The sequence below is a fragment of the Mustela putorius genome, unplaced genomic scaffold, assembly GCF_011764305.1.
Source record: "Mustela putorius furo isolate JIRA1106 unplaced genomic scaffold, ASM1176430v1.1 tig00000196_pilon_pilon_pilon, whole genome shotgun sequence".
NCBI lineage: Eukaryota > Metazoa > Chordata > Mammalia > Carnivora > Mustelidae > Mustela > Mustela putorius.
The window spans coordinates 12,258,013-12,392,661 of NW_025421310.1; the positions used below are offsets into that span (position 1 = coordinate 12,258,013).

General features: G+C 53.1%; 6 protein-coding genes across 23 annotated transcripts; 1 reads left to right on the top strand and 5 right to left on the bottom strand.

Annotated features, from left to right (window-relative positions):
• The first annotated feature begins 660 nt into the window (after positions 1-660).
• MEIS3 (Meis homeobox 3) lies at positions 661-11,964 on the top strand. 2 transcript variants are annotated; one of them, XM_004767478.2, is made up of 13 exons: positions 661-809; positions 2,553-2,734; positions 2,925-3,084; positions 3,180-3,230; positions 4,248-4,298; positions 4,475-4,624; positions 6,933-7,044; positions 7,231-7,379; positions 8,203-8,279; positions 8,500-8,558; positions 8,666-8,749; positions 9,550-9,612; positions 11,499-11,964. In XM_004767478.2, exons 1-12 carry the CDS (start codon positions 798-800, stop codon positions 9,597-9,599), a joined length of 1,137 nt encoding a protein of 378 aa, XP_004767535.1. In that variant the 5' UTR covers positions 661-797; the 3' UTR covers positions 9,600-9,612; positions 11,499-11,964. The 2 variants fall into 2 exon arrangements, with proteins under 2 accessions (XP_004767535.1, XP_004767536.1); XM_004767479.2 differs by having other exon boundaries at positions 4,526-4,624.
• Positions 11,965-19,686: 7,722 nt separating this feature from the next.
• DHX34 (DExH-box helicase 34) lies at positions 19,687-46,576 on the bottom strand. 7 transcript variants are annotated; one of them, XM_013064090.2, is made up of 19 exons: positions 46,483-46,506; positions 43,419-43,517; positions 41,464-42,385; positions 37,847-38,158; positions 35,841-36,095; positions 33,333-33,435; positions 32,035-32,252; positions 29,991-30,165; positions 27,950-28,143; positions 27,203-27,304; positions 25,971-26,195; positions 25,661-25,834; positions 25,277-25,394; positions 24,028-24,134; positions 22,541-22,828; positions 21,700-21,876; positions 21,368-21,506; positions 20,551-20,680; positions 19,687-20,070 (listed from the first exon to the last, which is right to left on the bottom strand). In XM_013064090.2, exons 3-19 carry the CDS (start codon positions 42,163-42,165, stop codon positions 20,037-20,039), a joined length of 3,453 nt encoding a protein of 1,150 aa, XP_012919544.1. In that variant the 5' UTR covers positions 42,166-42,385; positions 43,419-43,517; positions 46,483-46,506; the 3' UTR covers positions 19,687-20,036. The 7 variants fall into 7 exon arrangements, with proteins under 7 accessions (XP_012919544.1, XP_044933041.1, XP_012919545.1 ...); XM_045077106.1 differs by lacking the exon at positions 46,483-46,506 and adding an exon at positions 43,882-44,982; XM_013064091.2 differs by lacking the exon at positions 43,419-43,517 and having other exon boundaries at positions 25,277-25,379; positions 46,483-46,576.
• A 4,291-nt stretch (positions 46,577-50,867) lies between these two features.
• On the bottom strand, positions 50,868-79,051 carry C5AR2 (complement C5a receptor 2). 4 transcript variants are annotated; one of them, XM_045077107.1, is made up of 2 exons: positions 78,957-79,051; positions 50,868-53,114 (listed from the first exon to the last, which is right to left on the bottom strand). In XM_045077107.1, exons 1-2 carry the CDS (start codon positions 78,957-78,959, stop codon positions 52,086-52,088), a joined length of 1,032 nt encoding a protein of 343 aa, XP_044933042.1. In that variant the 5' UTR covers positions 78,960-79,051; the 3' UTR covers positions 50,868-52,085. The 4 variants fall into 4 exon arrangements, with proteins under 4 accessions (XP_044933042.1, XP_004767555.1, XP_004767556.1 ...); XM_004767498.3 differs by lacking the exon at positions 78,957-79,051 and adding an exon at positions 58,739-60,281; XM_004767499.3 differs by lacking the exon at positions 78,957-79,051 and adding an exon at positions 56,110-57,013.
• On the bottom strand, positions 66,899-79,095 carry C5AR1 (complement C5a receptor 1). Its single transcript, XM_004767496.3, has 2 exons — positions 78,957-79,095; positions 66,899-69,308 (listed from the first exon to the last, which is right to left on the bottom strand). Exons 1-2 carry the CDS (start codon positions 78,957-78,959, stop codon positions 68,253-68,255), a joined length of 1,059 nt encoding a protein of 352 aa, XP_004767553.1. The 5' UTR covers positions 78,960-79,095; the 3' UTR covers positions 66,899-68,252.
• Positions 79,096-102,859: 23,764 nt separating this feature from the next.
• Positions 102,860-103,638, bottom strand: INAFM1 (InaF motif containing 1). The gene has a single exon (XM_045077115.1). It carries the CDS (start codon positions 103,624-103,626, stop codon positions 103,198-103,200), a length of 429 nt encoding a protein of 142 aa, XP_044933050.1. The 5' UTR covers positions 103,627-103,638; the 3' UTR covers positions 102,860-103,197.
• Positions 103,639-104,559: 921 nt separating this feature from the next.
• Positions 104,560-117,364, bottom strand: CCDC9 (coiled-coil domain containing 9). 8 transcript variants are annotated; one of them, XM_045077111.1, is made up of 14 exons: positions 117,217-117,364; positions 115,539-115,612; positions 115,290-115,394; positions 113,583-113,684; positions 113,139-113,387; positions 111,669-111,752; positions 111,403-111,576; positions 110,149-110,330; positions 107,942-107,988; positions 107,706-107,838; positions 106,823-107,253; positions 106,255-106,330; positions 105,264-105,313; positions 104,560-104,698 (listed from the first exon to the last, which is right to left on the bottom strand). In XM_045077111.1, the coding sequence occupies exons 2-14, from the start codon at positions 115,539-115,541 to the stop codon at positions 104,658-104,660; spliced, it is 1,677 nt and encodes a 558-aa protein (XP_044933046.1). In that variant the 5' UTR covers positions 115,542-115,612; positions 117,217-117,364; the 3' UTR covers positions 104,560-104,657. The 8 variants fall into 8 exon arrangements, with proteins under 8 accessions (XP_044933046.1, XP_044933047.1, XP_044933045.1 ...); XM_045077112.1 differs by having other exon boundaries at positions 106,238-106,330; XM_045077110.1 differs by lacking the exon at positions 104,560-104,698 and having other exon boundaries at positions 104,746-105,313; positions 106,238-106,330.
• Positions 117,365-134,649: the final 17,285 nt, after the last annotated feature.

Below are 134,649 nucleotides of genomic sequence, written 5' to 3' on the forward strand. Positions count from 1 at the left end.
GCAGGGCGGACAGAGACCTGTGGCGGCCGCGGGGCGGGAGGCCGAGGAGGCCCCGGCCGGGTGCGGGGAGAGGGCGGCGCGGACTGGGGCGGCCCGGGTGCGGACCCGGGAAGACCCCGACACAAAGGCCGCCCCGAGGGCGGCGGCGCGGGAGGAAGAGGGGGAGAGGGGGTGGGTGGGGGAGGGGCCGCCCGCCCCGCCCGCGGCCCAGCCACCGGCGGACAGCGGGTTAAGCATCTCGATGTGGAACTTCCGGATGTGACCACAGAGAGAGGGAGAGACCGGGAGAGACCGGGAGAGACCGGGAGGCGGGGAGACACCGAGCCACCCAGCCGCTGGCAGCCCTCCGGCCGGCTGCCGCCAGGATCCCCCCGCCGCCCCCGCCCCCCTCCCTTTGCCCGCCCGCGCCCTCTCCCAGTCTCTCCACCACCACCACCCCGGTCTCCCCAGTCTCCGGGTCCGTCGGCCGCGGGCCGCCCCGATCCTCCCGGACCCCGGGGGCGGGGGGGGGGTGAAAGGACTGGGGGCCTGCCCCCCGCTCACCCCTGCCCCCGCCGTCATGAGCCCCTCGCCCTGACCCCCGCGGGGGGGAGGGCGCCGGGGGTCCATGCGCGTAGCCTCCGCGCTGCCCGGCGCGGGCCACTGACGGCGGCGGGGGTGGGGGGGCCGGGCTCCCGGTCTCCTGCCCCACCCCCTGGCGTCCGCACCGCGGCCCGTCGGGGGCCGCTGCCCCGGGCTGCGCCCGCCCTGCCGGCCAGGCCCTGGAGGGACCCGGGAGCTGCCACCGGCATCAGCCCATGGCCCGGAGGGTAGGTCTGAGGGTGGGCACCCCGCGTCCCAGCCCGGCCGCGCACCCTGTCCCTCCGTCGTCCCCCGCTCCGGCTCTCTGGCCCCCGTCAGCCAGTCCCGCCCTCTCCACGTCTTTCTCTGCCTCCCCTCTCTACCCCTGGTCTCTCCTGTCTCTGCTCCGGGTCTCCTCCTCTCTCTATCCCCGGATCTTCTCTATCTCTGCTCCGGGTGTCCCCCTCTCTCCACCCCTGGATCTCCTCCTCTGACTATTCCCCACTATTCCCCGTCTCCTCTGTCTCTGCCCCGGGTCTCCCCCCTCTTTCCACCCCTGAGTCTCCTGCTCCATCTCAGGTTCTTTCTCCTACCCCCTCCTTCCTCTTCTGTCCTCCCCAGTCCTCCTCCCCGGTCTACTTTTGTTCCAAGTCCTCCCGAGGATTAGGGGTGGGGACAGTACTGGGTAAGGGGTTCTCACCAGGCTGGGCCAAGGAATTCTCTCTTCTGTGGTCCTGGGGATGGGGCAGTCGGAGGGGATCGGGCAAGGAGGTGAGTACGCACCTTTGGGGGTGGAGGGGGTGGGAACATGGCAGGCTGTGAGGGACCCATTGCACATCTTAGGAACAGTTGGATTCAACTTCAGGGCTCAGAAGTTAGGAGAGGAGGAAGAGAAAGAGATGGCGAGGGGGACATACACACACAGAGCCCTCGGCACACACCCGCTAGGGGCAGGGGCCAGGGCTACCCAGGGGAGGAATGTCTGCATCCTTCTGTTTGAGTCTCTTTGATTCTTTGAGCCTGTTTCCTCAAGTCCAAGGAGAGGGTTTGGCCCTGTGGATTAAGGCCCCTCTGGCCTCCCCAGGGTGCGTGCTTTTGTGATGATAGTGGTTCACTTTGGGGCGGATCGCACAAGTGGGTTGTGCCGTTGTACGGGCTTACACTTCGGTTCAACAAGTGTTTATGAAATGTGTGCCAGGTGCTGTGCTGTATGCCTCATTCATTCATTCACGCATGCGCTAAATACCAAGTTCGGCCATTCACGCATGCGCTAAATGCCTCATTCATTCATTCACCCACTCATTCCTTCGTTGCTGTGTCTAGAGTTTAGTTCTTGGGGGGCGAAGGGGGCGGACTCACATGGTGAGTGGGGTGTGACAGGTTGTTAAGGCAGAGTCAGATGTGCCTATTTGACAACTGTGGGATGAAATTGACGGGGGGGGCAGTGTAGACATACATTTATGCATAAATGACGTGCTGTGCTGCTTTTATGGGAAGTCTCCCGTGAGTATCTCTCTCCTGTATTTTCTCTCCTCCATCCCGCTCTTTCCCCTCCTCTGTCTGTCGATTGTATCTCTGTATCTCGTTCCTAGTCTCTCTCTGAATCTCTCCATGGCTAATCTCTCCATGGCTCTCTCCCCTCCTTGCTCTGGGAGGAGCTGGGAGTTACCATCAGCTGATCCCTGACCCCCACCCTGACCCTCAGACCTGAGACCTGGGTCAGTGTCTCTCCTCTGGACCCTCGTGCCCACACATCAAGAATCCCTGATGGAACATTTTTCATAGGCCAGGGGTATAAGAGAAGACCGTGGCGCCGGGCTCTCAGACCCACCCAGACAGTTCCACGGGACATCCACGGTCGAAAGGTGGCAGAACTCAGACCCAGGGAGTGAAAGGGCTGGTTCGGGGAGGCAAGGAGCGACATCTGGGTGCCAGGGTAGGGAGGTTTCCTGATGCCTCCCTGTTGTTCTCCCCTTCTCGCCTCCCCCCAGTACGATGAGCTGCCCCACTACCCAGGCCTTGTGGACAGCACTGCAGCCCTGGCTGGCTTCCCAGAGGCAGTGCCCTCGGCACCGAGAGCCCCCGGGCCCTATGGCCCCCATCGGCCTCCCCAACCCCAGCCCCTGGGCTTGGACAGTGATGGCCTGAGGAGGGAGAAGGATGAGATCTACGGGTGAGTGGGGACAGGACTGAAGGCTCTGTGGGGTCTTGGGATGCGGGGCCCTTTCTTTGAGCCTCAGACTCTCGTGCTCTGTCTTGGTCTTTCCATCTCTTCCCCGGGTCTTCTGTCCCCTCCCAGGTGCTTCCATCTTCTGCTCGTCCCCTGCTCTCCCCTCATGAACTTTCTGTCCTGCCTCCCCCAGACACCCACTCTTCCCGCTGCTGGCCCTGGTCTTTGAGAAATGTGAATTGGCCACGTGCTCCCCCCGGGATGGGGCCAGTACTGGGCTGGGCACACCTCCAGGTGGTGACGTATGCTCCTCTGATTCCTTCAACGAGGACATTGCTGCCTTTGCCAAGCAGGTGGGCATCCCCATCTACTGTGTGCCAGAAGAACCAGGGAGAAGGGGTGGGCAGGAGACAGGATGCACCCTCCCTGGTCTCTCTCTTCCTCCCAGGTGCGCTCTGAGAGGCCCCTCTTCTCCTCCAACCCGGAGCTGGACAATCTGGTGAGATCTCTGCCCTCCTCCCAATGCTCCTTCCTCCGCAGGGGTCTGCTATCCCAACCTCCATAGCCCTGGGGTTGGTTATGGGAGCAGACAGGAGGTCATCAGACCCACTTTCTCAAACAATGGTAATTATTGCCATTTTACAATGAGTACAGCCTAGAGTTTGAGAACTGGGACTGATGGCCTGAGTTCAAATCGGAGCTCTGCCACTCACTAGTTCTGTGAACCAGGACAAGGAGCTGAATCCCCTGTGTCTTGGTTTCCTCATCTGTAGCTAGTAGCTTTTCCTATCTCATAGGGCTGTTGTGAGAATATAATGAGCTAACAAGAGTTGAACACTTAGAACGGTGCCTGGCACAGAACAGAGACCAAATAGGCATTAGCTCGTCTATCAGCCAGGACAACAGAGCCCATGCCGAGATGAGTGTAGGGACTCGGCTGCCAAGGGCAAAGGAGAGAAGAGAGGGAGAGAGGAGGAGAAATATCCTGGCTTCTCCCTTTTTTTTTTTTTGCTTTCCAGCTCCAGCCAGGGCTTCCTGTTGCATGACCCCTTTGGCAAAGGGGTCTGGGAAATGTAGTTTACAGTCAGAGGGTGGGAAATGGAGCAAGGGGCAAGCAGACAAAAGATGGGGTATTTTTATTACAGCAGACATTCATTCACTTCTCTTGCGATGGATCCTTTCCCGTCTCTTCCACCTCTTGCTTCTCTTTCTCTGTCTCTGACTCTCTGGCATTTCATCTTTCCTTAATTCGGGGTCTCTGTCTCTGTTCCCTGTCGCTCTCTGACCCTGTGGTTCTGTCCCTCTCTGCCTGTCCTCTGGCTTTGTCATTCTATCTCACTCTTTCTGTTCTTCTCTCTCTCCTTTTCTCCCCTTTCTCCTTCCTCCTCCTCCTTCTTTTCCTCCTCCTCCTCCTCTGGTCCTTCTCCCTCTTTCTCTCTCTCTCTTCCCCTCCTCCTCCCCTCCTTCCGTCCCTCCTTCTCTCCCCTGCTCTGTCTCTTCCTGTCTCAATTTTCAGATGATACAGGCCATCCAGGTGCTCCGTTTCCACCTGCTGGAGCTGGAGAAGGTGAGTGCTTCTCACTTCCCCTCACACCCTCACCCCCCCCATCCCTCCCCTTCTCACCCCTTCCACCCCTCCTCAGGCCCTCTGCCCACTGGAGTTGGAGCAGAATGCTGCCCCATCCCTGTACACCCCAGCCCTGGCTCCCGGGTGGCCCCCCCAGTACCCCGGTGCCCCCTCAGGTCCACGACCTGTGCGACAACTTCTGTCACCGCTACATCACCTGCCTCAAGGGAAAGATGCCCATCGACCTGGTCATCGAGGATCGGGATGGCGGCTGCAGGGAGGACCTCGAGGACTACCCGGCCTCCTGCCCCAGCCTCCCGGATCAGGTGGGCTGGGCATGGGCCACCAGGCATCACCCCGCAACCATAGCTGTGAGCGGACACAGCCAGGCTACAGCGTGAGGGTGCCCCCACCCCCCAGCCTCAGCCAGCTATGCCTGACCACCGGGCATGCGCCAATGACGCAAGAGCGGCTGCGCAGACCAGGACACACCCAGATGGCAGCACATGCGCACACATGCATACACGTAGACTTAGCTGTACCCACACAGCCTCAGACACAGCCACGCAAACTCGGTCCCCGCCATTCTCGCTCGTGGCTAGATGAGCACATATGCCACCTACTCAAACATACGCGTCCCAGCCGCAGAGCAGCGTCATACGCTGCACACCCCGAGTGAGACCCGCACTTCTAGAGCAACAGCCACCACGACAGACGGAGCCAAACGGTCCCAGATCCTGCCACCTAGATTCGGACACCGCAGCACTTAGACCCAGCGCGGCGCGAGTGCAGGGCCTGCGCACACGCAGACACGTGCCACCTTCACCACACGACAGCCAGACCGCAGCAGGTACCCACGCTCCGTGCCGTGCTGGGTACCGATGGACAGTGACGTAAAAGCAGCGCAAAGCCCGACCCGGACCACCCCCACAAGGGGGTCACACCTGCCCCCAGATACAGGCACATGGCCGTGCCCCGGCACAGACTCGGGCAGGCTGCCCACAGCAGTCACAGACCGGCCTCGAGGACCGTCTGCCATACAGCCCACGGTCTGCACATGCGCAGCGAGAACCCCGCTCTGAGGCCTGGCGGTGTTCCGCGTTTTCGCGGCGTCGCCAATACACACCCGTGGCAGTCATCCGGCCCGGTGTAGTCACGAAGCCACACGTGCAGTAACCACACACACCGTCTCACAGAGAAGACAACCCATCTCTTGAACAACAGACGCAAACTTAGGACACCGTGGGCTCGTGATCTCAGGAAGGTACACGAGGTCATCTCAGAGAAGGACGCAGGCGTGAGTGCACTGACCCGGGCCACACCGCAGTCTCAAGGCAGCTTCAGGCACACCGCTGTGGACACGCACCCACGGCGTCCCATCAGACCCAGCGCTAGAAGAGCCCCAAGAACCTCTGCAGCCAAGATCAAAAGCCTTCGGACTGATGATCCCACCGTTTGCACACCCGTCCACCATGCACTCAAATACACAGTTCCATACAGACATGCCACACCCGGGGTAACCTTCTCTGAGCTGTGGCATCTCCAGCCTGGCCCCCCCAGGATACAGATGAGATACCCATGGTGGGCCATGGCAGGCTGCGGTGGGACAGGGTGGGGGGGGGGTGTAGGAGTTGGGGGGCTGCTTACAAAGCAACAGGCAGGGTCCAGGGCAATCAGGACAGGTGGGGTGCCCTGGGATTCAACAAGAGCTGTAACCCACCCAGTCCACCTCCCAGCAATGGAGCTGAACCTTAAACTGAATGACAAAGAGGGTTTGACACAGTGTGTGCAGGTAGGTCAGGCGCCTAGGACACAGAGCTGGGGCGGAGGGCTGATCTAATGCATTGTCCAGTTCTTCAAAGTGTATCAGAGTCTAGATAAAGCACAGCCTGAACCCTCCACCCACCCTGCAATTCGGAGACACCTCCCCACCCCATCTCTGAAAAACAGAAGTTGTTTTTTATCCCCCCTAAGTTTAGTGCAAACTCATTTGGCAGCTTAGTCTGACCTGAACTAATGAGAGGCTATTTATAGACTTTATTTATTCCACTTAGTTAAATATTCATCCATTTTGCTGCAGAAATGTTAATGAGTCTGATGAGGAGGTTAAGCCCCAGACCCTGCTGGGGGTGTCATGAAATACACAGTGTGTGGGCAGATTTAGTGTCTACAAAGGGGAACCGTTCTATGGGCACCCGGCTGGCTCAGGCAGTAGAGCTGCGACTCTGGATCTTGGGGTCTTGAGTTGGAGGTTACTTTTAAAAATAAATTAAAAAAAAATTAAAATGTGGAAAGTTCTAAATTCTGAAACACTGCTGGCCCTCTAGGATTTCAGCTAAGCTGCTGTGGATCTCTGTAAGCTCACGTTTATGGGGCGACTGCTGTGTGTCTACGTGAATGATCTCACCGAGTCCTTTCCAGGCTCTGTGAGGTGGGGACAGTTGTTTTCTTCTGTTTTCCAGTTAAGGAAACAGAGGCACAGAGAAGTGAAGCAACTTGCCCAAGGCCACACAGCCAGGAAAGAAGCAGAGACAGGATTTACATTCAGGTGTCCCAGCTCCAGAGCCCATGGTCTCAGTCACTGTGCTATAGGGCACCCAAGCGTTGCACTGACTTTTAGCTCTTGTTTTCCAGAATAATATGTGGATTAGAGACCATGAGGACAGCGGGTCTGTACATTTGGGGACCCCGGGTCCATCCAGTGGGGGCCTAGCCTCCCAGAGTGGGGACAACTCCAGTGACCAAGGTAAGAAGCCTGGGAGGTGGAGGGGAAATGTGGGAGTCAGTCTGAGGATTGAAGTTAGACAGCAAGTAGGACTTCCAGAAGTGCAAGGATAATAGGGGTGTGGAGTGGTCTCTTGGGTAAGGGTTCTGGGTCCCTCTGATCTCCCTGCTTGCTGCCCACAAACACAGCTTGCCTTTCCTCCCTCAGGAGATGGACTAGACACAAGTGTGGCCTCTCCCAGTTCCGGGGGAGAGGACGAGGAGCTGGACCAGGAGCGGCGGCGGAATAAGAAGAGGGGGATCTTCCCCAAGGTGGCTACTAACATCATGAGAGCATGGCTGTTCCAGCACCTCTCGGTGAGAGCCCTGGGGCCCGGGTGCAGGGTGGGCATAGAGAGAGAAGGAGAAGGATGGCCACACGGAGACTGAGGCCCGGAGAGAGACCCAGAGATGGGAGACTGAGACTCGGGGGAGATACAGAGGGTGAATTTCAAGGGATGGGGCCTGACTCGAGCAAGCATCCGTGAGTGCTAGCTGCCTTCCAGGTGCCATTAGGGCTCAGTCCTTCCCCTAACCCACCAGCCATTCACATCCCCCCCACCAATCACCAAACAGAGCCTATGAGGTTGGGGCTGGGAGGTTCCATTCTGTAAGCGAGGAGCCAAGAGGTCTCCTAGCCAGACGTGGGTTCAGATACGGGCAGTGGGCAGTTTGGGCTTCTCGAGTGCAACATGCTGCCTTGTGGAGGGAGCTGGGAAAATACAGGAAGAGTGAAAAAAAAAAAGTCAGGGAGAGATGGAGTCCCAGAGGGACTGAGACCGGGACAGCGAGAGACATGCACTGAGACATGCACTGGGACCCTGATAGAGACTCAGACAGGGCCCGTGCTGGGCTTTGCCTCCCTTCTGGTGCTGGAGCCCCCACCCTGAGCTTTGGTCTCCCTAATGAGAGCTGGCCAATTAGCCCCTAATTGCTAGAAGAGGTGGGGGCGCCCACAAGCATAATTGCCCGAAGCTTGGCTCCGCTTCCCTCCACTGGCCCCTGGGGAAGCCTGGAGCCGCTTAAACAAGCTGAGTCTCTGGGCCCTGCCCCAGCCTGGGCTCACCATCCCCACGGGGCCGGGCCCTGGAGGTCAGATGGCAGCTGGGCAGGCAGGGTGACTCTCTGCTGGTGGTCACAGCACCCATACCCCTCGGAGGAGCAGAAGAAGCAGCTGGCGCAGGACACCGGGCTCACGATCCTGCAAGTCAACAACTGGTGAGTGACCCAGGAGGCTCCTGTGAGTCCCTGGGCCAGCCTGGGTGGGAGGCCGGGCGCTGTCCACGGTGCTGAAGGAGGCCCCGAAGCCCCCGGGAGCTTCTCCTCTCCCCTCCTCTGTCCCGTCCTCTTTCCAGCTCCATCTCCGTGTGTGTGTTCATTTCGGCCTCTCTCCTACTCCCTCTTTACACCCTCCTCGGTTTCCACAACCCCCTCCCAGGTTCATCAACGCCCGGAGACGCATCGTGCAACCAATGATCGATCAATCCAACCGCACAGGTACAGGGAGAAAACGGGGAGAGAGGGCCTAATGTTCCCCGGGGAGTATCAAAGCTGGGGCCCGCATATCCTGGGGCTCAGCCTGCACCCCTCAACCTCCTTCCCAGGGCAGAGTGCAGCCTTCAGCCCAGAGGGCCAGCCCATGGGGGGCTACACGGAAGCTCAGCCACACATGACTGTCAGGCCTCCAGGTAAGTCCCCGCCCCTTAACTAACCCTGCCCCCACCACACCAGGCCCCTCCTCTCAACGAAGATGCCCCACCTTCTGGGATCCAGTTCAAGAATTATGCAGTAATTCATTTGCATAACAGTGGAGCTGGGGGGACCGTCACAGATTTCCTGGAGCCCACTTCACTCCGCCCATCCACTGGAAGGTTCTACTTAAAGGACTAGTACCTTTTTAAAAAAGATTTTATTGGGGTGCCTGGGTGGCTCAGTGGGTTAAAGCCTCTGCATCTGGCTCAGGTCATGGTCCGAGGGTCTTGGGATCGAGCCCCGCATCAGGCTCTCTGCTTCCCTTCTCTCTCTGCCTGCCTCTCTGCCTACTTGTGATCTCTGTCAAATAAATAGATAAAATCTTTAAAAAAAAAAAAAGATTTTATTTATTTTATTTGAGAGAGGCGAGAGCGCACACACGCATGCATGTGTACACACACACACACACACACACACACACACAAACGCTCGCACGCAGGGTGGGGGTGGGGTAGGGGTGGAGCACCAGAGGAAGAGGGACAGATGGACCCTGCGAGGAGCACAGAGCCCACCGTGGGGCTCGATCTCACAACCCTGAGATCAGGACCTGAGCTGAAACCAAGAATCAGAGGCTCAGTGGACTGAGCCACCCAGGCGTCCCAGGTCTAGTACTTTCTTAAATGATGACTCAGTCTGTCTTGGTAGTGGGATCCCCTGGGGAGGGAGACGGTGGGAGGGATTTGGGGCATATGGGAAAGTCAGGGAAGACGAACAACCCTCCTCTTTTCTCTTCCAGGGTCGATGGGAATGAGTTTGAACTTAGAAGGAGAGTGGCATTATCTATAGATTCAGGACAAATGTGAGTGTCCTATGTCTCGGGGTTCTGGGTTGGGGGTTATGTAGATCTCAAAGCTCTGTAAGGCCTCCAGATTCCAATACTGCGCCCACCTGGAGGGGGTCCTCGTGGGTCTGCAGGGCTCAGTGGGAAGATGGTTTATCCAGCCACCCGCTCATTCATTTGTCTGTACGTGTGTCCATCCATCAGTCATCCACTTACCCACTCTCCATGCAAACACACATCCACTCAATCCGTAGTCATCTGCCCGCCCACCCACCTGGTCAGCCGTCCACCTCCGCACCAATCCAGCCGCCCACCCGTGAGCCACCCATGCCTCCGTCCACCACCGGTCCTCCAACCAGCAAATACATCAACCCAGTCTTCCACCCCCATCCACACTGATCCGCCCCCTCCAAAGCTTCACCCGCCCACCTGCCCACCCAGTCAACCGCACACCCATCTGTTCACACACCTCCGGCGGACATGAAGCCCTTTTCCGGATCCTGACCAGTCTCAAACAGGGTCCTGCTCTTGAGAAAATTTGAGCTTTGGAGGAAGTGAACATCAGAAAGGAATGATGGTCCAGAGCAAGAGGTGGAACAATACAGAGCTTGCTTGGAGGAGGGAGACGTCCCCTGGCCCTGAGATAGCAGGAAAGACTTCAGAGAGGAAGTAACTTCTAGGTAGGGCATTGAAGGATGAATAGGAGTCCACTGGGGAGAAGAGGGAGGGGCAAGAGAGTAGGGTACATTCTTTCACTCTCCCAGGTCTTAAGACTTCAGAGCATCTTCCTACTTAGTCTTCATAGAAAACCCCCAAGAGGGAGAAATTATTATTTTTGTGTTACAGATGAGAAAAATTGATGCTCAGAAAGAAAACTTCACTTGTATAGGTTCACTGAGCTCAGAAAAGTAGAGGGAATAGTGTGTGCAAAGGCCCAGGGTTCAGGAACTGCCTGCAATTTCTACAACACGAATCAGACCTTGACTGATTCCGAGTTAAAACTCTTCTGTGGCTCCCTAGTGCCCTGTGGTGAAGTCCAGAATCTTCAGTTCAGCACCTCTACACTCCCTTATTCAATGCACATTCCCTGAGTACTTGTGTGCCTGGCCCTGGGCTGGGTAGTGCTGGGGACACAGCAGTGACCACAACAGCCCAGCCCTGCCCTCACAGGGCTTCTTGTCCAGTGGGGGAGAGTGTTTTCAGACAATGATGCCCAAAGTGGACAGGGCTGGGATGAGGGAACCCAGGAACTGGAGGAGCCCAGAGGGAGTATCAGACCCAGGCTGGGAGGCTTCAGGGAAGACTTCCTGGAAGAGGGGACTTGGGAGCTGAGACCAGGAGAACCGAAGGTGTGACGCAGGAAAGGAGGGAATAGCATATGCAAAGGCCCAGTGCACTTAGTAAACTCAAGGCTATGAGACAGCCCTATGCCCCCATCACCACTGCCTCCAGACGGATGAGGGGGAAGGAGTACTGGCCTGGGCTGGCACCAACAGGCAGGCTGGCAAGTAGTGAACTTGGGGCCAACAAAAAGGCTGGGAGATGGGAGTGGAGACCTAAGAGAGCTTAGGCATGGAGCCTGGGAAGGAGAGGTGGATATTTGTCCAGGGCCTGGCAGGTCGGTAGGGATCTCAGCTCTGCCCCAACCAACCAAGGATGGGTGTGGCCTGGTCTGAGTGTCGCGGGACCTCAAAAGAGGTGGAGGGGTTTCCCAGTCTCTCTCCTTGTCTTCTTTTCTCTTTCTTGGTTTTAAGAGTCTTATCTGTTTTTCCATCTCTGTTGCCTCTATTTCTAGTCCTCGTCCTTCCCGCCCTGCCTCCCTCTGCACTCCTCTCACTGTGGGGCTGATGTGGGACCAAACCCCTCCCCACTTCCTGACTTGGCCTCTCATCCCCTCTCCACAGACCCCCGCCTCCGGACTGTGACCACTAAGCTCACACCTGGTTCCGGTCCCCGCCTGGCCCCCTGACTTCAGGACCCCACCTCCTAAGGTCCCCAATGCAATGCCTACCTCCCTGGGGCCCCACCGGGACATGGGGGCCTGAGCACCCACTTGAGGGTCTCTCAAGGACAAAGACAAGGCCCCTAGGCCCTGCGCCCCACTTCTGCCATCACCTCTGCCTGGAGCCCAAACTGAGATCCCAGTCCCGGGTCTTAAGAAGATGGTGGCTGGGGGGGGTCCCCTGCCTCCAGGCTCGAGAAGGGACTGGCAGTGGGCTGCGGAGGTCAGGGAAGGAGGGTCAGCCGGATCCGACATTTGGAAGAGGTCCCCTCGTCCTGCCAGCCCACTCCCCGCCCCTTCTCTCCCCTACCTCCCTTCACGGACGTCTTCTACTTTTTTTTTAATGATAAAATCTTTAAAAACAAAAAGCCGCCAATCTGAGTTCTTGTGTGTCTTTCGAGATTCAAATTCTCATCGATTTGAAGCTCATGAACCACCAATTATAATAATTGATACTCTTTTCTTTAAAAGATTTTGTCAGAGTGAGAAAACAAGCAGGGGGAAGGTTAGAGGGAGAGGCAGACTCCCCGCTGAGCAGGGAGCCCGATGTGAGGCTCGATCCAGGACCCCGAGATCATGACCTGAGTCGAAGGCAGACACTTAACTGACTGAGCCTCCCAGGTGTCCTAATAATTGATACTCTTTATCCCCACTGTCCCCAGGCACTCTGTATCAATTAGCTATTGCTGTGTAACAGACCATCCCAAAGCTTTGTGGTTCACAAGGCCAACTCTTTTTTAGCTCGTTATGCTATGGGTTGGCATAACTAGGCTCTGCTGGGCAGTTCATGTGACTTCAACAGGGCTCTGCTGTGTATCTGTGGCCAGAGATGGGTCAGCAAGAGGGCTTTGCTGGCCGGCAGCAGGGGCCACAGGAGGTTGTCCTGTTCATTCACACAGAGGCTCAGCTGGCCCTCAAGAAGGAACAGAAGGGCCCAAGGCCTCCGGAGGTCCCAGCTCAGGTCTGACTCCTGGTTCTCTGAGCTGCATCCTCTTGGTCACAGATCTCAAGGCCAGCCAGATTCAAGGGAGGAGGCAGAGACTCCACCCCTTACAGGGCGGGGACGGGAGCCTGCAAATTCACAGCGCAAGAGATGGGGACTCGGGGAGGATGAAGAAAAATGGCCCCTTTTGCATCAGTCTTCCACACAGTGGCTCCAAGATGACTTTTTTCGTTTGTCCCATGGGACACAAATGCAGTTACCCCGGGGTGTCCTTGAAAACTCTGTGTGGCCAACAGACCACCAGGCTGCACAGCAGGGAGGTCATGAACCAGACTCTAGCCCCAACCTACCTGGGTTCAAATCCTCATTTGCTCTGTAATACTCACTCTCAGGACTGAACAGACCTGAGCTTGGAAGGGTGAGACCCCCAGAGCCCACCTCCAAACACCACTCACTCACATACTCATCTTTTTTTTTTTTTCAAAATTTTATTAAATAGAGAGAGCATGCCTGTGAGGGAGAGGCTGGGGCGGGGCAGAGGGAGAGGGACAAGCAGACTCCAGCAGCGAAACTTCGTGGGGCTCCTGACCTGAGCTAAATCAGGAGTCCGGGGCTATACCTACAGGGCCACCCAGGAGCCCCTCATATATGCACCTCCTAACACGGCGGCCTCTGGAACCTCCTAATGCAAACACGGAAACTGAGGCCCTGTGAGGCCTGTGATCCACAGACGCCCTCAACCTCCGCAACAAGGTGCACGTGGTTCAAATCTCACGGGTCAGTTGCCAACTCCAAGAGCTGCCAATCCTGCTGTTTTGTTCCCGAGCTGCCATGGAGCTCAGTGCAAACTGTAAGTTGCTTGGGTTTGGACCCTTGTCTGTGGCAAATAGCTCAGTCCCCCTTCTGCGCCTCCGACCTAGGCGCTCCCTTTGCCCTGGATCACCTTCCCCTGCTCGGAGTCCCCTCTGCAAAGATTCAGGGGCAGCTAAACCGAGGCACCCGGCTTCAGACTACCTGCTGCTCCTTCCTCATCCCCTCCTTGGAATTCTCTCCGTCATTATTTCATTATTGGCTTGAACCTCAGCCCTGGCAGCCTTGGGCGTGTCACAAGTGCCCAGGGGACAAGAGGCAGCTGAGCCTCATTCACTTGGCCCGGGTATCTATGAGGTCCGCAGTCTGCGCTCTGGGCAGGTCTGTGAGCGAGGCGAAGACCCCTGTCCTCAGGAGCTGGCTTCCTAGTGTGGGGGGGCCCCCACCAAGGGCCGAGCAAATGAGCACTTGGTTTAGACTTTGAGGTGACAGGAGATCGTAAGTAGAGCAGAGTCGGGGTGGAAGTTAGCTGCGGCACCCTGGGGGCCAGGCTCTGAGGGGCTCCACACCGACACACCTGGTTCACCCTTAGGACTAAGGAAGTGCAATCGCTGTCCCCATTTCCGGCATGAGGAGACTGAGGCCCAGAGTGGTGACCTTGCGCCGGCCCAGGGTCACACAGCTGGAGAGCGTGGGTCTCCATTCAGACCTGCGCCCTGAAGCCTGTGGGCTAACCACTCCGCCCGCGCGGCCTCTTATTTAAAAAAAAAAAAGAAAAGAAAAGAATTCTAAGAGTCTGTGATTTTGAAAGGACCTAGCATGACTTATTCTCTGTGTTAGATATGATTTTGGTGACTCGGAATCGTGTTTATCTTCCGCCAGCTCCGCGGGACTGAAGTGGGTTGGACGGGGGCTAGAAAGCAGGAAGCACGTCCGGGCCCCACTTTGAGGGCAGGTGGGGGAGGGTAGGGAGGGGGCGGGGCCGGGCCGAGGTCGGGCCGTGGGGGAAGCCGGCGCTGCCTGTAGGGGTGGGGGCGGAGGAATGGGGGGACCCAGGACCCGGGCGAGGGGGGAGGGGCAGCTCTCCTCCCCCTTCCCCAACTGCTCGGCGACTGGAAATGCCTCTCGCTGAATCCTCTCTAATTAAACCAATTGGATGTGCCACCGGGGAGGAGGGAAATTGGGCAGGAGGTTAATTGTAACTAAAAATACCTCCCTCGTTTCCTAAGGTGAGGAAGCCGCAGCCGCCCGGGTTCGGATCCGGGAGGTAGGGAACCCGCCGGGTCTCCGGGGCGCCCGCAGGGGGCGGTGGGGGTTTGTGAGTGGCGGGGCCCGGCGGGCTCGGGCCTGTGCGGCTGGGGGTCGGCGTCGGCGGCTGAGCCTGTCCCTGCGCGGCACGCGTGTGTCCCCCACCAATGCCCGGGTCCCAGGCTGCGTCTGTCATGCCGTGCCTCGGTCCAGCTCGTGCGTTTGCGATTACGAGACTCGGGGCGTCACTACCTGAGTCTGGCGGGGGTGGGGGGATTGTGTGGGTAAGCTGGTCTCCTTCATAACTGGGGGCCTCCTTGAATGAGTCCGGCGGTGTCTCTACGTGTGGCTTTGTAGGGTCCTGGGAGCTCTGTTTGCAGGACAGCGAGACAGCGCGGCTCCGGGTCATTCCAGCTTCGGTGCCGGTGACTGTGGGGCAGGCAATGAGCCTGGGCTCCCTCCAGAGGGCGCTGAGGAGCCGTGGAAGGCGGTTTTGTCTGCAACCTCTTCATTGAGATGTAATTGACTAACCTTAAAACTGTCCCATTTAAAGCGTGCGGTTGGATGGCTCTTGTCTAGTGACAGAGCTGCGCAGCCGTCACCATAATCAACTGCACGACATTTTCGTTACCCCTAAGAAAGAAACCTTCTACCCTTCAACAGCTGCGCCCCCGCCACCCCAACTCCCAAACCGGGGCAGCTACTAATCCACTTTCTGGCTCTGTGGATTTGCCTGTTCTGGGCATTTCATAGAAATGAAATCTATAGGGTCTTTTCTTTTTTTAAAGATTAATTTATTTTAGAGAGGAGGCGGGGAGGGGCAGCGGGAGAGAGAGTCTCAAGCTGACTCCAACTGAGTGCCATCCCCATGTAGATCTGATCCCAAAACTCTGAGATCAGAGCCTGAACAAAAATATCACCCCCCCCCACCTCCCCACCCCCACAAACACACACTGTATGGTCTTTTGTGTCTGGCTTCTTTCACTCAGCATAGAGCTTTCAAGGTTCCTTCACGTTGTTGTGTCTTGGTGCTTCGTTCCTTTTTACAGCAGGAAGTTATTCCATTGTCTTGGAAGGATTTTGAGCAGAAAAAGGACAGAGTCGGGTTTGTGATTTGCGTGAAGCTGCCGTGCAGAGGGTAGATTACGGACGGGGGTGGGGAGGCAGTGATATGAGTTGGGTTGTGTCCCCCAAAAAGATACACTCAAGTCCTAATTCCAGGACCTATGAATGTGACCTTACCTTATTTGGAGATGGGATCTTGACAGACGACCCAGGTAAAATGAGGTCATAGGGTGGAAGAAATTGAAAAACCAGATATTGACTTGGGGGGAAATATTCACTATGTGCATGACATGTATATTCTATAAAGGACTATATATATATATTATAAATACATAAACTCTGTATTTTTTTTTAAATTTTATTAGTAAACTCTACACCCAAGCTGGGACTCAAACTCCCAACCCTAAGATCAAGACCCACCCACTCTACCTACTGAGCCATTAGGCTCCCTGTAAACTATATACATAATAAAAAGAACTCCTTCAAATCAGTAAGATAATTCCTTCATAAGAGTCAAAATATTGGATATAAATGACAAAAAGTAGGGGCGCCCAGGTAGCTCAGTGGGTTAAAGCCACTGTCTTTGGCTCCGGCATGATCCCAGGATTCTGGGATCAAGCCCCACATCCCCACATTGGGCTCTCTGCTCAGCGGGGAGCCTGCTTCCTCCTCTCTCTGTGCCTGCCTCTCTGCCTACTCCTGATCTCTATCTGTCAAATAAATAAATAAAATCTTAAAAAAAAAATAAATGACCAAAAGTAGATAAACAAATGGCCAATAAGCCCATGAAAAGATACTTGACACCATGAGCCATTGTGGAAAATGCAAGTACAATGCAATAAATACACAATAAATGTCATCTGCGTAGGGGGCGCCTGGGTGGCTCAGTGGGTTAAGCCTCTGCCTTCAGCCCAGGTCATGGTCCCAGGGTCCTGGGATGGAGCCCTGCACCGGGCTCCCTGCAGGGAGCCCACTTCCTCCTCTCTCTCTGTCAAATAAATAAAATAAAATAAAAAGTCATCTGCGTAGCTAATGGGAGGTCTCACGCATGGCTAGTAGGAGCACACACTGGTACAACGACTTTGGAAGACAACTGCAAAAAATCTACCATCATTGAACCCGTGTGTGTCCCATGACCCTGCGACGCCACTCCTGGGCTCGAACTCTGCAGAAGGGCACAGATGGGCTCACGCAAAGCCACACGGACTGTGTGTTCGCAGTGGCATGAACCCGGCCAGCCGCCCATCAACAAAAGAACAGATTAAACAAAGTGCGATGAATTCCCACGACAGAATGAGTAAACCACACAGCTCCATGCACCAGGATGTTAGCCAAAGAAGCCAGACACGAGCGAGAACATTCTTAGGAGGTTCTAGAAGGGGCAAGGCTAAGCGACAGTGTGCGGACTCAGGGTGCTGGTGGCCCGGGGGGGCCCGGGCTGGCCGTGGTTTGTCTGGATGCTGGTGGCCTGGGCGTGTTTCGTGTTCTGTGGAAATTCAAAGCCATTCCCTTACCATCTGTGCCCTTTTCTGTGTGTTACGCTTCAAGAGAAAGTTTTGTTTTATTTATTTATTTATTTTTAAGATTTTATTTATTTAATTGACTGAGAGACCACAAGCAGGCAGAGAGGCAGGCAGAGAGAGAGAGGGGAGGAAGCAGGCTTCCTGCTGAGCAGAGAGCCCGATGTGGGGCTCGATCCCAGGACCCTGAGATCATGACCTGAGCCAAAGGCAGAGGCTTTAATCCACTGAGCCACCCAGGCGCCCCTAAGAGAAAGTTTTAAAAGGTGTTGAGTGATACGTACACACTGCATCTTGAAAGCTGCTGTGAAATCCAAGTACGAAGTTCCCTCGGGGCGGCTGGAGGTGCCCCTCTCCCCAAGCCCTTGCCCCAGGGGAACCTTATCAATTTTTTTAATTTGGGCCAGTCTGATGGGTGGAAAGTGAGGTGTTCGGGAACCTTATTTCCTGCTGTTGTGAGAATGGCCAGGCTACAGCCCCACCTGGAGTTTCTGTGCACATTTTGGAGCGGATATAAGTGCCCTAGGTGACCAGCCAGGATATGAGAACTTCTCAATTTGGACAAATGCCCTGGAGGCTGTATCTGGGTGTTGAGTTTTCTCCCTTCCTTGGGTAGGGTCCTTCAGACTCACCCCCTAGAGTGGTTTTAGAGGGTCGGAGCCCAAGGGCTGCTTGGATCTTTTTGGCAGATGCTGGATAGCTTCCATTTTAGCACCTCCCTGCCAGTGCGCATGCGCACACACAAATAAAAACTGTTTCTGCCAGTGAGACATTCCTTTATGTTTTAACATGAAAAAGAGGAAAAGCATTCATTTATGTTTTAACATGAAAAAAAGGACTTGTCAGGAACAGTCCTGACAAGACGTAATGTTCTAAGGAGACGTGGCTGAGCAGTGTGTGGGAGCAGCTCTGAATTATTTTCTCCCATAAACCGGTTATTTCCCTATTCTTTTTATTTTTTCTTTTTATTTTTTTAAAGCTTTTATTTATTTATTTGACAGAGATCACAAGTAGGCAGAGAAGCAGGCAGAGAGAGAGGAAGGGAAGCAGGCTCCCCACTGAGCAGAGATTCCCCACGTGGAGCTCGATCCCAGGACCCTGAGATCATGACCTGAGCCGAAGGCCGATGCTTAACCCACTGAGCCACCCAGGCATCCCCTTATTTCTCTATTTTTAATGCCTTGGATCAGGGAAGGCATTTTCAGGGATCATAAGGGGAGAGAGATTTGACCACCATAAAAAACTTCAAAATGTTGAGTAAAGCCACCAAAAACAAAGCCAAAAGAAAGCAGCAAAGTGAGATGCGGTGGTGAAACGGAATGGGGAGGACGCTCTTACCTTTTGACCCACTAATTGCTCTCTCGGGAAGGCCCTAAGGAAGCAGCCGGAAGCTGGGGGAGAGGCACCGTGTGCAGGGGTGGGGGGTGCAGAGCGTGGTGCAGAATGGAAGGAAGCGGCTGTGGCTCCGGGCGGCCCCACCAAGGCCCAAGGGGACTGACGCACGGGTGATAAGCGGCTTCTGTGTCTGTGCAGATGCTTTGTGCAAAGAAGCTGACAGAATCCAAAGCCCCTGGTGCCCAGGGTCTCTCAGGTGGGGAGGGATTCTGGGGGATTCTTTTCCCTTCTATTTCCCGTCTTCCTGAATTATCCATAATGGGGAGAGCCTTTTTAAAAGGAATTCAGAAGCAGACCGAGAGCCCCTGATGCAAACAAAGGTGTCCACTATTGCGCTGTTTGGGAATTAACAAACAGTCCAGACACGCAAGGGAAGGACACAGGTATTTACGAGTGGGGTGTCTACACTCGGGCCATTGCTCCGCCATTCGTGAAGAGTCCGCTTTCAGAGTAAAGTGCAACAAGCTGGGGAAACACTTAGGATCTGTCTCCCAGAACCGTTCAAGGGGCCAAGGGCACCGCAGGACGTTGACCAGTTTGTAGCTGTCTGGAAACACGTGCGTGAAGGAGACTGGAGGCTCTGCCCCCGCAGGTGGATTGCAGGGGGTTCTTCCTCCTTCTGTCGTGGTCCTGCACCTCCTCGGCTTCCTCCTGTGTTGCCCATGGCGGGGGCGCCGGGTGGGCCCGCCTGACCCCCCGCCTCTGGCAGCAGAGCCAGACTCTGGCTGTGGAGCAGGTGCCAGCAGGCAGACCCCATCCACACAAGGAGGCAGAAGACACCCAGGGTCACGGCTGGGGCCTGGCGTGTTTGCACCCAGCGCTCCCGGCGGCAGTGGCCTCAGGGTCCTGTCGTCCTGGGGGTCACTCCTGAGGGCCTGACCGGAGCCCACAGCTCCAGCCTCCCAGGCTGCCGTCGGCGCCCCCATCCCTCTTTTAACCCCCTTCCTGTTTAATACCCCTGCAGTGGCTTCATTTAGGCTCTGATCCCGGCCCCAACAAAACCATGAGTCGCTCTCCTACTCAGGGAAACAAAATTCGAGAGCTTTCCTGGATTTCCAGATGCAAATGAAGACTCTGAGGCAGACAGAGGGTGGGGCTGTGCTCATTGGTCAGAGAGAGAAAGGGCAGAGCACAGCAGAGAGGCTGAGGGTCTCCCCAGGGCCATGGGGTGTTGCAATTGTCTGATGCGCTCAGGTTTTAATATTAGAATCCCGCGGGCTGGTCTTCAAAGGTTAAGCCAACACTGTTCCTAGAACAAGGCCCCCCAGGCCATGACGCACTTGCTGTCCTTTCTGTAGACCCCCGACTGGGGTCGGCGGGAGCCTTTCCCGCTGCTCCGGTCCCGCGGGGGCCACGCTCACGCCACAGCTCTCCCTCCCTCCTCTGCAGCGCGCATTGGTCGCCTGCATCTTTCGCTTTTCTCTTTCACCTGAGCCGTGGAATTTGCCAGCATCAAGGTTCACGGCGTCTCCCTCCGGTTCTTAGGCATGCGGCTGTGTGGGGAAGGAGGGGCGAGTGAGACCTGCTGCAGACCCACAGCGGGAAGGGCCCTGGGCACCGCGGCAGACGTGGGCCCATCCCAACCCCCTGCTCCATTCTCGAAGCGGATCGTGCGGACGGACGACACGCAGGTCTCCCCCATCTGAGGAAAAGCAGGGCCTGTGAGGACAGACTTGCGTGTGGGGGGGATCAGGGTCCTCTGCCTGGGAGCTGAAGGCCCCGCTGTCCCCATGGGCCCCGGGGCGCCTTGGATCAGCAGATGGGACGCGAGCCTGGGCGGGGGAGGACCAATGAGGGGCAGCAGGAGGCTCGAAGGGCAGAGGCCACCTAGGAGACTTTATTCGCATGTTCACACTCCTCTCCGTGCCAGGCCAGCCCAACCAGAGCACTGAGCCCAGGCTGCGGTTCGGGCAGGAGTCCCCGAGCCTCGTGGGGGTGACAGGGTGGCAGGTAGGGCTCCTGGCCCCACTCACACGTGCTGCCTCCTGTGGCGCAGCACCTCTGTGGGCGTGAACAGAAAGTCCTTCTGGCAGGCCTCGCAGTGGTAGGGCCTCTGCAGGGCAGACGTCTTCTGGACGGGTTCGGGGGCGGCTTCCTCTGCCCCTACAAGACAAGTAGGCTGTCGGGGGTGGGAGTCACCCCTGCATGTTCCCACCCCACCCTCCAAGTCCCAGGCACCCGGAGGACTCAGGCCACCTCCCAGTCTCTGGGGCCTCTGGTTCCACCTCCTCAGGGAAGCCTTCCTTGATTAACACACACACACACACACACACACACACACACACACACAGGCAAGTCTCTACTCTGTGTGTCTCGTTGTGTCTGTCTCTGTCACCCCCTGGGACACAAAGACAGGAAGAGCACATCCTGGCACGGGGACCATGGGGTCCCACTGCCACCTCCCAGACCAGCCCCGGCTGCTGTGGTGGGGTCTGCCTGCTGTGGCAACCCCTGGGTGACAAAGGGACAGGGTGGCTGAGCCAAAGACAGCAGCCGGACAGAGAAAAGAACGAGAGACACAGCAACAGACAGAAACCGAGGCAGACAGAGTCAGCCTCACATGGAGCCCAGAGAGACAGACACAAAAGAATGAGAAAGAGGCGATGTTCCGGGCCCGCCCGTCCCTGGTTCCCGGTCTCTGTGACAAAACCCGATGTGGCACCAACTAGAGCCCGAGGGCTGAGGGTCCTCAGTCCCCAGACGGGGAGCGGATGAAGGCCCAGCCTCGCAGTAAAGCCGCACAGGAGGTGCGGGTGGACACAGCTGCCCCGGCCTCCCCCACATCCCTACCTGGCGGGCCGTCCTGCGGGGCCTCGGGGCACGTGTTTTCGTGGGCGATGCGCTCCAAGGGCGTCAGGGGCAGGTGCAGGCCGCAGTGGGGGCAGGTCCAAAAGGTGCGGAGACAGTCACTGTACAGGTCCGTGTCACTCTGGGGCAGGAAGTCTGCGTCAGGATGTAGCCCCCTGCCTGCGACCTGTGCTAGCACCCCTCGGAGCTGGCAGGCCCCATGCCAAAACCACCTCCTGCCCTAAGCTGGGATGTGGCTAGTCACGGGGAGGCCGGGACTCCCTCTGTTTAGGGTCAGGGGTGGGGTGATGGGCCGAGGTGGGGTCCATGCTTACCTCAAGGCAGTTGTAGGTGAGAAAGTCAGCGACTGCGTAGCCCCCTTTGGTGGGGTGGGGGGAGAGGGTAGAGCTGCCAAAGAGACCCGGGAGACTGGGGACAGCGGTGATGGTCTGGGGTCCCACATATAGGTTCTGGACTTCCAGCCCTGTGAGCCGCCGGAGGCTGTAGGGAACCTGGGGAAGGAGAGACAGACTCAAGGAAACATTGTTAGGGCACCTGGATCCAGCTATGCCTGAAATTGGACCCAGGACAGGGCCAACTGCTCAAATCAGTCACAGCACAGTCTCAGCCACTGGCTATAAGAGGCTGGTCTAGCATCCATGCCGGTGCCCCTTTTCTGCTCCCTGTCACCTGTGGGACAACAACCCAACCCACCATCACCCAGCACGCTGGTCCATCCCCCCTGCCCTGGTTCCCCGGGCCTGCAGCTCTGGGAAGCCACCCTGGTGCACACCCTTCTCTCTACTCCATCTGCATGCAGACCGGGGAGCAATTCCCAGCTGCCCACTTACAAGGTGGGGAACGGACCTCACACCTGCCCCGCCCAGTTCTTCCCTGCGCCCTCTGTGAACAGACTGCTTCTTACAGCTTCCCTCTCTGGCCTGCACACCCTTCACCCCTCGTGAGAGCACCTCACACAGCATGTGCAGTGGTGCTCAATAAATGCACACAGAACTGCGCGGGTTGGGGGAAGGGGCCCCGCAAGGGCTAATGGCCTGGCCTCTGCCGCTGGGTGCCTGGGGTCAAATGCAAACCCCAAAGCATGACCAGGGAAGGAGGGGGAAGACAGGCCTTCCGGCCTCTGAATGTGGGCACAGCCATGCAGGCAGCACGGACCTCAGATGCCACGAACCGCAGCAGGTCCCGGCTCAGGTCTGCCACCTCCCTGCGGTCCCCCGGAGCCGCCGCGTCCTCCCCTTCGTCCACCTCTGGCCGCTGCCTCTGGGCCTGATGGGCCAGCTGCCGGTCCAGGATGCTTTCCCATTGGGTCCGGAGCCGCACAGAAGCTGCCAGAAGCCGGAGCGCGCTCTCACTGTCCGCAAGCTGGAGCTCCAGCCAGCCGTCAGCCACCACGCGCGAGCAGTCGCCGTTGGTGTCTAGGGACCGGCTGAAGAGCAGGAGGGACTGGAAGGGAGGGGACGAGAGGCAGACGGTGGGGTGGGGTGGGGTGCGGGGCAGGACACCAGCTTCGAGAGACCCTGTCCACCCCTCATTCCCCCCACTTGTCCATTCACCCGCACCCCCCACCACACCCCCCCGCGTGCCAGGCCCCTTCCCGCCTTGGCTGCAAGCGAGCGTCCCTGCCCCCCCAAGCACGGACACTGTACTTGGACAAACAGACCAACCAAAGTCAAAGCGTAAACTGCACTACATTCTAGGAAGTCCGGGTCCTCATCCAGTCTCGCCAGTGGCGGTGACCTCGCAGATGCCTCTGTCAAAGCCGCCTCAGACAGGGTCCCTCCCATGTGAACAGTCACTATTTATGCTTTCCCCCTAGCCTCGCTCCTCTGTAGCGCGGGAAGGGAGGGCGGGCCTCGGCGCGCAGGGTGGTGTGCAGAACTCAGGAGGCGGGGCAGCTAACGCTGGCAGGACTCTCCCTTCTCGGCTACAGACATACACACCAACCTATCCACAGCCCACACGTGGCCCCGGCCCCCACCCTCTCCTGCCAGGACGACTACAGTCGCCTCCTCGCTGGGGTCCTGATACTGCCCTGCATCAGACCCTGTTCCAACCCTACTCAAACCCTCCCAGGAGATGGGGAGACGCCCCAGCCTCTCGGACCTCCTCTCTCTGACCCTAGCTCCAGCCACTTTCCCCTTCACTACCTCTGGTCCAGCTGTTCCCTGCGTACAGTGGGCATGCATGTGCCTCAGGGCCTTTGCACTTGCTGTTCCAAGACACTCTTCTCCCTAAGTATCCTGGTGGCTCCTTCCTTCGTTCCACTGCACCTTCTCAGCGAGGCCCACACTGATCGCCTTCCTATTACAGCCTGTTCCCTACCCTCACCCCACCCTAACCCCTTTACCCTATTCTTTTCATTTTCCCCAAGTCCTCCTAACCCGCTAGCATGTCTGTCATTACTGCCATCCTCCCCAGCTGCATGTGACCCCTGCGCCAGCAGGGACCAGGGCTGGTCTTACTGCCTGCTGGGCTGTTGGTGCCTAGGCCAATCCCCGGCACCCAGCAGGCGCTCAGCCAAGCGCTTACTGGATGAATACTCGAAGGCAGAGACAGCAGCAAGTGGGGGAAAGCGGCTCTTCCGCCCAGCCTGGCCTCCTGCCCCAGGGACATGGTCAGGCTGCGTGGCAGCTGGGACACACCTGCAGAGCAGGGACGCGGACACAGTTCACCAGGTAGGGCTTGTTGGTCTCCAGCAGCGAGACGAAGATGAGGAGCTGGTGCTTGCTGCTCACCTTGTCCTTGTCATCTGCAATGGTCCGGATGGCGGCTCAGGGCCCCCCCGCCACCCGATCTCCTGCCCACAGCAGCCCCCGCTGGTCTGTCCCCCCAGGGCCATTTCCATGCGGTAGGAAATACTGCTGATTTCACCAGGCATCACAGCAGCAAAAACACCAGACCTTGTTTTACGCTTCTCAGTGACAGGCCTGGGACCAGATCCCAGCAAAAAGGAGCAAAACGTAAGGTGACAGAAACCACAAACAAGGTGGCAGGAAGCTGGGCGAGGCTACCGAGGGCTCGTCCCATTCTTCCCCAGGAAGGGGTCTGGGACTTTTCAAAATGAAAAAATAAAGGAGGAAAACAATGTAACAAGAAGAGAGCAGACTGTCTAGAAATTTACAGCTGTTAAAAGATTTGAGGGGAAGGTTTCAAATTCTACCCTCACTGTTTTTAAAATTATAAACCTCAGGGGCACCTGGGTGGCTCAGTGGGTTAAAGCCTCTGCCTTCGGCTCAGGTCATGATCCCAGGGTCCTGGGGTCAAGCCCCGCATCGGGCTCTCTGCTCAGCAGGAAGCCTGCTTCCCTTCCTCCCTCTGCCTGCCTCTCTGCCTACTTGTAATCTCTGTCAAAATCTTTAAAAAAATAAAATAAAATTACAAACCTTACCTTTTGGAGTTAATGTTCACATTTTACCGTGGTTACTTTGTTTATAAACAAGGACAGAGAGCAGCTGTCCCAGAACTCACACAGGGGGCACCCTGACCAGGCCCCTGCCTGGCCCAGCGCTTGGATGCTGCGTTCCAGGCCCCAGCAGCCAGGAGGGGCGCCCTGGGGCAGGACCAAGCTCGGCACTCATAGAGCCCCTGGGACAGGTCCTCTCTACTTGCTAAAAGCTCTGGCCTGGGGTGTGGCCACAGCGCCTCACTAGTCACCATGGGGAGGATGGGGCTCAGCGTGGGAGTGAGTCCCCAAGAGGTCTGGCTCTTGGGACCCCAACACCCCAACACCAGCCGGGTCCCGGGTCCCAGCTGACAGGTCCCATATCAGCAAAGTATGGGCGGGAGCCAGGAGGCAAGCCCCGACGGTGAGGGGCCCCCTGACGTTATTGTCCCCCCACCTCTCACTCCCCTCCCAAGGGGGTTTTCTCTCCCTGCCTAGACTCCCAGTACCTCGGCCGGCTTCGCCACCCCTGGCCGCCTGCTCCTGCGTGTGCAGTACCTCCGGGCTGTTGGCAAAGATGCAGGTGGGGTGCAGCACGGTCCCCTGCTTGGACTGCGTGTGGAAGATCTGCAGAGTTAGATGCCAAGTGACAGAGGCCCTCAGACCTACTCCTCCGCTGCCCACAATCCTTTTCCTCCACTCTCTCGGCCAGATTCCCCAGCCACGTCTCCGCTCAGGAGTCCCCTCCTCCAGGAAGCCTTCCCTGACACCCCCACCCCTGCCCCGGTGCACTGGAGCCCCATGAGGGCAGGGCCAGGACTGTTCCTGTGTCCTTAGCACTGAGCACGGCCAAGAAGGTATGCCGAGGGGCAAAGCGCCCAGAGGAGGCCCACCTGGTCCGAGTCCTTGCGGCTGCTGTTGAACGGGTCCGGGACGGCGAGCTGAGGGTAGAGGCCCCGGCCCAGCACCAGCTTGAGCAGTGCCATCTGGTCCCGTGTCAGGTCTTGGGCCGAGCTGGTGGCTGCCTGTAGCTGATCCAGGCTGTGCCGCAGCTGAAACTTCACATCCTGCGAGGGGAAGGTGGGGGTAAGGCAGGTTCCTGGGGGGCCAGCCCGGTACCCGAGGGGCTGACACTAGGACCGCAGGGAGCCACAGAGTACGGGGGTCAGGTCCTGTCTGTGCCCCCTGACCCCCGGCACCCACCTGGATGTCCACGCCATCACCAGCCCCCCGGTCCTCGTCGCTGGAGCCGCCGTCCACGCCCTCCTGCAGCCGCAGCACCTTGCGCCGCCGCCCCCCGCCCTCCTCATGCTGGCGTTTCAGACGGTACAGCTCCCGGCGCTCCCGGCGCTCCTGCAGCCGGCGCGAGCTGTCGCCTGGTGTCGCGGCCTGTGCCCGGGCCAGCAGCCCGTGGTCCTCCAACAGCTCCTGGGGATAGGCGGAGCCCGGGTGAGGGACACAGGGCAGGCTGAGTCTGGGGCTCCGGTCCTGGGCCTGCCACTCGCCGGCCCCTCCATTTCAGAGGACTTGGGATATCGTGTGCGACACAGAGAGAGGAGCCCCGGCCTTTCACCACCCTCTCGGACTCTGCAAGCCAACCAAAGCCAAAGCAAGGCCCTGGAAAGCCGGAGATGCCGAGAACAGTCCGAGCATCTGCGGTCCCCGACGGGGGTGGGGATGGGGGGCATCTCCTAAAATTGCACAATAGGCCATGGTCGGGTGACCGCCCCCTCTGGGCCCCAGTGTGGCCATGCACAACCACGGGCAGCCATGCCACTGGGGACTTACCCTGTTCTAAAGGCACTTTCGTCTATTAACTTTTTTTTTTAGATTTTATTTATTTATTTGACAGAGAGATCACAAGCAGGCAGAGAGGCAGGCAGAGAGGAGGGGAGGCAGGCTCCCCGCTGAGCAGAGAGCCCGATGTGGGGCCCAATCCCAGGACCCTGAGATCATGACCCGAGTGGAAGGCAAAGGCTTAACCCACTGAGCCACCCAAGTGCCTCTCGTCTATTAACTCATTTAATCCTCACAGGATGGCACAGAGGCCAAGGCCCAGGGCCGTGCAGGAACTTGCCCAGGGCCGCACTGCTAGCAAATGACAGAGCTGGGACTTGCCACTGGGACATCCGCTCAGATCTGGTGTGCCAGCTGCTGCCCCCTGCTGCCTCCCAGAGCTCAGCACCCTGCTCCAGATGGCAAGGTTCTTTGTGAGGATATAGCATGAGACCATTGACCCTGTCCACTTCTCCAGAAAGCCCTCCTGGATTTCCACCCATGACTCACCCAGGCCACCCCACATCTGAGTGTCTAATGGCTGTGGAGGTGGGTATAGGGTGGGACACCGACTGCTCCATCAGAGAAAGAAAGGGGTGGGTGCCCCCGCACTAGCTCTCCCACCCCCACCTGGCCCCCTCACCGGTCCTGAGCCTCACCTTGAACTGGCGCCGCAGGTTGGCCATCTCGTACAGCCGGTGCTCCTCTACACCCCGGCGGCGGCACCACTTGCGTGAGTTTCTGCTCCGCTCAGATTTCACCTGGGTGGGGGACCGGACGCCAGGGGGTCAGGGCCTGGTCGGTTAGAGAAGGGTGTAGGGGCTGACCCAGCACCCAGACACCCCCAGCCGCCCCCAGAATGGGCCCAAACAGCAGTCCCTGGAAAAGGAGGCAGGAACACACGTGTTCTCCTTCTTCTCCCAAGTTTCAGTGTCACTGCTTCCTCCTACAGGAAGCCTTCCAGACTACACTGGGTCAGACATCCCCTCTGGGCACACCCAGCCCCTTGGACTGCCATCACAGCCCATTCTGGGAGGTCACAGCCCAGGGACAGGTCTGCCTCCCTGCACAGGACTGTGTGACCCTGGAGGGCAGGGCCGAGGGCCTTCAGTCAGTCACCACCAGGTCCCTGGGACTGCCTGGCCAGAGCATGTGCTGGATACTAAGTGCCATCCTAGGAGCGTTGGCCCTTCCTCTGGGCGGCAGTGGTCTTACTCAGTGCTTTGGAAACACTCCCCTCCCCTCGACACTGGGCCCCAGCACCTGCTGGTCCCATGGCCACGGAAGCAGATGTTGGAGACAGGGACCTTCTAGTCCGCAGAGGGCTCAGGGTCCTCGCTGGGGTAGCGGGCCTCCTCTGGTCCCACTCGCAATGTCACAGACAGGAGCCCTACCGCTGGCCTCACCTGCACCCAGGCGTTGAAGACGTTGAAGAGCGTGAAGGGGTCCCCGTGGTCACTCTCCAGGGGCCGCCGTGCCGCCGCACACTCTGGGTGGCTCTGGGCACTGCGGGTGAAGGGTGACTGAACGCTGAGGGCAGCCGCGATGGTGAGCACGGGCTCCGCCAGGTGGAACATGCAGCCCAGGATCAGCATCTTCCCTGGCGGGTCAGGGAGATGCTGAGCTGAGCCTCTTGGTGACTGGGACCGCCGCCCTCCCCGCCCTCCCACTCCCAGCCGGCCCCCCACCCCTTCCACCTTATCCACAAAGGGCCCTGGGAGCCACAATGACAGAATCGAGCCCACACTCTGCCTCCCAGGCATGCAAGCTTGGGCAAAGCCTCAGTTTCCCATCTGTAGGTTGGGGGGTGACCACAGTCTTGGCCCCTGAGGCACCAGGTGGGCACGGTCGGAGGGCTGGTCCCAGCATTGCCCCTGCCTGCCTGGCTCCCTGCTCTACACCCGGCGCCCCCTCCTGGCTTGGCTCTCCTTCCCCGCACGCCCCCCTTCCTCTATAAGGAAACTCCACTGGAGCCCTGACGGCTTGGCCTGCCTGACACACCACAGACTCCTGTGCCTCTGGACAGGTCCTCTCCTGCACTTTGCGTACAAGGTGGAGGCGGCGGACGCAGGGGCCGATGGAGGTGGGGAGGGGAGGAGCAGAAGGGAAGACAGGGAGACATCAAAGCAGCAGGTCCCTGGTCTGGACCCCCAGGCCCTCGCCTGTCTGTCCTGTGGTCAGCAGCCTGCGTAACACGTTTCTGACTCATCCTTACCAGTCCCTTTGGCCGCCTCTCTGGAAAGTTCCTGTTACACATCTAACCTTATAAAATAAAACATGGCAAGAAAATGAGGCTGTCCCAGGGCTCTCTAGCTCTGTCCTTTGGGCAAGTCCCTCCCTCTTCCTGCGCCTCTGTTTCACCGTCAGTGAAATGAGCCAACAGCCGCATCTGGCTGCCGGGAGAACGAACCGGGCTTCACCGGGGAAGCATCCGGCGCCCCACCTGGCACAGGGGAGGCAGGACTGAGCCATCTGGGCCTGGAACCTCCTGGCACTGAGTCAGCTGTGCCGCCTGCCCTGTGAGGCTTAGGGACCGACAGTGTCCGCCCGGCTGCGAGTGCCTCCCAGCTCTGCCCAGCACGTGACCCTGGGCAAGTGACAGCCTTTCTCAGAGGCTGCAGTGAGTCACTCCCCTGTCACACCAGGTCCAGCCCAGGGCCTGTTGCCCACCTGCTCTGGACCCTGGGGTGCAGGTCCTTGTCTCTGGCCAAGCTTCAACTTTCTCACCTATACAGAAGGGGTGACCAAATGCCCTTCCGTCACCAGATGAGAGTGAAATGATACAAGGCACACAAAGCCTTTCACTGACACACAGCGAAGGCCCACAGAACGTTCTTTTTCACTTCGGATCAGATTCCCCTGGCTCTAGCCCTGTGTCCTTCTAAAGCAAACAGAACCATCTTCATAACCATGAGAGGCCCTTGGGGTCGGTGGTTCCCAGTCTCCTGTCCCCCCTGAAGCTCCGGCTGGTGCCCTGAGGGGACGTGAATGATGGGAACACGGCCGGATGGTTCTGTGGAGCATCACGCCTGGCCAACAGTGCCACAGCGAGTCCTGCTCGCCCGGGAATATTGGCAGACCACAGAGCGTCCAGCTCGTCACGAGTCACGAGAATCAGAGCAGGACACATGTCGGTCAGTGAGCTTCTCAGAAGGGCCTGGGATGACTCAAGCATGAGCAGGAGGAAGAAGCGGGCTGTGTTGACATCCTTACGACACCAAGGAGGGGCCAGCAGGGCGGAGCTGGGAACAGGGTGTGCGGAGGAGACAGGGGCCTGTTGGTTTACTCCCACACCCCAGTGCCCAGAACCGTCTGGCACAGGGAACTTATGAGTGATCAGACAGGGCCCAGAGAAAGTACAGGCCGGCCTACGAGTCACGCAGGGCATGAATGGTCCCCACGGCCACTCCCAGCGCCCTGGGTGATCGCCCTGGAGGACGTCCTCACCAATCACGACATCCACAGGCAGCTGAGCCAGCAGGGATCCAATGGGGGTAAGGGACTCGGAGCTGTCCAGGGCCCCCTGGTCCCGGAGGTAGAGGATGGCCGTTTCGAGGCTGGCTGGTGGCGGAGGCTCAATGAAAGGGAAGGTTCGCGGGTCCCCCATGCTCATGCTTTTCATCTGGAATGACAATTGAGCCCCCCAGGAATGGGGGACACGGGAGCTACTGTGCAGCACTGGCCGGGGGCTCACAGATCACAAACTCATGCTACCTTAAATCTCCCAATGTCAAGGCCACTGTACAGAGGCAGGGGAGAAGGGCTACTGGCTGTCTGTCCAGCACCTCTTCTCCCAGACCAAGGACAGCAGCAGAAGTCCTTAGTCATTCCTAAGCCAGACCACCCCACACAATGGATGCACATCCTTGTGAAATCCTCTCTTTGGCTCGGTAGTTTGAGGCGGGCCGGCCTCCCTCCCTGCCGCCCGGAAGGATGCCCTGTGCTCATGAAAAAACCTTTACGTTAGAAGCTCTGGGTGTGGGACAAAGGCCAGATTTTTTTTATTTCAGCTCTCGAGGTGATTCCAGTGAGTGGCTGCGGCCGGAGGTCCCCTCTCTGAGCTACTCAGCCAAGGCCACGGCCCCAGGCAGTTCCAAGTCAACCAGGAGACACCAGTGACCTAGTGCTGCTGACGAGCCGGGGTGGGAGATCGGCCAGGGGCCTTCAGGGAAAGGTTCCCGGGGCCTTAAAAATGAGGCCTTGAGGGGTGGCAGTTTCGTCTGCCTCTGGATGGTAGCGAGGGAGGTGGTGACGCCATGGCTGCTGAGCCAGGTGGCACGTACGGGCCAGCATTGAAGCCTGACAGCCTCAGACAGAAACCTGCTGGGACACCTGCGGCAACTTAAATCACCTCTCTGTGCAACTGGTTCCTTATCCAGAAATTGGAATAAGACTACCTGCCCCCTAGTATTTGTGGGGATCCAAACAGTTCTAGACACACAACACCAAGAAGGGCGCTTGGCCCACAGGGAATGTGAGATAAGCGCACCGCCACTGCCTCCACTGCTACGCTTGGCAGAGCTGATGACGGATGGAAGACAGAAAAGGCTAGAACAAGGGGCACCTGGGTGGCTCAGTAGGTTGAGCTCTGCCTTCGGCTCAGGTCATGATCCCAGGGTCCTGGGAGTCCCGCATCGAGCTCCTTGCTCGGCAGGGAGCCTGCTTCCTCCTCTCTCTCTCTCTGCCTACTTGTGATCTCTGCTGTCAAATTTTTTTTAAAAAGGCTAGAACAAGCCTGAGCCCTAGAGGACATCACCGACCCACTTCAATAACCAAGCCTTCCGCTACCCTGTCTGCAGACCGTGCCTCACCTAAAACGGCCCATCGTCCAGATCGGGCAGGCCGCACGGGTCAGGAATGCACAAAGAGGATCCCAAGTGGCATTTTTGAAAAAACAAAATCTGACAGAAACCCTCGGGGTGTACCACCTGCAGGCAGGGGGCTGGTTTGTGCCCCGAGCCACTCCGCCCACCCCAGAGGAGGCTGCTGCTGTGGAAAGCCCCTCCCCACCCCCCTTGGCCATCCTCTGCCCAGGCAGAGCCCAGGGCCACACTCTCCATGGGGAGGGGTGAGCCCTGGAGTGAGCGCTAATGGGGCAGGGTGAGTGTGGGGGCCCTGGCCCTCACGCCCTCCACGCTCCTCCGCAGGCTGCACCAGGAAGGGGCCTGGGTCCCCCCATGAAAGAAACTGCCCAGCACCCTGAGGACTAAGGTCTGTGTGTCGGCCACTCCGTGAGGGGGCCCACGCGGCCCTGCAGCCCAACCGCAGCAAAGCTGCCTGGGAGCCAGGACCAGACTGTCCCGAGAAGTCCCAGTTTCAAGAGCCGCTTTGGGGTGGACTGGCTGTCACCGCTGAAAGCATTCCAATGGGGGCCCAAGCCTGGGGACCCGGGGACAACCCTGCCCTTGCCAGGAGAGCGGACGTTTGGAAGCGCAGCGCTCCCCTGCCCCGCCCACCCGCATGGCACGGAGGGTCCCGCGGGAGGCCTCACCTGCAGCACCAGCGCGTCCAGCGCTACCCTCCGAATCTCCGGGACGGGGTAGGGGGCGAAGGCGTCATAGTCAGACTCAGCATAGAGCCGGAAGCAGACGCCGGGACCTGTGCGGCCGGCCCGGCCCTTGCGCTGCTCGGCACTGGCCTGACTGATCCAGAACTCCTGCAGCCGGTGTAGCTTGGCCTGCGGGTCGTAGCCCATCTCCTTCACCTTCCCTGCGCGGGGACAGGACAGCCGGTGCAGTAGCCGCAGGGCCCCCACCTCGGGCTCGGCCCCTGCCGCCTCCGCTGCCTCCTCTATCCCAGTAACACGGCCCTGACCCTGACATCTTGACTCAGCCTTTTGCTCTTCATTCACAGGTCTTGGATTTGCATATTCAGAAGCCAGGTTATCTAACCATTCTTATTAGGGACCTGCTGTATGCCAGGCTCTGTATGGGGCTCAGCTGTAAACACTGTCCCCAGCCTCATGGGGCTGAACAGAACAGAGGTCATCAACGCTAAGACCAGCTCTGGCCACTTTCATTGCCTCTGAAAATGGGACGCACCTCAGAAGCAATGACAAATCCATATTTCATGGCCAGCATTTACAAATTTCGATGGTGCGTAAAATTATGGGATTTTTATCACAGCGATCCCCAGATTCGGTAAGGTCACTGCTAACACCGAGGGCTCTCTCTGAGCGGGGTACCACCCAAAATACCCAGGGGAATGTATTCACTCACTGAAGCCTTCCAGCCCGAGGGAGGCTCTGCTATTACTGTTGCTTTACAAATGAGCGAACAGACACACACAGTCTCAGGGACGCCACCTCGCTCACACAGCCAGGCTGGCCCCAGCGTCTCCCAACCGCTACGCTACACTGACTTCCCAGAGAACCGTCTAGCTGGGAAGACAGAAAAGAAATAGACCAACAGATATAAAATATAACGCCCATACTCTGAGGAACAATGGGTCTCGTAAGGGAAGCTACAGCGGGAAGAGGAAGGGGAAATCACCAAAGCGGACAAGCTGAGCCTCTCTGATGGGGACACGTTTATGCAGGCCCTGAAATGAGATGAGGGGGTGAGCCTTGTGGATATCTGGAAAAAGACGGCTCTTGGCAGGGATACCAGTAAGTGCAAAGGCCCTGAGGCAGGAGCAAGTTTGGAATGTCTGACAAGATGCTGGCACTGCTCCACAGCCCTAAAAACCACCTACTCTCTGCTTTGGTCTGGAGTCCCTCACTGCATTTACACATCTCCAGACCCCACACTTCTCTCTAGCAACTGAGGGGTGGCAGGGAGCAGCCCTTACCAGAATCGACAACAAAGCGGATCCCATCAATGGTGACAGAAGTCTCAGCGATGTTGGTGGAGAGGATGCATTTCCGAACTCCAGGGGGGGCCACATCGAATACCTGGGGGGGGGGGTGTAGGGAGGAGGTGACATCCGGGACTAACGGACTCCTGCTGACCCATGTCCGGTGGCCTCCCTGACGTGTCCTGGATGGCCCACAGGCATTTCACACTCACCTACAGTAGCTCGAATAGCCTTAGCGCCTCCCACTGAACGCTTTCCTCCTCCTCAAGTTCCCATCTCGGAGATGGCTCATCACACACATGCGCCACAAACCTGGCCTGTCCTGACTCCCCTGCCCCTCCCCACTCCAGCCACACCTGCATGTTTTGAATGTTTCCAAAATTCATTCCATTCTCCCCAAACCCACAGCCCTGTCCTGGTCCAGGCCCTCCCTTCCAGCCCAGGTCCTGCCCCAGCCTCCTTCCTGGCCTCTGGCCTCCCACCCATGATCACACACAGCAGAGGGATCTGCTAAAGGACAAACGGGCGCCACTCCCCACCTTGCTAGAACCCTCCTGTGCCTCCAGGAGCACTCGGGACAAAGCCCAAGCACCACAATGGGTCTTCGAGGCCACGCAGCCTAGGTCTGCCCACCTCTCACTAGCACCCAGCCTGCCTTCCCCATCACAGACCCCAGACGCCCTGCAGGTGGTCTCCCAGGGGCCCCACCTTTCTCTCACCGCAGGCCCTTTGCACAAGCTCTTCTCTTGGGCCCAGGAGACCAACACAGTGGACAAGAGTGGAGGGTCTGCAACTAGGCCTGGGGGCCAGATCCAGTCTCCTGTCTGTTTTTGTGAATCCAGTTTTAACCCAGCACAGCCTCACCTGTGTCGGTCTGCACCTGCCTTCCTACTGTGAATGGAATAGTTGTGCTAGATGTGAAATGGCTCACAAAACCCACAACTCTGGGGCCACCTGAGTGACCCAGCTGGTTTAGTTTCTGACTTTAGTTCAGGTCATGATCTTGAGGTCCTGGGATCAAGCCCTACATCAGGTCCCCCTCTGAACGGGGAGTCTGCTTCTCCCCCTCCTTCTGCCCCTCCCCCCTGCTTACGCTCTGTGTCTCTCTCTCTCAAATAAACAAAAGAACAAACCTACGACTTTGTGCTCCCTGGCCCTTTACAGGAAGTTGGTAACCTCTGGTTAACAGCGTGGGCTCTGGTGCCAAACTACCATATTCCAAAGCCTGGCTCAGCTACTTATGTGAGCTCGCACAAGTGCCTGACCCACTGTGTCTGTGTCTGTCCTGGGTAACAGCGGCCCCTGGAAGACAAAGCTGCTGGAAGGTCTCAACAAGGCAAGGCGCACACACAGCTGCCCGCTCCGGCCGGCTCCACACACATTTGCCAAGACACCCTTCTCCCTGCCCCCTTCCTAGGCTGGGGCTTTCTAGGGTCTCAGTTTTAAAGTTTCTTCCTCCAGGAAGTCCTCCCTGAATCCACCACAACTGTGCTCTGCTCTCCCGTTTCCAGAACTTTTCTTTTCCATTTGTAAATTATCATGGCTTGCCATCTCCCTCCACAGACCGGCAGCTACTTGAGGGGAAAGACCATATCTTGGCTCCCAGCGTGTCCCAAAGAGCCCCCTTGGCGTGAGGGGAAGCACTGAGGAGGTGGTCTTTTCAATCAATGACTGAGGGTGACCTGAAGGGTCTCCTCCCCAGGGGACTGCAGTGGTCACCCTCCACAAAGGCCTCGATGCAGCCCGCCTCCTGGGATCCACACCCTCACCCAGTATCTTCCCCCTGATCAGAGCAGCCCAGGTCAGCTAACGGGACCCTGCAGACATGACGGCTGGGTTGTCTAAGGCCAGGCCGTGAAAGATGTTGTGGCTTCTACTTGGTTCTCTTGGAGAGAGCCAGCCACCAAGCTGGGATGGCACTCAAACAGCCCACATGGAGGGAAACTGAGGCCCCAGCCAACAGCCTACCACAGAATGAGCCATCTTATAGGAAGGCCCTCCGGCCCCAGGCCAGCCTTCGGATGGAAGCAGCCCCAGCCGACCCCTCAGCTGCACCCCCCCAAGACAGCCTGGGCCAGAGGCACGCCCCCACCCCTCCAAGCCCCTCGCAAATTCCCAACCTGTAGGAGCCATGGGAAAAGAGAACAGTACGCATTCGCCAGCTGCCAGGTTTGGGGGCTCCATTACAAGGCAACAGACAACTGCCAGGATGACCCAAAGGCCTCTCTGCCAGCCCCTCCTGTTCCGGCAGGGCAGCCTCTTGACCCTTCCCAACCCCTGGCTCGCAGACTCCCACCTCCACACCAGAGCTCGAGGCCTCCCGCACCCACACCCTGACGCCCTCCCTCCCTCGGCTACTCCAAGCCCTCCTTGTCCTACAAAGCTCCACTCATGCCCCCTGCTCACCAGGAAGCTCACCTTGGCAATACTCCCTCGACCGCCCACAGCCCCCTCCTCCCTGCCCACCCCACCTGGCCTGGTCACACAGGCCATGCGTGGTACCTTGTCCTGGTCGGCCACGGAGAGGGCGCTATGCAGCGGCAGCACCACCCAGCGCTGGGTGCGGCCGGCGTACGCCTGGGCGGCCTCCAGGACCGAGCTGATCTCCGCCATGCCGCTGAGGAAGACGAGGACATCGCCCCGCTCCTCGGGAGGGTACTTGTTGTCAATGGCCTCCAGCACCCTGAGGAAAGGCCGGGGGTCCAGCTTCTCAGACTTGGACGCTGGTGGCTCGGCTTCCTGTGGCTGGTACACGACCTGCGGGGAGATGGCAGGGGCGTGCCTGTCACCCGAGGCGGGGGCGTCGGGGGGGTGGTGTGTGGCAGACAGTGCAGGGAGATGGCGCAGGCCCATCGAGCAGGTTAATGAGAGGAGAAGGTTCTCAAAGGACAGCATATCAGAGTAACCAGAAGGCTCCTGGGGACGTGTGAGTTTCGCATCTGGCCACTGGCCACATACAGGTATTGATGCGTGAAAACTGGCTGAGCTCCACACACGACACGTGCTCTCTCTCAGGTTAGGAGGGGACCTTCAGCAACCACAGAATTTTAAAGGGTGGGGCCAGGACCAAAAGCCTAGAAAAATCACTTCTCAGACAGCATGCTCCCCCCTTTGTATTTTTTTTACGGCTGCCTGGAAGACAGAAGGATGGGTATTTGGAACCCAAAACCACAGGGACCGATTGGTACGGTTCCTGGTGCTGGGAACTCCGGGGCTCCTACCAACTCCCGCTGCAAGAGGAAGGAGTGGCTTTCAAAACACAGAAAGAACTGAGAGTGGGGACAGACCGGCATGGAGGGCCACTGGGAAGTCACGTGGGAGGGGTCCACGAGTGCCACCCAGGGTGGGAGGGTGGACACATACGGAAGGGGGTGCAAAAGGGGATCCGAAAGAGCAGAGAGAGGCTGTGGGCCCAGGTAGCGTCTGCGAGCAGGATTCCAGGCCCCACTCTGCTGCTCCATGCCTTCCAGCCTCTATCTTACCTCCAGGGGTGAAAATCCCTGGCACAGGGCGCCCACGGCTGTGGTGGGGCCCCCATGAGTTTTCACTCTGCTTTCTGACAAGACCACCACGCTAGCCACAGCAAAGAGGCCCGAGCGAAGGGAGCAAAGTTCAGGGCGAAAGTTTCCAGAGAACCTGAAGACCTGGGAAGGGAGGTCAAGGAGTATGTGGAGTCCGGCCTGGGCAGGACCGCTGTGGGGACAGGGTGAGGTTGTGTGGGGGGGGACAGTGTGTCAAGTGGAGTGGGAGACCCACAGTGGCCCCAGAGACCCAGCCCCTTCCTTCCTGGGCACGCCATCCCCTAGCAAGAGAGAGTACCTTCCAGCCCCCTCACCTCGAAGTGGGGTGGGATGCAGAGAGAATGAGACAGCTGCAAGGTCATGTCCAACTTAAAGACAAAAGGGCCTTTTCCTGGACTGGGGCTCTCTCCCTCTTCCTGAAAGCTTTGACCAGACAGACCTGGTCAGCTACCTAGGACAGCGGTGCTGGGCCAGGGTGGGGGGCACCCCCAGGGGCATTTGGTAACATCAGGAGACATCCTGGGCCATCACTCCTGGGGGAGGAGAACGCTGCTGGCAGCTGGGAGGAGAAGCCAGGTAGGCTGCTGAACAGCCTACAACAGGCAGGGCAGTCCCCACAGAAGAAGAATTATCCAAAAGGTCAAGCGTGTGGAGACTGAGCAGCCCCACCCCCTGAGACAGGAGAAAAGAAGAGCCCAAGTCCCTGAAGGACCACATGCAACAGAGCTGCACACTGGCCTGGACCGGCAGGACTGTTACATAAGAGGAATATAAACTCGTAGCTTTCCAAGGCTGGGTCTCCTCCCCGGGGCACTGAGCACCTGCCCGGCAGAGTGTACACGCTCAGAAAACAGCAGCTTTAAAAGAGAGAGGGCGAGCGAGACCGCCTTTCACGGAAAGATGGGAATCTGAGCCGGAGGGAAGGGACAGGTCCGGGCTGGCCAGAGAGCGGGTGGGAGGACTGGAAGATGTGGGGGCAGCACTGACCGTGATGGGGAACAGCCTCCCGGGCACCTGTACCACCGGGGCATTGCCGAAGTAGCTGGAGAAGAGTGAGATGTTGATGGTGGCTGACATGAGGATGACCTTGAGGTCCGGCCGCTGGGGCAGCAGGCGCCGGAGGACGCCCAGGAGGAAGTCGTTGTGGAGGTGACGTTCGTGGACTTCATCCACTATGAGGACCTGGTACTGGGGCAGGCTGGGCTCCCGCTGGATCTGCCGCAGGAGCAGCCCCACTGTCAGGAACACGATCTTGGTGGCCGCTGTCCGCGTGCTCTCAAAGCGGATCTGGTAGCCAACCTGAGATGGGGAGGGGGTGGGAGTCAGGGGAGGCACCTGGACCTCAGCGCCAGCCCTCACCCGCCCACACTGAACATTGAAGCAAACGTCCCCACTCCCCGGCCCCCTCAGACTCGGGAGTACAACAGGTGTGGACCCCATCTCTGCCGCTTAGTGCTGCTGACTCTGGGCGAGCACTTCCATACCCCCAGAGACATTTTCACCCCTAAATGCTGGGAGAAGGGGCACCTGGGTGGCTCAATGGGTTAAACCTCTGCCTTCAGCTCGGGTCATGATTCCACGGTCCTGGGATCGAGCCCCGCATCGGACTCCCTGCTCAGCGGGGAGCCTGCTTCCCCCTCTCTCTGCCTGCTTGTGATCTCTCTCTGTCTCTGTCTTTCTCTCACTCTGTTAAATAAATAAATAAAATATTAAATGCTGGGAGAATGGGACATGTTCATGCACATAAAGTGTCTGGCACAGAGCCTGGTGTCTATGCTAATTAATGATCATGGAGATAGTCCACCTTTCTTTGAGTCCCTACTCTAACCACTGAAATGGGCGCCCCCCGCTAATTTCATCCTCACAGCCACCGTGAAAAGAACCACTACTCTCACCTCACCGATGGGGAAACTGAGGTCACTCATCCAAGGCAAAACACAGTTCAAAAGTGGTACTGGGAGGAAATGATCTCTTTTTAAAAAATTTTATTGATTTGAGAGAGACAGAAAGCACAGTGGGGAGGGGCAAAGGGAGAAGGAGAGAGAGAATCCCAAGCAGCCCCAGATGGAATTCGATCCCACAACCGAAACCAAGAAGAGTCAAGATACTTGACCAGCTGCGCTATCCAGGCGCCCTGTGAGAAAATGATCTTAACCCCTACTTCACGTCACACACACATCAATTCCTGACAAATTATAATTTTTTTTTGTAAAGATTTTATTTATTTAATAGAGGTCACAGGTAGGCAGAGAGGCAGGCAGAGAGAGAGGAAGGGAAGCAGTCTCCCTGCGGAGCAGAGAGCCCAATACGGGGCTCGATCCCAGGACCCTGGAATCACAACCTGAACCAAAGGCAGAGGCTTTTAACCCACTGAGCCACCCAGACGCCCGGACAAATTATAATTTTAAAGGTAAATATCTTTAGGAAAAAACACAGGATGCATTTATGTCAAGGTAGGGAGATACTCCTTAAACAGAACCCAGAGTGCCAACCACAGAAAGAAAAATGACAGACTGGAACATACTTAAATAAAGAAACACTGTCATCAAAAGAAGCCTTTAGAAAATGGAAGACAGGGGCACCTGGGTGGCTCAGTGGGTTAAAGCCTCTGCCTTCGGCTCAGGTCATGATCCCAGGGTCCAGGGATCGAGCCCCGCATCAGGCTCTCTGCTCAGCAGGGAGCCTGCTTCCTCCTTTCTCTGCCTGCTTCTGATCTCTGTCTGTCAAATAAATAAATAAAATCTTTAAAAAAAAAAAAAAGAGGGGGCGCCTGGGTGGCTCAGTGGGTTAAGCCGCTGCCTTCGGTTCAGGTCATGATCTCAGGGTCCTGGGATCAAGCCCCACATCGGGCTCTCTGCTCAGCAGGTAGCCTGCTTCCCTTCCTCTCTCTCTGCCTGCCTCTCTACCTACTTGTGATCTCTCACTGTCAAATAAATAAATAAAAATATTTAAAAAAAAAAAAAAGAAAAAAGAAAATGGAAGACAGCTCACAGAGACAACATCTGCCATACAGAAATCCTACAAAGGACCTATTTCGCTCATCTTTAGACCCCAAATGTCAAGAAAAAAAAGACAACACAAAAGACAAACCGGGAAAAAGACCTGAACAGACACTTGGGAAAAAAGGATTTCCAGTTGGCCAACAAACGCGTTCAACCCTCAGTTGTCAGACTAATGCAAATGAAAACGTGCTACTGCGACCCACCCACCCAGAAAAGCCAGAACAAGAAAGAGTAACTGTAACAGGGCCAGCTGGGAGTGTGGATGGGTGCGGCCACTTCGCAAAGCATTTTGGCAGCATCTGCTGAAGCCAGACGTCCCTGCAGATCTGATGAGCTGGCAGGCACCTTCCTGGCTACATCCCCGATAGAAATATGTACCGACAAACACCTAATGGCATGTTCTAGAATGCTGACCGCAGCACCCGCACATAAGAGCCGGAAACTGGAAATGCCCCGAGTTCCTGTCAATAGCGGAAGGGACGGATACCTTGTGGTGTCTTCACAGGGGACACTGAACAGCAGCGACAGAGAACTGTGCACCCACACGCTCTACCGCAGACAAGACTCACAAGATTGGTACCGAGCGACAGAGGCCGGGCACCAAAGAGAACACACGTTTTGATTCCACTTATAAAAAGTAAATAAAAGAGGCAAAGTTGATCTGTGGGATTTCCTCTTTAACTCAGTTATCATGACGTAAGACAATAATGTATCACTCAGAACAGTGACCACTCTTGGGGGCTCAGGGCAGTAACTGGGGCAGGGTGGTGGGGGAGACAGAGGGTTTCTGGAGTGTTTACATAAATGAACTCAATTTGTGAAAATTCACTGAGCTACATAAGATACGCACATTCTTCTGTTTAGGGTATTAGAATTTCAATAACGATTCATAAGTGGTAGAGCCTGGATTAGAACCCTCGAAACCATTAGTAAAGAAGTATCCTCACTCTCTTTCTTACGGCTGCTAAAAACCAAATGATCCCTGGGACATTTCCAATTTTTTGCTGTTAAAAATATTACATGAGGGGGGCCTGGGTGGCTCGGGGGTTAAGCCTCTGCCTTCGGCTCAGGTCATGATCTCAGGGTCCTGGGATCAAGTCCCGCATCGGGCTCTCTGCTCAGTGGGGAGCCTGCTTCCCCTGACCTCCTGCCTGCCTCTCTGCCTACTTGTGATCTCTCTCTCTCTCAAATAAATAAATAAAATCTTTAAAAAAAAAAAAAAGAAGAAGTTACATGGGAGGTGGGGGGCACCTGGGTGGCTCAGTTGGTTAAGTGTCCCATTCTTGATTTGGCTCAGGTCATGATCTCAGGATCACGCCCCACATCGGTCTCTGCGTGCAGCCTGCTTGAGAGTCTCTTTCTCTCCTGCTCTCCATGCTCCCAAGCTCTCAAAAATAAAATTTAAAGAAAGGGTTATGGGTAATGCTAGTGCCTTTCGCACTGGAACCACACTGGGGCCAATCTGCAGATCGAGCTCTAGAAGAATCCTTGCTAAGTGAAAAGGTAAGTGGTCTGGTAACCTTCACTGGTACTATGATAAGGGCAACAACCTAGGCTCGAGGTCGTGCTGGGAAACCCAGAAAGCCGACGTGGCCCACTCACCTGTGAGCCGTACTGACTAAGGCTCTCGAAGCTGACACGCTTGGCCAGGGAGATGCAGGCGATCCGCCGGGGCTGGGTGCATGCCACGTGACTGAAGCCAGCGGCCAGCAGGTACTGGGGCACCTGGGTGGACTTGCCACAGCCCGTGTCCCCGGCCACGACCACCACCTGGTGCTCCTTCAGCGTCTGCAGGACGCGGTTCCCGTACTGGGCGATGGGAAGCGCCGCCCGCTCCCGCTGCAGTTTGGCCAACCGGCTGAACGCCTGCTTCTGGCCGAAGTCCAGGTAGTGCAGCAGGGCTCGGCGAAACTCGGCCACTCTCTCCGGGGGCTGCCTGGCTAGCCCCCGGGAGTCCCGGGTGTCGGGGCCCAGAATCGAGAGGTTGATGCGGTAGCGTGGGTCGTAAGTGCAAGGTAGGTCAGCCAGGGCTGGGATGCTGTGCTGGGGACGCGCTGGGGCTTTCTCCCCCTTACTGGTGGCCTTGAGATTCTGGAATCTCTGCAAGCGTTCAAAGAAAGCCCAGAACTTCTGGCACTCCTCCGAACCCTGACGTATATAATCCTCGTCACGGAAAAAGGCATCCTCGAAAATGCGTCGTGTCTCTGGACAATTCCAGTCCCATTTCTCGAGGGCCTCCTCCTCGCTGGGATCCCAGAGTCGGCCTCTGTGATCCCTGCCCTCCTTTGTTCTGGGAGGAGGCATGCTGTGGTTATCACAGCTCTGGCCTAAAGTCGCAGGGAGAGAACCACTCCTTCTTCAAAGAGACAATCTCCCTCCTCATTGATGGTCCAGGATGACCACGGGCAATGACAAAGGTGCCCAGGGACTGGCTCAAGCTGGTGATACCCAGGGCCCCTCACGACTCCTGCAGTGATTTCTGGGACAGATGCCAGTCCATCCTGGGTTTTCAGGTCGGGAACACCTGGAGGAGAGAAGCCACTCATTCGTTTTTAGAAACATTTCCTGAAAGCCTACTGTTTTGTAGGCACTGGACTAGGCCACCCTGAGCCTTCTTATGTGGTCGTGGTCACAGGCAAGAGACAGACAATCCTGTGATGGGACTGTGGGAACCCACAGGAGCTGCCTGACCATGCTTGGTAATCTAGAAAAGGATGCTCAGAGATGTCTGACCTGAAACCTGAAGAAGGCGGGTCACAGGGACAATCAACAGCAGAACCTTGCCATGAGACAGTAACACAAGAGGGGTGTGGCACAAAGAAAAGAGTAAGGCAAGGGTTTCTGGGGTCTCTGAGCTTCAGGACGCCTAGGAACGCTTTGAAATCAAGTGCACAATTTTGCAAGTGTCAGATTATCCTCCGTCCTTGCTTGCCTGGCACATCCCTTCCTTTTCTGGTAACAGTACCCACTGGCTCCCCTGCCCTGTGAACAGCAGCCCTTCCTGGATTCCACCCAGTTCTGCTGGTCTTGAAGTCAGGAAACCCCTGATTGGGCAAGTGACAAAGGCCTGGCTAATCATGTTCCCCAACTCCTCCTCCTTCAACCAGTGATTGGTGCGAGAAGTGGAAACATGACCCACAGGGGGCCAATCACGGCCTTTCTCTGGAATTTACACTAGGTTGCCAGGACAGAAAAGCCCTTATGGTACCTACTGTGGTCACAGGGATGACGTATAAACCTGGAGCTGTCCGTAGTAGCTCATGAACCTGAATCTTTCCTAGAAATTTAGCCTAGAGAAAAGCCTGCCCTTGGACACAGGGAAGGACGTGCCAGGACAACCACTGAGCAACTACAAGGAGAGAAGTGGAAGAGAGAGGGAAGAAGCTTGGTTTGGTCCACTCCGACCCTCATGTCCCAGTAACACAAGAAAATACCCTCTTGGGCAAAGTTGGTTTTCTCTCAGCTGCCTAAGTCCGAACTAATCATATGAGAGCATAGCCTCGTAGCTACAATTTTCTGGAGTGAAGCACCTCACTCAGATTCTTAAAGTTTATAACCTTAAGAGGGTTCAGAGCCTTCCTTGGTATAGGTCTTGGAGTCAGGCAGATCTGGGTTTGAATCTCTGAATCTTCATCATTTGTTAGATGTGTGGCCACCTGCAAATTAAAAATGGGAATAGTATCTACTTCCAAACACTGCAAGGCTTAGCACCTAGCCTGGCACAGAGGAGCTAAACAGTAACCAGAATTCAAGTCCACTCTTCCTCCCGGTGATGACTAACATGCGGAAATCAGTGAGAGAAACCAAAGCATATAGCCTGGAAAATTACACTCAAAAGGCCACCATTTGGGGCTCCTGGGTAGCTCATTTGGTTTAAGCGACCGACTCTTGATTTTGGCTCAGGTCATGATCTCAGGGTCATGGGATCAAGCCCCACACCAGGCTCTATGATCAGCGGGGTGTCTGCTTGAAATCCTCTCTCTAGAATAAATCTTAAAAACAAAAAAGGCCACAATTCACCTTTTTCTGAAATGAGCAATGATTTCACCTACTCTCCCTTCAGTCTCTCGGTGCCACCCGGAACAGATTTCAGAGATTCGATCTCTGCAGTCCCAGGGGGATCTCGGGCCATCCTTGGGAGTTTATTAGAGACAGAAAGGGGGTTCCTGCTGATGAAGAACCTGTGAGCCAGCGGAGTGGTTTCCCACAGGAGCAGCAGCCCATGATTATCATTTTCCAGCAAACACCTGGGCTGGATGATGCTAGAGTGGCTTCATAGGGAACTCCTGTTGCAGGGGAGGCAGCAAGAGGAAAAAGCCTTCGAAGGCTGTTGATACTGAGCCTGGGATCCCGAGAAAAGGATCTCGAATGAAACAAAGAGCATTCCTCCCAGCTGCAAGCTGCCTATGAGCATGTGGGCCCAACTGGGCAAGTACCATGGTTCTCAAAGAGTCTCTTCTTGTAGGCAACCATGTAGATTTCCTGGGTCCCCTCCGTCCTCTGTCACAGTGTCTGTGACTATCTCTGGGTCTTGTGGCTGTCCGTCCTCATGTCTCAGCCTGTCTTTTTCAGCTCACCGTGCTCAGCCCTCTTTCCTTTCAGAGACTGGTCCTGTCTCTCCTCATTTCTCTTATCTTCAGGTCTGATGGTCTCTCCAACAAGCCTTCTCCACCTGACCCTCTTCACTCCTCGTTGGTAATCCATCTGACTTCCTCATTTGCTTGTTCAGTCGTCTTTTTCGGACGCTCCATTTTTGTCTCTCTCCAATTCCCAGTCTGTTACCACCTCTCCCACCACTGTGACCATTCATCTCCATTTCTCCACCTAACATTTTGTCTCCCAGTTCTGCTGCTTTGAAGCTAACAGAGCTCCCCATGGATCAGGTGCTATTCTACATCACACACGTATATCTGTGTGCACAACTACATACATACACACATCTACACTTTCCTCGTGTTAAAAAGGGGCACCTGGGTGGTATAGCCAGTTAAGCGTCTCTTGGTTTCAATTAAGGTCATGATCTGAGGGTCGTGAAATCAAGCTCCACGTTACTGGAGGCTCTCTCTTTCCCTCTCCCTCTGCCCTTGTCCCCTTCTCTAAAATAAATAAATCTTTTTTTCCCCTAATATTTTATTTACTTATTTTACAGAGAGAGATCACAACCAGGCAGAGAGGCAGGCAGAGAGAGAGGGGGAAAGCAGGCTCCCCACCAAGCAGGGAACCCGATGCAGGGCTCGATCCCAGGACCCTGGAACCATGACCCAAGCCGAAGGCAGAGGCTTAACCCACTGAGCCACCCAGGAGCCCCTAAAATAAATAAACCTTTAAAAAAAAAAAAAGGTGCTATTATCACTCCTTGCCGTTGAGCGAACGACAGGTTAAGTACACAGTGCGACAAGGAATTCAAATCTAGGGAGTCAGGCTCCCATTTATTCTTCTTCATCTTAGCGGGAGTCTCCGTGGTCTGGCTTTATCTCCCCATTTTTAAACTTGACACTGTCTTTTCAGTTCTCTTTGCTCTCCAGGCTTACCAAATGCACTCGCTCTCCCGAGCCCCATGTCTCCACACTCGGACGGCTCTCTTCATCGGTCTGCCCAAATCACCCAGCTCCCATCCATCTCATTCACTTCCCACATCCGGCTTCCTCTCCAAGTCTCTTTCCTTGGGGGCTCTTCCCCTTTCTCAGTCCCCCCATCAGCTTTTGCCAGGTTCTCCCTATGCCACTGCATCCGTCTCTGTGCATCTGTCAGTCTCCATTAACGAAGAGAAATCTCACTAAGATGGAGCTAGGAGGCTGGAAGGATGAGAGCTCTATGAGGAAACCACCTGAGGTCAGTACAGGAACTGTCAATTAGAGGCTCCAAAAGAACTACCAGCAGGAAAGAATCATCGATTACAGGTGGCAACAGGGAAGGAGGTACAGCCGCATCTCCTACAAGAAAAGGACCACCCCACAACTCGGCCAGGGAGAAACCATCAACACCCTGAACTCTTGAGCTCTTCCAACAGACTTTCCATTCAAAACAACCCCTCCCAACTTCCTCCTCTTTCTCCATAAAATTATCTTCTCTTTTATTGGACTCGCCAATGATTTTTGCTGTAGCTGGCTTGTCCCAGACTGCAAGTCGCGGTTATCCCCCAAGTAAACCCATATTGGCTGGTAAAGTAACATTCTAAGGTCAAAGACAGTCTTGTTCCTCCGTTTGTCTACTTCTGTTCGGTGGCTTGCCCCCCACCCCCCAAGTTCACGGTGCGACCCCATTTCTCTGCAGCCTCTGGGAGGCGCCCTCGGGGGACCCCATTAGCTCCCTGCCCCCCATCGCCACAGTATGCGGCTTCCGTCCTCTCTCTGCCTCCTCGTCTCTCGGTCCCTCAGCTTCTCCAAGCTTCTTTTCGTGACTCCCATTCCTGCCAGTCTCGAGCTTCTGTGTCGCCCAGGTGTTCTCGGGGCGCTCAGGCTCAATCTCCGTCCGCTTCTCCCGGGTCCCTTGTCTCCTCCAACGCACGTCCTCATGGTGGGACTTCCCTTCTCACCCCTAGGCTCGCTCCCAGCTACCCAACCCGGCCCGACACCCGCCATCGCCGCCACCACGGCCCAGCTCAGCCGCCCCGCCCCTCACCTCACTAGCCGCCGGGATCACTCCAACTTCCGGTCCCCAGCGCCCCTCGCGCGCGCGAAGCCGGTTCTGCGCCTGCGCACGCCACCCTCACGGCCAGGCCCCACCCCGCTGCAAGCGAAGGAGCCTGGGCGCTACGGCCAAAACCCATTCTGCGCCTGCGCACAACATGCTTCAGCTCTTCCTCTCTTCAAGCTGAGCCATGGATGACGCTGCGCCCTCTAGAGGTCGACTGTAGCGCTGCAGCGGAGACTTGCAAGCGCCTCCCCTCTGCCCCTCCACCGCCCCCAATGCACCGCGCGCGCTCTGCGCTCCCCCAAACTTTCTTTGCACTGGATCGTCCCCACGCCAGAGAGAAAGCTGGCCAGAACCATATTAAACACTAGGGCTATTAAAGTGCTCCTGTGATTCATTCACTATAATCCATAATTATGATTCAGCTCAACTCCCCAGCCTCATGAAGGCAGGGGCCGCTCTCGTCTTGGAGGTCCCGTGCTGTCCAGCGTCCACCACTAGGATCAGAGAGTTAGTCAATGTTTGTTGAATGCATGATTAAACAAATGAGAAATTAGAGTCCTCTCTAGTCCTAGGCACTCCAGTCATTGTGGGTCTGAGCCTCAGTTTCCATATTTACAACATGAAGTTAATATCTGCTTTTCAAGATCGTTGGGGAAAGTAAGCGAAAAATGTGCACATAAGGTACATAAATTGCTTTTTCACTACTGTGCACCGTAGGCACTCAATAAATGTTAGATCTTTCCTTCTCCTTACAGTCTCCCATCATTCTCCTTTCTCCTTAAGAGAATGTTGCAGTTGAGAAGGTAGAGCCTTCAGATCCAGAGCCAGTTCTAGGCACTGAGAATTCAGCAATGAACAAAACAGATGAAGCCAGGCTCCCAGGGAGTTCGGGTTTTAGTAGGAGAAACTGACATTTAAATTTTTTTTTCAAAGATTTTATTTATTTATTTGACAAACAGAGATCACAAGTAAGCAGAGAGGCAGGCAGAGAGAGAGAGAGAGGAGGAAGCAGGCTCCCGGCCAAGCAGAGAGCCCGACGCGGGGCTCGATCCCACGACCCTGGGATCATGACCCAAGCTGAAGGCAGAGGCTTTAATCCACTGAGCCACCCAGGCGCCCCTAAATATTTTTATTTAAATAAAAATAAAAAGAATGTCAAGCAGTATCTCCAGGCTCTGTGCAGAAGAACAAAGCAGTAAAGGGGCAAGGAGTCATGGTATTTTAAGTAGCCTGGTTAGAGAGGACAGTTCTGAGGAAGTAGTAGTATTGGAGCAGAAATAAGTGAGGCAGCAAGCCATGGAGCACACCAGAGCTGGAGGAAATCACAAGTGCAGATTGCCATGGCAACATTGTTGGTGAGTTCAGAGGTCAGCAAGCTGGCTTGTGTGGAGGGGGTGAAAGTGGGGGAAATAACAGGAAATGAGGTGAGGAACGGAGGAGAGTAGACCAGGCACACTAAGGTGAGGATTTTGGCTTCTCATCTGAGTGAGGTGGGAGCCATGGGAGGAGTTTGAGCAGAGGAGGGACCTCTGACCTTGCAAGATTCTGTTTCCCTTGGTGGGAAACGGATATAGGGAACCAAGAAGAGGAAAGAGGCCCTGGAAAGCAGCTGATGCAGTAAGTGAGAGAAGGGGGGTGCGGGGACACGACGACAGGATGATGGCTGAGAAGGTGGTGAGAAGTGCAGAATGGTTCTGTGCGTACTTTAAGGCAGAGCCCGGAGGCGTTGGCTGACAGATTGGCCATTGAATGTGAGAGAAAGAGAGGCGTCAAGGATGAGCCCAACTTTTTTGGCCTCAGTGCCTGAAAATACAGAGTTGCTGTATTTTCCTGATCCACTGAGATCAGGAAAATAGAGGAGGGCTAAGAGAGAAAATCCAGAGCTCCTTTTTGAATGTATTCAAGTTTGAGTCATGTGTTGGACATTGAGTTAGGATGTCAAGATGAAAGTTGGCTGCAATTATTAAACCTTTGGAAAACAATCTGAACATAGAGAAGCCAATTCATATGTCATGATCAAAAGAAGAAGGGGAAGAAATTGACCAAGCATTGCTTGAACTTTCCAAAAGAGAACTCCAATTTCTTTTTAAAGAAAAATGGGAGGAAGTAAACAACAGATACGACTTCACCATGTATGTCGCAAACTACCAACCCAAGGACTGAGTAGCAAACTTGAAATTCGTTCTTGGAAAAATATTAAGACCTGGTGCTTTGGAAACAAGGAAATCGATACGTTCAAAAAACAAATGAAATTAAGAGCAGAAAAAGGGAAGTTACAACAAACAAAAAGCAAGATTATTTTGAATAATCAGTCGGTTAAGTGGCTGCCTTCAGCCAGGGTCCTGGGATCGAGGCCTACGTCGGTCAGTCTCCTTGCCCAGTCTCTCCCTCGGCCTGCCATTCCCCTGGCTTGTGTTTGCTCTCCATCCCCTACATCCACTGTGTCAAATAAATAAAAAATCTTTTTAAAAAAATTGTAAAGGGGCACCTGGGGGGCTCAATGGGTTGGGCCTCTGCCTTCGGCTCGGGTTGTGGTGTCGGGGTCCTGGGATCGAGACCCACGTCGGGCTCTCTGCTTGGCAGGGAACCTGCTTCCCCCTCTCTCTCTGCCTGCATCTCTGCCTGGTTGTGCGCTCTCTCTCTCTCTGTGTCAAATAAATAATAATAAAAAAATCTTTAAAAAAATTTTTTTAAATCGTAAATAAAAAAGATTTTTAAAAAAGAAGAAGAGATAGCAAGAAAAAGATCTTCAACATTGGAAAACAGGGTGTAGACAAATGAAGATAGTTTTGCTATTTCTCAGGCCTGGGATGGGTGGAGAAGAGATTAAAATTAAAAGGGCTCAGATGTTGTCATGGGGAATTTACAATGTACCTGGGAACTTGTGTTTCAGAAACTCAACCCAGAGAAGACAACACTATTCCCTCCTCAGAGGGGAATGAATCAGAGAGGACTCCCTGGAGAAAAGTGTCATTTGAGCAAGGCATGGAAGGAAGATTTCAGAGATAAGAGCATGGGCAGCAGAGTCAAGTGAACCCGGGATCAAATCTCAGTTCTACAATTTATTTGCTGTGTGATCTTGGGCAGATGACCTCCCCTCTCTGGGCTCTTATAAAATGAAGCATCTCCCTTTACTTCCCTGTGCTGGTGTGGGACTTACCTTAAAGGAGAAGCTCTGTGGGAGATGCTGTCCTGTAGTCATGACCCTACATTCAGATGTCACTACTATGTGGCTTCAAAGATGTGAGCAGGAGAGATTCTCAAGTGAGATTCCCAAGCAACCCTGTCTCAGGAAACAGCCTGCACTGATGGAAAGATTCCAATCTTCACTGGCCCACCAGGGACTCCTGGGCTGGCTGTTGAGCTTCAAAACTAGCAGCTGGGGCTGAGAAACTCATTTTTTTATTTGAACTCATTTGCATCTGAGTACCACCAAGAGCTGGTGATTACCACATAGGGCACCACGGATCTGAAGGCCATTCTAGGCAGTGGCACCAACTTGAGAAAAGGCCTAGAGACATGAAAATTATACAGCCCAGAGGATCTGTCTTTGTCTCCTGTGGCTGCTAAAAGAAGTGACCATAAACTTAGCATCTCAGAAGAGTACAAATTTATTCCATTAAAATTTTGGAGGTCAGGCACCTACAATCAAGGTGTCAACAGGCCCCTTCCTGAATTCCTTGGCCGATGGCCCTTTCCATCCATCACTCTGATAGTTCTTTCCTCTGTCAAATTTCCTGCTCGTGACTCTGACCCTCCTGCCTCTGTCTTAGAAGGATCCTTGGGATTGCCTTGGCCCCACCCAGATCATGTGGGAAGCTCTCCCCCCCTCAAGATCCCTAATCACACCTGCGAAGTTCCCTTATGTAAGGTCGCATATTCCCTGGTTCAGGCGTTTCGGATGTGGACCCCATTAGGGGCCCTGATTCTGTCCACTGCAGCGGTGTGAACATAAGTGCGTCCAGCAGCAGAGAGAAGCCTTGAATAGCAAGCTAAGGAGCTTGGACATAGACAGTTCCTTCAAAACAGAGCCATAATCTGTCACCTTCTCACCACCTCTGCTAGTACCCTGACCCAACTGTGCATCTCTTCTTGCTTGGACCGTGGCAGTAGTCTCTTCGCCAAAGTGGTAGCTCATGTTCCTTCCCCCTACCCCATAGTCTGGTCTCCACCAGCAACCAGAGGGATCCTATTAAAATCTAAGTCAGATCAAGACATGACTCTGCTCCAAATCAGGTTGCCTGATTTAGGAAAAAAAATTTTTTTTTTTTTTTAACAGAATGCTCACTTGAATTTGAATTCAGATAAACAACAAATAATTTTTATTTTAAAGAATTTTTCAAGATTTTTATTTTTTTCAAGACTTTTCTTATTTATTTGAAAGAGAAAACGAGCAGTGGGGAGGGGCAGGGGAAAAGGGAGAGAGAGTCTTCAGCAGACTCCACACGGACTGTAGAGCCTGGCTCGGGCTCCATCCTGATCACAACTTGAGCCGAAACCATGAGTCAGATGCTTAACTGACTGCACCACCCAGACAAACGTAAATATTTTATTTTTAAGTCATCTCTACACCCAATGTGGGGCTTGAACTCACAACCCCAAAATTAAGAGTCACATGCTCCACTGACTGAGCCAGACATGCATCCCCAACAACAAATACTTTCTTTAAGATTTTATTTATTTATTTATCAGAGAGACAGCACAAGCAGGGGAAGCAGCAGGCAGAGGAGAACAGACTCCCTGCTGAGCAAGGAACCCGATGCGGCACTCGATCCCAGGATCCTGAGATCATGACCTGAGCTGAAGGCAGAGGCTTAACTGACTGAGCCACCCAGACGTCCAAACAAATAATTTTTTTTAAGGATGTCTCAAATGTTGCATGGGACATATTCATGCTAAAAAAACAAACAAACAACTTTTTTGCTGTTTATCTGAAACTCAAATTTAATTTGGTGTATATTTTATCTGATAACTACAGCTCAGAACACTGCCATGGCTCTCCAAACACTTGCTGTGGCCTGGAGGGCTTTCAAATCCAGCCTCCCCGCTACCTCTCTCCCTCTGTCTCACCCTACTTTCCCTCTTGCTGCCTCTGCTTCATCCACATTGGCCTCTTTGCTCTTCCTGAAGTATGCTGAGCATTTTGTGCCTCAGGGCCTTTGTACTTGCTGCTCCCAGTGCTTGGCATGATTTTCTGCCAGATTTAAGCATGACTCCTCCCTCCCTTCCTCAGGCTTGGGCTCAAATATCACCTTACTCAATGGGCCTTGCCTAGCTTACTATATCCCTGCCCCACTCAGTCCTCTTTATCCCCTTTAGGTTAGTCCTTGCCACAACTTGTTATATTGCATATCTTCTCCTTTGCTTATTTCCTGTCTTCCTCCAGTAAAATGTCGGCTCCCTTTGTGTCTCTTGGTCACTGCTATTTCCTCAGTGCCTATAACAGGGCCTTACACATAGTAGGTGCTTAATGAATGTTTGTTTAATGAATAAAGTAATAAATGATATCATTGATCCACTGGATCCAGCTATGCCTGAAGCTAGCTTGCGAAATCCAAGGGTCGCACACAGACCAGTTTCCTTCTAGCCTACACTGCCATCTCTGAGACTAGATCATGGCTGGTGGATTTCTGGCCGACGGCATTTTCATCCTTGCTCTGTGACTCCTTTAGGGCCCGTCGACAGGCGGCTGGCAGTGATCTGCGCAGTTGAGTCCTCCCAAAATACAAGAAGAGCACAGGATTGAGACAGCTGTGAGCCAGAGCGAGGCCGTTGACCAGCGGTTCAGCCTGCAGGGCCCGGGCCAGGAGCCTGGAGTGTGGGGCAGCGGCAGTGATGACCAGCCCCAGCAGGTGGTAGGGGGCCCAGCAGACAAAGAAACCCACCACTACGGCCATGCCCAGGGGCCAACGGTGTCGGGCCGCACGGCACAGAAGGGCACCGTGGCAGCTGGCCACCACCACCAGCGGCCCCAGGAAGCCAAAAATAAAGCGGATGGCAGTCACTGTGCTCTCCAGCACCACAGAGCCGCCGTAGTCCACCACGCACTCCAGCCGGTGAGGGAAATGCTCCTGGTGCAACCGGCGGTAGATGGCCGAGGGCACAGTGAGCAGCAAGGCCACGGTCCAGGCGACCCCGCAGGCCGCCTGCACCCTGCGTGCCCGCCCCGCCACAGCCCCCCAGCTGGGCCTGAAGGCCAGCAGGCAGAGGTCCGCGCTGAGAGCGGCCAGAAGGAGCACGCTGGCATACATGGACAGCAGGATGACCGAGGGCAGCGCCCGACACCCCACCGCCCCATACGGCCAGTGGCCCCTGCGTGCTATGGGCACCGCCAGGAGGGGCAGAGACGCACAGCAGAGCAGATCGGCCACGGCCACATGTAGGAACCAGGTGGCCCCGACCCTCCGGCGGGCCTCTTTCCAGGTCACCCAGGCCACCATCACGTTGCCGGGCACCCCCACCAGGAAGACCGCGGCGTAGAGCAGAAACACGGCGGTGCGCAGTGGGTAGGCAGAGATGCAGGTGCCGTCCATGCAGTCCACGGGGAGATCCGGAACCCCGTCGTAATCCCCATACTCGTAGCTGAGAGAAGTGTTCTCCATCCAGGCCCCAGACACCTGAACGGGAGAGAAATCATGAAAACTCCTTGACAAACCCCTCAGGGTGTAGGAACCCCCACTAGCCTCTTGGAAGCTGGGCCAGGACAGCGTCAGAACTCCAGTGCGTCCTAATATTGGAATTCTAGAAGACTAACATCTTAGAACTCGCTGGGGAGCATCCTGTAATTTGAGAATAGGGCCCCATCAGAACCCAGGCAAGGTCAGAAGACTGGAATTCTAGAACACCAGAGGTTGAGGACACTAACCCATGAGCATCCTGGGATTCTAGAACATTGCAGTGCTAGAACCTGATCATGATAAAGAAAATATTTTGGAATCCCAAAATAGTATACTATTAGAACCCCAGGCGAGGGGCGCCTGGGTGGTCCAGTGGGTTAAGCCTCTGCCTTCAGCTCAGGTCATGATCTCAGGATCCTGGGATCAAGCCCCACACACGTCTCTCTACTCAGCAGGGAGCCTGCTTCCTCCTCTCTCTCTGCCTGCCTCTCTGCCTACTTGTGATCTCTCTCTCTGCCAAATAAATTAAAAAAAAAAAGAAAAAGAACCCCAGCCGATTATTATTTGGAATTCTAGAATAGCATTGTGTGACTCAACATTGGTGTTGATGGAATTTTTTTTTTTTAAGATTTTATTTATTTATTGGGGCACCTGGGTGGCTCAGTGGGTTAAGCCGCTGCCTTCGGCTCAGGTCATGATCTCAGGGTCCTGGGATCGAGCCCCGCATCGGGCTATCTGCTCAGCAGGGAGCCTGCTTCCCTCTCTCTCTGCCTGCCTCTCCATCTACTTGTGATTTCTCTGTGTCAAATAAATAAATAAACCTTTAAAAAAAAAAAAACAAAAGATTTTATTTATTTATTTGAGAGAGGGAGAGAGCCCAAGCTGGGTGAGGGGCAGAGGGAGAAGCTGACTCCCCACTGAGCAGGGAGCCTGATTCGGGACTCAATCCCATGACCCTGGGATCATGACCTGAGCCGAAAGCAGTGAACTAACTAAGCACTCAGGCACCCCTAGAATTTAAAATATTGGAATCCAAATATCCATCAAGAGGGGGAAAGGTTAATACATATTGACAACAAAAGTACTTGTCTTAATTCTTCTTCATTGGTGTTTTTGAATCTTGGTGCCATGAAAAATGTCTCTCCGGAGCAATTATGTCATTTTGTTTTTTACATAAACTCGATCATAAACCCAGACCACGAAGTGCACACATCACGTAGCACCAGCTCTCTGGGCTTCACATTATCACAGCCAGGAGATGGGCACCAAGACCAAGAAACAGAACATTTCTAGAATCCTACTACAAGCAGTTTCTGAAAATCATGATGGCGTTAGGAAAACAAGAAAAATAAAATGTTGAATTCTCTGCCCAGGAGATTCATTCATTCATTCCTTCGTTCATTCCAGAAAGTTCCTGAGTACCTTCTCTCTTCCAGGACTGCTGCACACCAGGGGCCATGACAAACAAAAGAAAAAAATTCTTTTCTCTTGGAGCTGACACTCTAGCGGGAAGAGTCAGATAAGGAAGAAACAAGTCAAAAAAGGAATACATAAGCGAAATACAGTGTCTTAGAAGGTGATAAATGCTAGAGCAAAAAAAAAAAAAAACACCACAGGGGATTTTAAATGAGTGGTCAAGGAGGGGCTTTCTTGAGCAAAGCCATAAAGGAAGTGAGGGACGATCTGAGAGGAGAGAGTTCCAGGCAGAGGGAATAGCCAGTGCAAAGGCCCTGAGGTGAAAACATGATGGTCATGTTCAAGGAACAGTGAGGATGTCAGCGTGGCTGGAATGGAGTTGGTAAGGCAGAGAAGGGGAAGGTAAGAACAGAAAGATATCATGGACCATGGAAGGCGTTGTCAAGGCATTTATCTTTTATGTCCCATGAGATTGGGGCCATAGGAGGATGCTAAGCAGTGAGGTGAGGTGCTATTATCATAGCAATAATAATAATATAATATTGCTATTACTATGATAATAGAATATATAGTAATAGAATACATAATAATGCTATTAGTAATATTAATATATTAATATTATATAATAGTAATATACTAATATATACTAGTATATACTAGTATTATATATCAAATATATTAAATATTATATATTAGTATGTTATATATAAATATATGCTATGACTATATTATATAGTATATAAAAATATATACTATCTATAATATGTTATATACTTACTATATATTTTATATGACATAATATACTATATAAAATATATAATTAGTAGTAGATTACTACATATCCATATAATACATATTATAAAATATTATTACTATAATAGTAATAAAATATATAATATAATATTACTATTACTTACCATTATATTATTATTATTATTATTATTATTATTATTAGAAGCTGTCCTCCATTGAGTCCACTCTGTTATGTGTTGAGCACTGCTCCAGGAACCTTTAAATCTTAAATCGTTTGATTCTTATAACAACCCTCTGATTCTTTATTTTTAACTATTTTTTTAAGATTTTTTCATTTATTCATTTGACAGGCAGAGATCACAAGTAGGCAGAGAGGCAAGTGGGGGGTGGTGAGAAGCAGGCTTCCTGCTGAGCAGAGAACCCCAATGTGGGGTTCAATCCCAGGACCCTGAGATCATGACCTGAGCTGAAGACAGAGGCTTTAACCCACTGAGCCACCCAGGCGCCCCAACCCTCTGATTCTAATACTGTCCTTTTATGCAGGTTATTATTATACCCATTCTGCAGACAAGAAAACTGAGGCCCAGAGAAGTAACTTACCTAAGATCATTCAGGTAAGCAAGTAACAGAATTGAGTTTTGAACCGTGTCAGCCCCACTCTGGAACTCTGGGCCCCAAAACACATTCACCCAAAAACCTTAGATTCAGAAGACACAAGGTGGCACAGCTGGTGGCCCTGAGCAGACCCGGGCTCCGTAACTCGGTTTCACTTGGCTCTCTCTCTTGGTTTCCTCATCTGAGAAGTGAGTCACAGAGGTGAACCTACCTCACCAGTTTGGGGGAGGCCTCGTGGAGGTGACGTGTGATAAAGCTCGTGGCACAGGGAAAGGGCTCAGGCGGATGGTGGGTCATCCCCCCTATGTCAGAATGGCCTGACCCTGAGGCTCCCTGCTGGCTCTCGTGGGTGAGCCAGCACTACCCAGGGCTCTAGGGGCATTGATGCAACAGGAAAAGCAGAGGGGAAGTGGAGTGTTGCCCTGTCCCCTCCTTCCTGCCAAGTAGTTGCCAAGAGGCCCAGCCACTTTGTGTGTGTGTGTGTGTGTGTGTGTGTGTGTGTACATGCGTGTGTGTTTGGAGTTTCGCATGATGCATTCGTAGTATTTTTATCACTAGAGTAAAAGGTGTGCAGCCTTTAAAAATTCAGACCCTCACCAGCTGTGTGATCTTGGGCAAGTCACTTAACCTCTCTGTTCTTCAGCATCCTCTTCTGTAAAAAGAGAATATTACTATTCCTACCTTAGAGGTAATTGAGCAGGTGAATCAGAGTGGAGAGCTGGCTGGACCCAGAGAGCATTAGTCATGTGGAAGTTGCTGGTACCTACTGGTACACAGACACACCCTCTCTCCCAACCCTCAGACCCTGCCCTGCCCAGCTTTTATACTGGTCAAAATCCGGGAACCCTAATGTTGGCAGCTCAACCAACTGTGGTATTTCCCTTTGAATATCTCTGACAGAAATGCAACATCCAACAGCTACTGTGTTATCTCCTTATCTTTTCCACATAACAAGTGTGTTTTCCATCCACTGCCCTATCTGCACACATGTCAGCCCTTTCCTGCAGCCGTTGGAGGGTCAACCCACACGCTGGATGGACCAGGCTCATGAACCAGCGTCAGACTGTAAATAAAGGACGTTTAATGATAGTCACGAAGAGCCTTGTTATTTTATCATCATTTTGTACAGTAAATTAGATTCATGTCTACATAGAAAACACAATTACCATTATTATAATAATTATCATTTTATAATGTTTACGATAGCCGATGACATTTACCAAGTACCTATCATGGATCAGGCGGAGCCCTTATGACAAGCGCCCGAAGTTCGTATTCTTGTGACGCTCCATTTCCCAAACCGGCCGCGGCTTTGGGCTCTGCCATGTCCCTGGCATCTAGAAAACCACGCGGCATCCAGCAAGTGCTTTGTTGCTATTTAGCGAGTGAAAGAATAAAGAGGGAAACTGAGGCACAGAGCGGCAAAGGGGTCACTTCGGTTTCTCTCTCGGTTCCTTGAGCCCACAGGCACCCGTGTGCGTGCGCTTTGCATGGGTGTGTCTGTAAGTCACCCATTCTTGTTGGAACTTCTGTCTAGGGAACCGCGGGGCCAAATCCGCGGACACGTCGCCCCTCCCCCCAGAGAAGCACACACATGCTCCCCCCCACCCCAGAGAAGCACACACATGCTCATCAAAAGACCCGTGCCAGGAAAGACTTTCCTATGGGAAGTCACCCAGTTGTCACCCCCAGGGGAATGCATAAACGTACCCTGGTATGGGGGTGCCTGGGGGGCTCAGTCGGTTAAGTGTCTGCCTTTGGCTCAGGTCCTGGGATCGAGTCCCGCATCCGGCTCCCTGCTCATCAGGAATCTGCTTCTCCCTCTCCCTCTGCCCTCTGCTGCTCCCCCTGCTTGTGCTCTCTCCTCTCTCTCTTGCTCTCAAATAAATAAATAAAATCTTTAAAAAAAAAAGAAGAAGAAGAAGAAGAAACCATAGCGTGGTGTACTCCGGTCGTGGAATATTCTATAGCAGAACAAAGCGCACAGGCGAATGTGGATGGATTTCACACAGACGCTGCTAAGGGAAGGAGGCAGACAGACGCGCAGGGGAGGTGGCTGAGGGATACCATTCACGTCAAGTTCAAAAACAAGCAGGAGAGGTCTGTGGGGGTGGGTAGCAGCGGGTTGGGTGAACAGGGTCACATCGACACTAGGTCTGTGCTCTTCCTTGAGCCGGGAGCCTATTCCCTGTGCACACCCAGCTTGTGGAGACACACAGAGCTTCCCAGCTCTGACGTGTGTGTGTCTGTTATCCGTGGAACTAAAATTAAATCTTCCTTCTTAGGAAGCAGAACTGGTGAGTCAAAAGGCTAGTTAGTTCACTGGACAAGTGGCCGTTGGATGGATTTTCCAGAAAATGCAAGGGCTCCTGGAGTTTGGAGACTGGCCCTTTGCCCTACACCTGAGTGTGCCAGATGTGTGGACAGTTTGACCAGAAGCTTTTCTATTGGGCCGCCCACGAGAATTCCAAGAGCCTGGAATTCCAGTGTGGTGGTCATAAAATCCCACCTCTCCAATTCTCCATCTGATTCCAAATTCTGAAAAGTATTCGCCTTCAAAGCTGAGATGACAGGGCGCCTGGGTGGCTCAGTGGGTGAAGCCTCTGCCTTCGGCGCAGGTCATGATCTCAGGGTCCTGGGATCGAGCCCCATGTCGGGCTCTGCTGGGGGAGGGAGGGAGCCTGCTTCCCCCACCCCCCTGCCTCTCCGCCTATGTGTGATCTCTCTCTCTGTCAAATAAATAAATAAAAACTTAAAAAAAAAAAAAAAAAGCTGAGATGGCCCGATGCCATCCTCTCTCCCTCCGCCCCTCCCTCCGCCCTCCTTCCCTCCATCCTCACCTTGACCAGATGCCACTTGGAAACCCTATCCGGACTCACAGCCAAGACCCAGGAGGGCTGGGGTCGCTCCCAGCGTCCGGCAGCTGGTGAATTCCTGGAAGTCCGTCCCCCTTGCCAGAGCTCCTACGGGACACTGAGCACTGCCACTTCCCGGGCCCCAGCAAATCTTCATAAGCAGGGGGAAAATGGGAATGGCCTTTTCCTACTCCAAGGGTGTGTTTGTCCTGTATTCTTCCCATGACTCACACATCCCAAAATTACTGGGCAGCAAATGAAACTGGAGAGAACTCAGGTGGGTGGAGAGTTGACCCAGGGTCACCAACCCCAGCAGCAATGCCACCAGTTCCTGGAAGCTGGACCTGCATGCGGTCTGACCTCAAAGGCCTGGGGGTCTTGGCTGGAACTCACTCCTCCAGGGGGCCCTCTGACGTCACCCTCAGAGAGCACCCACACACAGCTCGCTACCCTCCTCCCAGCCTCCAGCTGTGTACCAGCCCCCTCTCTCTGCCCTCTGCAGAGCCTTGAAGACAGATAAATATTCCTCCCGCCTTCTGTGGACTGAGGGAGACAGCTCAGGGTCACATTCCCGACAAAAAGGCCAAGGCCACCAACCACAGGGCAGACAGAACCATCCCCTCCATCCTGTTCCCCGCAGCTTCCCGTCTCTGAAATGGGAACATGTTGACCATCGTGGTCCCTAACCTCCCTCCCAGCCCAGGTGTGGGGCTGAGAACGTGAACTTGAGGGCCAGAATGATGAGATTCATAGTCCAGGTCCACCGTGGGTGAGACCGGGGGGCCTCGGCCTCTCTGGGCCTCAACTCCCTCCTCTGTGCAATGGCCGTTCTGCCACCAGCAGCAAATGCGTAAAGAGATTTCAAGCGCTTCGGTGGGTTCCGGGCACATGGGCACATCAGCTATGCCTACTGACATTACTGATGTGTTGAATTAACAAGGATGAAAAGAATACAATGGAACTTAAAATTTCCATTTCAAGAAGGCTTAGCAAGAGGAAGTTGTTCTCCAGTTTCAGAACGCTTAGTCCGTGGTTCTTCTGTGTGTGTGGGTGTACCGTCACTCTGTGCGTGCCTTGGGGTCGAGGGGATAGATTTACACATTTCCTTTGATGTTGTTTAAGGAATAAAATTGTGTTGTTAGAGGAAGTTATTTTGAGTCAACAAACAAGCTCACTATGTGACCTGTGACATGTCCCATCCTCTCCCATGGTGACAGCGTCTTGGCGGAGCCTTGTCCTGGCCCCAGACCCTCCCGATGAGATGACGACAGCAGAAGTGCAGGGTGGGGACTGTCCTTCATCAGCCCAAACTTCCCCTGATCTCAAGTTCTCAGGGGGGTGTCTCTCAGATCAGTAGGGTTTCATAAACACCGCGGCCCCTGAGCCTTGGGGCGCACGTTTCTCACGTTTCTCAGATTTGGGGGTGGGGGTGAGGCTTTCTGCCTGAGCAGAAAGTCAGATGCAAAGTCTCATGTGGGGCCCAATCGCAGGACCCTGAGATCATGACCTGACCCCAAGGCAGAGGCTTAACCCACTGAGCCATCCAGGCGCACCCCGGGGACACAGCTTTAATAGTAAAGGAGGGTCTGCTCTAGGGGTGGGATTTCTTTTTATAGCCACTCCAAAAGATCCAAGTACCAGCCCCTCATCATGGGGGTAGCTAGAAGAAGGAGATCTGAGACAGTGACGTTGACATGGAAAATTGTGGGTCAAAACGGTTGTGGAGCGCCTGGGTGGCTCAGTCCCTTAAGCCTCTGCCTCTGGCTCAGGTCATGATCCCAGGGTCCTGGGATTTAGTCCCACATCGGGCTCCCTGCTCTGTAGGGAGCCTGCTTCTCCCTCTCCCTCTGCTGCTCCCGCAGCTTGTGCTCTCACTCTCTCACTCTCTCACACACACACACACAACTAAAGAAATAAAATCTTTTATTTATTTATTTATTTGACAGAGAGATCACAAGTAGGCAGAGAGGCGGGGGGGGGGGGAGCAGGCCCCCTGCTGAGCAGAGAGCATGATGCGGAGCTCGATCCCAGGACCCTGGGGTCATGACCTGAGTCAAAGGCAGAGGCGTAACCCACTAAGCCACCCAGGCGCCCCAAGAAATAAAATCTTTAAAAAAAAAAATGGGTTGCATTCCAGCAAATCTGTAATGAGAAAACAGTTTAGCGGTTGCCAGGGGCTGGGGGGTGGATGGGGTTTTTTGGGGTGATGCAAATGTTTCAGAACGAGAGAATGGTGACAGTTGCACCCACCGGCAATGTACTAAATGCCATGGATGGTGAATTTTATGTGACTTGTATTTTGCAATTTTTAAAGTAATAAATAATAAGTCATTACACCCCTTCACCCCAAAAATGGGATGAAGTTTGGCAGTTTCTTAGAGTTCAACCTAACCTAATTTTTAAAAATTTTATTTATTTATTTATTTGAGAGAGAATGAGTGAGAGAGAGCGTGGGAGAGGAGAAGATCAGAGGGAGAAGCCGACTCCCCAAGGAGCTGGGAGCCCGAGGCGGGAACTTGATCCTGGAAGTCTGGGATCATGACCTGAGCCGAAGGCAGTCGCTCAACCAACTGAGCCACCCAGGCGCCCAACCTAACCTAATTTTTTTTTTTTTAAGATTTCATTTGCTTATTTGAAAGACAGAGATCACAAGTAGGCAGAGAGGCAGGCAGAGAGAGAAAGAGAGAGAGGAGGAAGCAGGCTCCCCGCCAAGCAGAGAGCCTGATATGGGGCTCGACCCTAGGATCATGACCCAAGCTGAAGGCAGAGGCTTTAAACCACTGAGCCACACAGGTGCCCCCCTAACCTAATTTTTAAATTAATTTATTTTTTTTAGAAATTTTCTTTTTAAGTAATCACTACCCATAAGGTGGGGTTCGAACCTACGACCCCAAGATCAAGAGTCACAAACTCCACCAACTGAGCTGGCCAGGTGTCCCCGACCTGACACAATTATAGAAATCTGGAAGGATAAATGAATGCCTAATATGGGGAAACAAGTCCCTTTTGAACAATGTATATTATTACGTGATATTTGATGCACAGAAAAGAGCGTAGGTAATATCGTGTGAGCTGTCAAGATCAACCGTCAAACGAGCAATCGTAAAAACCACCATCAGTCTTCGAGTCTTTGAATCTCAACATCAAGGCTCAGTAAACTTTTTCAGTAAAATAACAAGGAGTAAATATTTGGGGTTTTGCTGGCCAAGAGGTCCCTTGTGGTCCCTGCCACAGCGACTCAATCTGCCGTGGTGGCATGAAAGTGGCCATAGACTGAATGGCCATAGCCGTGTTTCAATAAAACTTTATTTACAAAACAAGCAGTGGGCCACATTTGGCCCCGAGGCTGGAGTTTGCTGATTCCTGATCTAGGTCAAAGACTCTGAAGTCTTGAAATTACAGACTCGTAGAACATTGGAATCCTAGGCTATTGGTTCCAAGGGATCCAACAGTGTGAGTTGAATCATGGGATTCTAGAACGTCACATTAGAGCTTGGGAGTGTTAGACAGATAGGGCTCCAGCTACTGGGTGTTAGAGTTTCGTAGATGGTTTGGACATTAGTGAAGGCGTTCTCTCAAGTCCTCTGCTGTCCAGTATGGTAGCCACTGGCCCCAGGAGGCTCCCAGGCATTTGGAATGTGAGGGCATCTGAGATGATGTGAGTGGAAAATACACCCCAGACTTCAAAGATGGGTAAGAAGAACTAATGTGAGGGGCACCTGGGTGACTCAATGGGTTAAGTCACTGCCTTTGGCTCAGGTCATGATCTCAAGGTCTTGGGATCAAGCCTCGCATTGGGATCTCTGCTCACCAGGGATCCTGCTTCCCCCTCTCTCTGCCTGCCTCTGTGCCTACTTGTGATCTCTCTCTGTCAAATAAATAAATAAAATATTTTAAAAAAGCAATGTGAGATCTCTTGATAACCTTTTCTATTGATCACCTATTAAAATGATAATACTTTAAATATATTTGGCTTAATAAAATATATCACCCAAAAAATAAAAAAAATAAAATATATCACCCAAATGCATGTTATCTGATTCTTTTGTTTGCTCTTTGCTTATCTCTCTTTGCTTAGCTGCTGGAAAAACGCAAGCTGCCTTTTGTGGCTCACATCATGTTCCTATCAGCTTGAAACCTGGAGTGACCTGATCCTGGAGGTCAGAGGTGTGGGGCCCAGGGAAGGTCACATGACACAGACGCAGGGGAGGAGGCTCTGATCCAGGTCCTGGAGAGCCTGGTCCAAGGCATAGGTGGGTGGGTGGGTGACAGGGGACTTGGTGGTGGGGTGGGGGTGTGGCCGGGGACGGACACAGATAACTCAGCCAAACCCAATTATCCACTTCCTTTCCCACCACTTCCTCTTCGGGACTTGTTGATGCAGCAGATCCCCCAAGCCCCAGATGTGGCAACGGCCTGGCCCTTCGGCCTACTTCCCTCCCCGGCAGGGCTGATCAACACCTCAGAGAAGCCACCTGGATCCACATTGGCTGGCCTCCAAGTGTTTCTAGAAGACCACTGTGGGGTCTGGCACTAGGAACAGCATCTCCTTCCCAGATCAGAGCGAGGAAAAGACCTCACTGCCTACAACGCCCCCTCCAGGAAATCTAACGTCTGGCCAGGAACAGAGATGGAGAGAGGGCGTGGGGGTAATGGGGGGTAGAGGAGGAAGTCAAGAAGGACTTCCTGGAGGAGGCTTCATCCTGACAGAAGGTAGAATAGGGACAGTGCCTGGGTGGCTCAGTGGCTTAAGCATCTGCCTTTGGCTCAGGTTATGATCCCATGGTCCTGGGAGTGAGCTCCGCATCGGAGATTTATCCCTGATAAATGGGGAGCCTCCTTCTCCCTTTCCCTCTGCCTGCTGCTCCCCCTGCTTGCTTGTGTTCTGTCAAATAAATAAAATCTTTTTTTTTAAGATTTTATTTATTTATTTGGCAGACAGAGATCACAAGTAGGCAGAGAGGCAGGCAGAGAGAGGGGGCAAGCAGGCTCCCTGCAGAGCAGAGTGCCCAATGCAGAGCTCAATCCCAGAACCCTGGGATCACAACCTGCAAAGGTGGAGGCTTAACCCACTGAGCCACCCAGGCACCCCAAATAAATAAAATCTTAAAAAAAAAAAAAAAGAGTAGGGACAGGGATGATCTTTTAAAAACAGGCCAGCCGCCAGAAGACCAGACAGAAAGCAAGGCAGAGACCCAAGTCTGGGAAGATGGGGGAGCTTCGACCTGGAAGGGTGTTGGGTGTGAAGGGGGTGGCCTCCAGTCTGGGTCCCAGGCACAGGCTTGGTAACTTCGTGGACTGTAGGGCTTCCCTGGGATGGGGATTAGAGGGGAGGGGAAGGCTTTCAAGAACGTGACAAGGTCAACTGGAGCAAGGTCAGGGGGTTGCCCAGGGCACATCACAAGAGAGAGCCGAGAAGGTATCAGTGAAGCTGTAACTGGGGGCAGCATGTTGGAGACAGAGAACCCCAGAACGCCAGCCTTTAAGGGCTGAGGAAGAAACTCTGCCGATTGGAGGCTGCAAGAAAGGGTCTCAGAGAGAGGACACCCAGCTGTGGGAAGAGGGTGGGGAGGGATGTTGGCTGTCTAGCTAGAAGGGACATCCAAAGGGTGCCTGGGTGGCTCAGTCCTTAAGCCTCTGCCTTCAGCTCAGGTCATGATCCTGGGGTCCTGGGATGAAGCCCCGCATCGGGCTCCCTGCTCAGCGGGAAGCCTGCTTCTCCCTCTCCTGCTCCCCTTGCTCATGCTCCCTCTCGCTGTGTCTCTCTCTGTCAAATAAATAAAACCTTAAAAAAAAAAAAAAGGAAGAAGAAGAAGGGACATCCAAGATCACAGGGGTCTCTTGGGGTGGTACCAGGTGCCTCCCCCCAGACCTGAGGCTTCTGTCTCCGCCAACGACTGTGGTGCCTGGAGATCTGCACATGTCCTGACATTTATTACCAAAACCACACACAGCACCTTCTAGAAGCCCAACAGAGCACTGTTCTACATGCTTAGAGAGTGTCTTTATTTTTTTTAAATGTATTTACTTATTTGAAAGAGAGGGCGGGCACACACACACACACACACACACACACACACACACGGGCGGGCACGCGCTCGGGGTGGTGGGGAGGGGCAGAGGGAGAGAGAGAGAATCTCAAACGGATTCACTCCCTGCTCAGCAGGGAGCCTGACACTGGGCTTGATCCCTGACCCTGAGATCACGACCTGAGCCAAAATCAAGAGTCTGATGCTCAACTGACTGAGCCACCCAGGCGCCCCCGAGGCATTGCCTTTAAATGAAAGTTGTTACCTGGGCAGATACTGCCCTAGCAGGATCCAAAAGCATTTGGCCGCAGTAACACAAGAACCCAGCCCAGCCCTGAGGGCTGTTCCTGGGCTCAACCTGCCATTGCAAAGAGGAAGGATGAGGCTATACCCACATTGTCTGCTTTGGAAAGGCCACCAGCCCCGTGTGGCCGTGCAACTGAAATGGGCCAGTCCGAATTGAGACATGCTGTGTGTGACACATACCCAAGATTTTGAAGATTTGGGGGCACCTGAGTAGCTCAGTTAAGCATCAGACTTGATTTTGGCTCAGGTCATGATCTCAGTGTTGTGAGATCAAGCCCCATGATGGGCTCCATGCCCAGCGGGGAGTCTGCCTGGGATTCTCTCTCTCTCTCTCCCTCTGCCCGCACCCCCCCACACTCACTCGCGCGCTCTCTCTCTCTCTCTCTCAAATAAGTAAATAAAATCGTTTTTTTATTAAATATTTTATTTATTTATTTGACAGACAAAGATCACAAGTAGGCAGAGAGGCAGGCAGAGAGAGGAAAGGAAGCAGACTCCCCGCAGAGCACAGAGCTCTATGCAGGGCTCGATCCCAGGACCCCAAGACCATGACCTGAGCCGAAGGCTGAGGCTTTAACCCACTGAGCCACCCAGGCACCCCAGTAAATAACATCTTTAAAAATATATTTTGGATATATTGTGTTAGGGAAAATATCGCATGACTGTAATAATATTTTATGTATTAAGTATTATTATATGATATAATAAAATATATTAGTAGCATTATTATTATAATACTATATTAATATAGTGTTAATATGTTAATATACATTTTCTATATCATGAAATGCAATTAGGTTTCATATTATCTAATCACAAATATAATTTTGTATAACAATTATGTAACATTGTTATTCATAAAATACACAAATAATATATAATATTCATATGATATAATTAATATATCAGTATAATTGTTAACATATAATTATATCATAAAATACATTACTATTATTTCATCTCTTTTTAATTTTTTTTAAGATTTTATTTATTTATGTGAGAGAGAGCATGAGAGGTGAGAAGGTCAGCGGGAGAAGCAGACTCCTTGCTGAGCAGGGAGCCCGACACAGGATTCGATCCTGGGACTCCAGGATCATGACCTGAGCCGAAGGCAGTCACTTAACCACCTGAGCTGCCCAGGCGTCCCTCTTCTTAATATTTTGAAATTAATGTATTTATTTAAGTCATCTCCACACCCAACATGGGGCTTAAGCTCACAACCCTGAGATCAAGAGGCTCACCCTCCCCTGAGTCAGCCAGGCGCCCCTGGTCCTCCTTAATTTTTTAGAGTAACAGCTAGTAAATTGAAAACTACCGGGGGACTCGCATCATATTTCTGTCGGACTGTGCTGGTCCGTACAATATTTCTAGCCAATCCACACACAAGCACGCACACACACAAAACACCAGAGAAATGTTTTAAAGTTATTTATAAATAACATGACATCACGATGTTGTTGGTTTTTTAAATTTTCATTATTCAAGTGCTGCAGACTAGTTTTTTCTACTTTAAGAAGAAAAGCAGTGGGAGGAGCAGTGGGGGTGGGGGGTGGAGAGAATCTAGGCAGATTCCCCACTGAGCTCAGACAATGCCTCCTCCCAAAGCGGGGCTTGATCCCAGGACCCCAGATCATGAGCTGCCGAAATCAAGAGTCAGATGCTTAACCCACTAAGCCACCCAGGCTCCCCCAGACTTTTTTTTAAGATTAAGATTTAAGATTATTTATTTATTTGACAGAGATCACAAGTAGGCAGAGAAGCAGGCAGAGAAAGGAGGGAAACAAGCTCCCTGCTGAGCAGAGAGCCGGATGCAAGACTCGATTCCAGGACCTTGAGATCATGACCTGAGCCGAAGGCAGAGGCTTTAACCCACGGAGCCACCCAGGCGCCCCCCAGACTTTTTTTTTTAAGTCGAAATGTTACATGATTGATAGAGCATTCCTTGAAAGGGCAAATGTAGAGAGCAGAATCATGGTTGTCAAGGGTCCAGGATAGGGCTGGGAGGCTGGAGGGACATGGGGGTGGCTGACAAGGGGCATAAAAGGGATGCCAGTGGTGATGAACGTGTCCTGCCCCTCGAGGGTATCAATGTCAACATCCTAGTAATGATTTCTTTTTTAAGATTATTTATTTATTTATTTGACAGACAGAGATCACAAGTAGGCAGATAGGCAGGAAGAGAGAGAGGAGGAAGCGGGCTCCTACTGAGCAGAAAGCCCGATGCGGGGCTCCATCCCAGGACCCTGGAATCATGACCCGGGCAGAAGGCAGAGGCTTTACCCCACTAAGCCACCCAAGTGCCCCAACATCCTAGTAATGATCTTGTAACATCATTTTGCAAGAGCTTCCCATAGTGAAGCAGGTCAAGGGCACACAAGATCCCCTGTATCATTTCTTACAACTGCATGGGAATTCACAGCAAGAGCAAAATTCAAAGTTTCTTTATGTCTAAAGAAAAGTTTCTTTTCTTTCTTTTTGAGAAGTGCACACAAAACAGCAGTGTATGAAGTAAAAAGTCAAATTTCCCTGTGACCATCTTTCCCCTAGATCCCCAACCAACGTTTCCCAACCTCGCCTTCACATCTGCTCTCCACCAGAACATGTAACATCTTTGGACTTTATGCATTTTCTCAAAACCCAATTTACATAACAGTTTAACTTGCTGCTTGTCTTTAAACCAATTCGCTGAGAAAAGCTTAGCCAGTGAATTTTGCCTTGTCCTTGACCAGAATATGTTTTGAGAGGGTCCTTACAGTTTTTTTCCCCATGTATTTATAAAATAAATACATCATCATCATTTAAAGGTTGGAATGTTTCCATGTGTCTGTTTTCTCTGTGTCCAATGTGTTCTATTCACCACCTGCCCTTGCGTACGGACAGACAGAGGGGACACCCGTTGGGGGAGCTGCCAGTAATACTGGTTTCTGCTTGCTTTCCAAAGCCCTTGGATGGAAAGAAAAGTCGAGGGTCCCTAGAGGGGCCCGTTCATCCTGCAAGCGCGGGAGGACCCGTCTGGGAAAGATGGAAAGGAATGGAGGAACATTCACTCAAAAACATCAGCACCGCACCAAGGGCTGGGAGCAAGAGAGGCAGAGAGAGAAGGGACAGGCGGGAAAGAGGGGCGAGCACTGAGCAGATGGGCGGGAGGCTGGGAGGCCCTCCCCTCACACCGGCTGGCTCTTCGGGGCTGGGGTGTCCACCGTGGAGAGGGTGAAGGATTTGCTGTCCCTGCTCAGGGACTCCTCGGTCAGCACCTGCCGCAGCCTGGCTGGGAGGGACTTGAGGAAGCGGCTGTGGAATCCCTGGGCAGCCACCACGTAGATGATGGGGTTTATACAGCAGTTGATGTAAGCAAAGGCCACACACAGGGAGTCCAGGCTAGACACGGAGGTAAATTTCTCCGAGCTCTTGGGGAACACCGCCAGCATCAGCCCCGTCACCTGGTAGGGCAGCCAGAAGATGAAGAAGCTGGTCACCACGGCCACCACCACCTTGAGTGTCTTGGTGGAGCGCGTGGCCCTGCGGCTCCAGGTCCGGAACAGGAGGAAGGTGTAACAGATGGTCAGCGTCACCAGCGGCCACAGGAAGCCCACAATCAGCCGGAGGAGAGCCACGCCTCTCTCCACCAGGACCCCATCGGAGCCATAGTTCACACCGCAGGTTGTCCGCAAGGGAAAGTAGTCGGTGCGCACCCGGCGGAAGAGGAAGGAGGGGATGGTGAGCAGCAGGGCCACCATCCAGGCCACGCCGCAGGTCCCCCAGGCCAGCCGCGCGCCCCGGTAGTTCTGGCACCAGATGGGGTTAAACACCAGCAGAAAGCGGTCGGCGCTGATGGCGGCCAGGAGAAAGATGCTGGCGTACATGTTGAGCAGGATAAGTGAGGGCAGGATGCGGCAGGCGGTGCCACCGAAGGGCCAGTGGCCGTGCTGCACAGTGGCAGCAAACAGGATGGGCAGTGCCAGGCAGGACAGGAGATCGGCCACCGCCAGGTTGAGAAACCAGATGGCGTTGATGGTCCGCTGGAACTCGTACCTGGTCACCCAGACCACTAGGGAGTTGCCCGGCACCCCTATCAGGAAGACGACAGAGAAGAGCACCAGGGCGATGGCGTCGGGAACGGACAGCCTGCGGGTGCTGGGAGACTGGTCCACAGACATGTTGGGGTCCAGGGTGGCAGTGCCATAGTCGAAGTACTCAGAAGTGCTGTACTCCAAAGACGCCTGGAGGGAGTCAGAGAGGCAAAGGGAGGGTGAGACTGTGGGCCGGTGCCAGACACGTGACGGAGCTCCGCAGCGGGGAGCCCCAGGTGTCTCCCCAGGAAAATGGGGGTGTTGAGGGCTGAGAGTCTGCGAGGGTGTCAGACCACTTATAAGAGTGGGAAACCCTTCCACGCTGATGAGTCCCCCTGCTGCGCTCTTGCTGCGTGCTGAAGTCTCTGGATGGCCCTGTGATCCAGCAACCGAATGGTTAAAATCCAGTCCTGATTGCTCAGTACTCTAACACAGGGCTTCTTAGCTATTTTTACGGTCACCAACAAGCTGAGATGAGAGTACTAGGTAGTTACCCCATGGGCACCCACCATCGCCACCGTCAGCCCCTTTTGCTGCCTTCCGCTCACTGAGGCAGCTCCCCAGAGAAGGCAGTGGCTCCGCAGGGCTTCATTGACTTGGGCAGAGCATATAAGGGAGGGGAAAGGGAGAACCAAAAACACTCAGGCTCGCCTGGGTGGTTCAGTGGGTTAAGCATCTGCCTTCGACTCAGGTCATGATCTAGGGTCCTGGGATTGAGCCCCGTGTCAGTCTCCCTGCTCAGCAGGGAGTCTGCTTCCTCCCTCTCCCTCTCCCTCTGTGTGCTTTCTCTCTCTCTTTCTGTGTCAAATAAATAAATAAAATTAAAAAAAAAAAAAGAATGATAGAGACCTGTCAAAAGGACACAAAGAGAGCCTGGGAGAGACCCCTAGTTGAAGATGAGCCAATTTGAGTAAAGAAGGAGAAGGAAAAAAGAAATGAAACACATTAATATATAAAGATCTAAGAGTTCAAAATTATAATAAAAACAAGCAAACTCATTGGTCACTTTTTTTCTGGAAAGGGAACAATTCGAGCATTTATCCTGCCATTTTTGCACAAGGTAAATTTCAGGGAAAGCAAGAGTCAATGGGGGAAAGCCATCCTTTAGAGGAAAACCTAGCAACGATACCTGCAGAAGGAAGGACAATGCAGGAAATGATGGGTCCTGATGAGGACCACCAACATCGATAAAACCACCAGGTGAAAGGCTGGTGGGAGTTTTACAACAAACAGGCTGGGCTCGTAGCCCAAACCAGCCAATCAACTTCAGTGTCTGGAGAAGAGAGACGATCAGACATTCCGTTCTATGTCGTGTGATGCTTTAGAAAGGACGCAGCACTGCCTTTGAGTAATTCTTGCCAAATGAATGACTGTGAGTCTAATCAAGGTTCTAGGTCAAAAACTACTGGTCTTTGTGCACCTGGGTAGCCCTGTCAGTTGAGCATCTGACTCTTGCTTTCGGCTCAGGTAGTGATCTCAGGGATCGAGCCCCTTGTTGGGCTCTGTTCTGGGCATGGAGACTGCTTGGGATTCTCTGTCTCCCTCTGCCTCTTCCCCTACTCTCTTTCTCTCTCTCTCTCTCAAAACAAAACAAAACTACAGTCCACAGGAAAAGTGGGGGAGAGAGGAACATGGTCAATAACACCATAGGGATGAAATCAGACCACAGGAAACTCTAGAGGACAAATGATCTGTTTACTCCCACAAATAAATGGCATTGAGAAAGAAAGAAAGAGAGAGAGGGGGGGGGAAGAAAGAAAAAGGAAGGGAAGAGAGGGAGGGAGAAAGAAAAGAAAAGAAAAAAAAAGGAAAGGAAAATGTCATCGATGAAAAGAGATTTAGAGGCAAATCAAGCAAAGGTAATACAGAGACCTCATTTGGACGCTGATTGGAAGAATCAGCTGCAAAACCAGACCTTTTTTTTTTAAGATTTTATTTATTTGTTTATTTGTGAGAGAGAGCAAAAGAGCACAAGAAGGGGGAGCAAGAGAGGGAGAAGCCAACTCCCCACTAAACAGGGAGCCAGCTGTGGGACTCGATCCCACTACCCTGGGATCATGACCTGACCTGAAGGTAGACCCTTAACCATCTAAGCCACCCAGTTGCCCCTAAATTAGACATTTTTGAGACAATCTGGGACACTTAAAAATGGAGTGGGTATTTGACAACAGTAAGGAATCGGTGCTAGTTTTATTGAGGACGATGTGGTTTTTGTGTTTATGCTTTAAAAAAAGGATGGGGAAGGCTGTTTCTTTTTTTTTTTTTATAAAGATTTTATTTATTTGACAGAGATCACAAGTAGGCAGAGAGGCAGGCAGAGAGAGAGAAGGAGAAGCAGGCGCCCTGCCGAGGACCAGGACCCTGGGATCATGACCTGAGCTGAAGGCAGAGGCTTAACCCACTGAGCCACCCAGGTGCCCCTGGAGAAAAGCTGTTTCTGATAAAGATACATTGCTGGTAAAATACCATGTCTTGGATTCGCTCCAGCAATGGAGCGCACCTGGCTGGCTTGGTAGGTGGAGTGTGCAACTCTTGATCTCAGGGTTGTAAGTTCGAGCCCCATGATGGGTGTAGAGATTACTTTAAAAAAATTTTTTAACTTTGTTTTTCTTTTTCAGAGAAAGGGAGTGTGTCCACATGCGTGCAGGTGAGCTGGGACTGGGGGGAGAGGGGCAGAGGGAAAGAGAGAATCCCAAGCAGGCTGCACACCCAGCCCAGAGCCCTACCTGAGGCTCCATCTCACAACCTTTCTATGATCATGACCTGAGCCGAAATCAAGAGTCCGGCCCTTAACTGGCTGAGCCACCTAGGCATGCCCCGCCTCCCCCTCCCCCCCCATTTAAAGGTCTTTAAAAAAAAAAAATTTTTTTTTTTCCAAAAAAACACTCCAGCAAAAGAAATCGCTGGGAAGCAGGAGACAGGACGGAGGAGTGTGGGTGACTAAGAACAGCAAAACACTGATAGATGTTGAGGTGGGGTCACGGGTCCCCTGAGGGTCACGGTATCATTCTCTCTACTTCTGTGTGTTTGAATCAAAATATATATATATATATATAGTTTTATTTATTTTATTTATAGTTTTATTTATTTATTTGACAGAGGGAGACACAGTGGGAGAGGGAACACAAGCAGGGGGAGGGGCAGAGGGAGAAGCAGGCTTCCCGCTGAGCAGGGAGCCTGACACCGGGATTGATCCCAAGACCCTGGGATCATGACCTGAGCCGAAGGCAGACACTTAATGACTGAGTCACCCATGCGCCCCTAAAATTTTCCATAATAAAATAAAATAAAGAGCAGAGGGGACCTGAGCCCTTCTTCCCAAACCGAGCTGTTCGGAGTACCATGTCCCCCAAAAGAGAGTCTGTGAGTTGCAGCAGAGCTGGAGAGAGCCTCATAGGCAAATCCGTGTTCCAGGGACACAAGACACAGCAGTGAAATCCCCATGGAATGATTATGTCGAAGCATCCAGCAGTTACTGGGCGCTTACCAAGTGCCAGACATAACATAACCTCTTCTGATCCTGGCCACGCCCCCTAACAGTTGGTACTATTAATGTGCCCATTTTCTCAATGCGGACCTGGAGGCATAAGAAGGTGAAATAGCCTGTTCTGGGTCACAGAGTTTGGGATTCAAACCTATCCAGGCTGGCATGCAAACCCGCGCAGGCTGCCCCTGACCATTTCCAAGAGGGGCTATGGATGGAGGAGGAAACTCCAGTGGCAAACTCTGTGGCCCTGGGGGCTAGCCCACCCGTGAAGGCCACTTTGTCACCAACCTGGAGAAAGGGGACAGAGAAGAAGGGAAATGGTTGTTATAGAAATCTCCAGAGCTGGACGCCTCGATTGACAGGCTTTGGTTCCTACCCCCCGAAACACCCACCTGGCGGAGTATTTAAGACGACAAATGTTCTGGGACCCGGGCAGCCAAGTGCCTGGCGCTCCGCGTGGACACAGGAAAGGGCAGCTAATACAAACGTTATTTCTCCATGTTATGACGATCAAAGAGCTCAGATCTTTCCCTGAACCACTTTTTTATTTCTCAGTCCCTTTATGTTGCTGGAAAGTGGGCCAGGCTGGTGGCCCCAGGGGGTCCTGGCTGGTATGGAACCATATGGGGATGACATCATGACTCAAAGGGAAAGGGTCAGTGTCGGCTGAGGAGGGGAGGAGCAGCATGTGGTAGGTCCACCCCATTAAATAGGATTGAGCCCTAAAAAAGAACGAGGCGAGCCACCATGGGTGGCTTCGGGGGTGACTTCTTCTGGGGTGACGTTCTAGAAACAGAGCTCACGACCACATGACATAATGAGTGTCCTACAAACACCACTGGATCGTACACATTAATACAGTGAATTATACGTTATGTGAATTTTACTCAATTAAAAAAAAAGCAAACAAAACAATGCCACTGTCATGAACCCAAGGGAAGGGTGAGGGATTGTTTGTTCCTCATGAACGGGGACAACACAGGCAGGACAACCAAATGCCATGTGACATGCTGGGCTGGAGCCCAGGGCAGAAAAAACCCGTTCGTGGCAAAGGGCGTGTTTGAACAACAGAGCGAGTCTGCACAGGGTCTGAAGCCTAGACACTAATATTCCACCAAATGTTAATTTCCCGACAAGGGTAACTGTGCTCTGTTCATGTCTGTGACGGTGATCGCTCTTGAGAAATGAACACTACGGTATTTGGGGGCCCAAGGGCGTGATGCTTACCCTTACCCTCAAACTATTCAGAAAAAAAGATGACCCCCAGACATAGATACAGATGATAGAGTGAGGATAAAGATGGGGAGGCGACTGACTGATAAAGCAAATTTGGAGACTCTGGTAAAGACTAGATTACATGGGAGTTCTTTGTACTATTCTTGTAATTTTTCTGTAAGTGTGAAAATTGTTCAAAAGACAAAGTTCCAATTGTTGAGATATTTCTAGGGCTAAATAGGCCCGGCTGGGAGCCTGACACCCACCCTCCCCCACCCCCACCTCCCTACCCCAGTTCCCTGGCTCCTTCCCATTTTCTTCTGGGACCCACCCACCCCCATCCCTCCACTCCCCCACCCCCATCCCCATGCTCCGTTTACTAAAGGGTTAACGCCAGGCACAGCAGGGGTCCACCGCCACCCCTCTCCCCACCCCCACCCCATCCTCCCCACCTTAGCAGCTGCTCAATACTGGGTACATGAAGGTTTTGACTCAGACTCTAAACGGGGAGCATCCCTCCCCACACCCTGCTCTCGGGCTCCCCACTCCTCACATCAGCTGACAAAGTTCCTTCCTGGTGTGAGCTCTTGGGGCCCTTTTCCCTCCCCTGACTTTAGGAGGGCAGGGGGAATAAAAAGTGCTGATTCGAACACCCTGCGGCTTTTTCAGGATCCTCCCAGTGCAAGTGACTTGAAATGTTGCGCCCTTGCGGGCATCCCTACAAAGACAAAGAAAATAACCGGAGTGTCCAGCAAGAGGGGACTGGCTAAGTGACGGATGACATATCACCATCTGGGAGAATGAGGGGTTGATGCATGGCTGGGGACGGAGCTCCAAGGTCCAGGGGAACCACTGCCAGAAAGCAAGGACCACCAGGGGCCCCTGGATGGCTCGTGGCCTGGAGCACACAACTCTTGATCTCAGGGGTTATGAGTTTGAGCCCTACTCTGGGTATAGAGATTACTTAAAAACAAACAACAACAAAATATACATATATAGATACTTTTTCAATAAATAAATAAAATAAAATCTTAAAAATAATAAAAAGCAAGGACCAGACGGCGCATAAAGCAGCCAACCTGAAAAAGAAGACTCTGGCTTCCTCTCCCTCTCTCCTTCCCTCCTCTGTATCTCTGTCTCTACTTCTAGCCTGTACCTGTCTCTCTCTCTCTCTCTCTCTCTCTATCCCCAGAACAGCTCTAGAGGCAGATAGAGGAAGCTTGTACCAGTGCTTAGCCCCTGGGGGGATGGGGGGAGGTGGGAAGTGGGGGAGGGCAAGGGAGCAGGGGGAGGGGCGGGGACTGGGGGGGGCAGGCACTGGAAGGAAGCATTTCACCGTGTATATTTTTGTTCCTCTTGTATGAGGAACCATGCCCGTGCGTGCCCTGCCCGTTCTAAGAAACAGACATCATCGTACAGCAAAGATAAAAGAATTTGTGGTTCCACGGTTCTAGGCAGGGTTCTTTGCCACACTAATGTTAATCAGCTAATCAGCTGGGGGACCCTGACCCACCAGGCACCTACCCACAGAGACATTATAAGGAGGGATGAGTGAACCCCCAAGGAGCGAGGGCTGAGTGTTGTTGGAGAGCCCTGTACGGTGTGGGGTGAGGACGGGCTGTATCCCCAACCAATAAGAGCTTTCTGCACCTGTACTTGACAGCAGCCACCAGCAACATATGGCCACTGGGCGAGTGAAAGGGGCTGACATTTGGGCGGTTTGATTAAATTTCAATAACCACACGTGGCTAGTCGCTGCCCGATTGGACAGCACAGGTCCAGGGCTACAAAGGGGCCAGACACAGTTCCGAGCCCTTCCCAGGGGTTAGTTCATTAACGAACTCATAACAGTATTGACGTCCCAACATCCAGAAGCATGGGATACTATTGTTCCTAAGTCCAGAGGCCTGGGTTTCTTTCCCCGATATTTTATACTTAAGTAACCTCCACCCCCAACACAGGGCTCGAACCCTCCACCCCACAATCAAGAGCCGCACCATGTACCCACCCAGCCGGCCAGGCACCCCTCACCAGCCATGTTGAGAGGATGGTGGCCGTGAGGAGACGTGCACGGATCAGAGAACAGGGTAAAGGAGAGGCCACGGGACTTACAAGAATAGCAATCATTGTTCTCAAGCTCTATTCTAAGCCCTTGGTTTGTATGAGCTCATTGAACCCACGGAACAGCCCTATGAGAGTTGTCACTGTTGCAACAACCATCTCACAGATGGGAAAACTGAGGCTCCTCTTAGAGCTTAAGAGAGCTTCCTTAGTTCTCCCCGCCAGTAGCAAGCGGCAGAGTTGAGAGAGAACTTCTGAGAGCTTGAGGCCTGAGTGACTACATGGTACAGGGCACTGGGAGGGTCAGGGTTGGGGGGGCAGGGCAGTGCGTTCAAAGCCACAGCCACAGGTGAGAGCCAGGGAATGTGCTACCCACCAGAAAATGAAAGAAGGCCAGCGTGGCCGGCAGGGGGCCAGGATGAAGTTGGAAGGGCCACCCAGGCTATCCATGCTCAAGAATTTGTATCTTATCCTTGGGTCATGGGGAGCCATGGGGGGAGTTTGAGCTATAGAAGGGCTAGGTTAGTTTCAGTTTACAAAGATCCCTCTGGCCACTGTGAGACGATGAGATGAGAGGCAGCAGGACCAGAGAGGAGCTGAGAAGGAGCTCCAGGTCACTGAAGATGGGAACGCAGATGGGGGGCGGGGGTTCATGGCCAAGAGGAGGAAGCGAAGTAGAAGGATTTGAAAGCACCGAGGAGACAGAGTAGTGCAAGTGGTACGCCATAAACTCTGCCCCAGGCCCTGGCCTCCCTCTCCTGGCTTCCTGTAGGGGATCTTTCCATCCACCCCCAACCTTCCAGGAAGGGAAGTCTTGCCAACCGTGCCCCCACGGAAGGAAAAGAACAGACCCCCTTAGAGACGCTGTCAGAGCCACAAAATCCACAGGAGACAAGGTCTGCTTCTCCCTCCCCTGCCACAAACTACAAACGTTCCTACAACCACACATCTCTGAATAATCCACCCACAGAACCCCATGGAGCCATCAGAGGTCGCATCCCCGGAGAAATGGGATATGAGAGTGAGGTGGGCATCTTGTCTCCGATCATTTTTCTTGAATTGCACAACCTCTGTGACCCCCTCAGCGTTCACAGTTTTTAAACCCTGCAAAAAACACAAGCCTCCAGTCCTTGAGGGACACAGTGAACTGCCTCACGGGTTGGCAAAAATCAAAGAAGTTGGATGGGGGGGCACCTGGGTGGCCCAGTGGGTTGAGCCTCTGCCTTTGGCTGAGGTCATGATCTCAGGGTCCTGGGATCAAGCCTTGCTTCGTTTGGGCTCTCTGCTCAGCAGGGAGCCTGCTTCCTCCTCTCTCTGCCTGCCTCTCTGCCTACTTGTGATCTCTCTCTCTGGCAAATAAATAAATAAAAACTTTAAAAAAAAGTAAAAAAAAAAAAGTTAGATGGGCAGGTGAGGGGGCAGGCAGACCCTCTCCTGCACTGCAGATGGGACATAGAAGCTGGGTGTGAATTTGGCAAGACCCGTTAGGATAAAAATTGCCCATGGACTCAGCCTTGGCAGTTCTGGAGACCCAGACCTGAGGCCAACAATGTAACTTTGGCTTTAAAGGCAAAATATAGGAAACAACCAAGATTCTCCATTGAGAGGGGATGGACCCACCCAGTGGACTATTATATGGTGGATAAAAAGACAGAAGGAATTCCCTGGAAATACACAGAGATGATAACAGCATCTTCCTCATAGATGTAAATGCAAAGAGTCTAACACAGGGCTGGGGCATACAATAAGTGCTCAATAAATACTGCTTAAAGATACTCTATGTTAATCATGAAAAAAAAAGCAAGATGTAGGCTAAGGTGCAGAATGTACTTCTACTTGCAGGGGGCAGAAAGGATAGACACATCACAAGCGTCGAGCGCTGACTGTATGCCTGGTAAGAGCTTTCCGAGTATTATTTAACACTCTCAACGAGCCTATGATGTTGGTTCTAATACTGTAGGATTGTTACCCCCGTCTTCAAGGTAAAGAGAGGGAACTCCAAAAAAGGACTCGTGTTTTGCACAGGAGAGGCAGAATTTGAAGCTTATTTCAATTTGATACCCTGGCCAGACTACCGGCTACCTCATTCCCTGCACCTCTGTCCTTGAGCACCTGTAGACTTTCTGGAAGGATCCAACACAAGCCGGTGTCCACTGCCTCTGGGGGCCGTGACAAGGAGTCCAAGGCTCTGGGCTGGGCAGGGAGAGTGACTTCTCACTGAACACCCTTTGGTATTTGGGATCATTTTATGGAAAGGAAAAGAAGGCAAAGCCCTTAGCTGGTTTCTCAAAGTCCAGTTGGTCCTGGTCAGGCCTCCAAAGTGGGATGAGGCAATGCCAAGCCCCTCCCTGGTCAGCTACTATGTCCTCCGTTTCCTCTTTCACCCCGATGAAGCAAGACGAGAACCAGACAAGGTACCAAATCACAGTCCTGCCTCTCTCGAAGCACGTCCTGGGGGGCACAGGTGCACATGGCAGGGGGAACCTCTCTGAGCCTGGAGACCATCTCCCTCTGACACCCACAGAATCCACGGGACAGCCTGGGTCAACCACAAAGGACCCGGGCCATTTCTGCTCTTGCCTGAGCCTCAGTTTCCCTGTCTCTACAATTCAGAACATCTGAAGTCAGAATGAGTCACTTTCTTTCTCCCGAGCCGGCTCTTTTCAGCCCCCCACGCTTCCCTCCTGCCATTCCCGAAGCCCGAAAGACCTCCTCTGGATCTCTCCACTTGAGGAAGGGCGTCATCCGTTCAGACCAAGTCTCGCGTGTGTCCTGCCCTGGGGACCTTTCAGATTCCAGCTCTAGGGCATCTTGGTGTCTCTATAATCCCTTGACAGTCCTTCCTTCTTAGCTGCCTCCCAGCCCCGGGGGAGTCTGAGATGAGGGTCAGGGAGAAGGGAGGAGACTGAGGACAGAGAGAGGAGGAGGAGAGGGAGAAAGAGTGTGAAGGGGAGAGGTGGAGGGGGGAGAGAGACCCAGCAAGGAGAGAGGGAGGGAGGTGGTGCCCGTGCCCATGATCCCTCTGGGGAACTCACCATGTTCAGGTCTCCCAGGGTCCCCGCTGATCAAAGGTCCCTCCTGTCCACAGACTGTGGTTTCTAAGCCCCAGGGGAGGGTGCAGAGCGCAGGGAGGAAATGACCAGTCTTTCCCCTCTGGGGTTCTTATTGGTCTGTGTACTGGGCACCCCATCTGGGGCACTCACCCAGAGAGTTCCGAACACCTCCTTCCAGTCAGAGGAGGGAGGCTGGGCTTGCAAAACTGAGGAAGTCCCTCGCCTGACAAGGGTGTAATCCAGATAAAAGAGCCCCTCCCCCGGCGTTCTAGGCTCAAGCCCTCTCTTGGCCTCAGTTTCCCCATTTGGGACCTTCTAGGGTCCCCGGTGGCTGCAGAAAAAGCTCAGAGGTCCAGCTGGCTCAAATTCCTCCCAAGGGTTCTGGGGAGCAGGGATGGTGAGCCCCAGCCTCCTGGCCAGGTTGCTTTGAAGCCCAGAGAAGCAGAGCAGGTCTGTGGAGGCGACCCAGGCCTTGGGGACTGGTACATCCTCCTGCCTTGGGTTTGGAAGGTGGCCAACAAACCCAGGAATGTATCCTGTCACAGATCTGGAGGCCAGAAGTCTGAAATCGGGGCAGCATCAGGGCTGTGCTCCCCAGTCCCTGGAGGCACTAGAGGGGAATCGGTTCCTGCCTCTTCCAGCTTCTGGGGACTTTGGTTGGTGGCCATCACTCCAATCTCTGCCTCTGGGGTCACATCTCGTACTCTCCTATGGGTCCCAAACTCCCCTCTGCCTCCCCCTTGTGATTATACTTAAGGTCCCCCTGAATAATCCAGGATAATCTCCCATTGCAAGATCCTTAACAGCAAAGTCCCTTTTGCTATTTAAGGTCACACCACAGGTTCTAGGAATTAGGATGTGGACATCATTGGGAACCTTCCTGAGCCTCCCGCGATGAGCGTGGTTGTGATGATAAGCACAGAGACAGGCTCATTGTCTGTGTCTTCTCCTTTTTTAAAAAAATTATTTATTTACTTGACACAGAGACACAAAGAGTGTGGGAGGCCGCAATAAGGCTCGAGACAAGGACCAAACCAGGCCCTGACTTGTGCCTCCTTTAAAGTCTGAATAACCTAACAAAAGGTTTAGGACGGGAGAAGTTGAGTAGCACGGAGAAAGGGTCTGTGCTATGTGTTGTGCGTTCGCCTATGTGACTCCCCACATGTTTGCTAAACAAATGAGAACAATTCGGTTGGGGTCATAAGTTTATGGCTGGTCCTTGCTGCCCTAGTACAGCCCATAAATCACTTTCAGGGTTGCTGTCTCAATACAGAACAATTGTACTGGCATCAGCCATTTGGCGTCACGAGGTCTGCTTCTAGTTAAATGTGAAACTTATTATGGAAACTCGTGGTTGTTTAACTAGACACAGGTGTATTACTTTTCCTATTATCACTATATATGGCCTTAGTGCTTTGAATAAACTTAGCACCGTTGGACATCCTCCTCAGTGTTCCTCCTGCCCCCATCTCTTTGCTTCTCGAGTTCTTTTCTTCATCCTCTTACTCTCACATTCCTGGTCGATTTGTAGCACTGGCCAACGCGACAAGAGAGAGCAGGAGCAGGGGAAGGGGCAGAGAAAGAAGCAGACTTCCTGCTGAGCGGGGAGCCTGACCAGGACTCGACCAGAGGACCCTCCGAGCATGATTGAGCCAAAGGCAGATGCTTAACCCACTGAACCACCCAGGTGCCCCTTTCCTGTGCTCTTCAGCAGCTCTGGAATAAAGCACCCAGGTCTTTTCTCCACAAATAGCATTTTTCTCCAGCAGCCTTAAACCTTGTAAAATATCTAGCTTTCTTTTCATGGCAAAGGTAGTCCATGAGCACTGCAAACATTTGAGCAATGCAGAGATACACTACTCAAACCAAAAAAAAATTTTTTTCTTTTTTAAAGTGACAAGTCTCCACTCCATCCTTCCGAAACTCCTAGTGAGCTTGGAGTGTGCTAGACTTTTAAAAGTGTGGTAATTGTATTTGGGGACAGACACGCAGGTGGACAATGTTCGGCAAGTTTTAATTGCGCTAAATGAAGCCGCGTGGGGGGTCTACATGGACTCAGCGCGGATTTGGAAGGTCCCTTGGTGAGGTTTTTGTGCCCATTGAGAGGTGTTGTTACACACTCTGGCCTCAAGGGGAGCGCCTGAGCTGGGGGAGACTCAGAAAGCCAGGTCACACCCCCTTGATGTTTTTTAGGATTTTGGACCAAAGTTGTGTATTGCCTTAAATTTTGGGTTATTTTTCTTTTTTAAGATTTTATTTACCTTTATTTGAGGAAGTGAGCATGAGTCAAGGGGAGGGGCAGAGGGAGAGGCTGAGCAGGGCGAGTGACCAGGTACTTGATTTCAGGACGCTGAAATCATGACCTGAGCCGAACCGCTAACCCACTGAGCCACCCAGGTGCCCCACATCCCAGGTTCTTAACTTTTTCTATATCTTAGACCCTTGGTGAAGCTATCAACTCAGATTTTTTTTTTCTTGCGACTTATTTTGATGTGATTTAATTGGAACTTAAATCGGAAGTGGCAAGGAGAATAAAAGCAACACCTGTATGCTCTTCACCCAGATTCACACATTGTTGCATTTAACCCCCCCCCCCGCGGGTGCTTTCTTTAGTATGCTCTCACTGTATACTTGGGGGAAGGCAGGCTCTTGATTTCAGCTTAGGTCATGATATCAGGGTCAAGGGATCCAGGCCCCCTCCCACCCTCTGCCTCCGGCTGGGCACTTAAGGGGGAGTCGACTGGAGATTTTCTCTCTCTCTCTCTGCTCCTCTCCCCTCTCTCTCAGATATAAATAAATGAATGAATGAATGAATGAATGAATGAAATTTTAAAAGAAGAGCATACCCAGGCAGCTCAGTCAGCTGAGCAGCTGATTTGATTTCTGCTCAGTCATGATCCCGGGGTCATGAGATGGAGCCCGGCATCTGGGTTCCTGCTCAGCGGGGAGTCTGCTGGAGATTCTCTCTCTCCCCCCCCTCTCTCCCTCCTCCTCTCCCCTGCTTTCTCTCTCTCTGAAATAAATCAATCTCAAAAAAAAAAAAAAAAAGATGAAGGCAGTGGGGGAGGGAGGAAGAAGGTGGAAGGGAGAGATATTTGTCTTAAGAAACTGGCTCCCCCAATGGTGGGGGCTGGGAAGCCTTGGGAAGCTGACAGAGAAGGTCTGCATTAATATCTATATATCTCTATTTTTGCATTTTCCTCCAGAATCACTTGAGGGTAAGCTGGAAACCCCGTGGCTCTTCACCACAGGGCAAGCAGGAAATGTACTACTGATACAATCCCCCAGCTTCCTTCAAATTTCCCCAGTTGTTCCAATAAGGTTCTCTTATCACCTTTGCTTCCCAAAGCATGTTTTTTTTAATACATTTATTTTTTTTAAAGATTTTATTTATTTATTTGACAGAGAGAGAGATCACAAATAGGCAGAGAGACAGACAGAGAGAGAGATGAGGAGAAGCAGGCTCCCTGCTGAGCAGAGAGCCCTATGCGGGACATGATCCCAGGCCCCTGGGATCATGACCTGAGCCAAAGGTAGAGGCTTAACCTACTGAGCCACCCAGGCGCCCCTTTTAAAGGTGTTTAAAAACACCTTTTGTCCATTTTTAACGGCATAACAAATCCATTCTTCGCTGGAAAGCTGTTATTTAATCATTTCCCTATTGGTGGAATTAGGTGGTTTCCAACCCTTTTGTTCATACCACTGTGCACATCCTTATACACATACTTTGGTGCCTGCATACAAGCATTTTTTAAAGATTTGATTTATTATTTATTTGAAAGAGAGACAGAGAGAGAATGAGTAGTGGGGAAGAGCAGGAGAGAGGGAGAAGCAGACCCGCCACTGAGCAGGGAGCCTAACTCAGGACTCTCCCAGGACTCCAAAATCAGGACCAGAGTTGAAATCAAGAGTTAGATGCTCAACCCACTGAGCCACCCAGGTACCCCTAGACACCTTACTTAACACCCCTTAACAGTAAGGGGGAAAAGAAGGAGGGGCGCAGATGGGTGATCCTTTTAAGGGTGGGACTCTGTTGCTGCCCAAGCTCTTCCTACTGCACAGCCTACTGGCTAGAATGTGTCACATGACCATGCCTGGTGCAAGGGAGGCAGAGAAAAGCCGCTGTGAGCTAGGTGTTCTTGCATCCTGTGAACACTCCTTTCTGGTGGGCAGATAGGAAAATACATTCTAGAAGACCACAGAAGTCAGTTACAAACAGCATCAGGAAGGGCAGCTTTAATTTTAAATGACAGTCTTATTTATTACTGCCAAAATAAGAAACCTAGAAGAGTATCAGGTGCCTTGCAGGCTCAGTCAGAAGGCCATGTGACTCTTGATATCAATTGTGAGTTCAAGCCCCACACTGAGTGTGGAAATTACTAAAAAAAAATTTAAATAAACTTAAAAAAAAAAAAAAAAGATGGGACGCCTGGGTGGCTCAGTCAGTTAAGCATTTGCCCTTGGTCGTGGGATCAAACCCCACATTGGGCTCCTTGCTCATCAGGGAACCTGCTTCTCCTTCTGCCTCTCCCCTGCTTGTGCCCCCTCCAAATAAATAAAACCTTTTAAAAAAAATCTTAAAGAAAAAAATCTAGCAGAGGAAAATGTGTGAGAGAAGACGAATGGGCCAATAAATTTCTTCTGTTATTTCTGTTATTAAGTCAGACAACTATGAGATGCTGAACGGTCGACAAGACCACCCTCACTTCTGAGTCTGGAAACTGTTGTGCTCATGGTTACAGTTTATTACATGCAAAGGACAGAGACTGTAAACAGCCAAGGGAAGACATGCAGGGAGCAGAGATCAGGAGCGCTTGGTACTCAGAGTTTCCACTTGTCCTCCCTCCACAGAGACACAGACAGTTCTTTCTTTTCTTTTCTTTTCTTTTTTTTTTTTTAAGATTTTTATTTATTTATTTGACAGACAGAGATCACAAGTAGGCAGAGAGGCAGGCAGAGAGAGAGGAGGAAGCAGGCTCCCTGCTGAACAGAGAGCCCGATGTGGGGCTCGATCCCAGGACCCTGGGATCATGACCTGAGCTGAAAGCAGAGGCTTTAACCCACTGAGCCACCCAGGCGCCCCCAGAGAGTTCTTTCTTAGCAACAGTGTGTGACGATACAGATTGAATGTTGCTTACCAGGATGCCCACCAAAGCTTTGATGTCCAGTCTTTGCCAGGGCTTAGTCACGTAAACCTGGTGGGTCACCACTGTGGCTGGTCTCAGTCTCCAGCCCCTCTGGAAGTCTAGCTGATTGACACCATGTGACCTAAAACCCCCTACCTTAAATCACATTGTTAGACCATCTGGAGTTGCCCAAGGCTCCGTGTAAACCAAGACAGTCTTATCAGGCTTCATTCCAAGGGCTTCAGTTACCTTTTAGGAGCTGAAGAAAAGTCAGAAGTCTCTTTGGACACAGGTAAATGTTTTATTACCTATCAATGGATCATAATGATGGAGTTTTGGGGGGTTAAAAGTTACTTACATAGGGATGTCTGGATGGCTCAGCAGGTTAAGCATCTGCCTTTGGCTCAGGTCATGATCCCAGGGTCCTCAGAAAGAGCCATGTGTGGGGCTCCTTGTTCAGCAGGGAGTCTGCTTTTCCCTCTCCCTCTTCCCCTCCCCCAGTTTGTCCTCTCTCACTCTCTGAGCAGTAAATAAAATCTTTTTTTTTTTTAAAGCTACTTACATAGGACACAACAAAATCTGAAGTTTTAGATGTCTTATAAGATTCCTTTGTTAGAAGAGTGCCTGGGTGGCTCAGTGGATTAAACCTCTGCCTTCGGCTCAGGTCATGATCTCAGGATCCTGGGATCGAGTCCCGCATCGGGATCTCTGCTCAGCAGGGATCCTGTTTCCCTCTCTCTCTCTCTGCCTGCCTCTCTGTCTACTGTGAACTCTCTCTGTCAAATAAATAAATAAAATCTTAAAAAAAAAAAAAAAAGAAGAGTGCCTGGGTGGCTCAGTGGATTAAGCCTCTGCCTTCAGCTCAGGTCATGATCCCAGGGTCCTGGGATTGAGACCCGCATCAAGCTCTCTGCTTGGCCGGGAGCCTGCTTCCCTTCCTCTCTCTCTGCCTGTCTCTCTGCCTACCTGTGATCTCTGTCTGTCAAACAAATAAATTTTTAAAAAAAATTTTTTAAATAAAAATTTAAAAAAATAAAAGAGTTTCCTTTGTTAGAAATAATATTTATAGGGGCAATTTTATGATGCAGAATCATATCTGCTTTCCTGAAATTATGGAGGAAGGATGAAAGACTTTTTTTTATGTTGCTGATATTTGTTCTTATTAGTAGTTAGACTGGGAGTTTCAAAATAAAGTGCTGGGATTCTTTCAGTTTTCCCTGAGAGTAAAAAAACAAAAAGAAAGAAAATTGGTAGTAGGTCTGATGACTCAGAAAGTGCAAGAAGGTACATTATTTATCTTCAACGAAGGATTTGTACCTAGACTCCATAAAGAATTCACAGAGGGGCGCCTGGGTGGCTCAGACAGTTGAGCGACCAACTCTTGATTTCAGCTCAGGTCATGATCTCAGGGTTGTAGGATTGAGTCCCGCTTGGGCGCCCTGCTCAGAGTGGAACCTGCTTGAGATTATCTCTCTCTCTCTCTGCCAGTCCTCCCTCTAAAATAAATGAATGTGTCTCTTTAAAGATTTTATTTATTTGACAGAAAGAGTCACAGCAAGAGGGAACATAAGCAGGGGGAGTGGGAGAGGGAGAAGCAGGCTTCCTGCTGAGCAAGGAGCCCAATGTGGGGCTCGATCCCAGGACCCTGGGATCATGACCTGAGTCAAAGGCAGAAGCCTAATGACTGAGACACCCAGGCACCCCTAAATAAATAAATCCTCAAAAAAAAAAAGTTCAAGGACAGACAAAACTAGACTTTGCTGTCATAAGCCCAGATAGACATTCTTGTTGGGGGGTAGAAATTATAAGGGGTGTGGGGCTGAGTGGGTCTAGGGAGTGGAAACTTGCTTTTCCTTGATCTGAAAGGCAGAGGCTTACCAACAGAGCCAACCAGGTGCCCTGAGACACTTTAATTTGTACTCCCATCTCCTGGTGTCTGAAGTTGGCTGGGCCAAGTGTGTGGCTTGAGCCTCCATGGCCCAAAGAGGAGCAGTTGTGGCCAGCCACCACCCTGCCAGCTACCACAGGAAGCCCCAAGCAAGACACATGTTGGCCACTCACCCTGAGGCTCCCACGTGGTGGCCACAGGGTCCCCTGAGGAAGGATGTGGTGGGCCCACTGGCAGCAGTGGTTAGGCCCACACCCAACCAGGATCAGGATCTTCTGACCCTGCCCAGACTGACTCCCAGAGCTTCCAGCTCCTGCTGAGTGGGGAACCAGGTGGTGACAGGAAGCCCAGGGCGGGGGTGGGGGGTGGGGGAGGCTGGGAGGAGGCCAGGGGCCAAGCTGTGTCAGGCAGAGGGCCTCTGGAAGGCCGTGGGAAAAGAGCATCATCAGCAAGACAAAGTACCCCACACACTTCCCAAGAACCAAGCCAGATCACAATGAGAAGTGCCAGGCCTGACTGAATACAGAACATGGTAATTAGTACTCTGAACTTTCTAGAAGTTTCTAATCTTAAAATAGCACAGATGTGAAAAGTGTGAGCATCTCTGATCCTAAAATGTCAATTGTAAGATATTTTTGTAAAGATTTTATTTAATTATTTGAGAGAGAGAGCATAAGCAGGAAAGAGAGGCAGAGAGAGAAGCAGCCCCCCTCTGTGTGCCGAGCAAGGAGCCCGATGTGGGGCCTCTATCCCAAGACCTTGGGATCATGACTTGAGCTGAAGGCAGATGCTTAACTGACTGAGCCCCCCAGGTGCCCCTTAACATACCCTTTTTGTGTTCATTTATTTTGACGTTATTACAACACACTCCACTCTTTTGGACATGCAGTCCTATACATCTTGACAAAACCCTGAGCTGAATTACCACCACCACAAATGAGATCCAGAAGAGTCTCATACCCCCAGAAAACTCCCTCAGGCTGCTTCTCTGTAGTCAGCCCCTCCCCCACCTGTAACCCTAGGCAACTACTGATCTCTTCTCCATCAGCAGAGTTTTGCCTTTTCCAGAATGTTCTATAAATGGAATCATACTGTATGCAGCTTTCTGAACCGACTTCTCTCACTTAGCACAATACATTTAAATTTCATCCCTGTCACCGTGTGTAACAAAAGTCCCTCTTAACCTTAAGCGGTATTCTGCTGTACTGATGGGGGACAGATGGTTTATTTGTTAGTCAATCTGAAGGACATTCGAGTCATTTCCGATTTGGGACGATTACTAAAAAAGCTGCTTCAGGGGCACTTCAGTAGGTGGAGAGTGCAACTCTACATCTAGGGGTTGTAAGTTCGAGCCCCATGTTGAGTGAAGAGATTACTTAAAAATAGAACTTCAGGGTGCCTGGGTGGCTCAGTCATTAAGCATCTGCCTTCAGCTCAGGTCATGATCCCAGGGTCCTGGGATCAAATCCCAAATAGGGCTCCGGGCTCAGTGGGAAACCTGCTTCTCCCTCTCCCACTCCCCCTGCTAATGTTCTCTCTCTCGCTGTCTCTCTCTCTCTGTCAAATAAATAAAATCTTTAAAAAATAATTAAAGAAAATGGTTTTTTAAAAAAAAGAAAATAGGGCAAGATATGGAAAGGACTCACAATTTTGCTTACATTTCCCCAAAAGCAGAGAAAATGACTGAGACAATGATTTAGGTGATGGTAGTTTATTTGGGGGTTGATTTCAGGAAGCAGGAGTGATGAGGTAGAGAACAGAGCCCAAGAGAAGGGCAAAAGGCTAATAAAAGATGTGTTCGTCACCTTGGTACAGTTTGTGGGCACCGGGGGCTCGATGCTGGGGGCCCTATGAGGAACCAGGCAGAACATGCCTCAGGATCTTCCCACGGAAGGATGGGGAAGCTGGGCATTGATGCCACCTCTCTGATCTTGCTTTGGGTATGGGTTGCGCCAACTTGGGAGATAGTAATCTCCTCCCACTTTGGGGGCTGCACCTGAAGTCCAAATAAGTTAAAGCCAGAAAAAGCTGAACTGAGAGGCTCACTCTGTGCTGGAAAACATCAGCCCCAGCTGTGGGTGAACCAAGGTGGGGACAGGGATCCACAGTGTCTACCACACATGGTCCTTGACAATTTTTCCCTTTTTTAAAAAAACCAGAAAATTGTCTCTTCTCTGGCCAGATGCAGTAATTTGCTCTCTACCTACTTTTTTTTTTAACAAATAGAAATCAGTTTCTCTGCTTCACTTCTAAATCAATGCTCAAAGAAAAATAATGTAAAACTATCAAGTTTAAAGACGACTGAATGGGTTACCTTTTCCGAAGCACCAAATTGTCGGCATGCCCGGGAGGCTCGCATATTTCAGCCAGGCATGGAAGAAACAACACCCAGTGAAGTGGAGCTAATGGGGCAGGTAAAGCAAGCATAATAAATATCCTCAGAGAACTAAGGGAGGTTATTGAAAATTCCAAGCCAGAAGAGGATGTTATGAGGTAGAACCTAACTGGAGACAAGGGATATCAACACTATAATTGCTGAAATAAAGAACTCAATAGGTGTGTTAAATGGCAGGATAGACACAGCTCAAGAATAAATGAGGGAGCTCAAAATGCTAGCCCTGAAGGCATCCATACGGGACAGAGGGAGGGAGAGACTCGAAGTAATAATATGAGATATGTGGATGATATAAATGAAAGTTCCAGGGCGCCCAGCTCGCTTAGTGGGTGGAACATGGGACTCTTGATCTTGGGATCCTGAGTTTGAGCTCCACCTTGGGTGTGGAGATTACTTAAGGCAATAAAAATTTTAAAATAAACAAATAAATAAGGGGCCTGGGTGGTTCAGTCCAATTGAGCATCTGCCCTTCAGCTTGGGTCATGATCCCAGAGTCCCAGGATCAAGGCTGGAGCCCCCATATCAGGCTCCCTGCTCAGCAGGGCATCTGCTTCTCCCTCTCCCTCTGCCCTTCCCCCTACTCCTGCTCTCTCTTTCTCGCTCACTCTTTCTCTCTCTTAACTAAAGAAAGAAAATAATAATTAAAATAAGGTAAAATCTTTTAAGAAATAAAATTAAGTTCTAACTTCTATCCTATAGAATCTCTCTGGAGAAAAGAAAGAGTAGATAGGGACACACTATGGGAAAAAAAGTGTTAACTAAGAATTTTATAAGTCATATTAATATTACAAATAATAACTAAGAATATCAACCAAGAACTAAGGACACAATGCCTCATACTGAAGTGTCTATTGTATGATAAGCAAGAAAGATTGGGTGGGGGAGATTAAAAAAATAAATATTAGCCAGGTTTTAAAATATCAAAGTATTAGGGAAAACCACAAACGTCTCCAGAAAAGGGAGACTTTTTTTTTTTTTTTAAAGAGTACAGGGGTGTTTGGGTGGCTCAGTTGGTTAACCATCTGCCTTCAGCTCAGGTCATGATCCCAGAGTCCTGGGATCGATCTATTCCCATAGGCTCCCTGCTCTCCTTCTGCCTGCTGCTTCCCACTTTGCTCATGCTTTCTCTGTCTTGCTCACGCTCTCTGAAACAAATACATAAAATCTTACAAAAAAAAAAAAAAGGAAATCCCCCTCCCACAAGAAAGAATACAAATCAGACTGTCATCCAACGTTTCCACACCAACTCTAGATGCTAGGAGATAACACAGTAACATCCCCCATGTGACGAAAGACTGAACAAGGATTGTATAACCAGATGAATGAAGGGGATACTCAAAAACTCGGAAAACTCCCCTCCCATAGACCCTCTTTGGAAGAACTCAGGACAAACAAGAAGAGGGGTTAATTCAGGAGGAAGTGACAAGTTTTAGAAACAAGGTGAGAAACAAAATAAGTAGTGACCACAAAAATAAATGCTTGTCCACACAAATGCAGATAAAACTCACTGATGTCAAACGGGGGGGGGGGGGGGGGGGGGGTGTGGAGTTGCAGGATGTAGATGGAAGGATGGCCAAATCACACTTAGACTCTTATCTTGTTTGGGGAGGACATACATACTGATATGCATCAAGCACAGATAAGAGGGGCACCTGGGTGGCTCAGTCAGTTAAGCATCTGCCTTGGGTTCAGGCATGACCCCAGGGTCCTGGGATCAAGCCCCGAATCGGGCTCCCTGCTCAGCAGGGAGTCTGCTTCTCCCTCTGCCTCTGTCTCTCCCCATGCTCATGCTCTCTCCCCCTCTCTCTCAAATGCACTCTTTCTCTCAAGTAAATAAAATCTTAAAAAAAAACCTCTCCCTTTTATGACAACACAGATGGACCTTGAAGTCATAAAGCTGAAATGAGTCAAAGACAGACAAATATTGCACAATCTCATTTACATGTGAATATTTTTTAAAATACAGGAAAAAAAGACTGGTGGTTGCAGGGAAGCGGGGTGAAGGTGGTCGAAAGGTACAGACGTCCAGTAATAAAATACATTAAGTCCCATGGATTCCAGGTACAGTACCATGAGTATAATAGATAATAGTGTATTATAGGGGTGCCTGGGCAGGCTCAGTCCATAGAGTACGTGATTCTGGATCTCATGGTTGTAAGTTCAAACCCCATCTTGGGCATAGAGACTACTCAAAAATAAAATCTTAAAATAATAAGTAATAATAATTATTATAATTATAATAGATTATATATTTGAAAACTGCTAAGGAAGTAGATCTTAACAGTTCTCATCACCAGAAAGGAAAAAAAAATTGTTAACTATGTATGTATGGTGACAGATGTTAACTGAACTTATTGTGGCAATCGTTTTTACAATACATACAAATACTGAATCGTTAGGTTGTACAGCTGAAACTCCTGTAACGTGATATGTCGATTTTACCTCAATTTTAAAAACAGAATTCCAAATTCATGGAGGTCTTTGCAGGCAGATAAACCTTTGTATGTGACTGGACAGGTTTTTGACCCCTCTGCACCCATCCACATCTATAAAACGAGGGCAAAAAATATATAGTGCATAGGGTTGTTGTCAGAATGTTATGATCAAATGAGAAACACCTCACCATAGTAAAGCTTTTTATTTATTTTTTAAAGATTTATTTATTTATGGAGGGGCAGAGGGATAATTCAAGCAGACTCCCCTGCTGAGCATGGAGCCAGACGCAGGGCTCGGATCCAACGACCCTGATCATGACTTGAGCAGAAACCAAGAGTCCAACACTCAAGTGACTGCATCACCCAGGTTCCCCCATAATGAAGCTTTTTATGTGACTGTAGTGCTTGTGGAATTGAGTGAAAGCTGAGGATGCAAAACCAAAGCAAGACATGTAATTTGTTTCTTGCTAAATCCATTGGAGTATATAACAGAATTGCTATGTGCTCTTTTTTAAACTTCATTAAAGTAGAATTGATGTGCCCTCAGCACATCTCGAGAATGAAATGTGTGAAACCTTCACCACAGTCAGGTTAACAAACATTTCCATAATGCCCAGAAGGTTCTTTGGGCTTCTCTGTAACTGATCACTCCCCTCCACCCTCTGCCCTCAGGAAACCACTGATCTGCCTTCCAGCACAAGGGATTAGTTTCCATTTCCTAGAATGTTGTACATATGCATAGAATCGACCAGGAGGAGGGGATTTGCCTTGCCTGGCTTCTTTCATTCATGCTCTGGTCATCCATCATGGTTCACGTATAGCCCATTCCTTTTTCTGGCAAAGCTGTAGCCCACTGTAGGGGTGGTAGGCAAAAGCATGGCCCCCCGGTGCTCCCTGCCCTGGTAACTGATCCCCCAACAAAAGCTCCGGATGCCGAGGCTCAGGGGAGCCTTCCTGGCTGGCAGTACACCATGTGCGTGTGGTCACATAATGTTGCCAGGAAAGGTGCGCACTGTCCCCATAACTCTGTGGGGATAGACAAGCAGAAGATCACGCCTGGTCTCTCCCAGATGCCACCCTGCACACCCTTCCCCTTGGCTGACTCGAACCTCTCTCCTTGCCCTGTGATAAGTCATGAACACGATGATAACAGCTCTTCCAGGTTCTGTAAGTCACTAAACACAAGCATTGTCTTGGGGATGAGCAACAGATGCTCCTGTCTTGCGGGGGGGTGGGGGGAATCTCTCAGCTTCTGACCCTCTCAGAATTCCCAAGCTTTACCTCCATTTGCTCTCCATCTTCAGCTTTCTTTCCACTCCCCAAACCCAGATATCACCCACCCCCCAGGACTTCCCCTCCCCAGTTTCCTTGTCTCCTTCTCTCTCTTCTCCACTTCCCTGCCTCACCCCTTCTCTTCCCAGCCAACCCCACTCCACATGCTGCTCCATTTCTTGGTTTGGCTCTCTCCATGGCTAACTGCACACCACCTGCTTGTCTCTTTCTCAGAATTCTCATCCCCTCTCTTCTTAGTGCGTCATCCTCCTCTAAGTCAGCCCAGATTTCAGCATTTCCTTCTCTCCATCCCTCTTCCCTTGGCCTCTGTCCACCATCCAGCCTCTCGTTCCTCCTCCATCCAGGTCTTCCTTCAGCCCCAGACCTCCTCCCTGCTCCGTGTCACGGTCTCTCAGTGTCCTTGCCTCTCCCTGGGTTCCCCCCACCTCCCTGTCTCTCCTTCACCCAGCCTCTGGGGGGCTCTCCATACCCTCTGACCCTCGCTTGCTTCGTGTCTCTGAGCCACTTCCAGGGAACTCCGGCCCTTCCAGCCTCATCCCATCAGACCCACCATCTGACCTTCTCCCTTCTACCTTGGCATGTTCATCCCCTTCTCTCTCTTCACTCCATCTCTTCTTCTTTCCCTTATCCTCCCTCTCCCCCTCTCAGTCTCCTGTCTTCCTCCTGATCTTTTGTTCTGTTTCTCTCCTCCTCAGCCCCTGACCACTTTTCCTTTCCATATCACAGCCCTTCCTCTACTCCTCTCTTCAGTCTCCCTCCTTCCCAACTCTATAAGGGTTCTGTCTCCCTCGGAACCTCTCTCCCTCCACTTCTCTCCATATCTCCATCTCTCCATCTCTCTCTTTTTTTAAAGATTTTATTTATTTATTTGAGAGGGAGTGAGTGAGCATGAGCAGGGGGAGCAGCAGAGGGAGAAGGAGAAGCAGACTCCCTGCTAAGCAAGGAGCCTGATGCAGGACTCGATCCTGGAAACCTGACATCATGATCTGAGCCAAAATCAAGAGTCAGACGCTCAGTCAACTGAGCCACCCAGGCATCCCTCCATCTCCCCATCTCGACATCTCTTCACACCTCCATTTCTCTTTCACCTTTGGCCTCAGAGACTCCCCACTACCCAAGGTGCCACAGCCCCCTTCCCCCAATGTCTCAGTGCACCATCCCCTGTCACCTCCCTGCCCCCTGCCTGACATTTTGCCTTAAGAGCTTCCAGAGTTACAGCTGTCCCTTCTCTCTTGACAAAAACATTTGATTCTTCTTATCACAATGAAGTGGGGGACAGAACATCGTCAAGCAGAAAGCAGATAACAAGAGACACTCCCCTTGGTCCTTATCAAATTCAGAGCAAGCGCTTCCTAGGTGGTCACCTACATTGCTTCCGTCCTCTGATAGAAAATTTTCAGTGACCCACAGTCCCGAGCCCCAGGCATCTGGGCAGCAAGGATAGACAACAGAGAGATTTCTCAGGCTCTGGGCATCGCCCTAAAAGAGAACTGGATGAAAAAGGCTAAACATGTTGCCAGACCTTTACTGTCGCTCTAGGAGGAGCTATGAAGAGCCCAGGGTGTATCAGTTAACTATTGCTATTGTTATAGACTGAATACTTGTGTCCCTTCCCACATTTGTATGGTAAAACCCTATCCCCCAGTGTGATAGAATCAGGAAGCAGGGACTAGGGGGTGATGAGATCACAAAAGTTGAGCCCTCATGAATGGGATCAGTGCCTTTATTTTGTTTAAAGATTTTATTTATTTTTCAAAGATTTAATTTATCCAAGAAATCGTGTATGCACAAGCAAGGGGAGGACCAGAGGGAGAGGGAAAGAATGCAAGCAGACTCCACATTGCGCACAGAGCCCAATGCAGGGCTCCATCCCATGAGCCTGAGATCAAGACCAGAGCCAAAACCAAGAGTTGGACCTCAACCAACTAAGCCACCCAGGTGCCCCCCAAATTTTATTTTTTTAGGTCACTTTCACACCCAACGTGGGGCTCGTACTCACAACGTCAAGATCAAGAGCCACACGCTCCAGTAACTGAGCCAGCCAGGTGCCCCCAGGGTCAGTACTCTTACACACGAGATCTCAGGGACTCTCACTCTTTCTGCCACTGGAGGACACCACAAGATGATGGCCGACTGCAAAGCAGGACGTGGGAACCTGCTGGCATCCTGATCATGGACTTCTAGCCTCCAAACCCATGAGAATAAATATTTGTTGTTTTAGCCGCTCAGCCTTTGGTAATTCACTCTAGCAGCCCTCATGTAATAAATATCTCCAAATATGAATGGCTTCAAACAATACCTTTGTTGTTGTTCACAGGTCTGTGGGTTAGCTGTATGGGTCTTTTGGTCTTGGATGAGCTCATCCACCACATATGACCTCAGCTGGGGTCTGGAGGTGCCTCTGTCTCTGGGAGTTGGCAGGATATCAGCTGGGTGACTTAGGACAGTCTCTTGTCCTCCAGCAGGTGAGCCCAAAATGACTCCCATGACAGTGGACACTTTCTAAGAGAACAAACAGAAGACACAGACTCTTGAGACCCAGAATCAAGACTGACACCGTATCACTTTCTATTGATCAAGGCCAGCCCAAATTTAAGGGGTAGGGAAACTGACTCCCCACACTGAGGGCAAGAACTGCAAAGTCCCAATGCAAACGGTGTAGATAGAGAGGGTGGTTTGGAGCCAATCTTTTTGTTTTACTAGTGCCACTGGTGAACAGCTGTGATCCTATTCTTTCATATAAATCTAAGGGGAAAACAAGCCCAGGTGCCTGGGTGGTTCAATCAGTTAAGCGTCTGCCTTCAGCTCAGGTCGTGACCTCAGGTCCTGGGATCAAGCCCCGAATCGGGCTCCCTGCTCAGCAGAGTCTGCTTCTCCCTCTCTCTCTGCTGCTCTCCCTGCTTGTGCTCTCTCACTCTCTCCATCAAATAAATAAAATCTTTAAAATATATATATACCACTCTAGGTATTTTAAGCATAAAGGGATCTAACACAGGGAATTTAGGGATTTAAAAGGTCATGGGCTACAGCTCCTACAGAAAACAGGCAGTCCCTCAAAAACTTCAGCATAGGGGGCGCCTGGGTGGCTCAGTGAGTTAAAGCCTCTGCCTTTAGCTCAGGTCATGATCTCAGGGTCCTGGGATGGAGCCCCGCGTCAGGCTCTCTGCTCAGCAGGGAGCCTGCTTCCCCTCTCTCTCTCTACCCGCCTCTCTGCCTACCTGTGATCGCTGTCTGTCAAATAAATAAATAAAATCTTCACAAAAAGAGAACTTCAACATAGAATTATTATATGACCCAGCAATGCCAGCCCTAGATAAATAACCCAAAGACTTGAAAACAGGGACTCAAACAGAACCTTGCCGGCCAATGTTCATTGCAGCGTTGTTCACAATAGCCAGAAGGTGGGAACAACCCAAGTGTCCATCAACAGAGGAATGGATAAACAAAATGAGGTATAAATAGATTATCCCCCCATAAAAAAGAAATAAAGTTCAGATACTTACAATGACATGAACAATCCTCAAAGACATCATATTAAGGGACATGAGCCTGACACAGAAGAATAAATATGATATGAAACATTCTACTTAAATGAAATATCTAGAATAGGCAAATTCGGAGCACCTGGGGGGACCCAGTCTGCTAAGCACCTGACTCGATCTCAGCTCAGGTCTTGATCTCAGGGTGGTGAGTTCAGGCCCCACACTGGGCTCCACACTGGGTGTGAAGCCCACTTAGGAAGCAAGGAAGGAAGGAAGGGAGGGAGGGGATGGAGGAAGGAAGGGGAAAAGGCAGAAGGTAGTTGTTTGTTTGTTTGTAGATTTTATTTTTAAGTAATCTCTCCCTTCAACATGGGGCTGGGATCATGACCTGAGCTGAAGGCAGACCCTTAACCAGATGAGCCACTCAGGTGCCCCACCAGTGGGATTTCCAGCCAGAGTACCTATACTCGGGCTTTCCATATGGTTTGGGCTGAGAAGCAAAAGGAGCAGGGAAACCGGCCCGGTGTAGAGTCAGACTGCCTGGTTTTCATCTACACACACACGCACCCTGTGACACACACACTTACCGCTCCGTCAATTACCCTTTACCTCTCTGGGGTGCGATGTTAACCTCAGTGCCTTTTTACACCGTCCCTGCCCGGACGCCCGGACGCCCGGACTTGGATTCTCAGTTTCAGGTTTGAGCACAGTGTCCTGGTCCTCCCATCCCCCTGCCTCCCCCTAGGACAGCCTTGGCTGGGATGGGTCCATCTGCACAGCTCAACTTACTTTCACAAGTAGTCATTCCATCCATCTCATCTCCTTGGAAGGAATGTACTTCCTTCCCACTCTTTATACCAAGCGGCCATGCAACTTGCTTGGCCAGCAGGAGGAAGGCACACAGGACCCAAGCAGGGGCTTGAAATGCAGTTGGGCTCACACAGCTGCTGTTGCTAGAAGAACCTTCCTGGGATAGCCCGTGGGTCCCATGCTTTGGATGCACCTGCCAAGGCTAGCCAAGGTCAGCCTACCCACCAACACCTGAGAGAACCTAGCCAGGATCATCAAGCCACCCAACTGGAGCCCAGACCCAATCAGTCAAGACCCAGATAACCTCAGATTTAGAGGAGAGGTCAGCCAAGATCAGCAGAGCCTTCCAAGCACGATCAGCTGACCCTCAGCCGACCCCCCCCCCAGATGCCTGTGCTAAATAAACATCCGTATGTGTGGGTCACACACAGGTTTTCATTCTTGATCACCCAATGAGGAAACTGACAGTTACCAGCTGTATACCCACAGACTCAACATCATTACATAGTGGCAGCGTGACTATGGGATGGCCAGATTATTTTATTTAGGATCCATGGGCCACATAGCAAGAGTGTGCTGGGAATGTTGTCAGAAATTGTACCCAGCGCCAGATGTTAAATGTACAGGATCTGGATGGCTGAAGGCGGTTTTACAACTGTGTAAGTTTCAGGATGATGTGGTTGGAGGGTTAACAGGCTTGGAAAACCCATTCTCGGGACTTCCCATGACTTGGCTGGACTTCACCCAGATTCTTCCGGAGGCTACATGACTTGTAACATTGCAACAGATCGAATGCAGAAGCAGCTCTGAGAATCCAGTTGTCTTTTATTGAGCTAGACATTAAGTATTCTCAAAAATGTGAAATAATGCCACTCTTCTCATTAAATTTTTTTGTTTTGGAAAACAGCAGTTTTCTTTCTTTCTTTTTAAGATTGTATTTATTTATTTGACACAGAGAGAGAGCACAAGCAAGGGGAGCAACAGGCAGAGAGAAAGGGAGAAGCAGACTCCTCACCGGCAAGGAGTCAGACACTGGGCTCGATCCCAGGACCCCAGGATCATGACCTGAACAACCCAGGCGCCCGAACATAGCACTTAAAATGTTGTTTATGCTAAAATGCAAGGAGTTTCCAAATGTCCAGCAAGAGAGACACCTGGGTGGATCAGTTAAGCGTCTGACTCTTGATTTCAGCTCAGATCATGATCTCAGGTCCTGGGATCGAGCCCCACACTGGGCTCTCTGCTCAGTGGGGACCTTGTTTCCCGCCTCTCTCTCCCTGCCTTTCTGCCTGCTTGTGATCTCTGTCTGTCAAATAAGTAAATAAATTTTTTAAAAACATTCTCTCGTTCCCTCTCCCTCTGCCTCTCCCCCCACTTTGCTCATGCTCTCTCTCAAAAAAAGTTAAAAAATTTAAAAACAGATGAATGGATAAACCAAGTGTGATACATACATTCAATGGAATATTACTTGGCCTTAGAAAGGGAGGAAATTCTGACACATGCTACAGCTTGGATGAAACTTGACCACAGGATGTTAAGTGAAATGAGAAAGATACAAAAGGACAAATATTGGATTACTCTGAGGCACATAATATGAGGCTTATATGAGATCATAGGACAGGCAAACTCTGAGGCAGAAAATAGACTAGAGGTTACCTGGGATTGAGGAAGGGGGGAGGGGGAATGGGGAGCATTGTTCGATGGGTACAGAGTTTCAGTTTGGGAAGATGGAAACATTCTGGAAAGGAATGGTAATGATCCTTGCAGGACAGTGTGAATGTTCTTCATGTTACTAACTGTGCACCTAAAATGTTTAAAATGGTAAATTTTACGTTACATATATTTTGCCACAATAAAATATTTACCAAAAATGTAATGAATTTATTATGGTTATTTTAAATGACTCCATAAGTAAATTTTTTAACTTCTCAGTCTTTTTTTTTTACTTTTATGTAATCTCCATACCCAATGTCGGGCTCAAACCCACAACCCAGAGACCATGAGCCACTGGCTCCACCCGCTGAGCCAGCTAGGCGCCCCTTGAACTTCTCAGCCTTAATTTAACACTAAATATTAATAGGCACAACTCACATACACAAGAGCTGTTTGGGGTCCTCAATAATTTTTAAGGCTGTAGGAGGGCGTAGGTGGCTCAGTGGGTTAAAGCCTTTGCCTTTAGCTCAGGTCATAATCCCAGGATCTGGGGATCAAACCCCACATCGGGCTTTCTGCTCAGCAGGGAGTCTGCTTCCTCCTCTCTCTGCCTGCCTCTCTGCCTACTTGTGATCTCTGACAAATAAATAAATAAAATCTTTAATAATAGTAATTTTTAAGATTGTTAAAAAAAAAATCCTAAGAGAAACAAGTTTGAGAACTTCTGCTCTGTGAGCAACTGAGCTGAGCCTGAGCTAACTGTCCCTGACACATCTCTGCCAGAATCAACCAATTCCCGATTAAAAGGCAAAAAAAATGTAGTTTTATGTTTCTTCCGGCCGAAGCAGACAGGCGACATCTAGTGGAAGTACGAGGTATTGCTTGACGGCGCGAAATTTCTCGGTAATTTTGTAGCGGACACAACTCAGTGCTCTCTCACAAACACACACACACACAAGATTAAACTCACACACACACGCACACGGTCAAACACGCCTTCACACACACAAACTCTCATACAGACACACATACACAAACATACACAAACACACACAGCAATACTGTAACACAGAGACCCAGCCTCACATATGGGCACACAGTCACACACGCATACACACACGACACTAAAAATAGCATGATTAACAAAAGGCACTTAGTAAATGACCCCCATTCTCTCTTTTTTTATTGTAATGGAAAATGAGTTTCTTCCCAAAGCCATTAAATAAATGTTGAACAAGTAATTAAGATGAATCTAGGTTTGGCAGCATGCCCGATTAGAGGTCCACGATCCCTTAGCTGAAGTCCTTGGGGACGGATGCATTTCAGAACTCAGAACTGCTCCAGTTTTAGAAAGGCAATTCTGAGCTAATGCTATATTTTGCGTAACACTCCCAGGGGCCTGAGGCAGCCCCCTCCCCATCAGACATGTTCATATATTTGCAGCAAAACACGTGTGAAAATTCACACCAAAAGGAGATAAAATAAAGAGCGTAAATAACTCCTATTAGTTCACCTGCCACCACGTGGGCCAAAATTACCCCCAAAGAAATATTTCTCGGTTGTCACAGCTTTTACAAATTCGGAACTGTGGATAAGGGACAAGGGGTACTGTTAGCAGACCCCTCGCAAGTGCAGGCACTTAGATTCCAGCTTGGATTGTAAACCTGGGATTCCATCCCCGGGGAGGTGGTGACTGGGCAGACGGCGACCCTTCGGCGCCCCCTCCTGGCAGTCCCACCCCTTGCAGCTCGGCTGCAGAAGGGATGTCTACGGACTTTGGCCTGATCCAGCGATGGGTCCTGATTGGCCTAAACCATCCGAGTAATCCCGCCTTCACTTGCCAGTAAAGTGGTTGAACCCAAGGCTTAACCAACCGCACCTGACCGTTGGCTCAGGCTCAGGCATTGGCTCCAGGTTTGTCATGTGACATACACTGATCCAATGAAACTGAAGGAAGGTCCTTCAGTACACCAATAGGGGCCAGGCCTCCGTCCCTCCGAGGGATGGGAAGGAGTTCAGGGAGGCGCCCTGCGAAGCCGCTCGGGCATGAGGCTGACTCTATACAGAGAAAGAACCAGAAACGGTTTGCTGAGGGCCCAGCTGTCCGACAGCGCCACCGTGCTGGGGCCAAGGCCATGCTTCCCTGAGGCTCCTCCCGGCGACGGCATGGCGGGTACTAGTGCCCGCCCGCTACCACCCCACCCAGCACTCTGATGGGCAGCCTTTGCTTGAGGACCCCGAGAAACAAACCGCCACCCCGACTCCTTCGGGACCCTGTGCCAGCCTCAGGCCCTCTGGCCCAGTCCCTCCTTCTCTCCCTCCTCTCACGGCAACCAGAGGGGTGGAGGCGCGATGGTTGCAAAACCCTGTGCTCCATTAAAATGGTTTAAATGGTACTTTTATGCTTCGTGTACTTTACACACACCACGGATTTTGACCACCCACTTTTCTTCCAGGCCACCATCTTATCCTGATCGACCCACCATTGGCCACCACCGTCCCTCCCTCACCTGAACCACGGGAGTGGCTCCCCCCCTGGGCTCCCCACTTGGCTCCCACCCTCACCGCGTACCGCTCCTTCCCACCCCGCAATGAGAAAGTCCTGTTGACAGCTAAGCTGGCTCTGTCCCTCCTTAGCTCACAGACTTCCCATGGCTTCACCTCACTCCAAGCAAAAGCCGAAGCCCTCAGGGCAGCCCGCAAGGCTCTGCACAATCAGTCCCCTTCTTCGCTCTCTGCTCACCTCCTCCTGCTCTCCCCATCACTCACTCTGCTCACTCACTGGCCTCTTGGTGGTTCCTTGAACAAGCCAAGCACCTGAGCCTAAGGGCCACCGCACTTGCTGTTTCAACTTCCTGGCACAAGCTTCCCTCAGAGATCGGCAGGCCCTGCCCTCACTTCTGCCCAGTGACCAGCAACTCCATCCCACTCTGTCACCTTGACCCTGATGATTGTCCTCCTTGGTGCTTCTTATGACTGAACATAACATATATCTAAGTTATTAATCCTATTTTTTGTCTGTCTCCTATAATATGTCAGCTCCCTGGAGAGCAGGAAGTTTTGCCTGTTTTGTTCATGGCTGTGATCCCAGTGCCTAAAATAATGCCTCGCACATCATAAAGGCGCAGTAAATGTTTGCTAAGCCTACAATTAAGAGACAGTGGCCAAAAAAGAGACTGAGAGATCATGAAGAGAGACCAGCACAGGGGAGGTGATAGGGCAGAGGGGGCTAAACCAGGGAAGAAATGAGAAAGTAGTTTGGGTGGGAGAGCAAGGTGGGCCTGTGGGGGCAAAATGGGAGAGGGAGAAGAAAGGGAGAGAAAAGCAAGAGTGTGAGTCAGAGAGTCGAGTGAGGGACAGAGGCCAATGCTACACTGAGACAGGTCAGGGGAAGACAGGCAGAGACACATGAGAGGAGGGCGGGAGAGGATGGTAGAGAGGGAGACACAGAGACAGGAAGAGAAACTGAGGGATGGGGAGAAATGGAGCTGGGGAGAAGAGGGCAGGAAGCTAGAAAGACAGTCCCGGGGGAACAGAGAGGCAGCAGCAGTCCCCACCTCCAACTCACCACTTGCTGGTCTCCAGAAGCTCCAGATTGACTTGATGTCCCTTGGGATCCAGGCTGGAGTTTTTGAATCCCTGAGGGACAGAAGCGGGTGGAGAGAAAGAACATGTGATGCTGTTCAAAAGGCTCCAGGCAGATCACTAGCTTATTTAATCCTCACTGAAACTCTGTACTATTATCATCTTCGCTTTACAGGACCAGAAAGGTTGAGGAACCTGCCCAAGGTCACAGAGCCAGTGAGAGGAGGAAGAGCGGGAATTTGAATCTGGGCATCTTGGCCCTAGAATCAGTGCTCTTTAACCATCACCTGTGCTAACTATAAAGGGGCGCTGTCTTCCTGGGTTCCCCTTCCATCTGGAGACCCCCTCTGAGAAGTGGTGCTGGAAGGGTAGAAGGGAGGAAGGCAGGCAACCAGAATGACTGACATCCTCAGCCCAGTCCTCATCCACAGATGTCCCAGCCTGAGGGAGGAGGCTAAGCTTCACTCTTCTGGGAAAGTCCCAGTTCAAGGGACGAGGCTAGACAGGAAAACTGCTTCCTGCCTATAGGGTCCAATGTTCTGCCCAGAGCCAGGCCTGTCTTCTGGGTAGGAAGAAAGACTAAACTACCTTTGACTCTTTCAGCAGGACCTAAGTTTCTCTGCCTCTGTCCATCAGGAGTGATGGAGACCAGGGAGGTTGTACTCCTCTTCAAAGGCAGCACAGCGCTGGTAACTTCCTCTGTGATTTCCAGGGAGGCAGAGAAGCCCACTACCACCCCTGTCCACCCTCCTCTCTCAGACCCCAGGATGAAGGCCTCAGTCCCTTCCAGTAGCATCCTGACGTCTCAGGGTGACTGAGCTTCTATCCCTGACATTGTAATTATAGTAGTCACAATCCCCCAAACCCTAATTCTTGCCTGAAATCATCCCATCTCTCCCCTCATCTCCTGTGTTGTAATAGGAGGGCAGACCCTCTACCTCCCTCCAGACGCCCTCCTCTTCTGCCCCAAGTATCCGCAGAGCTGTGAGGTCCTTCACACTGTCTGACCTTCAACTGCCCCATTGCAGAGAAGCCTCCTCCCAGGCCCAAAAACCACATGATGGCGAGAGAAGAACACACACCTCACCCCCACCCAGGTCAGGGGAGAAGCCACCCGATCCACCCAGGGCAAGAGAAATGAAGATCAGACGCGGGTAAGGCCTTCCCCTCATAAACTTGAAAGTAGAGCCATCTCGCAAACAATACAACACAGCACCGGGCAGTTGGGGCTGGAATTTATTGCACAAGGACATGGACACGGAGATTGAGACAGAAGGGCGGTGGGCTCTATGCTCAAAATACTAGGGAGGGTGTCAGGAAGCAGAGGTCAGGATGGGCTCTGCCAGATGGTGGAGGACCCCGGCCTGACGGTAGAGGAGCGAGGCCCCGGGCCAGCTCCCCTTGGCGCCCCCACCCCCATTCTTCTGGATGACGACTCCGGAGACGCTAGGCGAAGTCATGAAGAGGGAGCCCGGGCCCAACCGGGTAACGGAGCATCCGCCGTGGGGGCGCGGGCTCTCGAGAGGCGGCGATCCAGCTTGGGTTGGAAGGGAGGGTTACCCGGGTCCTCGCCCCCCCGCAGCCTCCGGCGTCTCTCTGGGTGTCTGACGGTTCGGGCGGCGGCTGGGGTCGCTGTGGCGGCGGCGGCGGCTGCGCGGCAGCTCGAGCTGGTGTCGTGGCCCGCCGGGGGCTCCCAGAAGGCAGGAGACCGAGGCAGCAGCGGGCGCCGGGGCAGGCGGCACGCCCGGACGGGCGGCGCACGGAGGGGACGGCGCGCTGGGCGGCGGGCCGGCAGGGCCCGCGGGGGGCCGCGTGGGAACCCAGATGAGCCCGTAATAGACGGCGAGCAGCACGGCGGCCAACGAGACGCAGAGGAAGTAGGCGCAGACCGGGGCGAGGCGCAGCCAGCGGCCCCGCGGGCCTTCGCTCAGCCCGGCGCCACCCGGGCTCTCGCCGCCGCCGCCCACGCAGCTCGTGCCCCGCATCCCCGCAGCCCACTGGGCCCCGCGCAGCAGCCAGCGCAGGCCCCGCCCCCGCCACCCACCCCCTCGGAGGACCGCCTCCGCGTTCTAAATCTCCCTCGTCCAACCCCGCCCCCGCCAGCATGGTCACGCCCCCAAACGGGCGGGTCTCCACCGAGCTCTGGGTCCGCCCCCTCCCCAGTCTCTAGCCAACCATCATCAAGCTAAGGCTTAACTAGCGTCCCGACCCCACCCCTCACTTAGCTCTGACCCCGCCCTGGGCCTGCAAAGATAGCTCCCTGCGCTTCCAACTACCGCCCCGCTTCGGTGTGATGCCCACACCTCTTACCTGAGAGCCCGCCCAGAGCCTGGCCCCGCCCTCCCCTTTCTGGCCTCCTCCCCCAGCCTTAACCCCATCCCCTTTCGGGATTTAGACTTCTCCCATGCATCCAGCCCCGCCTCCGAGCTCCACGGCCTTGCGAGGTTCAAGCCTCACAAAGCACCCCGGTCCTTAGCCCGCAGGCCCGCTCCGCTTCTAACTTGCCTTTCTCCGAATCAGACTCGAAATCTATTGCATTCGAAGCCACCCTCTTCTCTCCCTGGACTCGCGCTCTCTAGTCCAGGCTCCACCCCTTTCCTCCGCCTCACTCCACTAGTTCTAGCACCGTACTGAACACGCCCCCGACCGAGGGCTGCACCCCACACCCGCATTAGGAACGCCCATCTAAACCGGCTCTCGCCGCTCCATCCACATCTAAGGCCATCCTGCGCTCTAACTCCGTCCGCCAGACTTCTGGCCCGGCGCCGGCATCCTAACCACGCCCCCGGCAGGACCTCCTCCGTACTTAGTGTCCTGAGGCCTAAACACCCCCGAAGTCCCAGCTGGGCCCCACAACCCAATCACGCCCCTTCCCCAACTCCTCCCCACCACCCTCTATTTCTCCCTCTCCCTAAAGTCACGGGATTCAGAGCGGTCTCCGGGGAGGAGAGAGCGCAGCCTGGGAATCCAGACTAACCCCCTCCTGCCGCCCCCACCCCATCAAGGCGGGGAAGCTTCAGTCCCCTCCCAGCAGCGTCTTCAGGAATTCGGGGAGGCCTGCGGGAGGAGGGGAGGGGAGGGAAGACGTATCAGGGGGGTGGAGAAAGGAAGACCCCCTTCCTCCCGCCTCTTCCGCCACGGAAAAGCCCGCCAAGCATAGCAACCCATCCTGCCCTGCCAGAAACACAGTTCAAAGGTTAGCGGAAGCACTGCGTTTAATAGGCGACGGGGCCCGGTAATTCCGAGTCCAGTGGAAGAGTCACCAGCTATCTGCCAGGCCCCAGATGTAAACCGGGAGGCAACAATCTAGGCCCGGGGACCGGCATCTATCACCCCATGGATTCCATTAGGTGGGTGATTAGGGGGGGGCGTCTCAGCCCTCCCGGTGCCACGGCGCCCCCCGAAGCGTGAGACTGGACTATTGCCCTGGCCCCACCCCGTTCACGGTCCCTGGCTCCGCCCCCCTTACATTTAACCCTCTTCTGGCGGGAGTGTGACGGAAGCAGAGGACAGAGGCGCAAGGCGGCAGGTTAGTGCAGAGCGCGGAGGCCACGGTCGGCGGGCGCGGTCAGCGGGCGGCCCCCGGTGGCGGAGCGGCAGCCACCACCTTGCAGAAACGCACCCTCTGGAAGTCGGTGATCTCCGCGGTCTCCTGGCCCTCGGTGCCCGCCTCTGAGGAAAGAAGAGGCAGTCAGCGGAGGGGACAGTCTCCCTAGCCCTCCACCAGGACACCTCCTCCCCCGCCCGTCCAGTTCTGTCTCTGATCCCAACTAAGCCCGGCTGCAGTCGCCCCGTGCTAAATGGTTTATGGGTTTCGGACTCCCCTCATCTTCGCAAAGGACCCACAAGCTGCGTGTACCCCAACAGAAGCCTGTTTACAATCGATGAAATCATTGTAGTCACCCTAAACTCTGTCCTCGCACACCCCAGCCGCCGCCCCCCTCACACTCCCACAGGCATAAACTGACTCCCATCACGCCCGCCTTATTGGACCTGTCCCTCTCTGCCCTTGCCCACGAAGAGTGCTAACCAGATCTCCTTGGCTCTGCCCCAAACTCTAACCCTGCTCCTGGGGAGGTCCCTGGATCGCAACCTAGTTTGATGGAGGTGGAAGCAGCCTTGGGCCCAACATTCTCATGGGAGTCTGCGTTTCTAATTTATCCTACGTGGTTAGACCTCAAAAAGCCAATCCTGCCCTCAGCTAAATCTGTATTTCTACCCCTCTCCTATTTAAATTCCTAATTTTGCCCTCAGCCCCGCCCCCTTGAACCTAGCCCCACCCCATTACTTTTAGAGGACATCCCCAGACACCGGGGTCTGCCTCCAAATCCCAGTCCCATCTCGGCTCCACCTCCTCACAGCCCCCCCCCCCCTCCACTCAATCCCCAGCACGAGATTCTCCAGTTAGCTCCACCGCCTTGACCTTGGCCCCAGTCTCGCAGGATCCTAGCACTGTAGCCTCACCCCCACGTCCACAGCTATGCCCCACATACCCAGCTCCACTCTTGTCCTACTCTCCCCAAACCCTCCCCTCAGCGCCAGAGGGAGAAAAAGAGGAAGGAAGCAGGCCCCATTGGGCCCCGTCCACTCCCCCACCTGGAGCTGCGTCAGACCTTTCCTCCTCTGCTTTCTGGGTTCCTGGGAGGCTGGGCCCACTCTCCAGGGAGGCAGGGGCTGGCTGGTCACCTCCTGGGGAAGGAGGAGGCCCAGTCAAGTCCCTACCCCTCCCAATTCTCCCCCACCCTGAGAGAGAAGGCCCTGGGGGAGAGAGGGGTGTTCAAGGACACACTTGGGGAGTATCATTTGAGGACTTGAACTCTTTATTGGGGACGGGGCATTCCAGAGACAGGCATGGACTGTCTTCCCAGCCACCAGGGCGGTGGGGCACCCATGGTCCCGGGGCCCAGCCCCAGACAGCCCCCACAGCCAGTGCACCCCCGGAGCGCGTGCGTACACAAACAAACAGCTAGCTTCATGCATTTCCAAAAGGCCAGGCCTCGCCCAGGGACAGGACACCAGCCGGGTGGGCATCCCGGGGAGAATTCAGCTCCATCTCTTCACCCCAGTCAGACACGGGTTGGTGGTCCCCAGGGGGTGAAAAGGGGCTAGAAGGCGTGGCAGGGGCCTGGGGCAGTGGCGGGGGCTTCTCTGGCCTGGACGGCTCTGTGTCAGCCTGCTCACCGGTGGGACTTCCGGTGCGGCTTCCCATAGGGCTTCTGGTGGCCTCTGCCTCCGGAGGTTGGTGGTCTTGGGCTGGTTCTTCCTCCTCATCATCAGCCTCTTCTTCTTCTTCCTCGACCTCCTCTTCTTCCTCCTCCTCCTCCTCACTCACATCTTCCCACTCCTCATCCTCCCCCTCATCCTCCTCCCCCTCGTCCTCCTCCCCCTCATCCTCAGGGGGCCGGTGGGCAGGAGGAGCTGGGGTCTCCAGCGGCTGTGGGGAACACAAGGCAGATCGGGGAGAGGAGGTGGGCCCCGAGCACCCCCAGGCCCCCTCCCCAGCGACGAGAGCCCGCCTTACCTGCGTGGTTGTCTCCTCAGGGGCAGTGGGCTGGGGGGCCTCAGGGGCCGGGGACACTGCCTCCTTCGTTTCCCAGCGGTCATCATGGTCACTGGAGGGGACAGAGGAAAGAGGTGAGGCCCGGGTGGCCAGGAAAAAGGGGCATCTCACCTCCAGGTCCTCCACCGGAGAAAAGCTGCCAAATTCAACTCAGGGCGCGAGGGGGCTGGAGCTTTCCAGGAGCGAAGCCAGCACATGGGAAAGCCGAGAAGGAAATGGGGGGGTGTGTCCCCAGGTGTCAGGGACAGACAGATGGAGGGGCGGCAGGTGGCAGAAGAGAAGCAAATGGAGATGAAGGGAGAGATGGAGGTAAAGCAGAGAGCTAGGCCTGAACTCCCCAGAAACAAGAGCCAGACCCACAGAGAGTCAAGCACTGAGAAAAGACAGGTGCGAGACAGCACAGACATGCCCCCACGTGCAGGAGTCAGAACCACCACGGATCAAGCCAGAAGCCCTGCTGGGGGTGCGAGGATGTGCACACACCAAAGGAAGGGGTGCCCCCACCTGTAGGCACGAGGGGCTGCCTTGGTCTGGGGTCGGCTACTCTTCCTCCTCCTGCGGCTGACCTCAGCTTTGTGCTGGGTCAGGAACTCCCTGAAAGTGGGGGGCTTGGGGGGCCGCGTCCAGGCCTGGTCATCTGCAACAGAATCCGGGAGGAGTTGGGGACAGGGGCATGGCACAAAGTCACCCCTGTGCCGGGCCCTGCCAGCTGCACCCCCCGCCCCAGGACACCCACTCACCATAGCGGTGGGATGGTTCGAGCACAGCAGCTGGGCCATCCTTGAACCTGGGAAAAAGAGAAAGGGGGTGAGCACGCAGCTGGGGGAACAGTGGGAGAAAGAGGGGTGGGAAGAGATAGGGAGACAGATGGGGGCCGGGGTCAAAAATCAAGATCATAGAAGAAGAGATGGTCAACCAGAGGAGGTCACTGATTAGAAGGCAGACAGAATCAGGGGATGGGCAAGAGGCAAACTTGGCATTGTAGTGACAAATAGAAAAAAGTCAGTATTTGACCCCAAAAAAACAAAAATTTAGGAAGTACATCATCTCTAGCTTCCAGTCTGGCCTCTGTTCCTATCACTGTCTCCCATCTCCCTGGCTAAACAGAGTCTCCAAACACAGAGCTCCACCTCAGGGCCTTTGCACCTGCTGCTCTTGGGACACTTCCCCAGACTTTTCTGTGGCCTGCACACTCACCTCCTCCAGGCCTCAGCTCAGACCCTCCTAAACCCCTAACATAATCACATGTTATTTTACATATATCACCAAAGTCTAAAACAAGAGCCTCCATCCCTCTCCATATTCTTTGCTGTTCTTTGCTGTTCTTTGTGACCTACCCCTGGATCGAGTTTCTACCTTTCCAACTCGACTCGAGGTTCCCTGAAGGCAGAAGTGTTTCGTTCATCACTGTATTGCCATCACCTTTCATGACACAGATAAGAGACTCAATAAATATTTGCTGACAGGGGCGCCTATGTGGCTCATTCGGTTAAGCATCTGCCTTCAGCTCTGGTCAACGAGCCTGGTGAGAGCCAGATCAAGCCCTGTGTGGGGCTCCCTGCTCAGTGGGGAGCCTGCTTCTCCCTCTCCCTCTACCCTCCACAACTAGCCGTGCATGCTCTTGCTCTCCCTCAAAATCTTTAAAAAAATTTTTTTTGCTGGGGCGCCTGGGTGGCTCAGTTGGTTAATTGTCTGCCTTCAGCTCAGATCATGTTCCCAAGGTCCTGGATTCGAGCTCCACATCGGGCTGCCTGGTCAGTGGGGAGCTTGCTTCTCCTTCTGGCTGCTACTCCCCTGCTTGTACTTTCTTTCACTATATCTCTATCAAATAGATAAATAAAATCTTAAATAGTAAAATAAATCTTAAAAAATAAAATCATAAAAAAAAAGCTATGGAAATCAAAGCACGCACGGGCTAATGGACTGACTGCAAGCTGCCTCAGAGACACAAGGGACGAACCCTGACAAGGTCTCCCTAAAAGCCTCCAAAGGGTCAGCTACAGTATCTGTGCAACGTAGTCTCGCACTTGCACAAGCTCTGCCCCCTGATCCAGAAATGAATGCTCCGCACACTGGGCACACAGCCAACAGCCTCTCTGTCCAGCCAGCGCCAACCGAACAGGGCAGCGTGAGAACTTCCGGAGCAGCGGGGCAGGAAGCGGCATAACAACGACAATGGCAGGGGCGCGGGGGGGGGGGGGCTCACTCGGCTGGACGTTCGACTCTTGAGTTCAGCTCCCGTCATGATTTTGGAGTCATGGGATCAAGCCCCACGTGGGGCTTTGCACTCAGCAAGGAGTCTGCGTGAGGACTATCTTTGTCTCACCTTCTGTCCCCACCCCACCCCCAATAAAATTAATAAATAAATAAACTCCAGCTGCAGGTCTAACAATGACTGCAGGTCTAACAATGCCTGGCTCTTCGGTCCGGAGACCAGCCCTCCTGTCAATGACACAAGGAAGAGCTTCGCCTGAAGTTGGACTAACAGGCTGCTTCCTGGGGCCCAAAAGGGGACCCGGCCAGATAAGGGTAAAGGTGCCCCCCGGATGAGGGGTGTGGGTTCGGGGGGGCGGGCATGCAGTTTGAAGGTCCCATCACCGGCCACCCGTCCTTGCACCTTCCCTATTTAGAATTTCCATCCGTGCCCTTAGCCAGGGCACTGCTGCACAAACCACCAACTAGATCAGCTTAGTTTCCCGCCACAGCAATGCCACCGTCGCCAACAGGGCAGGGAGCGTGTCCCCCTCCCTCCCACACACCTGCCAATGCCACGCCCAGCACTTCTCCAGAGAGCGTCTGCCACCTGAGCCCCAGAACGATCCCACGGGGAGCCGAGTGCAGCCTGCACCAGGGAGCCAAGCCCGGCCAGGATGCCAGAGACAGAGACAGAGGGAAGTCAGGGTCAAGGCCAAGGAGCCAAACGGGGGTGAGCAGAGGGGACACTCACATCCCGTCGGTCTTCTCGGCATCCCACTCCCGCCGCCACTGGCCAGTGGGCTTGCGGTGTCTCTGCAGCCGCTCCTGGTCGATCTTCTCCCTCTCCTGCTTCCAGCGCAGATATTCTGACCGCTCCCGGCCCGTCATGGACAGCGTCATGTCCCCAGCACTGCCTAGGCCAGCCCGGCGGCCCTGCCCACCCACAGACAGGCAGTCAGGGCCCCATTCCCCAGGCCGGCCCACCCAGCCCCCATGTGCCTGCTGCACTCAGCAGTAGGGCCATGCCCAACATAAGGGGCGACAGGCTGGAGGCTAGAACCAGGTCAGCTCCAGAGGCACCTCTGCGGAGAGGCCGTCCCAGATCGCTCCCTCACAAGGAGCACCCTCTCTAGTTTCTCTCCCTGATGGAGTTTTCTTCACAACCTTTTGCACTACCTGACACCCCACTGCAGGTTGGTTTACACAGCCCCCCCCCCCGAATCAATTCCACTGGGGCAGTAGCTTGGCCCTAAGACAGTCCCAGTGGACACCTGAGTGGCTCAGTCATTAAAGTCATTGCCTTCAGCTCAGGGCATGATCTCTGGGTCCTGGGATCGAGTTCCCAGCACAGTGGGGAGTCTCTTCCCCTTCTCCCTCTACCAAGTACCCCCGCTTGTGCTTGCTTGCTCGTTCTCTCTCCCTCAAATAAATAAAATCTTAAAAAAAGAAAGAAAAAAAAAAAGAAAAAGAAAAAGCCCTAGCACCTAAGTCCATATCCAGCACCCAAAATGTCCCATAAACACTATTGACATTCGCGAGAGGACGTCGCCCAAAGGCTCCATAAAGCTAAAGAGGAAAGCACGACGGTGCCCAAACAAGAACAGACCATCAGCTCGAGGCTGAGGCTGCCCCCACACCCGCTGTCTTGGCCACCCTGGGCCTGGTGCTCAGGCACCCCCCTGGCAACCCCCATCAAGAGTGACTGCAGGGGCGCCTTGGTGGCTCAGTGGGTTAAGCCGCTGCCTTCAGCTCAGGTCATGATCTCAGGGTCCTGGGATCGAGTCCCGCATCGGGCTCTCTGCTTGGCAGGGAGCCTGCTTCCCTCTCTCTCTCTCTGCCTGCCTCTCCATCTACTTGTGAGTTCTCTCTGTCAAATAAATAAATAAAATCTTTAAAAAAAAAAAATAAAAAAAAAATAAAAAAAAAAAAAAAGAGTGACTGCAGGAAGGACAGGCCGTTGGCAGACTGGGGTTCGACCCAGGGTGCCCTGGCTGCTGGCACCCACCTGCCGCTCCTGCTCTAGGCCGCAGCGCACCCGCTCGAAGTCAGGCCCCCCCCAGTTGCGCCCATGCCGGCGGCTGCCTTCCCGCCGGTCCCGCTCAGGCTCCTCCAGGGGCCCGCTGCGTCGTCGGGGGTCATCCAGGAAGTTCCGCACCGGGTTGGGCTCCAGCACACCTTCCTACGGGCACAGGGAGTGGGGGAGGAGGGGCTGGAGAGCTCATGGGGGCCCAGGAGGCTCCACCCCGCCACAGGGACACCCAGGGCACTGACCCGCTGGTTGCGTTCGTACTCCGCTATCTTCTCCATCTCCTCATTCATCTTCTCAATGTTCTGCCGGCGCCGCTCCTCCCACTCCTGGGGGCAGGCAGGACACAGAGACAGGGACACCGGGAGTCAGCATCCGCGCAGAGAAACAACCACAGCAGGCCGGAGACTCTCTGCAGACGGGCCTGCTCACCAAGCCCGCTCCGGGCTGGCATCTGGGCATTTGGCTCCCGGCACATCCCCGGGCAACGGTTAGCTACTAAGGGAGCTCAAAGCACCTCAGCTGTCTGTGCCGATGGTGTGGCATATACTAGGCGCCCGCTTTCCTGCTGGGGTCTGGAACTGGGGTTTGTATAAGGCAGAGGGGACCTACAGAAACCCCAGGCAGGGAGTCCCTGGTAGGCAGCCCTTTGTCATCAGGATTCAATGCTGGAGGAATTGAGGGCACCGTAAGGTGTGGCTATAACAGACCAGATCACTTCTGAGCCCGCATTTGATCCCCTCCAGATGTAGTCCCCTCCACCTCCTCCCCTCCGTTTCCCACTGTAATAGATCTCAGCCGCCAATCTTTCTAGGGGACCCCTGCACCCGGAAAAGGAGCCAGGGACCACAACACCCCACAGCTGTCACAGAAATGATGTTGTAACAGCAGTAATAACCTGGCAGATGGCGAGGTGCCCCCCCTCCGCTGTACAATCCATTCTCCCCTTCTTCTGTGGGAACAGAACTTTAGATGAGCACACAGCCAAGTTGCCAGAGAGGACATTTGCGTTCCCACAGCTTGGCATACGGGGGAGAAATAAACTTACACCCGGGTTAAGCCACGTGTCCTGAGGTCTTTTGAGGACAACAGCTTAACGTGTGCAAATCATAAACACCTGCAAGTAATGTTCTTCAAGTGCTTCCCTGGAGGGCTTCGATGCCTGATGTCCCAGAATGTTCACAATACCCTTGAAACCTGACTCTTTACTCTCTTCAGAAGCTCCCAGGGGGAAGTGAGCTGCCCAAGGGCAGGGAATTAATTGAACCAAGTTGACCCCAAGTCCAAGGTGGGCCCTGAGCCACTCTGCTAGACAGTCTCCCAGCCCGTGACCCGCGCATCTGGGAGGGAGAGCAGTTGCAGGTACATCAATGCTCCCCACGAAGAAATCCAGCTGCGAGATGGACAGAGTAAGATAGCGAGCAAGCGCACATGGACTGGACGGAAACATTGCACCAGAATGAGCAACAGGAGGGGAGATAACAAAAAAAAAAAAAAAAAAAAAAACCAGGGAGAGCACACGAAGCACCCATCAGGGGGAGGGAGGGAGGAATGAGAGCGAGAAAGAGCAGATGGGGGGACTGAAAAAGCTGATGGAGAGGTGGAGAAAGACAACAAACAGATACCGGTCCACGTTGAGAGTAGGACCAAAGAGCAACGAGACGGTAAGGGTAAGGGCCTCTGCCGGATGACCCCGGCCTATCCCGAGATTCTACCTTGGATTTGCGGTCGGCAGCTGAGGCATCTCCAGCTCCAGAGAGATGAGGGGACCCCCTGGCCCGGCCCCTCCTGCCACGGCCACCAGCTCCTCCTCGAGACTGCTCCCCAGAACCGGCCTCCCAGCTATGGGCTGTCCGGCCCATGCCTGCCCGCCCTCCCTGCTGGGGGGGCATCCGGCCTCCCTTGCTGGCCCCTGGAGGTCGCGAGGTCCCAGGAGACCTCCGGGAGGGACCCAAGCTCTTCTCCTGGAGGAGGGAAGGGAGGAAAAGTACAGTCACCGGGATGAGGAGACTGGGACCCCCCAAACCTGAGAGCAGCGGTGAGACTGGAGACCAGCCCCAGGGCTGAGGCAGCCAGCACAGGAGAGCTCTCAGGCCCCAGGTCTCCATGCTCACCCCCTCTCTGTCCTGAGGAGTCCCCCACCCCAGTGCGGAGCTCACCGCCTCCACTGCCATGTTCTCCTTCTCCACTGAGCGGCCTTTCCGGGGAGCTGTCACAGCCACTCCCTCGAGTTCAGCTTTTTTCCGGTCCTCCTCAATTTCCTAGAACCAAACAGCAGGAGGAGAGTGTCAGAGGTACTGGTGCCAGCTGGATTCCCACAGCCCCCTGAACTCCCCCCAAGATTAGCCCCCACCTAGGCCTCTCTCCTGAGTTTGACAGGAAAGCTGGTCAGTTCAGCATCTTCCCCACCACTGCCACACCACGCTATTCTCTAGCTCAGAAGCCTCCTGGGGTACCCATCTCTTGAGTATGAGCCAAAGGCTTCCCCACAACCTATGGGGCCCTACAGGGTCCGGCCTCATGACCACTTGACCTCATCCCCTACCCTCTCCCCCTCCTTCTCCCCCTCACTGACCCTGCCCTTCTCACTGTTCCTAGAACATATCAGGCTCAGACCTGCCTCAAGGCCTTTGCGCCTACTGCCCCCTCTGCTGGGAACACTCTTACCCCAGAGAGCCTTTAGTCCCTCATCTCCTTCAGGTTTCTGCTCCTGAAATGTGCCCTTCTCAGAGAAGCCTTCCCTGACCTTTCCTACCATTCTCTTGGCCCTTCTCCTGTTCACTACCCGGCATTACATGTATTTTGCCTACTGTCCGCCTTCCCCCATGCAACAGATGCTACCTGAGGACAGGGGTATCTGGCTCTTTTGTTCACTGATGTATACCCCAAAGCTAGAATCATCCATGACACACAACAGAAACTCAATATGCCTCTTTTTTTTTTTTTTTAAAGTAAACGAATGAATGCATGAAAAATGAATAAATGAAACCCATTCTTCCTCTCAGGCCTCTTTTCAGGAAGAGCTCCACCAACCACCCTGGCACTTTTGACAAAGACCTGAGCCGCATCGTGACCTCTCGCTCCTCACAGCCTGTCACTGAGCCCTCCCAAAAGCCCTGTCCCATGCCCGGCACCTCCTCTCCTTCCTCCTTGGTCTCTGGGCTCCAGTATCCCCTCCTCCCAACCAACACCAGACAGCAGCCAGGGGGCTCTTCCTAAAAGGCTACTCTGACCTTATCCTGCTACTGCTCCAAAGCCCTCCAGGGCTCCCCGGTGCCCTCAAGAGAAAGTCCAAACTCCCAGTCTGGCTGCCAGGGTCAATATCCCTCCACTGACCTTCCAACCTTAAGCTCCGAGTTTCTACACAAATTGTTCCCTCCGCCTGAAACACATACAGCTCTTCTTTCCAGCTGGCTAACTCACCCTTCGGGTCTCAGAATCTCCTCCTCCAGGAAGCCCTCCCAAGTATCCCCCACACTGGGTGAAGAGCCCCCTTTGGCTCCCACCTGACCTCTAATCTCTTGCGGTTTAACCCAGCCTACTGCGGGTCATCACTGCCTGAGGAACGGCCGGTGCTCCTACTGGACTGTGAACTCTGGACTGTAAAGTCTGGAATAACCTCACGGATGTCTCAGTCATAGCTGTGTGTCCAGCCACACTCAGCCTAGAGCCTGGCAGTGAAGGCCCCGTAAGTATTCCTGCATGAACGATGGAACGATGGAATGAAAGAAGGAATGGCAGGCTAAGGCCTTTGGCTTTTATCCTGAGAGTGATGGGGAGCCATGAAAAGATTTGAAGGGAGAGGTGAGGGAAACTCACTGCGGGGAGGAGAGGGGATGGGGTCTCCCAGGGCGGGGCTAGGGCACCTGGTAGCGCCGGATGAGGGCCTCATTCTTTCGCCGAAGAGCCTCGATCCTCTTGTCCAACTCGGCATCCTTCTCCTCCTTCGATTTCAGATCCAGTGTGGCTGACTGAGAGAAGGAGACAACTGAGAACAGTAAGAAAAACCTATACCCAACCCATTGCCATTGGATCCAGGGTCTGAGTCCTGGGTCCCCTCCTCCCAAGCCCCTGACCCAAAGCGTAGATTCTAGAGAGCCCAGTTTCCATCTCACCATTCCACTGGCAAGATGGGGCCAGGGTCCCAGCAACCTTCCCCTGTAGACTCTGGACACAGCACTGGGGGTTCCTGAAGGCAAAGGGAACAAAAGGACTAAGGCCAATGGCTCCCCAATCTGCTTCCGTCTCACCCATACCCAGGATCCTCCCAAACACACATGCACATGAACAACCCCAGCTGCACCCACAAGAGAATTCTAGTCCTCACCACCATTCCCTCTTCTTGTGCGAGCCCGACCCCTACCGGGAGAAATCTAGAGTCCACCACCTTCTGGACATTTGTGCCCATTCCCTACTTAAACACTAGAGTCGCACCCACCTTGGGAAAGCTCTGGTCCCACCCTACAGCTTAAGGAAACATCCAACACTGCTCCCTTCCAAAACAAGATTCTAGCCCAGACTCAAGACCCCGGTGCTGGGAGTTTTAACCCAGGCCTCCATCTCCGGAGTGCTTTAGACACATCCTCCCGCTCCCTATCTGTACAAGAAGATTCTAAGCCCACCTTTCTTTGCCCACTCCGGTGCCCCTCCATCCCCGTGAACCGTCTAAACCCACCTCTTTCCCAGGAACGGTTCAAAATAACCCCACACAAAAACAAGCTCGAACCCTACACCTTGCCCTGACCTGGGAGAGCACTTTAAACCCAGGCCTCCCTGTGGGATGTCCAAGCCCCGCCTCCAACGTCCGGAGAAAGGTACCGCTGCCTCCCCAACAACCCCGCAGATTCCCAAAACAGGCCCGGTGTCCACTGGCGAGGCTTCCTGGGCTTGGCTCAACCCAGGGAATACTCTACCCGCCCCGACGCAGACAAAACTTCCCCGTCCGCGCGCGCCTTCGCAGGGAAAAGCTCCAGCCTCTACCGGGTCGGGAAGGCCAAGGCCCCGCCCCACCCCAGGACCAACTTTCTCCGCCCCGCCTTTCCCGCTAATCCCTTGACCCCGCCCACACGCGCGTCTTTAACCAGACCCGGCTTCTGACTCTCCCAGCCCTCCCCCAAGCCCCTCCCCCTGGGTCCCACAGCAACAGCCTGAACACGCCCCCTACTCTCGCGTTATTACACCGGCCCCGCCTACGATTTGCCCAGCCAACCTCCCGGTCACGCCCCCTGCCTCCCAGCCCCGCCTCGTCGTGTCAAACGATGGCCCCGCCCCCAGTACCCCCACCGAGGTTCTGGCCCCGCCTCCAGCGTCCGCGCGGACGCTCAGACACCCGGCAAAACTTTCTGACTCCACCTTCAGCATGCCCAGCCAGCACCCTGGCTCCGCCCCTGCCACCCACAACTTTTTGACCCCGGCCCCACCCTCGGAAGTCAGGGCCGACGATCTGGAGCCACTTCACGCTCAGGCAAAACTTTCTGGCCCCTCCCCCAGCACTTTCGGCCAGAGTGCCAGCCCCGCCCCCTAGCTCTCTGGGCCACACTTTGGCTCCGCCCCCAGCACGGGCAAAACTTTACAGCCCCACGCCCCGGCCCCACCCACAGCCCGGCCCGCCCGGGTCCTGCCCACCCGCCGACGTCCCGCCCCACCTGGGCCCCTCCAGCTTCCCATGTGGGCGTCCTGTCCCCGCCCCCCCGCAGAGTACGCTGCCCCGCCCGCACCCGCTCCCTCTCCCCCCACGTGGGACGCCAGGCCCCGCCCCCTCCGGGAGCGCTCCCGACCCCCTCCCCCGGTCACCTGTCCCGGAGACCCCGCGGCGTCCGCTACTCTGGCTCCGTCGGCCTCCGCGTCCGCAGCTCCCGGGCCGTTCGCGTCACTTCCCGCCCGCACCACGTGAAGAGGGGAACTAAAGAGGGCCACTTCCGGTCCTGCCGGCCCGTTTCCGGGAACCTTAAAGGCGCCGCGCCCCCTCGGTTGCAGGTGGGCGTGAGTCTAGGTGGTCCACAGGGGTATTCTGGAAGCTTGCTCAACTTCGTTTGGCCTAGATTACCTCCTTCCGGGGAAAGGAGACAACAACCCCTTTCCGGCCTTTACCTGCTTCCTCTTTCCTGGTTCCAATAAATAGATACCAGGCACGAGGCAAAGACTCCTGATGCCAGATTGTGCTGGGGGTGACTGGGGAATCCCTCATGCTCCTGCCAATGAAACCTTAGAGTAGAAGCTTAAAAATATCAACCGATTGAATCTTTCCTGCATTCTCTAAATCTGCACTGAGTGCCAGGCTGGGGGAAGGTGCAGTGCATGGGGAGGAAGCGGGTCAAAGAGATGAGCTGGTGAGGGGAGGCACAAGTAAATACGAAATAACAGATACAGAAATGTGGGAGATACCTTACAGAGAGGCCTCCGGATAACAGGCGGTGGCTGTCCAGGCCGACAACAGGGCCTGTGCAAAGGCCCTGTGGTGCGTGAGTGTCTTGCATTACAGGGACTGAAGGAAGCTCAGAGAGGGATCCGCAGGATTTTGTTACAGAGGCCAGGGGGTTACACGCATTAACCAAAAATTCGATGTAATGAACCTATCATTACAATTGATAAAAAGCGTTGACAGTTACAAGTGGGCAGACCAGATTCCCTGAGGTTGCTGGCAATTTTATCTTGAGACTCAAAACAGGAAGAGTGGAAGCACCTTCTAATCCCTGGTCCCTTACAAGGTTACTGTTAACAGCTTTTCAAAGACCTTTTCTACATATATAACCGAATTTTTGGGGAAGTCCCCAAATTTCTGCCAAGTTCACTATCTACTGCTTCAGGTCTTTATTCAGATGTTAGCCCCACTTAACAGGCCTTCCTTGAAGCTGCCTGTCTGGAGACTGCAAAATCTCCCATCCCTTTTCTTCTTCCCACTCTAGTTTTCCATTTTACCATTCACCCTCTAAACTACCCAGTGTCTTATTTCTCTTCTTCTCTGCCTGTCTGCTCCCCTGTATCTCCTCTTTTTATAACTTGCTGCATCCCCAGTGCCTTCAACAGGGCCTCATACACAGTAAGCTGTCTCCTCCCCACACACACAAAAAAATGTATTTATGAATGGATCAATCTCTGTTACGACTATTTCCTCCCTTCTTATGAAACAAAACCAGATATACTACGCTGAGATCATATATCTTTATTTAAGCAATGGATGGTTGACAACCTTTAAAACTTCTGTGTGATATTCCGTCCTAGAGATGGGCCATAATCCGCCCTGCCTGGTCTCATGGATGTTTTGAGTTGTTTCCAAATTGGGGAGATGGCTGACAATGCTACACTGAACTTCTCTGGGCACACATCTTTGTAAGTGCATGACCCATAAGCTTGCTCAAAAAGGACTCCTGATATCATGATTAAGACCACAGACTCTGAAACCAGAAGGCCCAGGTTTGAATCTCAGATCTATCACTTACCAATCACATGACCTTGATCTATCACTTACCAACCGCGTGACCTTGAGTGACGTATCAAACTTTTCTGGAGTTCAACTTCATCTGTGAAGGAGATACCATAACACCTCCCTACTGGGTCTGTAGTGCAGAAGTGAGTGGATTAATGAATGAAAACACAGAAAGTGCTTGGCGCGAGGCCTGAGACACTGTTAAGTTCTCAATACATGGAGACCATTATTATGACTTCTAGGTAGACAAATTCCCAGATCAAAAGGTAATTTACATTATGATGTTTCAGTAAAAAAAACCACGGTGGACGCAGGTAGTTCAGGGCCTAAAGTGTCTACAAGGTCAGAAGCCCTCTTGAAACAGAGAGTGAAAAAAAGTATAAGACAAGAGCACCATCCAGGGTGTTGGACAGAGTGCTGGCTCTGTTGGACGAGACATCTGGAGGCTCGTACTTCATCTGCCTCACAGGACAGCCTCGTCTGATGCTGGCGGCTCAGCAAAAAAGCCATGCCCACTTCCACTCACCCAAGCGAGGCCAGAGTGAGTGTTTCCCCACAACCTCGCTAACACAGTGTTTTAACACTTTCAGTCTTTCCCAGTTCAATGGCCTAAGAGTTATGTAGTCTGAGTCACCTCTCCCTGGCTAAAAAGTGGCATTTTCACACACATGCATATATGCATATATCCGTTGCTTGTGGGGGTGGAATGAAAGAGGGATGCTGAAAAGTACAGTAAGATTCTGTCTTTGGGGCGCCTGGTTAGCTCAGTGGGTTAAGCCTCTGCCTTTGGCTCAGGTCATGATCCCAGGGTCCTGGGATAGAGTCCTGCATCGGGCTCTCTGCTCGGCGGGGAGCCTGCTTCCCTCTCTCTCTCTCTGCCTGCCTCCCTGCCTACTTGTGATCTCTCTCTGTCAAATAAATAAATAAATAAAAATCTTTTAAAAAAAAAGATTCCACCTTCGTTTGCATCTGTATTGTAATGTTAAAAAAAAAATAATCTTGAGATAAGGCGAAGATCCTGGACCATTTCAAGGAGCCCACTGTAATCCCAAGGGTCCTTATAAGAGGGAAGCAGAGGGAGGGGCAACATATCATGTGGCTGCCACTGAAGATGGAGGAAAGGACCCACAAGCCAAAGAATGTGAGGAATGCCACTGGGAAAAGTTTCAAAAAGGTCAGGGGACTGATTCTCCCCAGAGCCTCCCCAGGGAGTGCGGCCAGGGTGACACCCTGATTTTGGCCCAGGGAGGTTGCTTCTGCAACCTCTCTTACAGCACCTCTCTTACAGCTGTAAGAGAATAAATGTGTGTTGTTTGATGGCAGCAAAAGGCTCTTAGAACAGTGTCTGGCACACAGTGGGTATGCTTAACGTTACTCATTTTTTTTTTTAAGATTTATTTATTTGAGAGGGACAGACAGATGAGGGAGGGGGAATGGAGGGGCAGAGGGAGAAGAGAGAGAAACTCCAAGGGGACTCTGGACTCTGCCCTGAGCACGGCGCCCTACACAGGGTACGATCTCATGACCCCAAGATCACGACCTGAGCTGAAACCAAGAATCAGTCACTTAACCCACTGAGCCACCCAGGCGCCCCATAACTGTCTTATTATTACCTGAAACACCCCTGGCCAGACCAAGGCCTCTGGCAACAGGTCACAGTCACAGACATTTGCTGCCTTATTGGTTAAAGGGCTGCTCCCTTTGCATCTGCCTCACGGTCTGATAGGCCTTGTTGATGCCCATTTTACAGAGAGGAAGACAGGCTCACTGAGGCTCCCCTGCACAGTGGGTCACAGCTGCTTGGTAGTAACCAACAACCACAAACTGTATGACTTACACCAGCATAAGTGGGGCACTCAGCGGGGATGGGCAGGAGGGGAGCGCAGTGGGTGAAACATTGGACTCTTGGTCTGGGCTGAGGTCATGATCTCAGAGTCCTGGGATCCAGCCCTGCATCCGGTCCGCGCTCAGCAGGGAGTCCACTTAGAGACCTAGAGATTCTACCCCCTCCCGCCTGTACCTTCCCCTCCCCCCACCCACGTGTGCGCCCGCTCTCCCTTTCACGCTCTCATAAAGAAAGAAAGAAAGAAAATGTTTTTAAAAATTTAGAAATGGGGCGCCCGGGTGACTCAGTCGGTTAAGCCTCTGCCTTCAGCTCAGGTCATGATCCCAGGGTCCTGAGATCTAGCCCCGCATCAGGCTCTCTGCTCAGCGGAGAGCCTGCTTCTCCCTCTCTCTCTGCCTGCCGCTCTGCCCACTCGTATTCTCTATCTCTGTGTCAAATGAATTGAAAAAAAAAAATTATAAATAGCAGACGTGTATCTTTCCACAGTTCCAGAGGCCACAAGTCCGAAATCAAAGTGTGGGCAGACTTGCCCCTTCCCTAGGCTCTGAGCTAGGACCTGTCCCAGGCCCTTCTCGGTGGCTACACGCATCACTCCCATCTCTGCCTGGGTCTTCATGTGGCCTTCCTCTCCACGGCTCTGTGTCTCCTCCTTTTCTGTCTCTTCCAGGGACACCAGTTGTGGGGTGTAGGGCCTCCCTGATCCAGGATGATCACTTCTCAAGATCCCTAATTGAAATTCACCAGCAAAGGCCCTGATTCCAGAGATGGTCCCATTCTCAGGTTCCTGATGAAGGCATCTTGGCGACAGCAGCAGCAGGGCCAGGATTGGAACCTAGTCCCAGGGTCTTGCAAGCCTTCACGTGGCCCAGCCCTCCGTAGAGCCCCGCACACCCCAGAAAGATCCAAAGGAATCAATCTTAAGGAATGTTGCTCCAGGCCCACGGAACAATGTTTTGGGTCCTGGATGGTGGCACAGGCTAGTCCTCCTGCTTGGAAACCTCTTCCACCAGGCTCAGCGCTAAGGTCACTTCCCCCAGGAAACCCTCCTACCCCCAGCTAGGTCGGGTGCCACTCTGGGCTGTACCCCCCCCCACCGCCCTGATTCTCACATCCCAGTCCTGCCCACCCCAGTCCTCACTGCCCAGGGGCAGGGCTGGGGTTTTTGCTGTCACCACTGAGTCCCCAGAACCGTCCAGCACAAGGCCATAGTAGTTCTCAATACATATGGAATCACTAAAGCAACCTCGTTCTCCCAGAGCTTCGGTGTCCCCAAACCATTAGCCCAGCAGGACCCAACTCCATCCTATCCCAAATATGCTTTATGACACAAACTCCTTGCAAAATACCGCTTGTACTCCCCTCTAAATGAAATGCCTACACAGTATGTCCTACCTACATACATCTTTTTTTTTTTCGTTTTTAAGATTTTATTCATCCTTTTGAAAGACGGGGAACGAGGCAGGGAGAGGGGCAGAGGGAGAAGGAGCAGCAGACTCCCTGTTGAGCAGAGAGCTCATTCAGGGCTCCATCCCAGGAACCCAGGATCATGACGTGAGCAGGTCGATGCTTCACTGAAGCATCCCATTTTTTTTTTCTTTTTTAACTTAAATAAACCCTACCCCCAACCTGGAGCTCGAACACACGACCCCAAGACCAAGAGTCGCATGCTCTTCCGACTGAGCCAACCAAGCACCCCTATACACATCATTTTTAATATAATAACCTAAATTGACCATAAAGGAGAAATTACAGAAATCGAAGGGAAGAAATTTATAATAAAGCAACACACGTGAACCCTGGAAATCGTCAAGAAGTAGTCAAACGCTTTCAGCTCTTACAACGAATAGGCTTGGGTGTTGGAACGCTTGCTAATGAAACAACATCCTTTTGCGGGTAGCTGAGATTTCTAAAAAGGGCTGAGCGCATGCGCAGGCGCGTGTGCAGCCCAGTCTTCCACGCGAGTCTTCCCGGGGACCCTGGAATACCGCAGCTGGTGGCTGTGATGAGCTCCTCGGGTGTGACTTTGACAGCAGGAGCAGGGTTGCAGGCGTGACGTGATGATCCAGAATGATGCATCACCCTCGGTTGATTTCTGAACACAACGTAGCACAATTTTCCCTCGACGCAAGTAGGGGACTCCCTGGAAAATTCATGCTATACTGAAACCCTGCAAATAACAGTTTGTGTCTACCCACAAAAGAATGTCTCAGGTGCAAAGGCCTGACAAGGTCAAGCGGTGGTAAAGATCGTGTGCAGCCGCGGGGACGCTTGCCCACGGCTGGAGGGGGATACAAAATGCCGCCGCGACTGTGGGTAACCTCTGGGCAATTTCAGCTATGGTTGGATGCGAACACTCACCCTAGGCGCCAGCAAACACACTCGTCAGGATCGACCCAACAGAAATGCATGCACACATTCACCAAGCAACATGTCACCTATGAGAATATTCATAGCAGCGGGATGCCTGGGTAGCTGGTTTGGGCTTAGGTCATGATCCCAGGGTCCTGGGATCGGGCTCCCTGCTCCAGGACAAGTCTTCTTCCTCTCCTTCTGCCTGCTGCTCCCCCTGCTTGTGCTCTCTCTCTTTGTCAAATAAATAAATAAAATCTTTTTTTTTTTTTTTAAAGGGGGTTAGGGCGCCTGGGTGACTCAGTGGGTTAAGCCGCTGCCTTCAGCTCAGGTCGTGATCTTGGGGTCCTGGGATCGGGTCCAGCATCCGGCTCTCTGCTCAGCGGGGAGCCTGCTTCCCTCTCTCTCTCTGCCTGCCTCCCTGCCTACTTGTGATCTCTCTCTGTCAAATAAATAAATAAAAATCTTTTTTTTAATTTTTAAAAAAATTTTAAAAAATAAAATAAATAAAAAGGGGGTTAGATGTTCATAGCAGCTTTAACATAATTGCCCCCTGATGGGCTGATTTGTGTCCCCTCCCCATTCATGTGTCAATCACCCAAACCCCGCCCCAGGGCGTCAGAATGTGACCTAATTTGGACAACGGCCTTTTACAGAGGTAATTCAGCGAAAATGAGGTCATTAGGGTGGGCCCTAATCCCATGTGACTGGTGTCCTTATAAGAAGAGATTAGTATACACGCACACAGAGTATACAAACCCGTGGGAGGCCACAGGGAGAAAACAGCCATCCGAGAGCCCAGGAGAGAGGCCGCAGAAGAAACCAAGCCTGCTGGCTCCTTGAGGTAGGACTTCTCGCCTCCAGGGTTATGAGAAAAGAAAGTTTTGTTGCTTCATGCCATCCAGTCTGGGCTGCTTGGTGGTGGCCGCACTGAGCAAAACTGATACCACCCCAAATCAGAAGCAACCAGAATGCCCATCAGCGGGGCAATGGATATTCTCACTGCGGTGTCTTGACACAGGGGGAGACCATCCAGCAGGGAAAATGAACCATCTTTCCCCACGCTCAGCGGCATGCACGAATCTTAGGAACATTATGGCGAGTGACAAAAGCCAGACGGACACAAAGAAGCACATACCATGTGATTCTACTGATAGGAAGTTCTGGAACAGGCAAAAGTCACCTCTGCTGTTAGAATCGGGGATTATGGGGCTCCTGGGGGGCTCTGGTCATGATCTCAGGGTTCTGGGATGGAGCCCCTCGTGGGACTCCCTGTTCGGTGGGAAGCCTGCGTCTCCCCCTCCCACTCCCTTTGCCCGCGTTCCCTCTCTCGCTGTCTCAAATAAATAAAGTTTAAAAAAAAAAAAAAGATTTGAGGATAATGATAGTCCAGGGGGGAGGGACTCGAAAGGGCCTCCTCCTGGGAAGAGGCTGGAGCTTGTCAGGTTTTATCCCTTTCCCTGGGGAGCTGATGACATGGAGTTTTACACTTGGGATTTGTGGGTTTTAGGAAAGGGTGTATGTTATGCCTTTGTCTCAACAACGTTTTAAAGAACTTTGGAAATAGGGGCGCCTGGGTGGCTCAGTGGGTTAAAGTCTGCTTTCGGCTCAGGCCATGATCCCAGAGTCCTGGGAGAGAGCCCCACATCCGGCCCTCTGCTCAGCGGGGAGCCTGCTTCCTCCTCCTCTGCCTATCTCTCTGCCTACTTGTGATCTCTCTCTGTCAAATAAATAAATAAAATCTTTTAAAAAAAAGACACCATTAAAAATACCTTGTGTTTGTACGTGAAATGGAGCTAAGTTCTAGCATCAGTACATAGTTCCCAAACTACGTGAAGATCTGGTAGGAAATTTGACAGCCAAGCGGGCCGACTTTCGCGGAGCGAGTTTCCCGCTCGCCACCAGGAGCCGCTGTGGCGCACTCCTTGCCGCTTTACACGCGGGACAAGCATTCATTCAACGAACAGTACTTGAACCATGAAAACCCTCTCCGTGCCCGGCCTCGTTCTGGTTTTCCGACTGTGAAACGGAGATCAGAACGTACAGCTGTCCTGGAGGCTTGTCCCTGTCCCCGTGGAGCTCACTTTCTCCAAGAGAAGACAGACCCTACATAGCTAAACAAATGAATATGTTAATAAGAGCGCTGCGGAGCAAAATAAGACTGGGTGACAGGACAGAGATGGTTCCGGAAGGCTTCTCTGAGGAGGTGACGTTTGAGCAGAGACCAGAGTGAAACGTGGGGGCAGACAAGCCAGATGAATACGGGGACGACCCAGGTGAAGGAAAGAAAGACGGTGGCTCCGTTCACTAGCAGCAAGGTGGAAAGGGAGAATCAGGTAGACCCAGCCAAGCCCAGAAGGAAGTAAAGAGTGACATATTCTCTGGCGCAAACACCTCAGGCTGAGGTACCTACAAGATGATCTCCTATGAGCCTGGAGAGAGGCAAGGAAGCAACCAGCGAGTCCTGCCTGGACGAGGTGACACAAGATAAAGTAGAGTATTTGTTTTATCATGATTGCTTTAAAGTCCCAACTGACTTGCCTACAGCCACATCTCCAACCCTGAAAGAGAGTCTGTGCTAATATTTAAACAGTATATATTTACGTTTTTATTTTAATTCCAGCTAGTTAACCTACAGTGCTTAAAGAGCATTTTCTACGTGGTGGCCTCACTTTTGTTGCATGAATTATCTTCTAAGCACATCCCAAAGCCCTTCTAAACAACCACTTTACAAAGCAGGACACTAAAGCCCAGAGATGCTGTGAGTTGCCCAGGGTCACCCGTCCAGCTGGGATTCGAGCCTGTAGGGATCTTTCTAACTCCAGAGCTCACTATACCACCTCTCTGACAAGTCTAGTACAATTCTTAGCAGTATCGTGATAGGCAAGGTACTTAATCTTTCTGTGACTCAGTTTCCCCATGTGGAAAATGGCACTCATGATAACATGCCATAAGGATTATGTAAGATAAGTGCCGGGAACAGTGCCTCACACACTGCATGTTTTTGCTGTTACTGCAATGATCCATTGAATCTGCCAACATCTACTGAGCCAGTAATGTAGACTTCACTTTCAAAATCTATACATCTGAATAAATCCAGAATCCTACCACATCTCCTACCTCTACTTCCTGCCTTTCAGGATAGTCATAGTATTTAACGACGTCGTGTACACAGTAGGTGTGTCATTATTTACGATTGATATTTCTCTCAGTCCCTTCCTCCTTCCAGCTGCTCCGGCCAAAACCTGGAGTTGCCCAAACTTCTCTCTTTCCTTCACATCCACACCCAATGCCTCAGCCAATCCCATCGGCTCCCCCTTGGATCTGACCCAAGGATCACCTCCTTCCTGGGCTCCCTGCTTTCTGCTCACAGCCTGTTTCCCACTTGACCGCCAGAGGACGCCTGTTAGGACTAAATCAGCTCACCTCCCTCTGCTCAGAACCCTCCAGAGGCTCCCACCTTGTCAGAGTAAAAGCTAAAGTCTTCATCTGGATTTAACCCCCTCTCAGACCTCGACTTCCATCCTTCACCCCTTCTTCACTCACTCCCAGCTGTTCCCAGCTGCAGAGGAGCTTCTCACCATCCTGGACATGCCCACTCTGGTCTCAGGACCTTTGCACCTGCCCTTCCTTCTGTCTGGACACCCCTTGCTTCTTCACCTGCTTTGGGCCTTTACTAAACTATCACTTCCTCAGTCACCCTTGAGAATAAGACCACCCTCAACACTCTTGAGCCCTCTCCCCTGCTTCCTTTCTGGACTTCGAGACTCCCTTTGCATTCTTTTTTTTTTTTTTTTTAAAGATTTTATTTATTTATTTGACAGAGAGAGATCACAAGTAGGCAGAGAGAGAGGAGGAAGCAGGCTCCCTGCTCAGCAGGGAGCCCAATGCGAGACTCGATCCCAGGACCCTGAGATCATGACCTGAGCCGAAGGTAGCGGCTTAACCCACTGAGCCACCCAGGCGCCCCTCCCTTTGCATTCTTATTTGCGTTCTTTATTGTCTGTCTCCCCTAGACCAGAGATTCAGCCTCATGGATTGGGACATGGGTTTTTGTCTGTTCTGTTCACTGTTGTATTCCCAGTGCCTTCAACATTGCCTGGCCCAGAGGAGGCCCTCGATAAGCCTCTGCCAAATGAATGAATGAATGAATGAATGACCGACCACAGACATCCTGGTGGTCTTACCCATTCCCTTCTCTCCCCATGTAAGCCCCCAGAGGGCTCCATTCACCAGCTGTGACCTTAGGCAGCCGACCTCAGTTCTCTGACCTCAGTTTACCCACTGTAAATGGAATTTAAGATGGTCTCTTCCCCAGCGGGGTCGTTGTGAGGATTAAATGGGTTCCTATTTGCAGCGTTCATAACCCCGCGACGTGGTCAGTGGCAAAGGTGGACTTTTTGCGCGGCACGTGTGCTTCCGCATTTCGCCGCTCGGGGGCAGCAGGCGCCCGAAGGATTCGCCCGCGCGGCCGGCGCGGGAAAATGAGCGGGGGTAACTCCAGCAGAGGAAGCTGATGAAATCCAAGCCAACTAGCAGTGAGCTCATCCCGCCCGGGCGCCTCCGGAAGCCACGGGGCCGCCAGGCCTCTGCCTGGCCGGAGCGATAAAGCTCCGGTGCTGAACCAGGGCGGGAAGTCCTTCCTGAAGTCTGCCCTGCGTGGGGCCTGCTGCCAGAATCCTAGGCCTGCAGGGAGGGGCGAGGATGAAATCGCGAATAGTCCCTTGGCTGTCTCCGCAGAATGAAAAGTGAATTCTGAGCATGGCTGTGGGAGTGAGAGAGAAAGGGGATGGGGGAGGGCGGAGGGGGGAGGGAAGGGGGGAGAGTCAGAGACAAGAGGTGGGAGAGACAAGGGAAGGGGAGACGAAACGGGGGGGAGACTGAGGCAGAGTTAGGGGGAGACGGAGACTGAGGAGACAGCTCGTCAAAGTCAGAGGGAGGGACAGAGATGGAGAGAGACAGAGAGACACCAGGACTTGCAGAGATGGCGAGACAGACCCTGGAAGAGACAGAGACGGGGTGTGGGAGACAGAGGCAGAGAGCGCGCGACCGCAGGGGCACAGAGGGAGCGAGAGAGCAACGTGGGAAAGACGGAGCCGCGCCGAAACCTAGCAAGTGGCAGAGACGCGGGAAGCCGAGGCACAGAGTCCCGCGAGGGAGATGGACGGAGTCCCGGGGGCAGAGCCGCAGACTGTGGGCGCGCCAGTAGGGAGAGGGTCGGCTGCAAGGGCGGGCCGGGCGCAGAGTGCGGCGCGGGGAGGGCCCCTCCCCACCCCCCATCCCCGGGGCGGCGGCGGCGGCGGCGGCGGCGGCCGAGTTCCCGAGTTACCAAGTTACCGCAGGATTCGCGAGCTTCTCACTGGCGAGGCCGCAGCCAATCAGAAGGCAGCGCCGCTGTTCTCGGGCAGGAGGCCCGGAGACTCGCGCACCTTCCCCCGACACCCAGCGAAGCACGCGGACACACAATCGCAATAGCTCGCACACACACACACTGTCCCAGGGACGCGCAGCATCGCCCCCACACGCGCGCACCATCACCGTGACACACAGACGTGCACACACCGGGAGCACACCGAGACCCACGGCATCGCAGGAGCACACCGAATCTCACTCGGCAGACACAGTCCCAGGACATACACGAGCACTGCCCGGACCCACAACCACAACGACACACCTTAGGCCAACACACAACCGCATCCGTGCAGTCTCTATGACTTAATCCCTAGAACACACAGTATCAGGGACACACACACACACACGATCACAGTGACACCCTCATAACCCCACAGCCAATTTATCCCCGTGACACACAACCGCAGTGACACACTCAGTCACGGTGGTTCACAACATTGCAGAGACACCATTTTATTAACATATATAGAGTCCCATATAGAGAGAGACACACATCACCCTGACAACACAACCACAATGACACAATTACAACGACACACATACAATGACACGAAGAGTTGCATGGATGCACATATGCTCAGTAATGCATGGTGTCATGAACACACAACACTTCAGATACAATGACAGTGTTACACACACAATCCCACCATACACAACACTGTTCAGACACACACAGTAACAGTGACACGCATGCACATCTCTTGACACACAGCAGAGCGCAATGGCACACAACAGTGACACAACATGCCCAGCACACTACACCACAGTAATGTTACACCAATGCGTCCTACCACATTAACACAAGGGTACAATGACACAGCACTTTCACAAACACTTCTACTAACACACATGATTCCCACACGTAGACAGTCCCCATGCCACACCAACACAATCACACAGACACACACCATCATATACAATCCCCATGTCACGCCAACACAATCACATGGACATACACTGATGTTGTGTCCACAATCACATGGACACACACCATCTCACCTATGCACACCAGCCCACTGCACAAAACAACACATTGACACAACACACAGATACACCATCGCACTCACGCACAGCACACCAGAACATCACACAATAGCATATTGATGCACAACCGCAGTCACAGACACCCAGTGGGACAAATGTAGCAGGCTGACACACCATAGCACCTTCCTGACACACACAACCGACGGACACACAATAGCACACTAACAGTCACACACACCCACATATCGCACCCTGACACAACCACCACCCTCATATGTCAACCCCTTGACAAGCAGCACACTGACCCAGCAGAGCTCCAGAGAACTCTCCAGCACACACACGCACACAAACACACAGTCACACAAACACTGCCCCATCCTTGCCCTTGCCCCAGTAAGATGTGTGCAGTGTGGGATGCTGGAGGGGGTGGGTGTGCTGAGTGGGCTTGTGTGTGTGTGTGTGTGTGTGTGTGTGCTTATGCCTCCTCTTCCCGGCCCTTCTTGGGGGGCGGGGCCATGCGGCAGCCGCTGTTACCGGGTAAACTTCCCCGCCCCCCCCCCAGCGCGGCCATTAGTCAACCCCCCCCAGGATGATGTCATCGCCTCATTCTGGAGGCTGAGTAATCCTCGACTCCCCCCCCCCCCCCCCAGGTACCGGGGTAGGGGCGGGCCGCACCTGGGCTCACAGGGTCTGGAGCTAGGGGCTCTGCTCCCTGGGTTTCCCTGGGGTGGGGACTGAGGAATCTGAGCCGCTCTGGAGTGGCCTGGGGACTCACATCAGGGTCCCTTGAGGCTGGAGGCTCCCAGTCCTGGATCCCTGGTGGCCAACTAAAGGCACTGGAAGGCTGGAACTTCCCGATCTGGGGTCCAGAGCATCGGAGGGTCCTGGAACTGGGAAGAACGCCCCTGCACCACTGTGAGGGCCTGGGTCACCTCTGCAGGTGTCTGGGGGAGTGTCTGAGAGACTTGGAGTATAGACTCCGAAGTCCTTGACACTGTGAGGCTGGTACCCTGGGGGCGGGGGCTGGGCGGTGGGTGTCAGGGAGTAGAGGGAGTGGCTGTGGGGTCAGATGCCTGGGTCCTGGGAAATCAGCAGCCTGACGCTGGGGAAGAGGGCTCAGAAGGGAGGGAAGCTAGCAGGTCTGCACCCTGGATCTGGGCAGGTGGTCATCCGGATGAGTTGGGACACATGAGGGTCTGGTGACTTTTGGGGGGTGTGGGGGGGGGCTTCCAGTACCAATACGGGTGAGGGCCAGGATGCCCAGGGTCTCTGAGGTCCAAAGGCCTGAGTCCCTGTTTGGGGAGATGGGGGGCGGTGGGGGGAATGCTGCGTCCTAACTTTTATTGCATCAGACAGACCTGAAGTCCCCTTTTGGGGGCACCATCAGTCCTTGTTTCTTGGGGCTAGGAAACTAACATCCTCCAGGGTGAGGAGGCTCATATCTTGATGTCACAGTAGAGGGCATGCCTGGGTCCTTTGGGGGAGGGCGGGCTCACTTATGGGGTCGGGACGCTGGGTCCTTTTCAGAGGAGGGGGAAATCAGCGTCTCTTTCAAGATGCCTGAATCTCGTTCTGGGGTGGGGGTGGGGGGACAAACAGCCCCTGCCCTCGTGAGGTCAAGACGCCCACGTCTCCTCTGGGAGGTGAACGCTCAGCCCCTGTGTTCACAAGGCCAACTCCAGCGTACCTTCCTGGCGGGGAGGAGGGACGGGATGCGCAGCCCCTGTTTCCAGCCCATCCCAAGTGCCCATCCTCGCCCCGAGATGGGTGGGGTGGAGGGGGGGTTGGGGTGGGAGGATGGGACGGTGCCCAGCCCGGGCCTCACCCCAGCCCCGCAGGCTTGCAGGCCTTGTGCCCGGCAGCTCCCCGGGGCCCGGTTCCCCGCCCCCCGCGCCGAGGGCTCCCCCAGATCCGGGCGGGCGGGCGCGGCGGCGGCCAATGAGCGCGCTCGCCGTCTCCGGGAGCTGGGCCGGCTCTGCCCGCCTGGCATTGGGCACGCGGTGGGCAGCGGCGGGCGGGGCCTGGGGGTCCTCGCGCCTGGTTGGGCCAGGCTTGTTGCTGGGTAACGGGGCGGCGAGTTTCCCCTGGCAACGGCGGCGGGTACCGCTCACTGGCTGGCCGAGAAGGAGGGGGGGCGGGGGCGCAGGCAGGCCCCGCAGACCCCAGCAACAGCGCGCGGCCCCCGCCCCGCCGGGGAACGGTAACCTTCACACACGCCGGCCGCTCGGACCCTGCGGACACCCGCGCCCCCGCCCAGCCCCCACGCGGCTCCCGTCCAGCCTCCGGGCCTGGGAGGCCGGCTACATCGAGGAACCCAGGAGGCCCCCTCCCCTCCGTGGAGAGCCAGGACTTAGGCCCTGCAGTGAAAAGTTAAGTCCTTCCCAACTCCCTCTCCCCGAGCTGCGAAATCTACTCACCCAGAATCGCATACAAGATACCGCGGAAGCTGATTGGTCGCCAGTAAACCAGCTGGGACGTTTATTTTCTTGAATCGATGATTCACACGGAGGCTACTCCTTCGGGCCACTGTTCTGAGTGTGTTACAAACAGAAACCCACGTAATCTTCACAGTTCCTTTTTGGGTCCCGCGGTGACCCTCTTTCTACAAATAAGGAAACTGAGACAGAGAGGGAAAGCTACTTGCTCAAGGTCATCATTTGAACCCGGCAGTGGGGCTCCAAAGTCTGGGTCTTTTATCACTTTACTGTGCTGAATGTCTCTCTCTCAGAGGCATTCATATTCACAGCTTTCTTTAAAATTATTTTTTATCATTTTTATTTTGTTTAAAGATTTAATTTATTTGACAGAGAGAGACACGGGGAGAGAGGGAACACAAACAAGCAAGGGGAGTGGGAGAGGGAGAAGCAGGTTTCCTGTTGGAGCAAGGAGCCGGATGCAAGGCTCCATCCCAGGACCCTGAGATCATGACCTGAGCCGAAAGCAGATGCTTAATCCACTGAGCCACCCCGGCGCCCTTCTCATTTTTATTTTTTAAGTAACTCTTTGCCCCTGATGTGGGACTTGAACTCGTGACCCTTAGATCAAGAGCCCGTGAGAAATTGGGTGAAGCAAAACCCACTAGTGGCTGGCCTGTGGGCCCCTGGTTTGAGACCCCTGCCCCAACTTGAGGGTCTTAGCTTAAAGTCCTTGTTTGGATTCTCATAGAGTCAGTGCACTCCCACATTGGTAGTATTCGTGATGGGTAACATGTATGAATCACCCACTAGGCCCCAGGGCTCTCTTTTTCTTGATCTTCTTACTCTGCTAAATCCTGTGAGGTAGGGACCTGTGCTGTCTCGACACCAAGACGAGGAAACTGAGACTCAGGCACATGACTGCTGAGCCAAGGCCACACAGCTAGCAGGCGGCAGAGTGAGGGATTCTAACTCAGGCCATTGAGAACGTAGTTCATTCTCTTTGGTGAGATCTGCAAGCAACTTTGGTGGGGATGGGCCACAGCTGTGGGGATGCTGATTGAGTGCTCTTAGCCGACTCTCCACAGCACGGAATCATCTGGGCCCAAATAGAGGAGGTTGAGAACCCCCGGTGTATGCCAAGTCCGACTCCCCCACCATCACAGCCGCCACTGCCACCCACCGCCTCCCCATCAACCACCTCACCACCAACCCCCAACCCCTTTCATCTCTCCAGCTGATCTCTCTCGCTGTCTCTTTCTGACTTTCTCCACTTCCCTGAGCTGAGTGTTAACTGTCTCTGTTTGTATCTCTTTTTACCTCTGCTTTTCACCCTTCATCAGGGGTGTGGGTGAGCCCTCCAATCTTAAGAGACCCTTGTCCTCCCCCCCAAAAAGAGGCCCTTTTCCCCTATCCAGGGGAGCAGAGACCAGAGGCAGGGTTGGAAGGAGCCCCAGAATGCTCTTCCAGGAACCTAGAGAGGAGGGAGTCCCTTGGTCCCTCAGGAGACCCGGTAGAGGTCAAGGTAGGGATATGTAGTCTGGAAGATGCAGGTGGGGCCTTCTCCGTCCCTGTGCCCTAGGGTAGGGGTCTCCAAAGGGCAGCCCTCAAACTAGTCACAAACATTCTTGGCCACACAGCGTTTAATCTGGAGTTTGTATGTCTCTAGAAGGAAAAATACTGTTCCAATTAGCCCCAGTCCCCACCACGCCCTATTGTATGACCCTGGACTCCTTTCTCTCATTTATTTAATCACGAGGTTGAGCCCCCCCGGTCTGGGGTGATAGGATGCCAGAATTTGGAACAGGATCTGGACTAGACGGTGAGAAGAATCATGACCGGTGGCAGTGCTTATGGTGCTTATGACTTGCTAAAATTCTAGGCCCACTCCTCTGCCCACCAAGCCAGATTCCTAGCATTCTTCACAGTCATTCCTCACTCCCATCCCCACCCCCGGCTCAGAACACTCTAACACATCTGGTCTCCTGGTGTCCAGACTTAGATTGGGCAACCAGATGGCACAGACCCATAAGAAAGGGGTACAGGATAGACTGGGAGCTAGCCCAGGGCTGGGGCCTGTCTCCCAACTTCATTAGTGCCAGGCACAGAGCGAACACCCACAATAATTAGTTATACTAGTGATAATAGCTACCATTTATTAGGTGCTCAGTCGGTGTCAGACAACGCACTCAGAAACTTCCATGCATGACCTCATTTCATAAACGTCCAAAGCAGCATCTCTCACACACCTTTAAACTTGGTCTACAGTCCAAAATACGCTTTCTCCGTGACCTCATATGTATTCACTAGGTATAAGCAATGTTTCCACAAAACAGTATTTTCTTTAACTTCATGATTTCTTTAAAATGATGTCCTATTTTATATTTTTGTTTTTTTAAAAGTCTGGTCAAGAGCCCCTCAAGTCATAGGTAGAAGGATTGATAAGAAAGGGACACCAGGGAAGTATGGGGTAGGGGTGACAGAAATGTCCCAAATCTTGCTTGGGGTGGTGTACAGTCATTTGCACACATGGCAGATATTTGTTACAACTCACCAGACTGTGCACCTAAAAAGAGTAAACTTCATTACATGGATATATGTCTCAATAAAGTTAAGTAAAAAACAGTAAGATCCACAAAAGTCATTTCACAATGCATGGTTTACTCATGACCCACAGTTTGAAGAGCACTGGAAGGAAGGAAGGGACGAATGAATGAGGGAAGGGAAGGAGAGAGGGAGGCTGAGGGAGTCCCCACTATGTATGTCTGTATGTATGTATTATGGAGGTAAGTAAG

What these genes read in the sequence shown, in the direction of transcription:
- DHX34 (XM_004767485.3), bottom strand. Translation starts at nt 42,165, where the DNA reads ATGCCTCCTCCCAGAACAAAGGAGGGCAGGGATCACAGAGGCCGACTC. An exon ending in GTGATGGCGTGGACATCCAG is followed by an intron (nt 25,835 to 25,970) that starts GTGGGTGCCGGG and finishes TTCCCCTCGCAG; the next exon opens with GATGTGAAGTTTCAGCTGCG. An exon ending in GCCGCAAGGACTCGGACCAG is followed by an intron (nt 25,395 to 25,660) that starts GTGGGCCTCCTC and finishes CTAACTCTGCAG; the next exon opens with ATCTTCCACACGCAGTCCAA.
- CCDC9 (XM_045077108.1), bottom strand. An exon ending in CCCTCATCCGGCGCTACCAG is followed by an intron (nt 113,685 to 115,289) that starts GTGCCCTAGCCC and finishes GTTTGGTTCTAG; the next exon opens with GAAATTGAGGAGGACCGGAA. An exon ending in CTGCCGACCGCAAATCCAAG is followed by an intron (nt 111,753 to 113,138) that starts GTAGAATCTCGG and finishes GCCTGCCCCCAG; the next exon opens with GAGTGGGAGGAGCGGCGCCG.
- INAFM1 (XM_045077115.1), bottom strand. Translation starts at nt 103,626, where the DNA reads ATGCGGGGCACGAGCTGCGTGGGCGGCGGCGGCGAGAGCCCGGGTGGC.
- MEIS3 (XM_004767478.2), top strand. An exon ending in ACCTGCTGGAGCTGGAGAAG is followed by an intron (nt 4,299 to 4,474) that starts GTGAGTGCTTCT and finishes GTGCCCCCTCAG; the next exon opens with GTCCACGACCTGTGCGACAA. An exon ending in GGCTGTTCCAGCACCTCTCG is followed by an intron (nt 7,380 to 8,202) that starts GTGAGAGCCCTG and finishes TGGTGGTCACAG; the next exon opens with CACCCATACCCCTCGGAGGA.